Here is a 139,474-nt window from a genome sequence, read left to right as displayed (position 1 = left end):
GGGGCGCAGCCATGGGTGGGCCTTGGAGGTCATAGGCTGGGAGTCAGGCCCAGTCAATCAGAATGAGTTTTTCCCTCCAAAAGGGCTTTATTACAGACAGAAATATTCCTCCGTTTCATCAGCTGTCCAGATGGCTGATCTCAGACGATCCCGCAGGTGAAGAAGCCGGATGTGGAGGTCCTCGGCTGGCGTGGTTACACATGGACTGCAGTTGTGAGGCTGGTTGAACGTTCTGCCAAAGTCTCTAAAACAGCATTGGAGGAGGCTTATGGTAGAGAAATTAATATTATGTTCTCTGGCAACAGCTCAGGTGGACATTCCTGCAGTCAGCATGCCAATTGCACGCTCCCTCAAAACTCCAGACATCTGTGGCATTGTGTTGTATGACAAACCTGTACATTTTAGAGTGGCCTTTTATTGTCCCCAGCACAAGGTGCACCTGTGTAATGATCATGCTGTTATCATGCATATCAACTTCTTGATATGCCACACCTGTCAGGTGGATGGATTAATCTTGGTAAAGGAGAAATGCTCATTAACCGTGATGTAAACAAATTTGTGCACAGCATTTGAGAGAAATAATCTTTTAGTGTGGGACATTTCTGGGATATTTTATTACAGCTCATGAAACATGGGACCAACACTTTATAAACACGTTGCGTTTATATTTTTTTTCAGTGTAATTTAGGATTTTAGACAAATCTGACGGAGTTAACCAAATTTCCGGATACATCTTTTAGGAATCCAAGTTTTGAGAGAAATATTCTTTAAAGTCACAGTGTGTCACGCCCTGACCTTAGAGATCCTTTTTTTTCTCTATGTTTGGGTAGGTCAGGGTGTGACTCGGGTGGGAAAGTCTATGTTTTCTATTTCTTTGTTTTTGGCCATGTGTGTGTGTGTGTGTGTGTGTGTGTGTGTGTGTGTGTGTGTGTGTGTGTGTGTGTGGTTCCCAATCAGAGGCAGCTGTCTATCATTGTCTCTGATTGGGGATCACATATAAGTTGTCATTTTCCTTTTGGGTTTTGTGGGATCTTGTTTTCTGTTTAGTATCTGAGCCTGACAGAACTGTGCACTTTCATTTTTTGTCTTTGTTATTTTGTTTGGTGCCATCAATAAAAATATGATGTACGCCTACACCGCTGCGCCTTGGTCTCCTACAAACGAGAACCGTTACACAGAGGGCTATTGCAAGAAACTATATAAGATAATTTGTCAGTTAAAATCCATTATCAAATCTAATTTTATTTGTCACATACACATGGTTAGCAGATGTTGATGAGAGTGTAGCAAAATGATTGTGCTTCTAGTTCCGGCCGTGCGGTAATATCAAACAAGTAATCTAACAATTTCACAATAACTACCTTATTGTTTGGGGGCAAAAAAAGTATTTAGTCAGCCACCAATTGTGCAAGTTCTCCCACTTAAAAAGACGAGAGAGGCCTGTAATTTTCATCATAGGTACACTTCAACTATGACAGACAAAATGAGAAAAAAAATCCAGAAAATCACATTGTAGGATTTCTAATGAATTTATTTGCAAATTATGGTGGAAAATAAGTATTTGGTCACCGACAAACAAGCAAGATTTCTGGCTCTCACAGACCTGTAATTTCTTTTTAAGAGGCTACTCTGTCCTCCACTTGTTACCTGTATTAATGGCACCTGCTTGAACTTGTTATCAGTATAAAAGACACCTGTCCACAGCCTCAAACAGTCCCACTCCAAACTCCACTATGGCCAAGACCAAAGAGCTGTCAAAAGACACCAGAAACAAAATTGTAGACCTGTACCAGGCTGGGATGACTGAATCCGCAATAGGTAAGCAGCTTGGTTTGAAGAAATCAACTGTGGGAGCAATTATTAGGAAATGGAAGACATACAAGACCACTGATAATCTCCCTCGATCTGGGGATCCACGCAAGATCTCACCCTGTGGGGTCAAAATGATCACAAGAATGGTGAGCAAAACTCCCAGAACCACACGGGGGGACCTAGTGAATGACCTGCAGAGAGCTGGGACCAAAGTAACAAAGCCTACCATCAGTAACACACTACGCCGCCAGGGACTCAAATCCTGCAGTTCCAGACGTGTCCCCCTGCTTAAGCCAGTACATGTCCAGGCCCGTCTGAAGTTTGCTAGAGAGCATTTGGATGATCCAGAAGAAGATTGGGAGAATGTCATATGGTCAGATGAAACCAAAATATAACTTTTTGGTAAAAACTCAACTCGTCGTGTTTGGAGGACAAAGAATGCTGAGTTGCATCCAAAGAACACCATACCTGCTGTGAAGCATGGGGGTGGAAACATCATGCTTTGGGGCTGTTTTTCTGCAAAGGGACCAGGACGACTGATCCATGTAAAGGAAGAATGAATGGGGCCATGTATCATGAGATTTTGAGTGAAAACCTCCTTCCATCAGCAAGGGCATTGAAGATGAAACGTTGCTGGGTCTTTCAGCATGACAATGATCCCAAACACACCGCCCGGGCAATGAAGGAGTGGCTTCGTAAGAAGCATTTCAAGGTCCTGGAGTGGCCTAGCCAGTCTACAGATCTCAACCCCATAGAAAATATTTGGAGGGAGTTGAAAGTCTGTGTTGCCCAGCAACAGCCCCAAAACATCACTGCTCTAGAGGAGATCTGCATGGAGGAATCGGCCAAAATACCAACAACAGTGTGTGAAAACCTTGTGAAGACTTACAGAAAACGTTTGACCTCTGTCATTGCCAACAAAGGGTATATAACAAAGTATTGAGATAAACTTTTGTTATTGACCAAATACTTATTTTCCACCATAATTTGCAAATAAATTCATTAAAAATCCTACAATGTGATTTTCTGGATTTTTTTTTCTCATTTTGTTTGTGTACCTATGATGAAAATTACAGGCATCTCTCATCTTTTTAAGTGGGAGAACTTGCATAATTGGTGGCTGACTAAATTATTTTTTGCCCCACTGTAGGTATACCTCTTGTCCAGATGGGTTAGGGCATTGTGCAGTGTGATTGCGATTGCGTTGTCTGGAGGTGATATGATCCTCGACTAGTCTCTCAAAGCACTTCATGACGGAAGTGAGTGATAGTCGTTTAACTCAGTTACCTTAGCTTTTTTTGGGAACAGGAACAATGGTGGCCCTCTTGAAGCATGTGGGAACAGCAGACTGGGATAGGGATTGATTGAATATGTCCGTAAACACACCAGCCAGCTGGTCTGCGCATGCGGCTAGGGATGCCGTCTGGGCCGGGAGCTTTGCCAGTTTTTAGAATTTTAAACAGTTTTTTTTGGAGAGTTTGTAACAGGGATCCTTTGGCCGGATAAAGGCATTTACAGGGTAACAGTATAGCTTCCTTCCCCTTGCTCGAACCAGGGTCCCTCTGCACACATCAACAACTGACATCCACGAAGCATAGTTACCCATCGCGCCACAAAAGCCGCGGCCCTTGCAGAGCAAGGGGAACAACTACTTCAAGGCCTCAGAGCGAGTGATGTCACCGATTGAAACGCTATTAGCGCGCACCACCGCTAACTAGCTAGCCATTTCACATTGGTTACACAGGCATAGAGCCGACATGGAAGTGAATAATATTGAAAGTATTTAGAAAATTCTCAAACAAATCTTTTCCATTATAAAATTATCCCAAATGTAAATATGAATCTTAAATTATGCAATTAAATCACATTTGCTCAACTGTAAAATGAAAGTTTCCCTATCAAACAAAGATTGTCCCAACTTTCAAGAATCTCTGAGCTAATTTCCTGCGATTCTACATATTTTGCCGTGAGCCTTAAAGTAAATATCCTCTAATTCTAAACATTTCTTTCTTGGCTTATGACATGTCCATATGCTATCTGGGGGGGCTGACCTCTGTGGGAACTCCAACCCCTTTCCCCCCCAAAATAATATTTTTATTGTGGGTTGGGTGCCCCCAAAGCTTGTGGGGACGTAACTATTGTCTCAGAAAGTATATCAACGTAACGGTCTCTGTGGATGATAATGATTCCGGAGAGCTGCAACAGGTTTATTTTTTGATTTTCCTGGTATTTTTAACCAAGCTGCCAAGAAACTGTCAATGTGTTTCGGCCACATTTATTTGCAGAATAAAATGAGAGAAATTAGGCAATTTAACAGTTATGAGAAATAGGGTGCTTTGTTGAGAGTGAAAAAAGACAGTTTAGCAAAGGCCGCTTTTGCGATTTGCTGCCTTTAAGAATCTCAGAATTCCCCCAAAACTGGAAAGTGTCTGCTTCCGTGGAAACATTTGTCCCGAAATTGTGTCATCCAGAACGAAAGAAAAAATCATTTCAAAGTGATCAGGAAAAAATATTTCCTAATTCAAAACAGTGGAGTCATTGCTTAACTGCTGAAAAACAAGGATATTTCTGGAAAGAATGTCACTTCAGAAAAGCATGAAGCACTTTTTCATAGAAAAACATTTAACTTAATGAAACATGGGGGTTGGCACTTGACTCAGAGAAGAAGCCAGATGAAGCTATAAAAAACAACAACCGAGCAGACACGATGTCACAACCGCATTGAATGTCTTCCTTTGACTATCGGAATCACTTTTAATAGTGGGAGATGTGCAGCTAAACTCTTGGCCACGCTTGAAACGGAACATCATCGGTAAACACATTTGTTAAGTCTCCCCGAGCGTCAGCGTACCGTTTACCCACGCTGCACTTGAAATATAATGTTTCCAGAGCCCCCTTTAGATTTCCACTTCAACACACACTTTAATGTGTGCAAATGACTCTCGACTACAGTTTCATTACCGGACCATAAATTATATAATAAGTGGTTCAGTCAGATCCAACTGAAAGCCCTCCAAAAAGTTACCCCTGAAAGTGCCCACTTATTCGCTTCATTGTCAAATATGCATGTGTTTAAGTTGAGTTTAATACAGCATTTATTGCCACTGACTGGTCTGAGCTATTGTAATGTAATGCAATGCATGTAATATTGCTTTGAGTTCCTAGTACTGTGGGAAGTATGAATGGGAGACACGGAACACAGCTCAATAAAGTTGTGTGTCCCGAGGGAAAAGGGCAGCATTTGTCAGTCATGTCAAGAGGTGCCAGTGAGATCTCCAGCCATCCTTAAACAATGCTTAAAGCAACGAACACTGCATGAACAGTGATTGCCTTATTGTGTTTGAGTTTGGCTGAAGCAGTACTCCTCCACTGAAAGCAGGAAGTGTCCAAACTTGACTCTTAACCGAGCACATAGGTCCTACATGGGATGGATGATTGAGAACGTGGTTCGTTTAGGCTTTGTTTCATTTCCTAACATGGAAATCCTAGGATACGTTAAAGTACAGCAGCAGAACCCATTTCAATCAAATGAGCTTGTTAGGGCGTTCTTAAAAACAACACTGTAATAGCAAGGGTCTGCAATAAAGCATGTTCATGAAGCACCATTATTATTCAACCTCCAAGCCACCTGTCGTGCGATGATCTTACACCTACCTGCAACCATACAGCGTTTCAGAAAAGGAGTGCTAATCTAGCACCAGTTTTGCCTTTTAGATCACAAAGTAAGACATTACAGGGGAGACCTGAGTGTAGAACAGCACTCGTATGAATACAGTCTCAGGTCTACTCTGAGTTGCTTTATGAATACAGTCGCAGGTCTACTCTGAGTTGCTTTATGAATACAGTCGCAGGTCTACTCTGAGTTGCTTTATGAATACAGTCTCAGGTCTACTCTGAGTTGCTTTATGAATACAGTCTCAGGTCTACTCTGAGTTGCTTTATGAATACAGTCGCAGGTCTACTCTGAGTTGCTTTATGAATACAGTCTCAGGTCTACTCTGAGTTGCTTTATGAATACAGTCTCAGGTCTACTCTGAGTTGCTTTATGAATACAGTCTCAGGTCTACTCTGAGTTGCTTTATGAATACAGTCTCAGGTCTACTCTGAGTTGCTTTATGAATACAGTCTCAGGTCTACTCTGAGTTGCTTTATGAATACAGTCGCAGGTCTACTCTGAGTTGCTTTATGAATACAGTCTCAGGTCTACTCTGAGTTGCTTTATGAATACAGTCTCAGTTCTACTCTGAGTTGCTTTATGAATACAGTCTCAGGTCTACTCTGAGTTGTTGAATACAGTCTCAGGTCTACTCTTAGTTGCTTTATGAATACAGTCTCAGGTCTACTCTGAGTTGCTTTATGAATACAGTCTCAGGTCTACTCTGAGTTGCTTTATGAATACAGTCTCAGGTCTACTCTGAGTTGCTTTATGAATACAGTCTCAGGTCTACTCTGAGTTGCTTTATGAATACAGTCTCAGGTCTACTCTGAGTTGCTTTATGAATACAGTCTCTGAGTTGCTTTATGAATACAGTCTAGGTCTCTGAGTTGCTTTATGAATACAGTCTCAGGTCTACTCTGAGTTGCTTTATGAATACAGTCTCAGGTCTACTCTGAGTTGCTTTATGAATACAGTCGCAGGTCTACTCTGAGTTGCTTTATGAATACAGTCTCAGGTCTACTCTGAGTTGCTTTATGAATACAGTCTCAGGTCTACTCTGAGTTGCTTTATGAATACAGTCCCAGGTCTACTCTGAGTTGCTTTATGAATACAGTCGCAGGTCTACTCTGAGAGGTTCCACTGAGCACTGTGGTCTGTACAACAGCATAACTTGTTTCCCAGACTCCTTTCATATCTGGTTCCCGGGACAGTTCATTCGGAGGCAGAGTGAAGCCTGCTTGGTTGTTTCAGGCCAAGGGCTGTTTCAATTTATGGAGAATCTTTACTGGACTATCGGGAACCGGCCTGCAATCACCGCACCGCAATGAAAAGCTGAGATGATCCGTCTTTGGCAATAGTTGCTTTTATTTTGACTGTACAGATTTGAGATATTACATTTCCCACTACTGTCATATTGGTCTTCATAAGACTGTTTCATCCATCTGTGCAACTTTTATGGACACTATTTCTCCATTTGCTTGCGCCCCTGAGAGATGAACGTAAAGTGCTCTACCATCAGAGAGATGTAAAAAGTTAATGGAGTTGAAGAGGACTTTCAGGACAGGGGTGTTGTCCTGCTATAGCCTACAAACACCTTGCAGCATAATGCTATTGCAACAGGTTTAGGTATCTAATGGTACATGTTGTGCCGACTCATCCACCAGCCAGATCTTTTATCTGGAATAGCAATTAGCTTGGGGACAAGCTTACATGTGATTCCATATCCATACATTAGTTAAAAATTTTTTTTAAAAAAACAGGCTAAAAGCAATACGATAAACTTAACATGGATAGTGCATCAAAAGCTGCTAAGATCTACCTTGAGATGCATAGAACGTTTGCTCAAACCATACACACTACATGCCTTTCCCCCGTTTGATACAGTCAAAGGCTCCGCAAGCTTTCCTTCTTTCAATATCACCTCTATATCACAATCAGAGATTGCAGAACCCACCACGGTGACTCTATTTCCTGCAGGGGGTGGCTGGCAGTGACCAACTCCGACAGGGGTCATTATGACTGTTTATGTCTCTTCCATCCCGGGGCCGGCCCGGCTCCTGTGTCGCCATGCTTCGCCTGCGCCCCACTCCCATGATGGATGACAAAGCGAGGCAGTCTTATTGGAAAAAGGCTTGATTTACAGCAAGGCTGTCTGCCACCGGGCTAATGGCTTAATTTCTCTCTCTACTCCGCTCGGCCTGCACGTGATGTCATCAGCCCCAAGGTCGTTTGTTCGTTGAGCCCCGATATGGCTCTTTGTTGTGGTGTCCAGAGGAGTAAGGGGGGAGGGGGTAATGTGCCTTTGATCAGTGGTACTTGCGAGACCATGTGTGTGCGTGTGCACTCTACGAGCTTTTAGCTTAATTACCTTGATTCTGGTGATTATTTATATATGCAGCGTTTTATTATATACACTCTGTATTGCACTTGTGTTACAGTCACCCCCCACCATTGCCCCCTTCTATTTGCCTCCACTCATTCACCCTTGTTGAGTGGCTATTTGAACTCACTGGCGGCATGTCGGCCTTCTACTCCCAGTCCCACCTACTTTAAATTAGTACCATCAAACAAGTGTAGTATATTCTCAGCATGTATGATATCAAACCTCTCTAAACTCACATTACGCTGCAGACAACAAAAGATTAATACTCTTCTGGGATATTTGGTTTCTATTGACAAAGCGACTTGCTTTTGAGCTAACTACCTTACCTAATTGAGCCATCTCTAAAGGTAAATGGACTAGCGTTGGGCCACGGCACTCAGTGTCATTAGTAAGATTAATGTGAGTTTCTCCGCATGCCAGTTTTCCTCTTAGCTATTGATTACTTGTCATTTGGTGTCATTAGGTGTATTGGTAAACAGGAAAAATGAATGGAGTCTAGACAGACTGGGAGTGCAAACAAAGGAGAAATCATTAACTGGAAGGGATGGTGATTTAGAAGTGCCAATGAATAGCGGCCATTCTGAACTGCACATTTCTTGTGAGCTCTTTAAACTTGTAATGCTTTTTTCCATAGTCATAAACACGGAAACTTAGGTTACAGTAACACACACTAGATAAGCTTAACATCAACATCGTGTGCCATGACACTCTTTAACAAGTATAATGGTAGCTTGTGAATGGTTTCTGAAACTATTATATATTACATGTGTGAGGACTTTACAAATTCTTCATATAGACGGGGATTGGCTGACAATGTCAGGCAAATTGTGTGCGCCTATCAATGGGGCCGGAAGCCGTGTGGTGTTACGATTCTGAAAAGTCAGATAGCTAGAAACAATGACAAGAAGCTGCCAATGACAAAAGCTGCCACTAGCTCAAACGAGGTGGCTGGTATCAGATAGTTTTACCTTGTTCTTGATACCATGTCTTGTTTTGACATGTCTATGGCTAAAATTGTAATGATGTATTTGAGAGACAACAAGTGCTGATTGTGCAAATGTATTTGTGTTTTCAATAAACATCTGGAGACTAAATCTAGTTTACATGTTGTCAACAATCTAATCCAACCCTGTCTGTTTTGCCCCGTAGTTGCACAGGTGTCGGTTTTGTTGCTAAACAACCAACTTGTCTATAAGCTTTATAACGTCTTCTTAATTTCAAACCACACTCTGCCACTGCAAGGACCCTGTACCACTGCCCTCTGTATGCCCTACAGCAGGTATTCAATGCCATCTGGGCTACACCAAATAAAAACGTGATTCACATTTTTGTATTTTTTAATTCTTCACATTTTCAAACAGTACATTTATATTTTCCAAAGGGGCTACACATTTGGGTGAGTATTTTTTATCTCGCAAATACAGGTAGCCAAGTCAAATAATTAACATCCAATCACATTAACCGTTACTCTCTCACAGGAAACCTTCACTCTTTCGCAGACTTTTAGAAACGAAACATGACAATTTGAAAAAATAAGCCATTTAGGATATTTTTAAAGTAAGCGACAGCTTTGTGACATCAAATGGACTTTGCTGGCCAAGATGTGTTGGTACCTGTACTGATGGCGCAAAAGCCATGACAGGGAGACATAGTGGAGTGGAGCGTGCAAGCAGTTGCTCCCGACGCCACTTGGGTACACTGCAGCATCCATCGAGAGGCTCTTGCTGCCAAGGGAATGCCTGACAGCTTGAAAGACGTTTTGGACACTACAGTGAAAATGGTTAACTTTGTTAAAGCAAGGCCCCTGAACTCTTCTGCATTATGCAATGATATGGGCAGTGAACATTTAACGCTTTTACAACATACAGAAGTGAACTGGTTATCAATGGGCAAAGTATTGACACATTTTTTTAAATTGAGAAACAAGCTTGAAGTTTCCTTTCTGACCATAAGTGTCTGACCGCTTGCATGATGTCAAGTTTCTCGCAAGACTGGCCTATATGGGTGATGTTTTTTCTCACCTGAATGATCTGAATCTAGGATTACAGGAACTCTCCACAACTATATTCAATGTGCGGGACAAAATTGAAGCCACGATTAAGAAGTTGGAGCTCTTTTCTGTCTGCATTAACAAGGACAACACACAGGTCTTCCCATCATTGTATGATTTTTTTGTGTGCAAACGAACTCAAGCTTACGGACAATGTCAAATGTTATATAGCGAAGCACCTGAGTGAGCTGGGTGCGCAATTACGCAGGTACTTTCCCGAAATGGACGACACAAACAACTGGATTCGTTATCCCTTTCATGCCCTGCCTCCAGTCCACTTACCGATATCTGAACAAGAGAGCCTCATCAAAATTGCAACAAGTGGTTCTGTGAAAATTGAATTTAACCAGATACCACTGCCAGATTTCTGGATAAGGCTGTGCTCAGAGTTTCTTGCCTTGGGAAATCGCTCTGTTAAGACACTGATGCCCTTTGCAACTACTTACCTATGTGAGAGTGGATTCTCGGCCCTCACACACAGGCACAGACTGTGTGTGGAAAATGATTTAAGACTGAGACTCCAATACAACCCAACATTGCAGAGTTATGTGCATCCTTTCAAGCACATCCTTCTCATTAACCTGTGGTGAGTTATTCACCATTTTTTGTCACTTCCCCCGAGCCGGGTTGTGACAAAAACTCACACTCATTCTTATGTTTAATAAATGTATCGTATAGTGTGTGTGTGGCAGGCTTACAATGATGGCAAAAAACAACATTTGAGAGTGTGCTTACCCTGGTGCTAGAAGGGGTACGCAGCTGGAGGTCGAATGTTTGAAGGGGTACGGGACTATAAAAAGTTTGGGAACCACTTCCCTACAGGAAAAAATCAAATCAAACCAAATCAAATCGTATTAGTCACATGCGCTGTATACAACAGGTGTAGACCTTACAGTGAAATGCTTACTTACTAGCCCCTAACCAACAATGCAGTTAAAAAAAATATGGATTAGAATAAGAAATATAAGTAACAAGTAACTAAAGAGCAGCAGTAAAATAACAATAGCGAGACTATATACAGGGGGGTACCGGTGCAGAGTCAATATTCGGGGGCACCGGTTAGTTGAGGTTATATGTATATGCAGGTAGGAATGTCAGCGATTTTTTATGTTTGCCTTTGGTGGGTAAATCATGGTAATTGTTCCTTTAAATGTAGCGACTTCCTGCTCACTGGGTCAATGTCTCCCATTGGGGTAACCCGACCTCCCGCCTTCCTCTCCCGGGGGTAACCATGATCCATGCATCCCTGGATTCCTTGATCCTCTGTCCATCACCCTATACCTTCTCCTCTCCACTGGCGCAAGGAGGTACAACATTTAATCCCATCTTAAATTAAGAGTAATAAATTGTCCCAAAATGTTTTGAACGCACTTGGATTCTACAGGCGGCCGGGAAACGTCCTAGACTTTCGGAGAGACAAAGATGTTGGAAGCTTTTCAAGAGTGGGATTGAGCTCATGGCGAGTGTTACTCTAAAGCAGACTATTGATGGGCTGGGTCACGCACCCAGACCAAGACCTGGAGGAGTGGAAGGGGGAAACTTGCTCTTTAGATTGATGCCTTGCTGGAATTTGGGTATGTTCAGACTAATGTTGGTAATGGGAGTCCAAATTAGGAGCTGCTTTGTTTATATAAACCCCTTACCTCTCTCTGGGCTCTTCGCCTATAGCCTTAGAGGGGTCATCCCATGGACACTCACTACTCCCATCATTCCGAAGGCATATGTATCTCCGTCTGTATCTCTCGCATTCTTTCCTATTGAGCGAACGCACAATGCGGGGCGAAGGGCCTCAGAGCGTTGCTTCAAATCAAAAGTTCACCACACACACACACATGCATGTACTGTACGCACACACACACTGACATGTGCACATGTGAACACACGTGCACACGTGCACATACACACATACACACCTCTCTCCCTCCCGCCACCCCAAAGCCTATTGAGTACGACGTACCTGTCAGACCAGAGGCCGCTGGGGGACTTGTGGAGGGAAAGTGCCTTATGGAGAGAAGTCTGGAATGCACTTGCCTTTAGCGTAACTGGAAAAGCCACCAAAAAAGAAAACACGGCAAACCTATTAATTATCCGTCCCGTGACACTTTTTTCCAACACCGAGACTAGTAAAATATCTCCATACCTCCTGGGCCAGTGATTACGTGTGCATTACCGATTGCACTCTTGCAAAAGGGTGACAAAATCCCATCATACACCCCATCAACTCTCAGTGACTAATTATCTGTAGGAGAGGACTATAGGTTTACAATGTACACACTGTGGTGTGTGTGCCAAATGGCACCCTATTCCCTATACAGTGCACTACATTTGACCAGAGCCCATAGGGAAAAGGGTGCCATTTGGGAGGCACACTGCATGATGTTTTGACTGCCTGTATCGACACGCCTCCATACCACAGCATTAGCAGAGGATTAGAAAACCAACTGGAAAAGTATGCTGAAGTAAGTGTAGCATGAGTATGGCTCATCCAAGTCAGTGGAAGACATGACGTTACATTGAAGCTATTCCATGGACATTATTCTAGAGTCACTAAGGTGTGTCTGGAATGGCACACCATTGTCTAGTGCACTACTTTTCATCCGAGCCCTATGGGCCCTAGTCAAATGTAGTGCACTACACAGGGCTCTGATCAAAAGAAGTCGAAAAAAGTATTAGTATTAGTATATTTGTATTAGTATTTGTATTGATTATGGATCCCCATTAGCTGCTTCCTGGGGTCTTGCAAAATTAAGGCAGTTAATACAATTTTTAAAAACATTACAATACATTCACAGATTTCACAACACACTGTGTGCCCCCAGGCCCCTACTCCACCACTACCACATATCTACAGTACTAATTCCATGTGTACGTGTGTGTATAGTGCGTATGTTATTGCGGGTGTGTGTGTGTGTGTATGCATATGTCTGTGCCTATGTTTGTGTTGCTTCAAAGTATTTTTATCTGTTTTTAATATGTAATTTTACTGCTTGCATCAGTTACTTGATGTGGAATAGAGTTCCATGTAGTCATGGCTCTTTGTAGTACTGTGCTCCTCCCTTGGTCTGTTCTGGACTTGGGGACGGTGAAGAGACCTCTGGTGGCATGTCTTGTGGGGTATGCATGGGTGTCCGAGCTGTGCACCAGTCGTTCAAACAGACGGCTCAGCGCATTCAACATGTCAATACCTATCATAAATACAAGTATTGATGAAGTCATTCTTTCCTCCACTTTGAGCAATCATTTGTTCACCTCTTCCACACTCACTTTCAAAATTACAATGCTTGTCTTTCATAATTTGGTCAGATATACTTGGATGTGTAGTGTCAACGTTTGTTGCTGGCATGTCAAGCCTATGTTTGCTGATCTTGCCTATGAAAAAATCATTCAAGTAGTTGGCAATATCAGTTGGCTTTGTGATGAATGAGCCATCTGATTCAATGAATGATGGGGCTGAGTTTGCCTTTTTTCCCAAAATGTCATTTACATTTACATTTAAGTCATTTAGCATTTAAGGTGCTCCAAAGCTTTTACTATCATTCTTTATGTCATTTATCTTTGTTTCATAGTGTAGTTTCTTATTTTTTATTCAGTTTCTTATTTTTATTCTCAATTTGCGACACGTTTTCAAATCGGATGTGCAGCCACACTTATTTGCCATTTCTTTTGCCTCATCGCTCTCAGCCATACAATCCAAGGGGATTCAACAGTTTTTACAGTCATTTTCTTAATAGGTGCATACTTATTAGTAATTGGATTAAGCAATTTCATAAATATGTCAAGTGCAGTGTCTTTTGCTCCTCATTACACACCATGGACCAACAGATATTATTTACATGAACAACATAGGAATCACTACAAAACTTATTGTATGACCTCTTATACACTATATATGGCCCAGCCTTTGGAACTTTGGCTTTCCTATATATGGGTACTATATTGTGATCACTACATCCGATGTATCTAGATACTGCTTTCAATCTAATTTCTGCTGCGTTACTAAAGATGGGATCAATACATGTTGATGATTTAATTCCTGTGCTGTTTGTAACTACCTTGGTAGGTTGACTGATAACCTGAACCAGGTTGCAGGCACGGGTCACAGTTCAAAGCTTTTTCTTGAGTGGGCAGCTTGATGGAAGCCAGTGAATATTTAAATCAACCAGAAAATATACCTCTCTGTTGATATCACATACATTATCAAGCATTTCACACGTTATCCAGATACTGACTGTTAGCACTTGGTGGTCTATAGCAGCTTCCCACCAGAATGGGCTTTAGGGTGAAGCAGATGAACTTGTAGCCATATTACGTCAACAGTATTTAACATGAGATCCTCTCTAATCTTTACAGGAATGTGGTTCTGAATATTAACAGCAACACCTCCACCATTGGCATTTCTACCTTTTCTGTAAATGTTACAACCTTGTATTGCTACCACTGTATCATCAAAGGTATTATCTAAGTGAGTTTCAGAGTCAGAATATGAATGTCATCTGTTACTAGCAAATTACTGATTTCATGAACCTATATATGTTAACGTGGGCTATTTTGAGCACTTTTCTACTATGATGCTTACTTGTTTTTATTGCTTTATTGGGAAGCTTAGCAGAAGTAGATATTCTCATGTTATTAATGTTAGTGCAGGGTGAGCTGCACACAGTGGACTTCCTCCTACGGCACACCAGCTCAGTGCTAACAGTATAAATCCATATAGGAAGTAGCAGACAAGAGAGACAGAAAAGGCTATGTGTTCACTTATTGGTCATTATCAATTAGGTAGGTTGAGGGGCCCGGGCACATAGCATCCACTGTGTAAATACACTGGCAAAGTTCAGCCAGCAGAACCCTTGACAAATAAATGGCCCTGTCACTAACAGCCTTTCATTAATCTCAACTTGTCATCCTTGTTTATTCAGGTTGGGGGGTTGGACATCCAAGTGTATTCAATCTTGAATCTGTATGCATATACATGTTAGTCCGGAATCTTAAGCACAACAAATTCGTAACGTATTGCACAAATTGGATTCAAATTGAATTTCAAAATTAATTTCAAAATTAATATGATATCATACGAATTGCAACATTTCTAAAAAGGTGCGCTATGCAGAAATCGCTCTGCTATTTCCTGGTTGCAAAAATAGTTAGCCTAATTTCAGGTTATGTGACAAAACAAGCAGTCATTGTGTAGAGAATCATTGTACCATCTAAATCGCTGTGACATATCTTTCCATAACCAAAAATATTGTATTTTCAGCAGTTTGAAACTGGTGTACAAAACCGAAAGTAAAATATGCAAAAAAACAAAATTTAAGAACGGGAAGCGGCACACATAGAACAGATCTACCGCTTCTTAGAATTACTTTTAATGAGAATGACAGACCTAGATCTCACATTTTTTCTGTGAATTTTGTCGGGTCGCCCAAAAAGTTGCATATTTTAGCTTTAACACATCACACAAAATGTTTTTTTTACCTTTATTTAACCAGGCAAGTCAGTTAAGAACACATTCTTATTTTCAATGACGGCCTGGGAACAGTGGGTTAACTGCCTGTTCAGGGGCAGAACAACAGATTTGTACCTTGTCAGCTCGGGGATTTGAACTTGCAACCTTCCAGTTACTAGTCCAACACTCTAACCACTAGGCTACCCTGCCGCCCAAATGATGTAGTAAACAATTAGATGGCGTAGTACACACAAAAAAACGGGGTCCGTTTTGGCTCGTGAGCACCACATTCAAAACTACTGTCTGAAATTATACAAACATTTGAGAGTCCATCATCAAGGAAAATTGTTTATTTAATACCTTGTATTTTTTGTGTAAATATATAACAGTGATCTGACTGTAAAGGACCCTTTTCTCAGTAGCACTACATTCAACATAACTACCTTTTCTGACATTTTGCATTTTTCTTTTAGCTTTTCTTACATTTAATTTGAAAAACAGGCCCTGTACACGAAACACAGACAAGAGTGATTGAGTGCTGTTGTGCATGTTTGAAATAGCAACCTAATTATTTTCTTGAGGGCATCAAGGTAGTAGTTGCCTTGGGTGGCCAACCAGCACAGATATTAACCACTCTATCTGTCCTCACAGAGATAACATTGTCAGTCTAACTCACTATCACTCGGAACCTGATAACAACTTTAACCTAACCATCTCTCATTGTTCTGGAAGTTTCTGCTGCTTGTACCAGCATCCCATAGTTGCATGTCAGTCTGCAAGGAATTTTTATGTCAAAATCTTCTATACTTTTAACCCAATGTTCACTTCTGAACTTCACAACATTGGTAATGAGATATTGACCTTACTAGTTAAGACTTGTGAAATCAGGGTCCTGTGTGGCTATATGGAGAATTAGGGCCACCCATATGTAAAAGAAGGAGTCGCTTTGGAAAACTAGATATATTATTATTATTATTAAAACTAGTCATGTAGCTTTCAGTGGTTTGCAGTTGCTCTGAACTTGTGATATGTATTTGAATGGAATCTAATGGCATTTTATTGAATTGAAATTGAAATTAACAGAAATTAATTTAATACAATTTAATTTATCTGATCTGATAAATTCTGATCATGAAATATTTCCCAGATAAAGTATTTCCATGGTCAGTGGAAATCTTCCTCTTCCTCCTCTTCCTCTCTCCTCTGGTAGGTCCAGGCTGAGGCGAGGTGGTGGCCATGCCTTGGCCCCTGCAGCACCCTGACACATAGAGACCCAGAGCAGTGACCCACCTCAGGAGACCAAGTCATCTGTCACTGCATGTCGGGCCCCCAGGGCCCCAGGGGTCGTGGCCTGCTGATTCCATCCATTGTTTCAGGGTGATTGCTTCTCCTAGTTGCGTCAAATACAAAGGCTATTTACACACTGGCTCTGAAATGTCTCCAGTCCTCATCTTGGTTTCCATTAGCATTACTTGTGTGCATCTGATTTATTCTGTTTAATTCTGGGTTTCTTTGTTTTACGTTTTGTGACAAATTACTTTGTTAAAAGCTCTAAATTAAAATTAAATTAAAAACTTGACATAATTAATTGTGATAGATTAGATGGACTAGATACAGTGCTTTCAAAAAGTATTTATACCCCTCGACTTATTCCACATTTTGTTGCGTAACAGCCTGAATTCAGAATTGATTAAAAATATTTTAATAATAACAAAGTGAAAACACGTTTTTCGAAAATGTTGCAAATGTATTGAAAATTAAATACAGAAATGTCAAATTTACATAAGTATTCAATACATGTTAGAATGACCTTTGACAACAATTACAGGTAAGTCTCTAAGAGCTTTGCACACCTGGATTGTACAATATTTACACATGATTCTTTTCAAATTCTTCAAGCTCTGTCAAGTTGGTTGTTGATCATTTCTAGAAAGTTCTTTTCAAGTCTTGCAATAGATTTTCAAGACAATTTAAGTCAAAATTGTAACTAGGCCACTCAAGAACATTCAATTTCATCTTGGTAAGCAACTCCAGTGTATATCTGGCCTTGTGTTTTAAGTTATTGTCCTGCTGAAAGGTGAATTCGTCTCCCAGTATGTGTTGGAAATCAGACTGAACCAGGTTTTCCTCTAGGAATTTGCTTGTGCTCAGCTCTATTCCGTTTCTTTTTATTTAAAAAACTCCCTAGTCCTTGGCAATGACAAGCATACCCATAACATGATGCAGCCACCTCCATGCTTGAAAATATGAAGTGTGGTACTCAGTGATGTGTTGTGTTGGATTTGCATTGTATTTAGGACATGAAGTGAATTTCTTTGCCACATTTTTCAGTTTTACTTTAGTGCCTTATTACAAACAGAATAGTTTAATTCTCTACAGGCTTCCTTCTTATCACTCTGTCAATTAGGTTAGTATTGTGGAGTAACTACAATGTTGTAGATACATCCTCAGTTTTTTCCTGCCACAGCCATTAAATTCTGCAATTGTTTTAAAGTGACAATTGGCCTCATGGTGAAATCCCTGAGTGGTTTCCTTCATCTCCGGCAACTGAGTTAGGAAGGACGCCTGTATCTTTGTAGTGACTGAGTGTCAGTGGTGTCAGTGAAACAGAATGGGTCAGCCACACTACTTATTGACAAATGTTTAATTAGATTTTTAAAAACTTCTAAAAACATAATTCTACTTTGACATGATGGGGTATTGTGTGTAGGCCAGTGACACAAAATCTAAATGTAATCAATTTAAAATGCAGGCTGTAAAATGTCAAGGGGTATGAATACTTTCTGAAGGCACTGTATATCATTACTTTGTTGATTGATTTTAGCTTAGTTCTGTATTTATTACAGAGTACTAAATCAACACTGAAATTGCCACACACTATAATCCCTAAAGTGGCCCCACACAAACTTTATGTATTTTATATTTGTTGTTTACACAGCACTTTTAGCATATTTAATGAAGTTGGTACGAAGTGGCATGATGAATCCTCAGCTGGAGGAAATCTACTACTGATGTCTAATCACACATTTAGGTTGGTAAATGGCACCCTATTCTTTATATTGTGCCCTAGTTTTTACCAGAGTCCTATGATCCCTGATCAAAAATAGTGTACTATGTAGTGAATAGGGTTCCATTTGGAACGCCACTCTTAGCTGGGAAAAACAGTCAGATGAAGGCAGTTTCCAAAATCCCCTAAAGATGGCAGTGAAACATGGGACTTAGTTCACATTGGCTTTATCGGAATAGACAGCCATGTCACTCAGGAATGTGAGACCTGCAGTGGAATCATGAGGAGCAGAGAGATGAGGGGGAAATCTTGACAATAAAGAGTTACATTTTCTTAAACATTATGGTGCAATTTTCTTTTTTTAAATTACATTTGTGGCAAAAAAAACAAGATTTGAGGCAGTCTCATTCACCAATATCAATTCTTGATAAAAGTCGATAACCAACCAAAAATTCCACAATATCCTCTGTCCTCACACCAAATTGGTAATTGATTTTAAGAGGAAGATAAATGATTCCTTTTGTGTCTGCCGGCTTTGAAATTAGGTGTATCTAGAGAACTCCCAGAGGATTGGGAGAGCACATCTATTGAGAGGGAGAAGTAGAGCGTGAGCAGGAACTAATCCATTTAAGTGTTTGGGGGCAGATTTACGCAAATCCCTTTTTCCCCCCTCAAATTCCAGGGAAGACTCTCATTTGTATCTAGCTAGGCCTTTCTCACTATTGAATATCTTGGTAGTGGATAGTGTATATAATTTGTCTCTGGAGAGTCTCACAAAAGGATATCATAGAAACAGTAGACCTATGTCTATAGTAGAAGATCATGTTTTAGTGTCAACATATTTTCAGTCCCTCAAATTCCAAGGAAGACTCATTCGTATCGAGGCCTTCTCACTATTAAGCATACTTGGTTGTGGACAGTGTAGTGCATGACATGTTTCTCATGCTGGAGGATGCCACAATTACAATATGTCAGAAATAGTAGGCCTCTGTCTAAGACCATGTTTAAGTAAGTGTCAGCATATGTCTTTTTGCCCCAGTTGCTGCAAGATTAAAAGTAGCCACAGTTTAAGAGGGCTGAATTTCAGTGAAGTGCATTTCAGCAGTATTTTATTAGAAGTGAGAGGGAGTTCTATACCACATTATGCTTCCCTATATAACCTCGAATCATATTCTATTCTTCCAAAATAAAGAAAAATCCTCAAGTATCCTCAAACATTCTATTCGCCACAACAAAGCTTTCAGTTAAGTTGATTTTGGTGAAACATTTTTTTCTCACATTGCCATTCAAACCTGAGAGACTATAGGTCTTAGGCAAGTTTATAATGTATTATTCCAAGATACTAAGATTGACTCATTAAAGACAAGAACAAGACGATAGAGCAATGTGCTTGTTCATTTAGTGGACCTTCAAAGCTCACCTGGTCTGTTCTCGTCGGGGTTCGGACGTGACAACAACGTCCGTCATTCAGAATAACCTTTTGGCCTCAACAGCCTGCTTCCTTCAGCCACACCTCACACAGCAGCTGAGAAGCCCAAGAGCGAGAGATAGTGACCCTTCTCCACCACCAACACTGTGGATGCATCCCAAATGGCACCACATTCCATATAATATATGGCACCAGAGCCCTATGAGTCCTGGTCAAAACAAGTGCACCATATAGGGGGTAGGGTGCCATTTGGGACACAACCTGTGTCTGCATAAGCCCTTTCCACCACATTCGGCGAGTCAAACAAAGTAATTACTCAATAAATACAGAGCTACACAGGCAAAGCAGGGAAGGGGTCAGCCGGCAGGCAGGAAATCGACTGTGTAATTTTTCCCATCACTGTACTGTACCAAGCTGTACCCTCCTACTAACTGCAAAACTGGGGTTTTGCTAGCACTTTACATTGAGTTGCACTTATACCTGTGTAGTAGTTCTGTAATTACTACTCTTATAGGCTAGCTGTGTAGTTAATCTGTAATTACACTCTAGTTACTTAAGTGTTACAAAGCTCGTTAACACATAATATAAATTGTATGACAGGACCTCAAAGTATTGAAATGGTACCTTTCTGTATTCATACAGCAAACTGAGAGAAACTGGTCCTGTAATTTATTTTTTATTTTCAAACGCAAAGAGATTCGTGGGGGTAGGAGATAAAAGTCTATGAAAAAAGACTCACACACATAGTGTGAATGCGACAAGTCAAGTCCTTTTTTTTAAAACAGCAGAGTACGGCAAAGCAATACCAGAGCACTTGCAATAGTTATCGTTTCTCATCCGCAGAGAGTCTGTGGTAAAACAGTAAACAGCACACTATTGCCTCACCTTATTGTCCTTTTTCAGAATTACAACAATTTCATTATTTAAAAAAAATGGTTTCCAGGGTGTCTGTTGTTTTGAAAAGACCCTCCAGGAAATACAGACATCGGCTTCTTTTCTTGGCACAAGTCCACTGCCAAGACAAGAGTACCTTCACCCTCTATAACTGTCCATGCCATGCAGCAGAGGGGGGGAAAGTGAAGGACTAATTGTTTGTTTGTATTGAATTAACACAGTATCGAAGTATCCACTGGAGAGCTCCAGTAATTGTAGTCCCCAGAAGGGAAGTCCTCACAATGTAAGAAGTCCTCACAATGTAAGAAGTCCTCACAATGTAAGAAGTCCTCACAATGTAAGAAGTCCTCACAAGGCATGATGGGGTTTCCAAGGCCTCTCATAGTCAGGGTGGTGGTTCAGCAACAGTGGCTACTCAAATTGAACCACTTTAAGGAAATGGGGGGAGTTGGAGAAGGGGGAGTCACAAGCCCCACTGACAAACAGTCAGGCGATGGTGGTGAGTTTGGGCTGGGCACCAGCGCAATCGATATCGCTGGGTCACGGAAGAGTCACTGAGGGAGGGGCAGCACCGAGAGATCATGCCCCAGTGGCGGGGCTGGTTGGTGGGAGGGTAGAGGTGATGGTAGGGGCACCCGTGGAGGTCAGAGCGATGCCTATATCCGTGCTGATCGGACCACCACGGGACATGCCATCCTCGGGAATACCTGGCAGTTCTGCTGGGAAAACAAAGAAAAACAAACAATGAGTAAAACTGAAAACAACACCAGTGTGTACAAGTTACTTTAGCAATAATACTGTGTAGTGTTACTTTAACACTATAACACTGTGTAGCGTCAGTTTAAAACGACAGCACTCTGCACTGTTACTTTAGGTCATGTGAAGCAGTTGTGTTGTGTGCAGTGAAGCGGCACTACATTGGGGTGACATGTCGGGACAAATGGATTTCCCCTATCCCACTAACTCTTGGATCAGTGTTCATGATTTAAAGGAGAGTAGGAGGGAGGAAAAAGAGGCCATTGGTCGAGCATTTAGAGCCGGCTAGAGTGCAGCACTCTGTGGCTGAGCAAGAGAGCAGCGTGGCTGACCCATTCTGTTTCACTGACACCAGGGGACCCAATCAACAGGCGCTACTTCCCGATGGAGAGCAGAGGCTAAACGCCCCCCAAGCCTTATTTTCTCTTTCGTTTTCTTTCTTTCTCCTGAGTCCCTTTACCGGTCCTCCCCTCAAAAGATGGCAACCTTGACCCCTCGGAACGATGTTAGCAAACCTCGGCCGAATAATTGGAGGAGAGGCTCCTTTAAACAATGGCCTCCAGCAGTGTTAGGGCAACGCACAGGGGTCAGTGAGGAAGTTCACCAAAGGATGTCTGAGGGGGTTTCTGGGTAGAGAGAAACATTTTGTACGGGGAGGGGAATAATCCTGTACTCTCGTTAATTTGTGGGCCCGTAATCGTCTATTGTCTGGGAAGGGAAAATGACGATTTTGCCCAGCCTTGGCTAATTTTGCGGAATAAGAAGAAAGGAAAGAAGGGGGCCAAACGACCAGGGAACAGTCGTTTGGTCCGGGGCCTTCTGCATGGCTTGCTTTGGATACGAACTGACAGGTGCATTGTTTCCCAAGGACCCATAAGCTCGATAATCGCGAGGGGAAGAAAGCGTAATGCTCCTCCTGAGGAGTCTTTAATTGACTTTAGTTCGAAGAAGAGTTGCAAAGTGACTGTATTAGAAAAACCCGCCAAGTCCCGAGTCTCTCTCCAGTCTCTCTCTCCAGTCTCTCTCCAGTCTCTCTAGTCTCTTTGTCCAGTCTCTCTCTCTCCAGTCTCTCTGTCCAGTCTCTCTTCAGTCTCTATCCAGTCTCTCTTCAGTCTCTCTCTCCAGTCTCTCTTCAGTCTCTCTCCAGTCTCTCTCTCCAGTCTCTCTTCAGTCTCTCTCCATTCTCTCTCTCCAGTCTCTTTGTCCAGTCTCTCTCTCTCCAGTCTCTCTGTCCAGTCTCTCTGTCCAGTCTCTCTCCAGTCTCTCTCCAGTCTCTCTCTCCAGTCTCTCTTCAAACTCTTCTCTCCAGTCTCTCTCCAGTCTCTCTTCAAACTCTCTCTCCAGTCTCTCTTCAGTCTCTCTCCAGTCTCTCTCTCCAGTCTCTCTTCAAACTCTCTCTCCAGTCTCTCTTCAGTCTCTCTCCAGTCTCTCTCTCCAGTCTCTCTGTCCAGTCTCTCTCCAGTCTCTCTCTCCAGTCTCTCTCCAGTCTCTCTCTCCAGTCTCTCTTCAGTCTCTCTCCAGTCTCTCTCTCCAGTCTCTCTTCAGTCTCTCTCCAGTCTCTCTCCAGTCTCTCTCTCCAGTCTCTCTTCAGTCTCTCTCTCCAGTCTCTCTTCAGTCTCTCTCTCCAGTCTCTCTTCGGTCTCTCTCCAGTCTCTCTCTCCAGTCTCTCTTCAGTCTCTCTCCAGTCCAGGCCGTAAACGGCTCGCTTAATCTTCCCCATTCGCCGAGCTTAATGAAAATATCTTATGACAGAACTGGAGTCCTTAATCAAATAAGAGGGGGAAAACGTTTTATGTACCTCGTTAATGATTCATTCATTCAACAGGATGTAAAAGAACATCTCTTATGATTAATTGACCCTGCAATCTTTGAGAACTTTACCTTAATTAGCCCGTCTATATTTAGCCACTCTATCACTCAACAGACGGCAGAGGAAGATTGACTCTTGGCCTATGTCTGTCTTCTGTTCCCATAGGATTTCAGATGCCACCTCCTACCCCATTAACAATGTTCACATGACAAATTTCGTTAGCACTGTGGTTTTCCATCGAGGATCCACTCTCGCTGTTTCCAAACAAACATCAAATATGCACATCTGAGAGGCAGAGCTGCGCTTTCTTTTTCTCTCCGATGGTTAACCCTTTGAATGTGGACAGCCATAACACGTTCTTTCCCACAGTGCGTGTGAGCAGCGGGAGCAGGTAAAGGGCGTAATTTTTGTCCACATGACCAGTCAAATAAATCAACTGGTCACACCACTGGCGTGTACATTTAATTTAGACAAAGTCAATTAGCATTTGCCAGCCTTTTCATCCTGCTGCCACGTGGCAGTAGCTTTATGCTGCATTTCTATACCGTACACGTTTTTATTTATTTTACTTAGTGTGCACGCCTTATGCATTCTTCATGATACAGTGAGCTCTAAACGTATTGGGACACACCATTTCTGTTGTTGTTTTGGCTCCCTACTACAGCACTTTGTATTCTGAAAGGATACACTAACTATGAGGTTAAAGTGCAGACTGTCAGATTTAATTTGAGGTTATTTTCATCCATATCAGGTGAAATTAGAAATGACAGCACTTTTTGTACATAGTCCTCTCATTTTAGGGACCCAAAATTATTGGGACAAAGTCACTTATATGTACAGTATGTGTATATATGTCGGCGATGATCACATCAAGCTTGTGACTCTACAAACTGGATGCATTTGCTGTTTGTTTTGACTGTGTTCAAGATGATTTTGTGCCCAATAGAAATGAATGGTAAATCATGTATTGTGTCATTTTAGAGTCATTTTTATTGTAAGTACGAATATAATCTGTTTCTCAACACCTCTACATTAATGTGGATGCTTGATACTTACAGTGCGTCCCCTTGGGCTCTGTGCTAAGTCCGTTAGCAAGGGCTCACATGTAATGCCACTGTCCCTCCACACCCATACCCATCCCACCCATGGGCCCTATGGGGAGAGAAGAGGGACACATTAGAGAGGTGTGAGTGAGGATGGGGGAAGAGAAGGGGGACAGAGATAAAGAGGACAAAGACATTATTTGGGTCAGTGAGGTGAGCTAATGCAAATATTGCAATGTGACCGGTCACACCTGGTCAAGACTGTGTCTCTGCAAGGTGGGGGGGGGGCATGGGAGATAGGGTTAGTCAATTATACTGTGACAGGGGAGGGGGGAATGGGAACCAGTCAGGTCCATGGTGTGTGTTTGAGGGACTCAAAGGTTTGTGTGTGTGTGGTGTGTGCATGCATGCGTGCATGTGTGTGTCTGGGATGTAGGAGTTAAGAGATAGGAGTCTTTACCAGGTGGTCTGATTCCCATGTGTGTCTGGCCGTCCATGACGAACCCTCCCATTGGTTGACCATCTGGGGTGTAGGGCCCTCCTCCAGTCACTGGCAAAAAAACACAGGCCGAGACAGAAGGAAATGCTAATTAGAATCTTGCATAAGTTTTAATTACCGGTGTGCCCCCATAAAACGTCCCCCTCCCTTTCCTGGTTTGGTCTGTGCTCGTTATTCTCTCACTATTATCCTCTAATTACAAGATTATTTCGTAGGTAATTTTCTTCATCAATAGGCTTAATTACTAACAAATGACTTCGTATGTATTGGTAAGAGTTGTCCTTATGGCCTATGCTGTGAAAGAGCAACTTGATATCAGCAAATAGATTACTGTTCTGGCAACTAGAACATAATTACCTCAAATTACACAGTAGCACTGTAAATGGGAAATAAGTAACTTATAACAACTCTTTGACTCATTAAACACGCGTTTAAGCAAACCGGCTAACCATAATTATAGTACGTAATTAAGGAACTACTTTTCCACCAGGTTACTGGCATTTAACCCACTGTTCCTAGGCCGTCATTGAAAATAAGAATTTGTTCTTTAACCGACTTACCCAGTTAAATAAAGGTAAAAATACATAAATAAATAATAACAAATAACAAATCTGTCCACTATCACTTATGGGGCTCCCAAGTGGCGCATCGGCACTGCATCTCAATGCAAGAGGTGTCACTACAGACACCCTGGTTCGAATCCAAGCTGTATCACAACCGGCCGTGATTGTGAGTCCCATAGGGCAGCACACAATTGGCCCAGTGTCGTCCGGGTTTGGCCAGTGTAGGCCGTCATTGTAAATAAGAATTTGTTTTTAACTGACCTTCCTAGTTAAATAAAAATGTAATTAAATAAATGGAACAATTAGTGGCAGAGGAAGGATAGGACAGAAAGGACTGTGATTCGGCTTTCTGTCTCCCTCATATCATAAAGTGTAGGCAGCCTCAGGTAGAAAAGCTGGTTCTGGTTACATGAGCCAGAGCAACAGTTCAAGCTCCTCGGTCCGTCTTTGAACTTTACAGAGTCCCCCTAATGCAACCCTAACCCCTAACCCTCATCACAGGTCATAAATTTTACAGCAGCTCCAAAACAAGGCATGTGCCAGGGGACTGCTCTGTATTTAGCAGAGAGGGAGAGAGAGGAAGAGAGGGAGAATGGGGAGCGAGAGAGAGAGAGAGAGAGAGAGACTAACAAAGTAAACCAAAGTCCTACTCCACAACTTTTTACAGTAGCCAATATGTGTTTTTTTTTAATCAAAAAGGTACAATTCTGAAATTAAATTTCAATTTGTAAAAAAGCAAGGGAAAATGACTGGTCATATTTTAGCTTCAGTTTCACTTGGTCCTTGTTTGTTTTTTTAATCCAAGGTTAAACTTTCAGTGAACTAGCCAGTCAAAGTGATTAGCAGCTTTGTCTGGGCTAATCCTCTGGGTTTTAGTGTCCCTTCACTCCCGTAGTTAAGTCCGTCCGTTCAGTTAAACACATTGAAGACCAGAAGGGGCAAGACTGGAGATAGTAGCAGGAGAAGTACACAGTTTTTGTTTTGTTAAAAAACAGATTAATTTATGTTTTAATTAATGTTTACATTTTGAGATGTTTTTATTTGATTAAAATCAAGATTTAAAAAAAATGTATGTTGAACCTGTTTTCTTGAAATAAATGTCTTGACGTTGACTTGAATTGAAACAACTTTACCACTTAACCACTCAAATTTGACGGGAGACTTGCCTGCTCTATTGGACTGGTCAATCATGGGCTGTACTATTCTTCGTCTCGCGTTGATGAACCTGAAAGAGAGAGAATGAGGGAAGGAGGGGATGGGGGGAGGGCAGTGGAGGAGAGAGAAGACAGCAACACGTTATAAATGAGGCCTAGCGAGCAGCATATGATTTCAATGTACTGTTTTGGGACCACAGAGGAAAAGCATTCATTCGCTTTGGCGTTATGAGAAGAAAAAAATGCTTGCTGTCAGCGATGGTTGCCTGACGTTGTCCAGGCATCTGGTCTACACTTCACTAAAAGAACATGGAAACCTCAACTTCCTCTTAAACTGTGTCTTTCAAAGAAAAAAATGACTTCTTGGACAGTAACTGTGATTCTTACCAAACCAAACACCTGGCATATCTATGAGTTCGTAGCAAACTGACGCTCCTGGTGCAAGCATACACTTCTTTGATATCCACCAATACAGTAGACACTTGATATACTGTCTCTAAAAAGTCCAAAATATTTCATGTCACAGCAAAATTATATTGAGCTTTTCAATACATAAAATACACCAAGCACTAATAAAGTCCTCAAGTACTAGTATAGTTTTTTAGTGTACCATCCCTTAGCACACATCCAAACAAAGCTCATACAACTAAATCTCTCTGCAGTGGGATAGCTTAGGTGCATTACAGAATATCTATGTTTGCAGAGTGTTGTCCTACATTCATACACGTCCCCTCAAAGTATAATTGTGCTCTTGAAAGCCATCATTCTGGTATGCATGATCCCTAACCTTCGACCCTGGCGGCCCCGTGACCCGGCGCCCTCGGCAGAGGAGCACTCTGGTCTTGCTCAGCCTAAAGCTTTGTGAACCCGCCCCATGACCCCTGCCGACCCGGGGAGTGAAAGCTCAGTGGTTCCAACTTGATTTATGTCCCTCTGCCTTTTTACCCCTGGTGGAATGGTTCCATTTCATCTTTTTCTTCTTCAAAAAAAAGAGAGAAGCGAAAAGGGGAGGAACAGGTTTCCTTTTCAGGAAAACAAAAGCCACAACACTCCTTTCAGCAGGGCCCAAAAAAAGGCAGAAGCAGGGGGGGGGGGGGGGTGGAGTAGTGGGAGGAGGAGTGGAGGGGCATAGATGAGGGGGAGAGGAAGATACTACTAAGAGAGAGGTGCGGAGAAGAGGCCCAAACTGAACTAGAAAACCGAGTCATATGATGAAGCCTATCTAGAAGCCTATCTAGAAGCCTATCTAGAAGCCTATCTAGAGCCGCATGCTTTTAGCAGTGTAATAACATACTGTGTATCTATCAGGCAATAAAAGGTGGCTATTAGGTGATGTTTTGGATGATAGAACCATAAAAATAAAGGGGAACCAATTACTTTAATTTCAACAAAGCTTTGACAAATGAGGCGCAAAGTCCCTTAGGCCAGAGTGCTTCCACAAAAACCACAAGAAGGACATATCCTTGATGACACTGTGACGAATCATGGTGGGGAGCACAGGGGATGTATGTAGTGTTAGGGGTCTCAAAAGGAGAGAGAGGATAGAGGGAGAGAAAGGGGTGGAGAGGCTGTGGGGGGCTCTGTTGTGTGGGAGCCCGGCCGCCACCACACACCCCCTAGCTCCGCCTTTTAAGCAGCCAATGAAAGGGGGAACAGAGCGCCATGCGGCGGGACCAAGGCTGCGTCCTCTGTTAGGGAGTTAAAAGTTTCACCCCTGCGCGAACCCTTCACACCATGGGACTGCGTTTATGTCCCTGCTTTAGCCCTCCGCTTCCCACCGCACAATAAGTGTGACTATCCACCCCTCTCTGGCTCCCACTCCCACAATGGAGGCCTATTCTTCTGGCTAGACGTGTCGTAAAGACCCTCCACTTTTGAAAAACGTTGTTTTTCCCGAAGAAAAACATTGTTTTACAACGGCTTTGTGTGATATGAACTTGTATGTTTAGCGTGTAGTGAAGTAAGCACCTATAGTAGGCACTTCTAGATACAGCCAGGGTATCCACAATAGGGTTGGGGTCAATTCCATTTCAATTCAATCATCTCAGGAACTATTGCATTGAAAAGCCTTCACTTTACTTTCACTTCCTGAATTGAATAAATTGAAATGGAATTGACCCCAACCCTGATCCACAACTTTACAAATACTACCTCACCACCAAGCACCATCACATTTACACATAAAAACACAGCCCGAAAAGCATTTTTTGTTTAAAGGAATGCGCTCAAGAAAGAACAACCCCAACAACTGAAATATCCTCCTTCAGCTAATTTGTTGCGGTGGCATCTGTTCTCGTCCACTGCAGGCTGCAGAGCTGGAGCCTCAGCACGGTGAAACGCTTCTCCTGTGAGGATTAAAATAAACGAGCTCTCCCCTCCAGTCTGGGCTCCCCTGGTCGTAAAATGGCCCCTAAACCCGCCTCCCGGGGTGTCATTCTCAGGTCACCTTCCCCCTAACCCCCCCTCTCCTCCCCCTCGGTCCCCCCCAACTCCCCCCTTGCACGCCCACCCTTGGGTGTTTGAATAAACCAGTCCAGCTGTTTGCCATGAAAACGCCATTGACATCAATCCCCCCCCTTCTCACCTGTTCCAATCAGCACATGGCCCTGTTATGAGGTGGGGGGGACTTAAACGCCTCGGCAACTTCTCCACAACCTCTCCGCAACCTATCCTACTGCACTCAGAATGTGACTGACAAACGAGCCCATGCATGTACAGTATCTTCAAAGCACTAACAGCAATGTCAATTGAACGATGACTATGCAATGCATGTGTATGTCGAGGAAATGGACTGTGCTGCTGCTACATTTAGATCAGGGGTGTAAAGTACTTCAGTAAAAGTACTTGAAAGTACTACTTAGTTTTTTGTGTTATCTGTACTTTACTTTTCTATTTATATTTTTGACAACTTTTACTTTTACTTCACCACATTCCTAAAGAAAATAATGTACTTTTTACTCCATACATGATTTCCCCCTAACACACAAAAGTACATGTTACATTTTTAATGCTTAACAGCACAGGAAAATGGTCCAATTCACACAGTTATCAAGAGACCATCCATGGTCATCCCTACTGCCACTGATCTGTGGACTCACTAAACACACATGCTTTGTTTGTAAATGATGTTGGAGTGTTGGAGTGTTGGAGTGTGCCCCTGGCTATCCATAATAATAAAAAACAAGAAAATGGTGCCGCCTGGTTTGGTTAATAGTATATGGAATTTGAAATGATTTATACTTAAGTATATTTTTTACCAAATACTTTTCGACTTTTACTCAAATACTATTTCACTGGGTGACTTCCACTTTCACTTCAGTCATTTTCTATTAAGGCATCTTGACTTCAACTAAAGTATGACAATTGGGTACTTTTTCCATGACCGATTTAGATTCATAAGTTCCATAGAGGGCCGAAAAAAAAACATTAGCGCCAGCCGCTGAGTTGAGAGGCCAAACGGCTCTGAATTCCTTCACACACTCTGCCGGAATCTCTGTAACATTCCACCGCAGCCGGCGATCTGAAGAACAGTACTTGTGTGTATGTATGTGTGAACGTGTGTGTGCATGTGTGCCAGCGTGCTTGTACACATACATATGTTCATACGCGCATACATGCATGTGTCTGTGCATGTTTGTGTGTTTGTGTGTGATTCAAAGGTTGGTGCTTTTAACGAAGAGGACATACTTGGGGGTCGCTCGTAATTCCCCACGGCAACATTAGGCTCTGTTGTTGAACAGTGGGAGGCCATTACCTCATCGCTAAACCCGACCTTCCCCCCCTTACACCCCTCGGTGGGCACTTCTCGCCAAACTCAGAGGAGTGTTTCCATTAACTAAACTGTGAACCCGCCACCTCTCCACACACAGACAGACACACACACACATACTGGTACATAGAAATACAGATATATGCGTGCACACACACATATGTGCACAAGTCCATTTAAAAGCATATATGGGAGAAACACCAAAAGCAAAGTTGGCTAAACTTGCGAATTCATTTGTATTTCTCAGCATAATACAAGAGAAAACCCTGGACTCCCTCTGAAAATCAGCTTGTCAGCCAAGTTACCACGGTAACAGACAAATAATAGTTGACACAATATTAGAATTGCTGCTACATTAATAGCAGGAGAAGTCATCAATCTCCGTCAAATGAAACAAGATTTCCCATACCTCACCACTCACCCCCCATCCAGAATGTGCATCCTATCCTATACCTCTTTTAGATTCTTCTTCTCCCTCCCTCCATTCCCCACCCCACCTCTCCCACACCCCTGATTCCCATGGGACCCGTGTGGTACCACTACCTGCATGCTAGTTTGAGCAGCTAAGCAACACCTCCGAGAGCCTATCCTGATTCTCTCCCTAATGGCACACTATTCCCTATGTAGTGCACGACTTTTGAACAGAGCCTGTGGGGCACTGGTCAAAAGTAGTGTATGGTGCACTGGTCAAAAGTAGTGTATGGTGCACTGGTCAAAAGTAGTGTATGGTGCACTGGTCAAAAGTAGTGTATGGTGCACTGGTCAAAAGTAGTGTATGGTGCACTGGTCAAAAGTAGTGTATGGTGCACTGGTCAAAAGTAGTGTATGGTGCAATGGTCAAAAGTATTGTATGGTGCACTGGTCAAAAGTAGTGCCCTATAAAGGGAATAGGGTGCCATTTGGAACACATATTTGTTTCACGACCTCACTGTCCTTGAAAGAGGAAAAGTGTGCAGCTGAGTGTGCACTAGCATCAAGCTGGGGTCTCTTCTCTACCTGGCTACAGCACATGTCCTTTCTGTATGAGATTTGAAACAGAGTGAAACGGGAAGATACTACTGTGAACTGAACAAAATTTAGCAGATTTTCTTTTTCCGTTATAAGACATATTTCTACGGTGTGCCCAACTGAACAGAACCCAGGCAGGCAAAAGTGCTGATTGCAGCTGAGTGTGCAGGAACACGCTGGGTTCTCATCTCTACCTGGCTACAGCACCTGGCCTCTCTGTGTGAGCCATTACCTTCCGCCCAATAACCATGGCAGGGTGGCACACCGCGGGCCATCTTCACTAGTTTTTGATAATATTACTGCACTGTTCAGGGAAGAGCGAGTTTGAGATTTCAGATCTGATCTTTGTGGCACATGTATTTATATATACTGCTCCAAAAAATAAAGGGAACACTAAAATAACACATCCTAGATCTGAATGAATGAAATATTCTTATTAAATACTTTTTTCTTTACATAGTTGAATGTGCTGACAACAAAATTACACAAAAATTATCAACGGAAATCAAATTTATCAACCCATGGAGGTCTGGATTTGGAGTCACACTCAAAATTAAAGTGGAAAACCACACTACAGGCTGATCCAACTTTGATGCAATGTCCTTAAAACAAGTGCCAAACCTTCTTGCCACAGCTCACATTGATGTGCCATTCTGGATGAGCTGCACTACCTGAGCCACTTGTGTGGGTTGTAGACTCCGTCTCATGCTACCGCTAGAGTGAAAGCACCGCCACCATTCAAAAGTGACCAAAACATCAGCCAGGAAGCATAGGAACTGAGAAGTGGTCTGTGGTTATCACCTGCAGAACCACTCCTTTATTGGGGGTGTCTAGCTAATTGCCTATAAATTCCACCTGTTGTCTATTCCATTTGCACAACAGCATGTGACATTTATTGTCAATCAGTGTTGCTTCCTAAGTGGACAGTTTGATTTCACAGAAGTGTGATTGACTTGGAGTTACATTGTGTTGTTTAAGTGTTCCCTTCATTTTTTTGAGCAGTGTATATTGTGGATCCCCTCTCCCTGGGTTCCAGCAAAATTAAGGCAGTTATATACAATTAAAAACATGACATTACATTTCACTACAGATTTCACAACACATTAAGTGTGTGCCCTCAGGCCACTACTCTATTACAACACATCTCCAACACAAAATCTATGTGTTCGTGTGTGTATAGTGCGTATGTTATCATGTGTGTGTATGCGTGTGTCTGTGCCTGTGTGTGTCTCTTCACAGTCCCCGCTGTAACATAAGGTGTATTTTAATCTGTTTTTTAAAATCAGATTTTACTGCTTGCACAAGTTACTTGATGTGGAATATACAGTGTGGCAAAAAGGTATTTAGTCAGCCACCAATTGTGCAAGTTCTCCCACTTAAAAAGATGAGAGAGGCCTGTAATTTGAATCATACGTACACTTCAACTATGACAGACAAAATTAGAAGAAAAAAAATCCAGAAAATCACATTGTAGGTGGAAAATATGGTGGAAAATAAGTATTTGGTCAATAAAAAAGTTTATCTCAATACTCTGTTATTTACCCTTTGTTGGCAATGAAAGAGGTCAAACGTTTTCTGTAAGTCTTCACAAGGTTTTCACACACTGTTGCTGGTATTTTGGTCCATTCTTCCATGCAGATCTCCTCTAGAGCAGTGATGTTTTGGGGCTGTTGCTGGGCAACATGGACTTTCAACTCCCTCCTAAGATTTTCTATGGGGTTGAGATCTGGAGACTGGCTAGGCCACTCCAGGACCTTGAAATGCTTCTTACGAAGCCACTCCTTCGTTGCCCGGGCGGTGTGTTTGAGATCATTGTCATGCTGAAAGACCCAGCCACGTTTCATCTTCAATGCCCTTGCTGATGGAAGGAGGTTTTCACTCAAAATCTCACGATACATGGCCCCATTCATTCTTCCTTTACACGGATCAGTCGTCCTGGTCCCTTTGCAGAAAAACAGCCCCAAAGAATGTTTCCACCCCCATGCTTCACAGTAGATATGATGTTCTTTGGATGCAACTAAGCATTCTTTGTCCTCCAAACACGACGAGTTTTTACCAAAAAGTTATATTTTGGTTTCATCTGACCATATGACATTCTCCCAATCTTCTTCTGGATCATCCAAATGCTCTCTAGCAAACTTCAGACGGGCCTGGACATGTACTGGCTTAAGCAGGGGGACACGTCTGGCACTGCAGGATTTGAGTCCCTGGTGGCGTAGTGTGTTACTGATGGTAGGCTTTGGGCCTGGACATGTACTGGCTTAAGCAGGGGGACATGTCTGGCACTGCAGGATTTGAGTCCCTGGTGGCGTAGTGTGTTACTGATGGTAGGCTTTGTTACTTTGGTCCCAGCTCTCTGCAGGTCATTCACTAGGTTCCCCCGTGTGGTTCTGAGATTTTTGCTCACCGTTCTTGTGATCATTTTGACCCCACGGGGTGGGATCTTGCGTGTAGCCCCAGATCGAGGGAGATTATCAGTGGTCTTGTATGTCTTCCATGTCCTAATAATTGCTCCCACAGTTGATTTCTTCAAACCAAGCTGCTTACCTATTGCAGATTCAGTCTTCCCAGCCTGGTGCAGGTCTACAATTTTATTTCTGGTGTCCTTTGACAGCTCTTTGGTCTTGGCCATTGTGGAGTTTGGAGTGTGACTGTTTGAGGTTGTGGACAGGTGTCTTTTATACTGATAACAAGTTCAAACAGGTGCCATTAATACAGGTAACGAGTGGAGGACAGAGGAGCCTCTTAAAGAAGAAGTTACAGGTCTGTGAGAGCCAAAAATCTTGCTTGTTTGTAGGTGACCAAATACTTATTTTCCACCATAATTTGCAAATAAATTCATTAAAATCTGGATTTTTTTCTTCTCATTTTGTCTGTCATAGTTGAAGTGTACCTATGATGAAAATTACAGGCCTCTCTCATCTTTTTAAGTGGGAGAACATGCACAATTGGTGGCTGACTAAATACTTTTTTGCCCCACTGTAGTTATATGTAGTCATGGCTCTATTTAGTACTCTGGGCCTCCAATAGTCTGTCCTGGACTTGGGCACTGTGAATAGACCTCTGGTGGCATGTCTTGTAGGGTATGCATGGGTGTCTGAGCTGTGTGCTAGTAGTTTTAAAAGACAGCTGCATTCAACATGTTAATACTTCTCACAAATACAAGTAATGATGAAGTCAATCTCTCCTCTACTTTGGTCCAGGAGAGATTGACATGCATATTATAAATGTTCTATGTGGCTCTCTGTGTACATTTAAGGGCCAGTTGTGCTGCCCCGGCCAACTGTAAGTCCCTCTTTGTGGTACCTGACCACAGAGCTGAACGGTAGTCCAGGTGCGACAAAACTAGGGCCTGTAGGACCTGCCATGTTGATAGCGTTGTTAAGAAGGCAGAGCAGCAATTTATTATGGACAAACCTCTCCCCATCTTAGCTACTGTTGCATCAATATGTTTTGACCATGACAGTTTACAATCCAGGGTTACTCCAAGCAGGTTAGTCTCCTCAACTTGCTCAATTTCCATATTATGCATTACAAATTTTAATTGAGGTTTAGGGTTTAGTGAATGATTTGTCCCAAATACAATGCTATTAGTTTTTTAAATAATTAGGACTAACTTACATATTTCTTGCCACATATTCTGAAACTGACTACAGTTCTTTGTTAAGTGTTGCAGTCATTTCAGTCGCTGTAGTAGCTGACGTGTTGAGTCATCAGCATACATAGACACACAGGCTTTACTCAGAGCCAGTGGTAGGTCATTAGTGAAGATTTTAAAAAGTAAGGGGCCTAGACAGCTGCCCTGGGGAATGCCTGAATTTACATGGATTATGATGGAAAGGGTTCCATTAAAGAACACCTTCTGTGTTCTGTTAAGACAGGTAACTCTCGATACACAATATAGCAGGAGATGTAAATCCATAACACATACATTTTTCCAGCAGACAGAATATGATTGATAATGTCAAAGCTGCACTGAAGTCTTACAAAACAGCTCCCACAATCTTTATATTATACATTTCTCCCAGACAATCATCAGTCATTCGTTTAAGTGCCGTACATGTCAAATGCCCTTCCCTATAAGCGTGCCGAAAATATGTTAATTTCTTTACTGTGAGATGGTAACAGATTGATTGGTCGGTTGTTTGAGCCAGTAAAGGGTACTTTGCTATTATTGGTAGCAGAATTAATTGTGCTTCCCTCCAGGCCTGAGGGCACACCCTTTCCTGTAGGCTTAGATTGAAGAGATGGCAAAGAGGAGTGGAAAAACAGTCTGCTATCATCCTCAGTAGTTTTCCATCCAAGATGTCAGACCCAGGTGGCTTGTCATTGTTGATAGACACGATACTATTTTCACCTCTTCCACACTCATTTTACGGAATAAAAAATGTCAATAGTTGTCTTTCATTATTTGTTCAGTTATGCATAGATGTGTAGGTTCAGAATTTGTGGTTGGCATGTCATGCCGAAGTTTACTAGTCTTGCCAATGAAATAATCATTAAAGTATCAATGGGTCATGATAATATCAATGGGTTTTGTGATGAATGAGCCATCTGATTCAATGAATGGGGCCGAGTTTGTCTTTTTGCCCAAAATTTTATTTAAGGTGCTCCAAAGCTTTTTACTATCATTCTTTATATAATTTATCTTTGATTCATAGTACAGTGTCTTCTTATTTTTTTCCGTTTAGTCACATGATTTCTCAATTTACAGTTTGATTCCCAATCGACTGTACAGCCAGACTTATTTGCCATTCCTTTAGCCTCATCCCTCTCAACCATACAATTTTTCAATTCTTCATTATTAACCATTTTTACAGTCATTTTCTTAATGGGTGCATACTTATTCTTCTGGAATAAGCAATTTTATAAATGTGTCAAGTGCAGTGTCTGGTTGCTCCTCATTAAACAGCAAATATTCTTTACATATATGTATGACCTCTTATACACTATATTAGGCCTAGCCTTTGGAACTTTGTTTTTCCTAGGTATAGCTACTATATTATGATCATTACATCTGATGGATTTGGATACTGCTTCATAGCAGATTTCTCCAGCATTAGTAAAGATGTGATCAATACATGTGGATGATTTCATACCTGTGAATTCCACTCGGGCTCCCGAGTTGCAGAGCAGTCTAGGGCACTGCATCTTAGTGCTAGAGGTGTCACTACAGACACCCTGGTTGAATCCAGGCTGTATCACAACCGGCCGTGATTGGGAGTCCCATAGGGTGGCGCACAATTGGCCCAGCATCGTCCGGATTTTCATGGTGTAGGCAGTCATTGTAAATAAAAAATTGTTCTTAACTGACTTGCCTAGTTAAATAAAGGTTAAATAAAATAAAGAAATATTATTTTTTTGTAAATAACCTGGTAGGTTGACTGACAACCTGAACCAGGTTGCGGCACTGGTTACAGTTTGAATATTTTTCTTGAGTGAACAGCCTGATGGAAGCCAGTCAATATTTAAATCACAAAAAAATAGACCTCTCTTTTTATATCACATACATTATCAAGCATTTCTCACATATTATCCAGATACTGACTGTTAGCACTTGGTGGTCTATAGCAGCTTCCCACCAGAATGGGCTTTAGGTGAGGCAGGTGAACCTGTAGCCATATTACTTCAACAGCATTTGACATGAGATCCTCTCTAAGATTTACAGGAATATGACTCTGGACATAAACGGCAACACCTCCACCATTGGCATTCCTGTCTCTTCTGAAGATGTTGAAACCATGTATTGCTACCACTGTATAATTAAAGGTATTACCTAAGTGAGTTTCAGAGATAGTCCGTATATGAATGTTATCTGTTACTAGCAAATTATTGATTTCATGAACCTTGTTTCAGATTCAGATTCAGAGTGTTTAATAGTAATATCTACAGGGTTGCCAGTGTGATTGCAGGGTACAGTAAAAATCTTAGGCTTCGAGCTTCAACATGCAGGACTAAGTGAAATAAAATAATGAAAATGGTCATAAAAAACAACAATAGAAATAGAAATAGCACTATATACATAATAACAACTGTGGCAGTGATGACTAAACACATGTCCATTGGGGTGGAGGTTGAGTAAAGGCTATTGAGGGGTTGTGGTGGGATGGAATGACCACCGGGGAGCACCATGACTATTGACTGAAATAAAAACAACACAAATTGTAATGAAAAAAAGTGATAATATACATTAACAACTGCAATAGTGATGAATGCCGTTGGGGTAGGCTATATGTTAATCTGGGCTGTTTTTAGCACTTTTCTGAGATTTGTGATTGTTTTTATTACTTTACTGGGAGGCTTATCAGAGGTAGACATGACAGTGATATTTATGTCTGAGCTGATAGTGCAGGCTGAGCTGCACACAGTGGACTTCCGACTAGGGCAAACCACCTCAGTGCTAACAGTGTAACTCCAGTTCATAGGCAAATGATTACTGCAGACAATAGCTGTAGGATTGACAGAGGATTGTTCTGTGGGTATTTATTTTGACAGATGCATATAGGGAAATACTGTGCATAGTGCATGCATTTAAAGGCTAAACAGTAGTTGGAATGGTGTAGAGTTATACCATAAACCATTGATTGCATTTTCTGTATTCTGTATTTGTTCATGTATATTGCTGGGTATATTTCCCCAGGCTAGTGTTCAATTGGATAGGATGTCTGTACATCTGTACATGTCAAGATTGAGATTTCTCATATAGTGGTTGAATCATCATTCTTGTCTACGTTTTACCTCCATAACCAGACAGAATTAAACACGTTGCAGGCTACTACCTCATACTTCGTTAATAACTGTGGATATTTATTCATAAAATAGATCAAAGTACAGTGAAATGTCCTAGTTTCTTCTTTCAGATTAGTAAATACTGTAGTAAATGCACCCCGCACCACTGGAACTATTATACAGGTTTCCTCTCATTCCAATTAACTGAAGCCAACAGACTGTAAGGGGGATATTTTCAGTCGGGTGTTCCCAGAGGAATGCATCATTCAAATCATTAGACCCAGGTTGCCTGGGTTGGGGTAAACTAACTAAGTCTGCATCCCAAACAGCATCCTATTCCCTATATAGTGCACTACTTTTGACCAGAGCCATATGGGAAATAGGGTGCCATTTGGGCCGTAACCAAATAATTACTGCCATGTAAACACATGCAGACACCAAACAACCCCAATCCAACTCACCAATTGTTGACTTGTAGGATCGTTAACCCCGTGTCCTGGGCCAGTTGTTTCTTCTGCTCTTCCGAAGGGTAAGGATGCTGTTTCAACGAGAAAAAGAGAAATAAAGAACATATAAATATAAAGGAAATAGTAACTGAAAGAAAACAAAAACAAAAAACATCTTTTGTGTTGTTTGTGTTGTTGTGCCTAAAAGCAGCGCCGGCTAATTAGCGTGAACAAACGGAGGTGTGGCTCCAAAGACTCATTAGGGCAATATGAAATGGAGCATAATTAATGGTGTGTGTGTGTGTGTGTGTGTGTGTGTGTGTGTGTGTGTGAGCCAATTAAAGAGTTTAGCCGAGTGGAGAAACAGCTACATTAATTATGGGTGCTACTGGTGCTTTGCACATGCGCACACACACACACACACACACACACACACACACACACACACACACACACACACACACACACACACACACACACACACACACACACACACACACACACACACACACACACACAAACACCCAAAAGCTTCTGATAAGCCCTAGAGTAGGTTGAGCTGGTTCTCTTAGCGGTGGGGGGATATAGATACAGGCGTGTGGAGTGTGTGTGTGTACTCAGGTGTAGAGATGGGAGTGTAAGTCACACGGGAAGAATCCCAATGCATTTAACAGCGCTCCCTGTTCTATTTACTTTCCCCTCCTACTCCCTAATCTGAAAGAACTGGATAGGCGATCACTATGTCAGTAACCAAAACAAGCCTGTGGCTTTCAACCATCTCCAGACCTCTCAAGTCAGTGAGAATACGGGAGCTAGGATATAGGAAATGAGCTCAAACTGTGGATTGACCATAAGAGGAAAAGGTCCAAACATCTACTGTCCCAACACTTCATAACATCGAATGCTATTGAACATTAGAAATCAGACCACCACTGTGAACAGTTCAAACCATCTGAGATGCCAAACACCTGCAGGCCAATTCCACATAGGCACAAAGGTAGAAATGACACGCTTTACACCTGGAGAATATTTATCTACCACATTCCTTTTCTGTGGCGACAGGGAGAGTGTCTTTGGTGTTACTGAGTTATTATCTTTGCCGCTGAATCAATTGGTAATGGTTGCCTCGCCCTCTTGTTTCCATGTGATTTGATTGTAGGTAATTGGCCTCAACGGAGTCTAATTCGCCACAGAAAGTGATCATCTCGGTGTCGCCTCATCAAATTGTCCCTCACTGTCTGCCGGACATGTTCCATGTTCCTCCCAGTGGCCTTTGTTCCTGAATAACGTGGATAATTCTAGCAACTAACAGAAGGGAAAATAGCAGCAAAACATTTATGAGAAAATTTGAAAAACTTGCCTTGAACCAATCTCTACAAAGACATTCAGAAGGAAAAACAAGTTAAGATACCGTAACATCTTCCCAGAACACAAAAGTGAAAGCACAGTCACACGCGCACACACACATGCACACATGAGCGCACACACACACACACACACACACACACACACACACACACACACACACACACACACACACACACACACACACACACACACACACACACACACACACACACACACACACACACACACACACACACACATACACACACACATAAGAAAGGCTGGTAACCTCAGGCCTAATTTCAGAGTTTCCACTCCGGGACCTAATCCCGACCCACCCGCTCATTATGAATTATAATCCTGTTAGCAAGGACTCGAAGCTCTAACCGTCCCAGAGTTAAGGCGGGCTATCTCCAACCCTGTAATCAGCACTGAGGCCTGGGTCCTGTTCAGTAGGGCACACTGTAGCAAAAGGATTTGCAACAAAAAACATAAAATATGTGTTCCTATTGGAGTTCAGTTCCACCCCTTTTTGCTCTGTTTTAAAGGTTTTCTCCCTACTGGACATGACCCTTGCCTCTGACACGAGGAAGATAAAGTTGCCTCTCAACGCTGATCCAAAGTCAGTTTACCGTTAGGATTTATAGCATTTAAAGCTGATCCTAAATTTGTGCCTATAGGGACATTATACTCGGAGCACTCTGACATGAGTGGCGACACAGATCTGCTACCAGCTAGCAGCCACGCCATGCTCAGGCAAGAACTGTGCTCTAGCATGCTGGGACAGATCGAAACCATGCCTTCCGGGTGAATGGCTAACTGACACCAAATCTCCAATGAGACGGAGGACACCAACAGCAACAAAGTAGTGCAGATCAACACAAATATCTGGGGGAAACAGAGCTGCGCTAAGGCTTAGCTCAAACAACTAACCTGAAAATTAATGGAACTTGGCTTAGCTTCGAAAGAATTTACCTGAAAATTAGCCTAACTTAGCTTAGAATTCCAAAAAACTGACTCTACCTGAAACTGAAAGTACCTTGTCTTATCTTTCAAGCAACTGGCTTTTAAAAACAACTAACTCTACCTGAAAATGAAAACTTGGCCTAGTTTCCAAAACAACTAACTCTACCTGAAAATGAATGTAACTTGGCCTAGTTTCCAAAACAACTGACTACCTGAAAATGAATGTCACTTTATTTCAACTATTAGCATGGAATGCTGCAACTATTAACAGTCAACAGGCCTCTATGTCCCTCCCTCTCCCACTCCACTTCCAGCCAGCCTGACCACTCTGAGGGGAACACCCCGTCGCCATGCCTTTCAGCACCACATTAACAGCAACAGAGGGAAGCATAATCAACCAGGTCGATCCTAGCAGGCAGGTCTAAACACATCAAATGGAAAGGGGGCTTTACTGTCAAACTAGCAAGAGAGTCCGTGTTGGAGGGGTGTTGGTTAGAGGAGGTAGTAAACACACACAAGCATATGTGCGAGAATACGCACAATGCCGTACGCACTCACACATACACACATACACACATGGACATACTGTACACATACGCGCACACACATCATACACTCTTCCACTCTCCTACAACACAATACACTACAACTCATATAGTGGGCCCTGACTTGCCTGGTGTCGACCACTAAGTGGCTGCCGCTGGGCTGTGGGTTGTGAGGCAGCCCAGGTGGTGACAGGCCAGCTGAACCAGTCTCCCACCAGCCTCCCACCTAGCAGCCAGCCAGCCAGGCAGGCAGGCAACCAGGCAGGCCAATGAAGGCCTTAAACAGGGCCCAAAGCCCCAGGCTACATTCCTCTGCTGCTAGCCCCAGCGATGGAGCGCGCCAACCAACCCCCCCCCCCCTCACCCCCAAACAAGGGCCTCTAATGAGTGGGAGTACCTACTACTGACCAATCTCATTAGTAAACGGCAGTAACAGAATACGTGGCATTTCACGGCAATGGGGTAAGAGGGGAGGCAGGGGGGCTTGCCACTCTGTTCCACACCTGCTGATTGGAGGGAAGGGTTGCTGTGAGCAAATGGGGGTTTGAGCTGCGAGCTCTTTGAGTTCACGACTGAACGATCAGACCGGGCCAATTCAGGAGAAGTTTTGGGAGGGTGATTATGTTGTTTACTGGACCAGTAAACCTGTTAGAAGGTTGTAATTACTCCTCATTTGGAGTGAGGAGCTGCTCAGAGGGCGGTCGGTCCGGCACACCCACAACCTGACACAGCTGAGTAGGAAGGGGCGAGAGGTGAGAGGTGAGCGTTGAGAAGAGCGGTTAAATAGCGGAGGGTAAACGTACTGTATCTGATCCAAACTTAAGCACCTATTCCGGGAAATTACCCATTTTTTAAAACTTGATTTTTGTCATTTTGATCTGCAGAGTTCACCCACCTTTATTTAACACTGCATCCCTAGAGGGATCCCTAGCTTTAGATGGGATGTAATTGAACTACAGTAAGGCTAAATACTTCAAAAAGCATCCAATGTGTGTCCGGCTGCTATTGGGAAAAGCAATCAAGACAGAACATGAATTACAGAGCAACACCACACTGCACCAACGGGTCAGGTTTAACTGCTGAACTCATCTCCAATGCACTGCCTATCAAACTAAAGCTTCCCCCATTCACTGTGTACTGCCATCTGCCAATCTCCTCCAATCTCCTCTGTCCATCAGCCCACTTCTCCTCACTTCATTATTTGTTCGGATCTAAACACATTTACCTTGTCAGAGAAAAAGGCCCCGGCCAGTGATGTATGTGACCACATGCTGGACTTCTGGGGAGGTCAATATAAGCAACCCCCGCTGGGCGCTGAGTCCCAAGCCCCTGGAGGTCCCTGGGGGCCTGTCAAAAAGGTAATGGATGATGTTTTCACTGCAGGGTGAGGGACCCGGAGAAAGAGCGAAGACCATGCCCTGACACAATGGGGCGCCAGCATTGGATAAATGAACTCAGATGCCCCACAGGTCTCCTAAAAATACCATGTTTGGCTGCCCCTTCTTTCTGCTCCTCCCTTCTTTGTGTGTGTCTCAAATGGTACCCTATTCCCTACATAGTGCACTACTTTTGGCCAAAGCCCTACGGGCTTGTAGTGCACTATGTAGGGAATGGGATTGCCACTGACTCCAATAATCGTCTTCTCATTACTTCCAAATATTTCCCTGGAACTCAAATAACTCAAATGGGCATCGAGAACAGAGGAACTAAAAGAAAGGTTTAAAAACAGTGGCGAGAAGAACTTCAGATATTGCTACCCCAACAAAGGGGCGCATTCAGCTAAAAAGAGAAGGACATATTTTTAGTCTGAGAGGCCGAGACGCGATTATACACCATGTGTAATGTTCTTTATTCTTTAATTGGGTGGCGCCAACAATTCTGAGTGCTTGCTTGGATAGAATTAAGGAATAATCAGGAACCGTAAGCCCGGGGACTAAATTGAATTTACAAATATGAATATGGATGGATTGATTCGTCACACGTACATGAGTGGCGCTAGTCGGGGTGGTTTGGGGGTGGGGGGGAGGACAGTAAATACACAGTGTGTATAGGGAAGCCCAGGGACTTTTTGGGTGGGCAGGAGAGACCAGTCAGGCCATAGTAAATGTGTAATTTGTATCATTGCATGTCCCCGATCTAATGACATCAGGGCAAGACCGCATTATAAATGTGCCTTTGGGTAGACGGGGGGAGGGGGAAGGGGTTGGCTGGCTACCGTTGGCATGGAACAGGGATTCCCTGCCAAGGGGTATAGGCTGCTGTGTGGCACATCACAGTTTGCTATGGGTGATTGGCACGTCAACATCCAAGGTGGCTCTGGCAACAAACAACCAATGACGAATGGGTTCAAATGACCTGTCGAACTTTGACCTTTGATGATCCCGGGACGAGAGGGGATGAGGTCATTTCAGGGGCTTCCTGTGAAACGCTAGACAGAGTCTTTTTTTTCTGCTTAGGAGGACATTTTTTCAGAGGACAGGAAAGCAGGAGAAAATGTTTCTGCATGGGTTATGTGCACTCTAAGGTTCAGGAACGAGGCCATCTCCAAACTACTTGTCTAACTGAGCAGTTTGCCAGTTCAGAAGTTCTCTTCACCTCTGTGTGACCAAAGCATTCTGTAACTCACAGATTTGGGTGTTTTTTTAAATTACAGGTAACTTGTCATTTATTCAAACCCAATTTCAATAAACAAAGTTACAGTATGCTTAGCAACCCAATGCAACTTCTTTCCCACCTGTTTCTGCTCAGGTTTGTGTAGAATGTGCTTGCAGGGTTGGAGCACACGTTGTTATTGCAGCACATCTGTGAGCAAGGGGGTGGCAAATTAGCCTCTAATTGCATTAACAGGGATTATGCCTTCCAGTTGGTTTTTGCTTTTTACATGAAACACTTTGTAAAAAGAGAAGCGAAAACATGTGAAGAAAACAGCACGTGCTGCTGTGGTTTCTCTTTTACAAGCTGTGGCTCGCCTCTCACTCACAGGCTTAAATATTCTGTGCACAACTAAGAGAAGAAAAAAAGAACAAATGGAAAAAAACGAATTATTAATAAAAAATTAGGGAGCGAGGGTGCTTGCTAAGCCCTCCCTCACTCCCCACCCCGCCTCCTACCCCCCTCACCATGGTTACGACCTGACAATTTAAGTAGAACCTCCCACAATGTAGTGGGCATGGCAACAATCTGAACGCCTGGGTTTCGTCCCATTACCCTATCACATAATTACCTTTTCTTTGGGGAGCTGGGGGATGAAAAGAGGAAGAAAAGGCCTGTGGTTCCCTGCTGGAGGGGCAAGAGTGCGCCCCCCCCCCTTTCTCACCAGGATTCCTGGTACACACATATGCACACACACATCCGCAGCCAGCTTGCTAGACCACATGCAAGAACCTTTACCAAGTCCTTGAGAATCGATACGGTGGAAATGGAAGATACTGTGCTCATAGTTCTAAATACGACTTAACTGGACATGCACACAAACACACAAACACACACACACACCAACATTTTACTCTCCAGAGAACCTGGGAATGTCTATGGTCAACTCTCTCTCCCTCCCTCTCTTCCTCCCTCTCTCTACCTGGGTTATCTCTCCTCCCTCTCTCTCGCATCCCATCTGCTGCAGGCTGCAGCCACCCCCGGGTTCAGTGGTAGGTCCTGGCGGCCACCTTGACCCCCATCGAGACATCCCGATTTAGCCTCTCCTTGTATGGAGCCCAGACAGAAAAAGGGGGGGAAATGCCTGCATAGCAAAAATCCTTTTCAATGTTTCTCTCTCAGTGCCTGCTGGCCAATTGACTAGCTTGCTAGCTTTGGCCAAAGCTGTAAATCAGATATGTCTGTGTCTGTCAGATATGTCTCCCTTTAACAGTCTGTATCCGTGAGACGATGGACACAGAAAATATGCCCTCTCTTTTTACTGCTACTTCCTTCTAGCTCTATTGGATGGTGTGAATGTGCACCAAAGTATTTTCTCACAACTCACTGCACTCGTAGCGACTGACAGGAGAGTTAGGGAGAAGTTATCTACATAATAATTATCCATATAGCTTTGACATGACTAGTCAAAAAAACACACACACGTACACACCCGCATGCATGGTTCAGTTTGACAACTTCGGGGGAGTCATTTCAAAGTTAATTTCAACAGCCAAATCCTCCTAAACCTGCTTGGCAGCATGGGGAATGTCCCCTCCCTCATCGCTACATTTCAGACTTGTCACAACAACCCTAAACACCCATAAAGTGTAACTGAGGCTAAAGGGCATGACATGGAGCTCAAAATGGCCGCCGGTATTGAGGTCTCACTGCTTGGCTTCTAAGAAGTGTAATGGTGATCCACCACTCTACTCACTGTCAAGTGCTGGAAGAGCCACGCCCTCATGATGTTGGTGGCCACTTTAGGGAAGATTCCTCGCTTCTTGTTGTGACGATCCCTCTTTTCCTTGTCAGGGTCGTCATCGTCCCCAGTGCTGGGAGAGGCCACCCCGTTGTCCATGCAGTCACCTGTCCAAACAAAGGCAACAGTTAGTGTGGGTGGGTGGTTCCATGGGGAACTAAGGAGAAGGGTTTAGGACATTTCGGCTCTAACCTGGCAACCGACTATCTCCTCTTGGACAAACAGACAACGACTGCTAGTTTAACTTCAGATTTTTTTTTCCCTGGGTTGTGGGGGGAATAAGGACAGACCATTCTACTAAAACCTGGCAACCGACTATCTTCTCTTGGACAACAGTCAACAATTGCAAATTTTGCTTCAGGAATTCTAACCTTTGAACATAGCTTCTCTGGGTTGTGGAAGGAATAATTTTACATTTTACATGACTGGCCAGTGATCGTGCTTTCCTGGCCTTGTTTAGCTGAATGTGTTTAGTTGGTGCATTAAAACAGAAACATTTTCAACCAAAAGGAGAGAAGTCTGCTACAGCATCTTGGCCAAAAGACAGCAACTGGTCATGTTTTCTTCAGAAATTCTACCCTTTTACACAGTTTTATCACTGCTCTGATTATATTGATCAAACTGCAGGATGCTGTAATAGAGTTACTGCTACACAGTCTTTCCGAATGCGAGGAGATAGCTCTAAAGCTGAAATACGGATGGATCTGGTGAAAAATCTATTTCTCTCCACATTTCAAACGATTGACTCATCATCCAAGAAACCTTCAAATATTCATCAGAAGAGAGTGTCTGAACAAATAGGTTGAGTCTTCAATGTTCCATACAAAACACTCCATGTACCGTACACGTGATGCACCAAACCTCCCCGGAACATATATACTGTATATATATTTTTGAAAAGGGTTATGAATATGCATACATCTCAGAAAGCTTTTAAGCCAGGGGTTGAACTCTCTGACTGTACTGTGGATTTGATATGACCCACCCAGAGCACCATCTGCCCACCCCCAAAATCCATACAGTACATCTCCAAGATATCACAGACCTAGTGTGCGTCCCAAATGGCACCCCATTCCCTACATGGTGCACTACTTTCGACCAGGGTCCATAGTACTGCACTATGCAAGGAACAGGATGCCATTTGGGACGCAGGCGTAGTCCAAAACCAGCCAATGATTTAATACCCAGTTTATTCCTCTCGCTGTTTTTTTCCTGCTAAAGTTCGTCTCTTATGTTTACTTAGCTCCCATCTGGCCTGGGAGAGCTACACTGCTGGCCATGGGTTCGTAATCCAAAATGTCTCATTGGAAGTGAATGCTCCTTCGATCTAGCCTGGTCTCAGATCAGTTTGTGCTGCCTGGTCATTGTCTGGGGCACAGCGGGGGCTTTGCTAAAGAGGAACTGGATGAAATGGTGGATTGAAGGTAGCCTGACCATAGATCTCTCTGTCCTGTCTTGACAACTCTATCATAGGAATTGTCAAGACAGCACTACATATCTGGGACCAGGCTTCCTTTGATCCAACATTAAGCCCATTTCATCTTTACCAAAGCCCCCACTAACTGCAAACCTTTCCAATTACAATTACAAATCATGCCGTACGCAGTATTTCCGTCACTTTTAACAGCAATAGGCAAGGTTAGAGACAGTCAGTTAAAGCAGAGCAGGCATATGGCAGCAACTACTGACCACATTAGTATAATACCAGTGGTGACTTCACTAGCTGGGAGGTTGACTTCGCTTAGGCTTCTCCTGCCATTACCTCTGCCGCCAAAACAGAGGTGAGACTCTACTGGGACCGACAAGAGTCTGAGAAGGTGGAAATAATCATAAAAATGATGCTGAAGTCCATAAACAAGCTCTCGGCCTCATTAGGGGGACGACGGCGGGCTCCCTCAGGCTGATTTACACTCCGCAATGTGCTGTGTCACGGCAGCATTCTCTAGCCCAACACTACGAGGAGAAATACGTCGTCGCCGTGGTGACTTTGGACCCAACCTGCTAATGGTTTGTGACAGCACCAAGTTTCACAGCGACAACCTGTGTACCGGGTGGAGACGGGGACAGGGACGGGGGGCGGGGGGGGGGGGGACATGCTTCTTCGGCGACTAGAGCTGCACACGTCAAATCCTCCTCTACATCCAGCTATGTGTGACTGTGAAGGGGGGTTGTGTTAGAAGGCGAAGGAAGGAGTAAAGCGCTGCAGGGACTCTGGGAGGTCTGGAGAAAGTGGTGGTTGCACGGGAAGTCGCTGCTACTCTCGGCTTTCCTGTCTGGCTTCCAGTGAAAGAGTGAGGCCATACAAAGGAATTTGTTTCCCCGAAGAAAAAAAAACTCTGAACACGAAGTTAGCTCAGCTGTGGTTATGCAGCATTGACCATGCCCACGCCAAACCAAAGGATTCATTGCTCATCCTCACTCTCTTTCACTCTCTCTCCCTCTTCTTTCTTCTATTTCCTTTGCCCTCATTCCATTCTCACCCTTTTTTTCCTTCTACCGTTCAATATCGCCACTTGCTCCTTTCTCTTCCAGCATCAAGATTCAGAGGCACAAATATCCACTTGCACTTTTCACGCAAACATTATAAGTCAAGCTGTCAAAGCTTGGCGCTCGCAGCAGCTGCTGGCCTGCTCAATTGCTGAGCATTTCAGAAGTGTTTGCACAAAATGTTATTGGCCATGGTCTGGTGCAAGGGGCCTGGGAGGAGAGAGGACCTTTTATTTTGCACCAGAATTCCGCCATTGGTCCTTTCTTGCAAGACACGCTTCCCTATAGGAGCAAGGCAGCCATGTGACCATTGTCGGCCAATCCAAGGGTCTGTGAAGAATGGCCTCGATGCTCAGGTCAGGCGTGTGATAACTTCAAGCAACCATGGGCAACAAAACACGGACAATGCACAAAGAAAATATTTAGACAAATTGACTACTTGTCTTGGATGGACTTTCTCTATCGGCTACCAGCAAGTTCAAATGAACAGAAGCTAAATGTTTGACCAAACTGCAGACATCACCATAGCGATGAACTAAGTTGTTAAAACTGTTTGCCTTCTTTGGGACATTATTTACCAGCTTTCCCTTTGTTTTCTTTCTTTCTTCCTCCTCTTTTTCCCAGGACTGACACCTCCCCTCCCTATAGGTGAGAGATAGTTTTTATTTCGGTTAAGTCGGAAAGCCATGACTATCCAATGGTAGCTTCTCTGGTCCTCTAGGCCTATCGACGTGATGCAAGGAACCAGTGTTAAGGTATTACTGGACTACATACCCCAATATGGATCAACCAAGAATCCACTCTCCAACAGAAGCTCAACCAATACGTTTCTGTGGAATACTTCCATTGAAGGAGCCACAATTCCCCAACCATCCAAATTGGGAATAAAAAGGGCATTAGGAGTGTTTGTGTTCTGGGCCTTGTGTTCTGGCTGTGTGACTGTATTTGTGTTTGGGAGTTAAAACACACAGATATCCCCGAAGCAGTCCACCCGTGGCGGTGCTAAACTGAAAATGTATTCTGGAGATAACAAATCCCCTGAACGCTTGTTGCACTTGGCACACACGCAGCACTTTGCAAATGGCCCTGGTAATAGGTGATACACATCTGACTGAAACTATTTGGATAGTGTGGGGGAAGTCCACAAACCCAGAGCCCTGCTAATAAAGACGGCCAATAGCAGAGGAGAGAGAGTCCCTTTTAGTCTTCTTCTCTACCTCAACCATTAGGAGCTGCCTAGCATTTAATGTGTGTGTGTGTGTGTGTGTGTGTGTGTGTGTGTGTGTGTGTGTGTGTGTGTGTGTGTGTGTGTGTGTGTGTGTGTGTGTGTGTGTGTGTGTGTGTGTGTGTGTGTGTGTGTGTGTGTGTGCGCGTGCGTGCGTGCGTGCGTGCGTGCGTGCGTGTGTGTGTGTGTGCGTGCGTGCGTGTGTGTGCGTGCGTGCGTGTGTGTGTTGCTCTCTGTTAATACTCTTTCCCCATGTCCAAATAAAAGAGGCGCAGAGGCTGGTATATAAATCGGCGCTCAGTAGACTAGAACATAATGCGCCCTTTCTTCCAGATCCAGTCCCAGGCTGAGCTCCGCATTCACATTTTTCTGTCAACCCTCATCATTCACTCGTTCTTTCTCTCTGCTGGCTGTCTTTCTATTCCACATCACATCCAATCCAAACTCGACAGCGTGTGACACTCACTCCTTGGCTTAACATCGGATCAGTCCCAACACTGTCTCACTAATCTGAAAGTACTTGATAGGTGAAAGCGATAATGGTGGACACCTTTCTAGTATTTCTACCTTTAAGTGAATCTGATCTGTCCCAGAACTCTAAAATAGCTTCCTCGTTCCTCCCACTGATATGATAGTATGCTTTAAAAGACAAAAGCAATAATGATGGACACCTATCCAGTTATCTTACCTATCAGTGAGTCCTTACCTTCTTCACTGTTGTTGTCCCCACTGTGTGACGTGTGTCCCCCACTGGAGGGCCCGGGCGTCCCCGCCGAGCGAACTGACGCCGTGTCATCGTGGTCTCTGCTCCACGAGATCTGATTGGATGACATGACACTGACAATCAGACAAGAAACTACAGTATGAATACGATTAACCACAGAGAACGTGTCAATGGTCTATTCGTCATATACAGTGCCTTGCGAAAGTATTCGGCCCCCTTGAATTTTGCGACCTTTTGCCACATTTCAGGCTTCAAACATAAAGATGTAAAACTGTATTTTTTTGTGAAGAATCAACAACAAGTGGGACACAATCATGAAGTGGAACGACATTTATTGGATATTTCAAACTTTTTTAACAAAACAAAAACTGAAAAATTGGGCGTGCAAAATTATTCAGCCCCTTTACTTTCAGTGCAGCAAACTCTCTCCAGAAGTTCAGTGAGGATCTCTGAATGATCCAATGTTGACCTAAATGACTAATGATGATAAATACAATACACCTGTGTGTAATCAAGTCTCCGTATAAATGCACCTGCACTGTGATAGTCTCAGAGGTCCGTTAAAAGCGTAGAGAGCATCATGAAGAACAAGGAACACATCAAGCAGGTCCGAGATACTGTTGTGAAGAAGTTTAAAGCCGGATTTGGATACAAAAAGATTTCCCAAGCTTTAAACATTCCAAGGAGCACTGTGCAATCGATAATATTGAAATGGAAGGAGTATCAGACCACTGCAAATCTACCAAGACCTGGCCGTCCCTCTAAACTTTCAGCTCATACAAGGAGAAGACTGATCAGAGATGCAGCCAAGAGGCCCATGATCACTCTGGATGAACTGCAGAGATCTACAGCTGAGGTGGGAGACTCTGTCCATAGGACAACAATCAGTCGTATATTGCACAAATCTGGCCTTTATGGAAGAGTGGCAAGAAGAAAGCCATTTCTTAAAGATATCCATAAAAAGTGTAGTTTAAAGTTTGCCACAAGCCACCTGGGAGACACACCAAACATGTGGAAGAAGGTGCTCTGGTCAGATGAAACCAAAATTGAATTTTTTGGCAACAATGCAAAACGTTATGTATGGCGTAAAAGCAACACAGCTCATCACCCTGAACACAACATCCCCACTGTCAAACATGGTGGTGGCAGCATCATGGTTTGGGCCTGCTTTTCTTCAGCAGGGACAGGGAAGATGGTTAAAATTGATGGGAAGATGGATGGAGCCAAATACAGGACCATTCTGGAAGAAAACCTGATGGAGTCTGCAAAAGACCTGAGACTGGGACGGAGATTTGTCTTCCAACAAGACAATGATCCAAAACATAAAGCAAAATATACAATGGAATGGTTCAAAAATAAACATATCCAGGTGTTAGAATGGCCAAGTCAACGTCCAGACCTAAATCCAATTGAGAATCTGTGGAAAGAACTGAAAACTGCTGTTCACAAATGCTCTCCATCCAACCTCACTGAGCTTGAGCTGTTTTGCAAGGAGGAATGGGAAGAAATTTCAGTCTCTCGATGTGCAAAACTGATAGAGACATACCCCAAGCGACTTACAGCTGTAGTCGCAGCAAAAGGTGGCGCTACAAAGTATTAACTTAAGGGGGCTGAATAATTTTGCACACCCAATTTTTCAGTTTTTGATTTGTTAAAAAAGTTTGAAATATCCAATAAATGTCGTTCCACTTCATGATTGTGTCCCACTTGTTGTCGATTCTTCACAAAAAAATACAGTTTTATATCTTTATGTTTGAAGCCTGAAATGTGGCAAAAGGTCGCAAAGTTCAAGGGGGCCGAATACTTTCGCAAGGCACTGTAGAAACCAAGGGCTTTAAGTGAGGTCATCCATAGAGAATAATCCACAGGCGACTGATTAAAAGAGATGTGAATGGAGACCCAAGGTATGTTGGCACAAAAGCCTCATTCTTAGTTTCCTTACATATCATATCCATATCATACGCAGTACATATCATCTGGGGGGGGGGGGAGAAATAGCCTGTAGACATTTCAAACACACAGCGAAACAGCCCTGTACACACTGGCTTGCTACTCCCCTCAGTTGGCGGTGCATTGCTAACTCCAGGTCAGAATGCAAACCCTATAATTCATAATTGTTTTTGACCAGCAAATGAATAATAATAAGTCCTCTTTGGGAAGGAAAAAAAATAAAATATATATATCATGTATTACGCTGCATACCAAGAGAATGCTGTCAGGCTGTGGTAATCTAGAACATATGCTCAGAACACAAATGGTTAAAGCAGCAATGGCCAACTCCAACAAGAGGAGTTCCCAACGAAACGAGCAAGGGGATAGAAGAGGGGGAGTGAGTATAGGGCTGAAGAGATTTGTTCAATCCGAATGGAACCGCTCCCGAGAGACCGAGGGTGACAAGTACCGAGACACACACACACACACACACACACACACACACACTCGAACATGTACACAAACACACACACACACACATGCATATACACTCACACACCGCCACCACCTCCCAATATCCACCCATAACCAGTAGGAACTCCCTAAGCAGCCCCACTTGAGAAGAGAAATTAAGTGTGGAATTAAGTGTGAAAATGGTACACTATTGGGCTAGAGGTGTGGGGACAAAGTGCCTGCAAGGTAGAGTGGGTGTCGGGTGGGCGGGTGCTGTACCATACATGGACATATGGGTGGGAAAGTGAAGGCTGGTGGGACGGGTTATTGGGTTGACCTCCACATCCAGGGGCTACACTTTAGTGTGCTGCTTCATAATATATGCCATTTAGCAGACGCTTCAATCCAAAGCGACTTACATTTTAGTATATGTAACCCCAGCGGGAATCAAGCCTACAACAGGCGTTGCTAGTGCTACGCTCTTACCAACTGAGCCACACAATTTGTTAAATCAAAAGCATAAATTACGAGTGCTTATAAGACTCAGGGGACCTGCGCTCATCATTGATCATGTTGATTGATCGATAATAATAAAAACACTCTGGCAGGTGACAGCGCAATCAAAGATGACCATCAAAGTGCAAATCAGCAGATGTGATCAAAGTACTACTGGAGGGAAGTCTCACTACCTGATGGAGGTGAGAGGACTGAAGGGGATGCATATTAATTTGTGGATATAAGGTAGTGTGATTCATACTAGAATAGAGCATAGACTTGGATAGAGGGTTATTTTATAATACAGAGCTTGGAATCCTGTAGTAAAGTGAATGGGACACTCAGAACATCTCAACAACAGACTAATATAGGCTTGGGAGGGTGTTTGAAAATAAACACCGAGACATTTGAGTTGTGCGCATTTGACACTCCACTAAACTGCCTGGATTTGTGCTCGTTGCTCTGGTAAATAAAGGGTTAAATGGTTAACAAGTCGCTGTGTGGCTGACATGGCACCCGGAGGAAGGGACTCTATATTCCTAAAGCCTTGCTCAAGGGGAGGGTGCAACGTGACTTCAAAACTTGCTTGGTTGCATTCACACGAAAAAAAGAGCAGATTTGACTCTACACCTCTCGTCCCATTTTTGATCAATGACATCTTTTTCGAGCACATGCAGCACAATGAACATAATTAACACATAAAAACACCATAAAATAGCATAATAACAATTAAAATGTTTACCATAGTCCCTCAAAGCATTTATTCAAGATGTAATATAGTAAAAGCCAAGCAATTGTTCACCGGGATCCTTCAAACAAGTTTTTTCCAAATGTCCGAAAAAAAAACTATTTATTATGCTTTGACATTAAATGGAGCAGAAACATTGTTCTCATTGTCATTTCGTCAAATGTTATGCCTACATTTAATATTTGATTTATTTTAAAGTCACTTATCAATCTATATCACTAAGAGGAGGCCAACAATTTCCTAAATTATATTTTTTTCCATAGGCCTCTATTTTGATAAAACAATCTAGACAGCATAAAATGCGTGCGAAGTGTTCTCTGTATAGGCCTACAATTCAAATGCACTTAATAAACGGCAATTGTATTAATACGCACGTAATAGGCAAGAGCTTACCTGATCAAGAGGCCCAGACGATCTTGTAAAATCTTCACTGTCAGATTTATTTCCACCGTCCCTGTCGTCTATGACCAAATCAATGGGCATTTTTCCTTTCAAGCAGCTGATGTATCGATGACAGAAATTGTCGCATAGCTCGTGTACCTGCAAACACGGAGGACAACCAAACATGTATCAAAACTGAGTGAACACTATACCCTACGAGAAAGCCCTAAAAAAAATAATGTAGATGGTAATAATCAGTGTTATTATAAGGACTAGCCTATCACTCGCCTTGTGAGAGGCCTAAATTACTATTCAAGCAAATTGGCTTCAAAAATAGCAGAACTATATTACATTACATACATTTTACTTTACTTGTAGAAAAACGAATGAATACTTTATTTTTCTTACATTTTTTATATAATTGAGCGATAACTGTAGGCTACTTTAGCAACTTTATCTCCTCCCTAATATAGGGTCAACATGAGCAATATGGCGACTTTTATATAAACGCCCTCGACTAATATTTTGCAAGCGCATCCATCAATGACAACATTATCAACGCCATAACATAAAAATGTTATTTGGGCAACCAAATATACTACCACCACTATTACGCTTCTACTACGGAGTTATAGCCCAATGCTATGCATCATCGCAATCGACGGTGATAAAATATCCGATTTTTACAGCAGCAGGCCTATCAGTCACACCGTGCATGAGATGGTTATGAGTAAATATACCTTCTCCAGCTCGAGCAGATGAAACCGTAATACTTGAATTGCTTGTATCATCTAGGAGGAAAAAGTTTGCATTAAAACATTTTTATTCACATTGTGGATCACTACATTATTATTATAATTATGGGTGCGTGTGCGTGCATGTGTGCGTGCGTGCGGGTGTGTGTTTGCGCGCACGGCCATTAAAAACGTGTAGGCAATGGATCAGGATAAACAGGATTAAAATAATTAGCATGAAAGCAAACAAACTTCATGACAAGAAAATCTTTCGACAGATTACGATTACACAAACGTGTATCTGTTATGACACCATTAATAACAAGGACTGTGATAAAGTCAAATTTACACTTAAGTGTCGTCTATTGTAGACAATGAGTGAATGTATTCATTATCCAACTGCTCGATACTGTTCTTGTGAATGGCCTAAAGCATGTGAGTTCTTACCAAATTATCAATTTCTGGATTTGATGAAAATATAGGCTTCTCTGATCGAATCTGAAACAAAAGTGTTACAAAATTCACTGTTCACTGAACGTCATACATAATTCATAACGATTTGTGTTCACATGCATGGGACAGCTTGCGGCTTACAAAGTTTTCACAATGCAGAATTACAAAACATGTACCAATGCACAACGGTTATTTACCCTACAATATACGAATTTGAACGAATTTGAACTTCAACAAAACAAGTAAATAGATATGTCAAACCTGTTTTGAAAATACTGCTATATCCTCATTGAAAGACTCCGAGGAACACACGTCGCCTCCAGCGACCCCAGTTTCTCTCGGCGTGCAAGTTGCTAATTCACATTTTTCAAAAATCAGTGCTAGAAGTGGGAAAAGGGGATGCCTAAAAGGAAGAGAGGGGACATTAACGCTGTACGCCGCCTTGGAAAGTTTGCGAGTCCGTACAGGCCCAAACTAAGAAAGTAGGTTACATCGAGTTTCAATCACATTGCCTACTGTTTTCAGTTGAAAACGTGCAAACATTCAGAAATGTAACAGCACAATAATTACATAAAAGTAGGCCTAGTCTTACTGCATGAAATGAGTTGGTCATACAGGCAAAACTGGTCGTATGGCATCCTCAGCTCTCGAGTGTCTTATTTAGAACACGATTCAACATTTTAGGACAACGAAATAACATATTCTTCAGTGAGATTAACTCAGGCAAAAAATGACATGATGAACTTTTCAATAGAGTTCAAGACAATTAAACTTGGCCTGAAAATATGCTTATATTATGGCACACAAATATAAACAACACTGCCTACACATTTGTTGAAGTAGGCAGGGTAGTTTGAGAATGTGTTTGATGTACAATTGTTTAAATCTGAGAGTTGGATTTACAAACATTTTGGGAGTTTGGTTATCCAACTCAACCCCTGGCTCCGGCTAAACAATAGAATACATCCATATCATGAATTCTGGGAATGCAAAATAACATCATATTTTAACTGAAAACCAAATGCAAACGAAAGCGTATGGATCTTTTTCGAAAACTCAGGTGAGAATGTCATAATGAAACATTTCAAAACAGATATACACAGTTTAAATAAGCCTATATAGCACCGTGCATAATGACCGAACACAGAACAGGTTATAATTAGCGAGAATTTCCCAAAGCCTCCCTCTCTCTTAAACTTTCATCGCTCACATTTGTGGTGCTTGATATCCCCAATGGCTGTACACTTTACGTTGGCAGTAAAATAAACGTACCCGTAAATGGCATCTTTGTCTCTTTTTATTGCGTCGTTGACAGAGGAGCCCATACTGGGCGGTATGGCACTGGCGTGTGTTGAGTGCGGGTACTGGTGCGAGTGGAACTGGGGCCCGTGGTTCAGGTGAACCGCCTGCATGGAGCGCGCTGCATGAGGGTCCCCGTACATAGTCGAGGGCAGCCCTACTCCGTCCATTCCATAGTGGGGAAGGTCTTCATACTGTCAAAAGTGAAAGATAGAGAATATTCTAAAATAATAACCATTGACACCGGTGTGCTACCTCTCCTGATGTTGAATGAAGGCCTGTGTTGATAATAGCTAAAGTAAAAGTAATCATGTAATAATACTGACAATAAAAACGAAATATAAAGACTAATAACAAGAAAAGTATATTAACAACAATAGTAAAATAGCTTAAATTATGTTGTTGGCAGTCTATACTAATAATAGCAAATAAGTCTCGGCCTACAGAATTAGTATAGAAAATAAGTGCTAATGTGTTAGGTATATGGTGCTAATAGTAGCCTATCGTATGTTTAGTGGTAGGAAGTATATTAGTGGCAATAAAAGCCTATGTTGATCACCTAATTGAGAATCAATGGAAAATGTTCATTGTTTGTGGATTACGTTGGATCATTAACATTTTAAAAAGTTCTGAAATAGCAGTTGACTTTTATATGTCTAAAACTTTCAAACGTTTTGGGTCTGCTTATTTCTTTCAGGCGACTGGAACTGCAGAGTCTTGCTTAGACAAAACAATGTCACAAATGTATACACTTTGTCTGTATTCTTGCTGATATTTCAAAGAAATCAAATATTGTTTTGTTTATCTTGACAAAACTAATAGTTTAAAGAAACAAAAAAAAATAACAGATACATTTTAGATAGGCTAATTGTTCATGCATGTCTAATTGGCCTATCTAAACTATTTCGAGTATATTTTGAGAACGTAATCACATATGTTTTATTCTAAATGTTGAATTTATTTATTTGGATGTCATATATCAGATAAGAATGTATACATATTATGAAATGTTGAAAAGGATAGATATCAACAAACTAAACCCAAAGCGAACATTCTCTACATAATTCTCATATCTGTACAGACTGAAATTTAATACACACAAAATATTTGTGAAATGTCGTCCATGTTCTTATTACCAAACTTACATCATGTTTTTTGTAAATCGTTTAAGTTGATGTGTAACAACTTGGTTATAGCCTACATTAAACACTGGACCCCCAAAGACCGATGCGGTGTTTATGAAAGGCAGTATATCAAAACACATGTCATAATAGTGGGGTAAAATGAATTATGTGATGAAGTTTGTAGTCTGCAGTCTGTAGTTCTTTAGACAATATGAAAATGCAATTGTTTATTCTACTCACACACGCTCAAATGCTGAATAGTAGGCTAGCATGTAGCATAAGTATATTTGACAACTTATAGCTCTACCAAACACCCTCTTATTGCATAGCTGCCTGCTTGTTGTGCCATACAAATGAAAAATTGCGCACAGTAATCAGCCACGTCTCAATTGTAGCTTTATTGCCATTGCTAAAAGTTATGTCAATACGCACCCGTTGCGCCATCGGCCTGTCACTCTAGCCGATTCCAATCGGACTCTAAACGTCTTCTACGAGGCCAGGGCTGAGGAAAAACAAAGACCTAACTCCAAATGCAAGATTAGGAATACTGTGGTCGTCTCTCCAGAGAGGATGGTTGCCAGACCGTCAGCATAAGTCCAGCTAAAGACAAAAACACCACAATCCAGTATAGCGCTCCTTCGCTTTCTCCTGGAGACCGTTCATAAACAAGCGACACTGGCTACGACTTCACGCTTGAGACTGGTGTAAAATGCCCCTTACAGAAAACAACATTGAGACTCTAGTCTCGCTCAACAAGCAAGCTGTCAATCAACATCGAGGTTGTCAAGTTGCTTAATTAATGATGACTCGTCGCGCTCTTCCTTCACTTTGAATGCTTCAGATATTCATGTAGAGATGTTCAAAAACAGTCCCCATCGTCTCCTCGATCACTTGCAACTCCAGTGAAGGTTTTCTTTGATGCAATACCATCCAAGTGGAGATCTGAAGGAGGAGGGGTGATATTTTCTGACTTAGTTTTTCTTAAAGGGGCAGTCCACTGTCCGTCCGCATGTTGGTAGATCCCGATGTGCAATGTGAATGCCGTGCTTGGTTCTCCAAATGCGCGCGCGTGTGTGTGTGTTGTTGTAGGGCGCATAAGGCAGAAAGGGTAGCTTTGATCAATTTGTGCAAACCCGGAAGTAGTGGTGGCCATAACTGGTCACGTATTGGAATGGGCCACATCAAGTGGAGAACCAGGTGGGGGCGTTTGAGAACTGTAAAAATAGCAGATATTCAATCGCATATAAGGGTTGTATTATCTGGTGCTCAGCTGGACGTTTTGTTGTGGAAATGACTAGCAGGCCTTAGGTTTATTTAAAGAATACATATAAATATTAACAAACGATAGGCTATAAATAGGCAAATAACTGACCATGAATAGAAACAGCTGTCCATTTTCCACCCAAATAAAAGTAGTCTAACAATTAAGCTATTCACTTTTTTTCAGGTTTATAATAACACCCTAAAATTATTTTATTGGAGGTTGTGTGTCAGAATTTGACACTCCTTCGCAGAATTGATTGACAGACCTTTTGTCCAATATGACAGTAGAAGTGGGAAGAATGGGCGCAATTAAGCGCACATCAAACACAGGCCTCAGTTCTCTAATATAAACTTGGATGGTTTGGGGCATTGGGGACATGGACAGCATTGTGTAATGAAAGCTTGCAAATAAATTACTATCTGTACTTGTATGTGTCAAAAGACAGTGACTGAACTATAGCCTATCAAGTTCAGTTTACTAGTTATTGGGGATTAAAGCTCCCTCGCCGACCGTGCATAACAGTACGAATTTATTTAATTACGTTGTAGTTAGTCTATTGTTTAGTCTGTAAACAGTTTAACTTTCGAGTCCGTATCCAACAGAGTATTAATGTTATCAGGTCAACTTTAAATGAAGATTGGAGTAGAAGGGATTTAAATGTAGCATGAAAGTTGTATAGAGTTTGTCCAAAGTGTTATCCAAAGACGCATAGCCTTGCCAAGCTTCAAACTGAGAGGCTGGTCGGTGGTTGTCTTCAAAATACGGTAGCTTTACCCAGAGAGAGTGGCTACCTTGTCCATAGAAATTAATTTGGATGTATTTCCCTCGAGGATATACCTATGAGTAGATGGAATCGTACCAACCTCTTAAATACTTGGAATGTGTGAGGTTAAGAACATATCTAAATCATTTCAAATAGTCTATAACCTCTGTGGCAGGCCATTAAAGCTGCTTTCAGATCAGAACATACATTTGATGAAATGAAGCATGGCTGCAGGACGTGCATGCAGGCAAAACCGCTTTGAAACCAAACTTTTGAGTACGAGTATGAAGTATGAACTTTTGTTTTATGAAGAAGCTATCCAATGATGTCCTTATAATTACATATATTTATTGAAGGTACTATTCATGTATTTGTCTGACACTCTTAGGATAAACTCTGGAAGTTATGGAAGGACTTGAAGGAGCCTAAACCGAAAGTGTAAGAAAGGTAAAGATCGTTTATTGAGTTTTGAAATCGTCAATCAACAATGATTATTATTCGGTATGAAATCAAATTATTCCATTTGTAACGTGAATGATCGAATATCTGTGTCTATAGGCTACTTTTACAGCATTTATTACCGCTCCTAACATGTTTTAATTTAAACTTTACTCAGACCACAATCCGCAGGGTTATTCATGTCTAGGCTAACCAAAACGTGACTTGGCTCATTTGGAAGACCCACATTTGTATTGTGGTCAAGAAAATAATATAGCCGTAGACACAGTGTAAGTTAACATCATTTACAGTAGCCCACATTTGACCGTTTGTTTAAGAATCTCTATCTCTGAATAGCTCATCAAATGTTTGCTGAACAAACTCAAATTTTCTCTTGAGTGAACAGATTTTCTTTTGAAAACCATTCAAATGTTTTTACACATAGGCCAAAATGATTTTACATTTCACAGAAAACTCAAACGTAACTTATGGAATAGCCTTTCACAGCTGAAAGTAACTACGGGAAGAAATATTTGAAAGGAACTGGTATTGTTCCCTTTTACATTACATATAGAAAATGTGTAATTTGTGTATCTCATGACACTGAAAACAATCTGTTTTCAACATTACTATAATCAAATGAAGCAATCTGTTACATCACAGGTCTATCTGATTTAGGCATGCATACCCTACAATGAAATATATTCTGAAACCAAGAGATAGGTAAACAAGTTCTCACTGTTTTCACTGATGCTATTTGGGTATGCAGTTTGTTTGATAATTTACTGGACCATTTGCGCCATCTAGTTGTAGGCAAGCGCAAGCTCAATTAAAATGTGTTTGAGTTGTGGTATTTATTGTAATAGGTGTGTTATATAGTTGTTGTAGCCACTACGACTGAAAATAAACATTTCACTTTATATAAACGGATTTTATGCAGAGAAAACGTATAGCAAAAGACACCCGTTACACCTGAGTTCCACAGATAGTTACGACTACATTGAATTGCAGTGGTGGAAAAAGTACCCAATTGTCATATTTGAGTAAAAGTAAAGCTACCTTTAATAGGAAATAACTAAAGTAAAAGTGAAAGACACCCAATAACATACTACTTGAGTAAAAGTCTAACAGTATTTGGTTTTAAATATACTTAGTATCAAAAGTAAATGTAATTGCAAAAATATACTTAAGTATCATCCTAGCTGGAGAGATGCTCTCATCTTATCTACCACCATAGACAGGGCTCTAACTCCTCTAGCTCCACAATAAAATAGGGTGCAGGCCAGGCAGCAGGCTGTTAGCCAGCCTGCCAGCTTAGTAGAGTCTGCCACTAGCACAGTCAGTGTAGTCAGATCAGCTATCCCCATTGAGACTGTGTCTGTGCCTCGACCTGGGTTGGGAAAAACTAAACATGGCGGTGTTCGCCTTAGCAATCTCACTAGAAACAAGACCTCCTCCATTCCTGTCATTATTGAAAGAGAATGTGATACCTCACATCTCAAAATAGGGCTACTTAATGTTAGATCCCTTACTTCAAAGGCAATTATAGTCAATTAACTAATCACTGATCATAATCTTGATGTGATTGGCCTGACTGAAACATGGCTGAAGCCTGATGAATTTACTGTGTTAAATGAGGCCTCACCTCCGGGTTGCACTAGTGACCATATCCCCGTACATCCCTCAAAGGCGGAGGTGTTGCTAACATTTACGATAGCAAATTTCAATTTACAAAAAAAAGTCATGAAATCTATGCAGCCTACTCAATCACTTTTTATAGCTACTGTTCACAGGCCTCCCGGGCCATATACAGCGTTCCTCATTGAGTTCCCTGAATTCCTATCGGACCTCATAGCAGATAATACTCTAATTTTTGGTGACTTTAATATTCACATGGAAAAGTCCACAGGCCCACTCCAAAAGGCTTTCGAAGCCATTATCGACTCAGTGGATTTTGTCCAACATGTCTCTGGACCTACTCACTGTCACAGTCATACTCTGGACCTAGTTTTGTCCCATGGAATAAATGTTGTGGATCTTAATGTTTTTCCTCATAATCCTGGACTATCGGACCACCATTTTATTACGTTTGCAATTGCAACAAATAATCTGTTCAGACCCCAACCAAGGAGCATCAAAAGTCGTGCTATAAATTCACAGACAACACAAAGATTCCTTGATGCCCTTCCAGACTCCCTCTGCCTACCCAAGGACATCAGAGGACAAAAATCAGTTAACCACCTAACTGAGGAACTCAATTTGACTTTGTGCAATACCCTATATGCAGTTGCACCCCTAAAAACATTTCTCATAAGAAACTAGCTCCCTGGTACACAGAAAATACCCGAGCTCTGAAGCAAATTTCCAGAAAATTGGAACGGAAATGGCGCCACACCAAACTGGAAGTCTTCCGACTAGCTTGGAAAGACAGTACCTTGCAGTATCGAAGAGCACTTACTGCTGCTCGATCATCCTATTTTTACAACTTAATTGAGGAAAATAAGAACAATCCGAAATGTATTTTTGATACTGTCACAAAGCTAACTAAGAAGCAGCATTCCCCAAGTGAGGATGGCTTTCACTTCAAATCAAATTTTATTTGTCACATACACATGGTTAGCAGATGTTAATGCGAGTGTAGCGAAATGCTTGTGCTTCTAGTTCCGACAATGCAGTAATAACCAACGAGTAAACTAACCTAACAATTCCAAAACTACTACCTTATACACACAAGTGTAAAGGGATAAAGAATATGTACATAAAAATATATGAATAAGTGATGGTACAGAATGGCATATACAAAGATGCTGTAAATGGTATCGATGTGGGAGTACAGGAGTAGGGTATGTAAACATTATTAAGTAGCATTGTTTAAAGTGGCGAGTGATATATTTTTCCATCAATTTCCATTATTAAAGTGGCTGGAGTTGAGTCAGTGTGTTGGCAGCAGCCACTCAATGTTAGTGGTGGCTGTTTAACAGTCTGATGGCCTTAAGATAGGAGCTGTTTTTCAGTCTCTCGGTCCCTGCTTTGATGCACCTGTACTGACCTCGCCATCTGGATGATAGCGGGGTGAACAGGCAGTGGCTCGGGTGGTTGTTGTCCTTGATGATCTTTATGGCCTTCCTGTGACATCGGGTGGTGTAGGTGTCCTGGAGGGCAGGTAGTTTGCCCCGGTGATGCGTTGTGCAGACCTCACTACCCTCTGGAGAGCCTTACGGTTGTGGGCGGAGCAATTGCCGTACAAGGCGGTGATACAGCCCGACAGGATGCTCTCGATTGTGCATCTGTAGAAGTTTGTGAGTGCTTTTGGTGAAAGCCAAATTTCTTCGGCCTCCTGAGGTTGAAGAGGCCCTGCTGCGCCTTCTTCACGACGCTGTGTGTGTGGGTGGAACAATTCAGTTTGTCCGTGGTGTGTACGCAGAGGAACTTAAAACTTACTACCCTCTCCACTACTGTCCCATCGATGTAGATAGGGGGGTGCTCCCTCTGCTGTTTCCTGAAGTCCACAATCATCTCCTTCGTTTTGTTGACGTTGAGTGTGAGGTTATTTTCCTGACACCACACTCCGAGGGCCCTCACCTCCTCCCTGTAGGCCGTCTCGTCTTGGTTGGTAATCAAGCCTACCACTGTAGTGTCATCCGCAAACTTGATGATTGAGTTGGAGGCGTGCGTGGCCAAGCAGTCGTGGGTGAACAGGGAGTACAGGAGAGGGCTCAGAACGCACTTCAGCATTATTATTATTATTAGATTATTAGAAATCAAATTACGGACGCCTCTTTAAATCTGCGTATTCCTTCAAAGCTCAGTTGTCCTGAGTCTGCACAACTCTGCCAGGACCTAGGATCAAGAGAGACACTCAAGTGTCTTAGTACTATATCTATTGACGCAATGATGAAAATAATCATGACCTCAAAGCTGCATACTGGACCCTATTCCAACTAAACTACTGAAAGAGCTGCTTCCTGTGCTTGGCCCTCTTATGTTGAACATAATAAACGTCTCTCTATTCACCGGATGTATACCAAACTCACTAAAAGTGGCAGTAATAAAGCCTCTCTTGAAAAAGCCAAACCTTCACCCAGAAAATATAAAAAAATATCGGCCTATATCGAATCTTCCATTCCTCTCAAACATTTTAGAAAAGGCTGTTGCGCAGCAACTTACTGCCTTTCTGAAGACAAACAATGTATACGAAATGCTTCAGTCTGGTTTTAGACTCCATCATAGCACTGAGGCTGCACTTGTGAAGGTGGTAAATGGCCTTTTAATGGCATCAGACCGAGGCTCTGCATCTGTCCTCGTGCTCCTAGACCTTAGTGCTGCTTTTGATACCATCGATCACCACATTCTTTTGGAGAGATTGGAAACCCAAATTGGTCTACACGGACAAGTTCTGGTCTTGTTTAGATCTTATCTATTGGAAAGATATCAGTTTGTCTCTGTGAATGGCTTGTCCTCTTACAAATCAACTGTACATTTGGTGTTCCTCAAGGTTCCGTTTTAGGACCACTATTGTTTTCACTATATATTTTACCTCTTGGGCATGTAATTCGAAAACATAATGTTAACTTTCACTGCTATGCGGATGACACACAGCTGTACATTTCAATGAAACATGGTGAAGCCCCAAAATTGCCCTCGCTAGAAGCCTGTGTTTCAGACATAAGGAAGTGGATGGCTGCAAACTTTCTACTTTTAAACTCGGACAAAACAGAGATGTTTGTTCTAGGTCCCAAGAAACAAAGAGATTTTCTGTTGAATCTGACAATTAATCTTAATGGTTGTACAGTCGTCTCAAATAAAACTGTGAAGGACCTCAGCGTTACTCTGGACATTGATCTCTCTTTTGACGAACATATCCAGACTGTTTCAAGGACAGTTTTTTTCCATCTACATAACATTGCAAAAATTTGAAACTTTCTGTCAAAAATCGATGCAGAAAAATTAATCCATGTTTTTGTTACTTCTAGGTTAGACTACTGCAATGCTCTACTTTCAGGCTACCCAAATAAAGCACTAAATAAACTTCAGTTAGTGCTAAATACAGCTGCTAGAATCCTGACTAGAACCAAAAAATGTGATCATATTACTCCAGTGCTAGCCTCCCTACATTGGCTTCCTGTCAAGGCAAGGGCTGATTTCAAGATTTTACTGCTAACCTACAAAGCATTACATGGACTTGCTCCTACCTATCTCTCTGATTTGGTCCTGCCGTACATACCTACACGTGCGCTACGGTCACAAGACGCAGGCCTCCTAATTGTCCCTAGAATTTCTAAGCAAACAGCTGGAGGCAGGTCTTTCTCCTATAGAGCTCCATTTTTATGGAATGGTCTGCCTACCCACGTGAGAGACGCAAACTCGGTCTCAACCATTAAGTCTTTACTGAAGACTCATCTCTTCAGTGGGTCATATGATTGAGTAGTCTGGCCCAGGAGTGTGAAGGTGAACGGAAAGGCTCTGGAGCAACGAACCTCCCTTGCTGTCTCTGCCTGGTCGGTTCCCCTCTTTCCACTGGGATTCTCTGCCTCTAACCCTATTACAGGGGCTGAGTCACTGGCTTACTGGTGCTCTTTCATGCCGTCCCTAGGAGGGGTGCGTCACTTGAGTGGGTTGAGTCACTGATGTGATCTTCCTGTCTGGGTTGGCGATCCCCCCTTGGGTTGTGCCGTGGCGGAGATCTTTGTAGGCTATACTCGGACTTGTCTCAGGATGGTAAGTTGGTGGCTGAAGGTATCCCTCTAGTGGTGTGGGGGCTGTGCTTTGGCAAAGTGGGTGGGGTTATATCCTTCCTGTTTGGCCCTGTCCGGGGTTATCATCGGATGGGGCCACAGTGTCTCCTGACCCCTCCTGTCTCAGCCTCCAGTATTTATGCTGCAGTAGTTTATGTGTCGGGGGCTAGGGTCAGTTTGTTATATCTGGAGTACTTCTCCTGTCTTATCCGGTGTCCTTTGTGAATTTAAGTATGCTCTTTCTCATTCTCTCTTCTTTCTCTCTCTCTCGGAGGACCTGAGCCCTAGGACCATGCCTCAGGACTACCTGGCATGATGACTCCTTCCTGTTGTTCGTGTTTTTTTAAATGTATGGATAGCCAGGGGCACACTCCAACACTCAGACATCATTCAGAAACAAAGCATTTGTGTTTAGTGAGTCGCCGGATAAGAGGCAGTAGAGATGACCAGGGATGTTCTCTTGACAAGTGCATGAATTGGTCCATTTCTGTCCTGCTAAGCATTCAAAATGTAACAAGTACAAGTGTTAGGGAAAATGTATGTAATTCAACGGCTCAGACACAAGACGTATGTGGCAGGGTCTACAGACAATCACAGATTACAAAAGGAAAACCAGCCACATCACGGACACGTCCCGGACACCAATGTCTTGCTTCCAGACAAACTAAACAGCTTGCTTTGAGGATAATACAGTGCCACCTACGCGGCCCGCTACCAAGGACTGTGGGATCTCCTTCTCCGTGGCCGACGTAAGACATTTAAACGTGTTAACCCTTGCAAGGCTCCCAGCCCAGACGGCATCCCTAGCTGTGTGCTCAGAGCATGCGCAGATCAGCTGGCTGGTGTTTACAGACGTATTCAATCTCTCCCTATCCCAGTCTGCTGTCCCCACATGCTTCAAGATGGCCGCCATTGTTCCTGTACCCAAGAAAACAAAGGTAACTGAACTAAATGACTATCGCCTAGTAGCACTCACTTCTGTCATCATGAAGTGCTTTGAGAGACGAGTCAAGGGTCATATCACATCCACCTTACCTGTCACCCTAGGCAATCGCCATCACACTGCACACTGCCCTATTCCATCTGGACAAGAGGATGTGTAAGAATGCTATTCATTGACTAAAGCTCAGCATTCAACACCATAGTACCCTCCAAGCTCATCTTTAAGATTGATGCCCTGGGTCTCAACCCCACCCCACCTGGTGGTGAAGGTAGGAAACAACACCCCCACTTCACTGATTCTCAACACTGGGGCCTCACCAGGGTGCGTGCTTAGCCCCCTTCTGTACTCGCTGTTCACCCATGACTGCGTGGCCATGCACACTTCCAACTCAATCATCAAGTTTGCAGACGACACAACAATAGTGGGCTTGATTACCAACAACAACAAGACAGCCTACAGGGAGGGGGTGAGGGCACTCGGAGTGTATTGTCAGAAAAACAACCTCTCACTCAACGTCAACAAATCAAAGGAGATAATTGTGGACATCAGGAAACAGTAGAGGGAGCAGGGGGAGAGTTTTAAGTTCCTTGGCGTACATATCACAGACAAACTGAAATGGTCCACCCACACAGACATTATTGTGAAGAAGGCGCAACATTGCCTCTTCAACCTCAGAAGGCTGAATAAATTTGGCTTGTCAACTAAAACCCTCACAAACTTTTACAGATGCACAATTGAGAGCATCCTGTCGGGTTGTTTCACCGCCTGTCACGGCAACTGCACCGCCCACAATGCATCACCGGGGGCAAACTACCTACCCTCCAGATCACCTACAGCACCCGATGTCACAGGAAGGCCAAAAAAAAGGACAACAACTACCTGAGCCACTGCCTGTTCACCCCGCTACCATCCAGAAGGTGAGGTCAGTACAGGTGCTGGGACCGAGAGATAGAAGCTGTTTTTCAATCTCAAGGCCATCAGACTGTTACAACAGCCATCCCTAACACAGTGAGGCTGCTGGAATACATACAGACTTGAAATCATTTGCCACTTTAATAAATGGATCACTAGTCACTTTTATAATGCACTTTCATAATGTTTACATATCTTGCATCACTGAACTCATATGTATATACTGTATTTTATACCATCTGTTGCATCTTGCCTATGCCGCTCTGTCATTGCTCATCCATATATTTATATGTATATATTCTTATTCCATTCCTTTATTCAGATTTATGTGTATTAGAAAGTTTTTGTGGAATTGTTAGATATCGCTGCACTGTCGGAACAAGAAGCACAAGCATTTAGCTACACTCGCAATAACATCTGCTAACCATGTGTACATAATTTTCTTTACGAATGTAGTGAAGTAAAAGTAAAAGTTGTCACAATTATAAATAGAAAAGTGAAGTACAGATACCCCCAAAAACATCTTAAGTAGTATTTTAAAGACTTTTTACTTCAGTACATTACACCACTGGGGAATTGTAATGATGGTATGGAACTACACAGTAACTAAACTCATTTGAAACAGTATCTGGCAAGTTCCCTTTTCTTTTGTTTGACATAAGAGCAACTTGTAAAGTGTTTCTGAGGATCCATCAAAACTGTTCAACTTTAAGCATACTAAAGTAGACATTTTTCTGTCCATGTTTTATGAGCTATGCATTTTGTGCGTGCAGCATTTCCTATCTCTGGCCCAAAATAATGATTTCAACTAATGGTAGGAATTTTCTTGTCTCTGAACATTTGAAAGAAAAATATTATTTAAAATAGATTCATAGTCATCATACATAGTCAAGACCTAAACTGAATCATTTTCACATTGACTGTTCTCTGATTAAGGTTGTTACAATATGGTGCCCAAAACTGCATCATCAGAGCTAAATACAGGTGACCTCGAGCAACAACACAGCATATATATTTCATTCTGCAATATGTCACACTATTATTCATTTATGGAGACAGATAAGTGCCAATATTATGTAAATAATCAGAATACACAATCCTCAAATGTACATCAGTCACAATCCACAGACAGATACTTTTTGCCTTGTACTCACACAATATTATTTATGTACTTGACTTTACATCCTCCACCCCCCACCACCACACAGAAACGAGCCCCAGCGGGTAGATAATGATGGTTGGGATATTCTGAGGACAAGGGGGGAAGTTTGCAGTGTTTCCTGTTGTTATTATTATTACAACATGAGTATGCGTCCCAAATGGCGCCCTATTCTCTATGTAGTGCACTACCTTTTACCAGATTCCTATGGTCAAAAGTAGTGCACTACATAGAGAATAGTGTGGCATTTTGGACGCAAACCGTGGGACAATTCAGATTGCCCTGGAATGTGAAAAGAGCGAGTTAAGGGCCACAGAAAAAGGTCACGGCCGCAATTATCTCTGGCCTCTGCCTGACTGAGACAGCTGAGCAGGCCTGGTATTCTTCCTGTTGCCTGTTGCTGTTTTGGGGGCCAAATGGACAATGTTTCTTATCCCCCATGGGCCCACTTGGTAGCTATTCTCGTACTTTTAAAGAATCATAAAATTAAATTAAAAAAAAATATGAATAGGCTACCCGGAGGATGAACCTGAATGGGGCCAGTATGTGCATAAGTTATTAGGAATATACATACATACAGCGCCTTCAGAAAGTATTCACACCCCATTACTTTTTCCACATTTTGTTGTTTTGCAAAGTGGGATTCAAATGGATTTAATTATACATTTTTTCTTAACGATCTACACAAAATACTCTGTGTTACGAATCCCTTTTGGCCCGACAGTCTAGGGGGGATGGTAATGAGACTCGTAACATAACTCATGCAAATTATTATTGTGACAAAGGAAAAGTGTGAACGAAATAAGCACGACAACTGAAATCTACCGTCAAACTCTAGGTTTATTTATAAACACACGGTAATGGGGGGAGCAGGAAAAGGGGCTGAGCTGGACCCAAGGAAAGAAACAATAAGTATTCAAAAACACCCCTAAGCTAGACTAGCCTACTTTAACAACAGCTAACTAACTAACCAAAAATACAGTGGGTGGTCCGCCCAGTTCTAACTAGTGTATTTAACAAAGTTCACCTACGGGTAGTGTATGCCCATGGGCGACTTGTCTTGGTTTCCCCCTTTTCCACCAGCAATCAAACAAACACCATAACCAAAAACAATACTCACAGGTGATGACAAAGTGCTATGAGGTGCTTAAACAAAAGAGAGGTTACGACACAAAGCGAGAGTGAAACACAGAGACCTACAGACATGGCATTTACAGAGAGATTGAGCTGAGCTGAGGTCTAGAACAAACAAATGGGGTTTTTAAACCATGGGGAAGGAACTGTGATAGGTCAGGAAATTGGAGGAGGTGTGTCTTCTGATTGATGATTGATTGGGGAGTGATGATTTTCACCTGTGAGGGGAGAAGGAGAGAAAAGAAACACACACAGGATACACACACACACACACAGGATAACTGTATCCGTAACACTCCCACTTAAAAGAGCAACCCTAGGGGTTGCGACTACAGTATTTCAATTAATACTCCCAACAAAGCAACAACCTTGCAAAACATGCAGAAATCATTTTCACACACGAGACAAAGCATCTGCCAACACATTATCAGAACCCTTTTTGTGGCGGATCTCCAAATTATAATTTTGTACAATCAGCGCCCAACGCATAAGGCGCTGGTTCTGGTTGTACATTCGGTGGAGAAAAACTAAGGGGTTATGGTCAGTATATACAATCACGGGTAGGGCACTGGAACCAATATATACTTCAAAGTATTGCAGAGCCAACAACAAAGCAAGAGCTTCTTGTTCTATTGTCGCATAGTTTGTTTGACATTTATTAAATTTACGTGAAAAATAACAAACGGGATGATCCACTCCACTCTTGTCCTGCTGCAGTAGAACAGCACCAGCACCTCTGGCACTAGCATCTACCTCAAGTTTGAACGGTTGTTCAAAATCAGGAGCAGCAAGTACAGGTGTACTACATAAGAGTGCTTTCGCTGATTCAAAAGCTCTCTTACAATCAGGGGACCACTCAAATGATCTAGCCGGACTAAGCAAATCGGTCAATGGAGCAACTACCGCAGAGAAATTTTTACAGAAGCTACGGTAGTAGCCAACCATCCCTAAAAAGCGGCGTAGCTCTCGTCTGGTGGTAGGTGCAGGGAATGCAGTTATAGCCAAGACCTTGGCATTAACAGGGCGCACCTGTCCATGCTTCTCAGAGGGATCACACAATCCATCCTCTTGATCAACCTCTTTGAACAGAACAGTGTTCGACAAATCTCTCTCATCACCCTCTTGTCGTGCCTGAGCATGAGTGACAGCACAAGCGGGGAACACATGTGGATAATTCTGTGCCAGCTCATTCGAGAGAGAGTGGTCACTTTTATCCAATACTTCCAATACGGGTACTACATTTCCTCCGGCGATATCGTTACCCATTATGAAGGTCACACCTTTCACTGGCAACATAGGGCGTACCCCCACTCTGAATATTCCACTGATTAACTCAGAGTGTACTTTCACAAAGTGCAATGGCACTGGGACAAAACCCATTTCAATACCCTGCACTAACACACTGGAACCACAGTATGTATCGTCAGACAAGGGCAACACATCAGACAATATAAACGACTGCGCCGCACCAGTATCTCTAAGGATTTTAACCGGTCGTTGAGACGCTTCGTCATTCGTTAGGGACACAAACCCCTCGAAAATGAATGGTTCATAACTGCGGTCGGGGACTGAGACTTTCAAACTACAGTTACCCTGAGGCACCTGTTTTGTTGCAGACCTCACAACCGTACGAATTAGAGCAACACCTGTTGGTGGCTTGGCACGAAGAGGCATCCCTTGTTTGCGTTTAAGCAGGAAGCAATCATTAATCATATGTCCTACTTTATGACAATAGAAACATCGACGCTCATTCTTCTGGCGTGCTTGACATACTACTGCTGGCCGACTAGGACTAAAGGTAGGAAACTCAGTGGCTCTACTCTCAGTTTGAGCCGAAAACACACTCTTGTGCGTCAACACAAACTCGTCTGCCAACACAGACGCTTCTGCCAGGGAGGATACTTTCTGTTCGTTTAGGTAAACTACAATGCGTTCGGGTAAGCAATTTTTAAACTCTTCCAACAAGATTAACTCCCGGAGAGAGTTGAAATCAGTTACCTTACTAGCAGCATGCCATTTATCAAACAGATTTCCCTTGTCTCTAGCAAATTCCACATAAGTCTTACTAGAAGACTTTCTATGAGACCTAAATCTCTGTCGGTATGCCTCAGGCACAAGCTCATAGGCACGAAGAACAGTAGCTTTGACCACTTCATAATTCAAACTGTCCTCCAGAGGTAGCGCTGACAAAACCTCTTGGGCTTTACCAGTTAATTTACACTGAAGTAATAGGCACCAAACCTCTTCAGGCCATTTCAATGCTACGGCTATACGCTCAAATACACAAAAATAGGAGTCAACCTCTGACTCTCTGAACAAAGGTACTAAGGCAATCTGCCTACTAATGTCAAACGTGTTTGAGGACACAGCAGGTGAGGACGGCTCACAAACAGGCACAGTAGGACCGGAGGCTAGCCTCGCTGTCTCTGCCTCAAGTTCCATCTGGCGCATTTTGAACTCCAACTGCCTTTGTTCTCTGTCTGCCTCAATTTTACACATCTCTAAATGCCGTTGTTCTCGTTCTTTTTCTGCCTCTATTTTACACATCTCCAAATGGAGAGTCTCTCGCCTAATTTGGGCTCTCTCTTCCACCTCCAGTTGGAACTGTGCTAAACAGACATCCCTCCTGGCATCACCATTTGACAGTGGGGAGAGTGGATCAAAATGGGACAATGTGGCTGGTGTTTTAGCCTCTCCCTCATTATCAGACACCAATGGTCTTACAGGAGCAGCAACATCCGCTACAGGGGTAGTAGGCTCAGGCAGCAGTAACACAAGCACCTGCTCTTCCAACAATACATTTAATACTATCCGTTTCACCTCCGCCTTAACTAAACTCTGCGGAATCGATACTGAATAATGGTCAGCCAAGGTCATTAAATCAACTCTACGACATTTGTCAAAAACCTCCCACGAAGGGTTATCCAAAAAAGATTTCAAATCAAAAGTAGTCATTTTTACACTACTTCACAAGTGCCAAAGGAAACAGCAAACACTAATGCTACTTCAGCTATGACGCTCAACACTGAACTATGCCACTACAACAATCGACATGAGCGGCATGGGTGTCAGCTATGACATATCCCGGACGAGCCCCCACTTATGTTACGAATCCCTTTTGGCCCGACAGTCTAGGGGGGGATGGTAATGAGACTCGTAACATAACTCATGCAAATTATTATTGTGACAAAGGAAAAGTGTGAACGAAATAAGCACGACAACTGAAATCTACCGTCAAACTCTAGGTTTATTTATAAACACACGGTAATGGGGGTGCAGGAAAAGGGGCTGAGCTGGACCCAAGGAAAGAAACAATAAGTATTCAAAAACACCCCTAAGCTAGACTAGCCTACTTTAACAACAGCTAACTAACTAACCAAAAATACAGTGGGTGGTCCGCCCAGTTCTAACTAGTGTATTTAACAAAGTTCACCTACGGGTAGTGTATGCCCATGGGCGACTTGTCTTGGTTTCCCCCTTTTCCACCAGCAATCAAACAAACACCATAACCAAAAACAATACTCACAGGTGATGACAAAGTGCTATGAGGTGCTTAAACAAAAGAGAGGTTACGACACAAAGCGAGAGTGAAACACAGAGACCTACAGACATGGCATTTACAGAGAGATTGAGCTGAGCTGGGGTCTAGAACAAACAAATGGGGTTTTTAAACCATGGGGAAGGAACTGTGATAGGTCAGGAAATTGGAGGAGGTGTGTCTTCTGATTGATGATTGATTGGGGAGTGATGATTTTCACCTGTGAGGGGAGAAGGAGAGAAAAGAAACACACACACAGGATACACACACACACACAGGATAACTGTATCCGTAACACTCTGTAATGACAAAGTGGAACAACATTTGAATTGGAAAAAAATATTTAATGAAAAATAAAACATTTATACACTGAGTGTACAAAAATAGGAACAGCTGCTCATTCCATGACATAGACTGACCAGGTGAATCCAGGTGAAAGCTATGATCCCTTATTGATGTCACTTGTCAAATCCACTTCAATCAGTGTAGATGAAGGGGAGGAGACGTGTTAAAGAAGGATTTTAAGCAGTGAGACAATTGAGACACGGATTATGTATGTGTGCCATTCAGAAGGTGTTCCTAATGTTTTGTACACCGTGTATATCTTGATTAGATAAGTATTAAACCTCCTGAGTCAATACAGGTTAGAATCACCGTTGGCAGCGATTACAGCTGTGAGTCTTTCTGGGTTAGCCTCTCAGAGCTTTTCACACCTGAATTGTGCAACCAATTTTCAGGTCTTGTCAGATTTACACTGCATTCGGAAAGGAATGACTTTTTCCACATTTAGTTGCGTTACAGCCTTATTATAAAATGTATTAAATCGTTTTTTCCCCTCATTAATCTACACAAAATACCGCATAATGACAAATCAAAAATGAAAATATTATATTTACATAAGTATTCAGACCCTTTACTCAGTAATTTGTTGAAGCACCTTTGGAACCGCTTACAGCCTTGAGTCTTCTTGGGTATGACGCTACAAGCTTGGCACACCTTTATTTGGGGAGTTTCTCCCATTCTTCTCTGCACATCCTCTCACGCTCTGCCAGTTTGGATGGACAGCGTCGCTGCACAGTTATTTTCAGGTCTCTCCAGAGATGTTCAATTTGATACAAGTGCGGGCTCTGTCTGGGCCACTCCTGCATTGTCTTGGCTGTGTGCTTAAGCCCGTTGTCCTGTTGGAAGGTGAACCTTCATCCCAGTCTTAGGTCCTGAGCTCCCTGGAGCAGGTTTTCATCAAGGATCTCTCTATACATTGCTCTGTTCATCTTTCGCTCGATCCTGACTAGTTTCCCAGTCCCTGCCACTGAAAAATATCCCCACAGCATGATGCTGCCACCACCATGCTTCACCATAGGTGTGATTAATGATTAACAGGTGTGCCTTCTTTAAAGTTAATTTGTGGACTTTCATTCCTTCTTAATGCGTTTGAGCCAACCAGTTGTGTTGTGACAAGGTAGGGGGTATACAGAAGGTAGCCTTATTTAGTAAAAGACGAAGTCCATATTATGGCTCAAATATGCTCAAATAAGCAAAGAGAAACGACAGTCCATCATTACTTCAAGACATGAATGTCAGTCAATTCAGAAAATTTCAAGCGCTATGATGAAACTGGCTCTCATGAGGACTGCCACAGGAATGGAAGACCCAGAGTTACCTCTACTGCAGAGGATAAGTTAGAGTTACCAGCCTCAGAAATTGTAGCCCAAATAAATGCTTCACAGAGTTCAAGTAAGACACAAATCTCAACATCAACTGTTCAGAGGAGACTGTGTGAATCAGGTCTTCATGGTCAAATTGCTGCAAAGAAACCCATACTAAAGGACACCAGTAAGAAGAAGAGACTTGCTTGGGCCAAGAAACACGAGCAATGGGCATTAGGCTGGTGGAAATGTTTGGTTCCAACTGCCGTGTCAATGTGAACACATGATCTCCGCATGTGTATTTTCCACAGTAAAGCATGGAGGAGGAGGTGTTATGGTATGGAGGTGCTTTTCTGTTGACACTGCCCGTGATTTATTTAGAATTCAAGACACACTTAACCAGCATGGCTACCACAGCAGTCTGCAGTCATTTGCCATCCCATCTGGTTTGGGCTTAGTGGGACTATCATTTGTTTTTCAACAGGACAATGACCCAACACACCTCCAGGCTCTGTAAGGGTTATTTTGCCAAGAAGGAAAGAGATGGAGTGCTCCATTAGATGACCTGGCCTCCACAATCCCCTGACGTCAACCAAATTGAGATGGTTTGGGATGAGTCAGACAGCAGAGTGACAGAAAATTAGCCAACAAGTGCTCAGCATATGTGGGAACTACTTCAAGACCAATTGAAAATTATTCCAGGTGAACCTGGTTGAGAAAATACCAAGAGTGTGCAAAGCTGTCATCAAGGCAAGGGTGGCTATTTGAGAATCTGAAATGTAAAATATATTTTGATTTGTTTAACAGTTTTTTGGTTACTACATGATTCCATATGTGTTATTTCATAGTTTTGATGACTTCAAAATAAAGAAAAACCCTTGAACGAATAGGTGTTCTAAAACTTTGGACCGGTAGTGTACATCCCCATGTTCATCTTCCTCAGTGTGTTTAAATAAAGCTAAATAAACACTTGGGCTGCTTTATTCCCCTCTAACCGGGGGCGGCGTCAGTCACAATGCAGTTAAATACATAGACCCAGCTCACTCTCTTTCATGGTCCTTTGTCTCACCGGATTTGTGACTTTGCTGACACCACTAGAGCCCACAGAGACCACACAGGGTACTTTCCACACTGCCCACCTGCTGTCCAGTAGAGCATGGCCCCGGGGTCTCCAGTGAACTACTACAATTGTCACGCCCTGATCTGTTTCACCTGTCCTTGTGCTTGTCTCCACCCCCCTCCAGGTGTCGCCCATCTTCCCCACTTATCCCCTGGGTATTTATACCTGTGTTTTCTTTCTGTGCCAGTTCGTCTTATTTGTTCAAGTCAACCAGTGTTTTGTCTCAGCGCCTGCTTTTCGTCAGTCTCTCTTTTTCTCGTCTTCCTGGTTTTGACCCTTGCCTGTCCTGACTTTGCGTCTGCCTTCCGTCCGGTGCCCTTGCCCCTACTCTGGATTACCGACCTCTGCCTGACCTGACCCTGTGCCTGTCTGCCATCCTGTACCTTGGCCCCTTTACGCTGGATTATCGACCCCTGCCTGCCTTGACCTGTCTTTTGCCTGCCCCTGTTGATGCAATATACATTGTTACTTCAACACAGTCTGCACTTGGGTCTTACCTGAAACCTGATAACAATGTGGATTATACCCCCTCTCTGGATCCCCACACCTGCTGACGATGCATTATGGACCCTATGACCCCTCTCCTCCACCTATGTGATGATCTTCAGCACCAGGTGGGGCCAAATCCCCAGCAACCCAGCGCGTGGATTGTTCTTCTATGTTGGAGAACCAGGGAGTTGCAGCGTTGTGGACATCACTGCATATGTCATGAGTACAGGAAGCTTGTTTAGCCCGTATTGAGCAGAATATCCAGTATTTTCACATTATGCCACAGAAGACCAGATCCCGGGCTTCTACAGAACCACTAGTATTCCACTACCTCTCCCACTTTTCATCCCCATGTTCATCTTCCTTAGTGTGTTTAAATAAAGGTCCTGTATGTGTTAACTCTTGGGCTGCTTTATTCCCTCTAACCGAGGGCGGCGTCAGTGAGTCACAATCCAGTAAAATACGTAGAGCTGGGTCAAGGGTGTGAATACTTTCTGAAGGCACTGTACACACGCACACACACACACACACACACACACAGAGAGAGAGATGTGACACATGCATACACACACATATTTCATTTTCCAAGGTATGTTAAACCAAATCAAACCATCTGAATAATTGACCCCAGTGCACTACTCCCTTGTCACTGTTGTCAATCTCAGAGGACAATCTCTTCATCACTCAATACCTAGGTTTACCTAAACTGTATTCACATCCTACCATACCTTTGTCTGTACATTATACCTTGAAGCTATTTTATCGCCCCCAGAAACCTCCTTTTACGCTCTGTTCTAGACGACCAATTCTTATTGCTTTTAGCCATACCCTTATCCTATTCCTCATCTGTTCCTCTGGCGATGTAGAGGTGAATCCAGGCCCTGCAGTGCCTAGCTCCACTCCTATTCCCCAGGCACTCTCTTTTGATGACTTCTGTAACCGTAATAGCCTTGGTTTCATACATGTTAACATTAGAAGCCTCCTCCCTAAGTTTGTTATATTCACTGCTTTAGCACACTCTGCCAACCCGGATGTTCTAGCTGTGTCTGAATCCTGGCTTAGGAAGACCACCAAAAATTCTGAAATGTTCATCCCAAACTACAACATTTTCAGACAAGATAGAACTGCCAAAGGGGGCGGTGTTGCAATCTACTGCAAAGAGCCTGCAGAGTTCTGTCCTACTATCCAGGTCTGTACCCAAACAATTTGAACTTCTACTTTTAAAAATCCACCTCTCTAAAAACAAGTCTCTCACCGTTGCCGCCTGCTATAGACCACCCTCTGCCCCCAGCTGTGCTCTGGACACCATATGTGAACTGATTGCCCCCCATCTATCTTCAGAGCTCGTGCTGCTAGGCGCCCTAAACTGGAACATGCTTAACACCCCAGCCATCCTACAATCTAAGCTTGATGCCCTCAATCTCACACAAATTATCAATGAACCTACCAGGTACCTCCCCAAAGCCTTAAACACGGGCACCCTCATAGATATCATCCTAACCAACTTGCCCTCTAAATACACCTCTGCTGTCTTCAACCAAGATCTCAGCGATCACTGCCTCATTGCCTGCATCCGTAATGGGTCAGCGGTCAAACGACCTCCACTCATCACTGTCAAACGCTCCCTGAAACACTTCAGCGAGCAGGCCTTTCTAATCGACCTGGCTGGGGTATCCTGGAAGGATATTGATCTCATCCCGTCAGTAGAGGATGCCTGGGTATTCTTTTTAAATGCCTTCCTAACCATCTTAAATAAGCATGCCCCATTCAAGAAATTTAGAACCAGGAACAGATATAGCCCTTGGTTCTCCCCAGACCTGACTGCCCTTAACCAACACAAAAACATCCTATGGCGTTCTGCATTAGCATCGAACAGCCCCCGGGATATGCAGCTGTTCAGGGAAGCTAGAAACCATTATACACAGGCAGTTAGAAAAGCCAAGGCTAGCTTTTTCAAGCAGGAATTTGCTTCCTGCAACACTAACTCAAAAAAGTTCTGGGACACTGTAAAGTCCATGGAGAATAAGAACACCTCCTCCCAGCTGCCCACTGCACTGAAAATAGGAAACTCTCACCACTGATAAATCCACCATAATTGAGAATTTCAATAAGCATTTTTCTACGGCTGGCCATGCTTTCCACCTGGCTACTCCTACCCCGGTCAACAGCACTGCACCCTCCACAGCAACTCGCCCAAGCCTTCCCCATTTCTCCTTCTCCCAAATCCAGTCAGCTGATGTTCTGAAAGAGCTGCAAAATCTGGACCCCTACAAATCAGCCGATCTAGACAATCTGGACCCTTTCTTTCTAAAACATTATCTGCCAAAATTGCTATTACTAGCCTGTTCAACCTCTCTTTTGTGTCGTCTGAGATTCCCAAAGATTGGAAAGCAGCTGCGGTCATCCCCCTCTTCAAAGGGGGGGGGGGTCACTCTTGACACAAACGGCTACAGACCTATATCTATCCTACCCTGCCTTTCTAAGGTCTTCGAAAGCCAAGTCAACAAACAGATTACCGACCATTTTGAATCTCACCATACCTTCTCTGCTATGCAATCTGGTTTCAGAGCTGGTCATGGGTGCAGACCCACATCAAACATCTCCAATCCAAAGTTAAATCTAGAATTGGCTTCCTATTTCACAACAAAGCATCCTTTACTCATGCTGCCAAACATACCCTTGTAAAACTGACCATCCTACCAATCCTCGACTTCGGTGATGTCATTTACAAGATAGCCTCCAATACCCTACTCAACAAATTGGATGCAGTCTATCACAGTGCAATCCGTTTTGTCACCAAAGCCCCATATACTACCCACCATTGCGACCAGTACGCTCTCGTTGGCTGGCCCTCGCATCATATTCATCGCCAAACCAACTGGCTCCATGTAATCTACAAGACCCTGCTGGGCAAAGTCCCCCCTTATCTCAGCTCGCTGGTCACCATAGCATCTCCCACCTGTAGCACACGCTCCAGCAGGTATATCTCTCCAGTCACCCCCAAAACCAATTATTTCTTTGGCTGCCTTCCAGTTCTCTGCTGCCAATGACTGGAACAAACTACAAAAATTTCTGAAACTGAAAAAACGTATCTCCCTCACTAGGTTTAAGCACCAACTGTCAGAGCAACTCACAGATTACTGCACCTGTACATAGCCCACCTATAATTTAGCCCAAACAACTACCTCTTTCCCTACTGTATTTATTTATTTATTTATTTTGCTCCTTTGCACCCCATTATTTTTATTTCTACTTTGCACATTCTTCCACAGCAAATCTACCATTCCAGTGTTTTACTTGCTATATTGTATTTACTTTGCCACCATGGCCTTTTTTTGCCTTTACCTCCCCTTATCTCACCTCATTTGCTCACATCATATGTGAGCAAGGGTAGCAGGGTAGCCTAGTGGTTAGAGCATTGGACTAGTAACCGGAAGGTTGTGAGTTCAAACCCCCGAGCTGACAAGGTATAAATCTGTCGTTCTTCCCCTGAACAGGCAGTTAACCCACTGTTCCCAGGCCGTCATTGAAAATAAGAATTTGTTCTTAACTGACTTGCCTGGTTAGATAAAGGTAAAATTTTAAAAAAATATGTAGACTTGTTTATACTGTATTATTGACTGTATGTTTGTTTTACTCCATGTGTAACTCTGTGTCGTTGTATGTGTCGAACTGCTTTGCTTTATCTTGGCCAGGTCGCAATTGTAAATCAGAACTTATTCTCAACTTGCCTACCTGGTTAAATAAAGGTGGAAAAAATATTTTTAAAATATTTTTTTTAAATAAAAAAAATAAATGGAAGCAATACGGCAACATTTCACCAGCCAATGAGAAGGCAAAATGTATTACCATAATGCAAAGGTCTATCCTATCATCTCAGATTTACTTCCTGGAGTGCCTAGGGTGTAGGGGCAAGGGGTTGTTTTGGGATTTAGAAGAGTATGGCTACATTCTGAATCTCTACCCATGCACTCGTTCACTCCCCCTGATTCATTTAAAAGGATTGGATTGGTGCAAGCGTGACTGGAGAGTGTTTCCAACATATTCCTCACACCAGTCCATTATTTTTTGAATCTATAATAGTACCCACGTTGTATAAAAACTACAGTTTTCACTGTAGTGTTTTCGCTGACTACTGTAGTATTGACTGTGGTGTTGCGGACATGATTGTAGTACACTTTAGTATTTACAGTTTACTTATGCAATAAGGCCCGAGGAGGTGTAGTATATGGCCAATATACCATGGCTAAGGGCTGTTCTTATGCATGACGCAACGCGGAGTGCCTGGATACAGCCCTTAGCCGTGGTATATTTGCCATATACCCCAAACCCCCGAGGGGCCTTACTGCTATTATAAATTGGTTGCCAACATAATTAGACCAGTAAAACGTACAAAAAATTGTATACCCATGGTATATGGTCTGATATTCCACAGCTTTCAGCCAATCAGCATTCAGGGTTCAAACCACCTGGTTTATAATATCAAATAAATAATGTAGTAAAAAAAATGTGTATATTTATATAGTAATAACTGTTTTATTTTGGTAGACTGTAGTAATTACTGTAATGTTTTTGCAGACTGTAGTAATTACTGTAGTGTTTTTGCAGACTGTAGTGTTTTTGCGGACATTACTTTAGTATTTTCTATAGTGTTGGAGGTTTGAGGTAGTTCAGAGCTTCTGCTCTTTTCTATAACCTGTGGGGAACACAATATATGGTCTATACATTTATACAATTCCAGCCATTGCAATGAGCCCAACCTCTTATAGCTCCTCTCACCAGCCTCCACTGGTATATGCACATTAAATACTGCAGTATATACTTTAGTAATTACTGTAGTGTTTTTTGCAGACTGTAGTGTTTTTGTGGACGTTACTGTAGCATTTACTGTAGCGTTTTTGCAGTCTGTAGTATACTGTAGTATTTACTATATTATTCTACACTATACTACAAAATTCTATAGTAAGTACTACATATGATTGAGGGATACTACAGTGTGAAGTATAGTATTCTACAGTATACTACAGTTTACTACAGAATTCTAAAGTAAGTACCGTAGTATTCTATACTACACTGTAGTATGTTCCACTTCAGGAGAAGGGTAGAGAATCTGAACGGAACCATTGATTGAAGCATCCAAAAGACTTTGACTCCCTCTACTGTATTTGGCCATAACATGCTATTTATTTTTTATTTTATTTTATTCAACTTGGCAAGTCAGAATAAATTGATATTTACAATGACGGCCTACCCCGGCCCAACCCTCATCTAACGACGCTGGGCCAATTGTGCGCCACCATATGGGACTCCCGATCACGGCCGGTTGTTATACAGACCGGGATCGAACCAGAGTCTGCAGTGGCGCCTTAGACCACTGCGTCCCTCGGGAGCCCGATTGCTGTGGTATTGTAATCATTTGTAGATCCCTCACTTTGTTTTTTGTTAACTGTTTAAAAAACGAATAATATAATTCACAGATATATATAAAGCAAAGTGTAAAACATATTTTCTAGCTACGTTGATGTCAAACTAAAAGTATTACTAATAACATAGTGACACAATGCAATAATATTATAGTACAATGCAAAGAGTAGGATACCATGCAATGTCATGTCAGTACGTGCTAGGTCATTTTACACCAAAATGTAATATATGAGATCATATAAATTGCAGTGGTGTAAAGTACTTAAGGAAAAATACTTTAAAGTACTACTTAAGTAGTTTTTTGGGGGGTATCTGTACTTTACTATTCATATTTTTTGAATTTTTTTACTTTTACTCCAATATATTCCTACAGAATTCATTTTCTATTAAGATATCTCTACTTTTATTCAGTTTGACAATATTTGTACTTTTCCCACCGCTGCCATCTGGACAGTTGTGAATGGCAAATGAATGTAACACATATGTTGACCACTAGGTGGTGATAGAAGCCACCTATTGTAGTTTGGACCATGGTTCGTTGTGCCTTCTATGTGTAAGAAATTGAACTTGAACAGTTTTTTGACAATAGAACAAATATATTTTCATTGTCAATAAGGCTGAAACAGCGGTAATGTGATAAAATGAAAATTGAAAACTATCTACAGCTGCTCTACACCGCCTGGTACGGCAACTGCACCGCCCATTACAGCAGGGCTCTCCAGAGGGTGGTGCAGTCTGCACAACACATCACCAGGGGCACACTACCTGCCCCCCAGGACACCTACAGCAAGGCCAAAAAGATCCTCAAGGACAACAACCAACCGAGCCACTGCCTGTTCACCCTGTATCATCCAGAAGGCGAGGTCAGTACAGGTGCATCAAAGTTGGGACTGAGAGACTGAAAATATCTTATATCTCAAGACCATTAGATTAAACAGCCATCACTAACACAGTGAGACTGCTGCCTATATATATACTTGAAATCATTTGCCACTTTAATAAATGGAACACTAGTCACTTTAATAATGCCACTTTAATAATGTTTACATATCTTGCATTACTCATCTCATATGTATATACTGTATTTTATACCATCTATTGCATCTTGCCTATGCCGCTCTGTCATTGCTCATTCATATATTTATATGTACAGTATATATTCTTATTCCATTCCTTTACACAGATTTGTTTGTATTAGGTCGTTTTTGTGTAATTGTTAGATTACTTGTTAGATATTGCTGCACTGTCGGGAACTAAAAGCACAAGCATTTCGCTACACTCACAATAATATCTGCTAACCATGTGTATGTGACCAATACAATTTGATTTGATATATGTTTTTCTTTATTTTTTCTCATCACATTTTGTCAGTGAACAACAGATGTGTTTGGCAAATAATTGATGATGGTGCGATGAAAAATATGTTGAATTCCAGTAACTTCAGCTGTTATGAATGCATGATAATCATGATTGAGGTATTCAGGTTACTCACTAGTTCATACATTGTCTACATTAGGTATCATTAACCCTGTGTCCACATCTTCATAATATACCAGCACTACTTGAAAATGTAAATAGGAGGCACCTATCTATGATAAGTACAGGCCAAATTGTGATGTAAATGTAAAGTAATGAAAGTGACCTTATTGTGCGAAACAATAGAAATAGGGAAACACATACATCCTAATTTCGTATAGCCAAAATAGTCCACTGCTAGCTTTGGACATCCCTAAAAATTCTATAAGATCTGCAGTCCTTCGGGTCTGACGTCATCGTTTCCGCAAGCCCCCCCTCTCCACTTCCAGAGTCGGCGGCGTTGGCTTCTACCTACAGAATCCAACATGGAGTAACCAGAGATGGGGCTCGTACGGGGCCATCCTCACCGACATCAACGCACGATTTTAATTACCGCATTTCAGCATGGGGCGCGACGGGATTAAATCGGTGGAGGTATTCCAAAGGGATTTACTCTCTCGTGGATGCGCTCGAATAATTGTAGTAAAGTGCTGAGAGACGAAGAAGAGAAGCGAGAAATAACGCAAACACACTGAAAAAACACTCGGAAAACTAAACTACGGCTGTTAGTGTGTGATCGAGGGGTTGGACGAGAAGGGAAAGATAAAATGAAGACACCACATTACGTACCCTCGGCGGGATATTATTGTAGGTGAAACGAAAAAATGACCGAGGAAACACACCCAGATGAGTGAGTAGCCTATAACGTTAGCTACTTCACAAAAGTAGTCTTAATTCTTATTTTGCATGTTATAAATTCTCGAATTATACTCATGTTATGCATGTCTGTTGATGGGTTACTGAGATGGATGAGGAGAGTGGACCTAAAGTTTTTTTCCCCCGAAGTTGAGAATGCTTTGTTACAATGTAACGTTAGTGGACAGAGGAGCGAGATGGTTAGGCCCCCTCGCCCTCCTGAACGACTACAGTCTTGAAAGAGGGGGGGACGAGGGGAGGGGTTGGATCGGAAACATTTTGTAAAGGGTTTACAGTGAATAGTTTCAACTGCACTTCATATCACCATTTGCCATGCAAATAACACGGTAGAATTTATAACATTGTATGTTGACCACAATGTAGATTATGTGGGTGCACGGTCACGGAAAAAGTAGCTTTCGTTTGCATTGTTGGCGCTGTTGGCTAGAAAGTCTTTCTTTGTGGGGGACTGATATGCCATATCCGCCATTTCTTTTCGTGAATCGCTCTAATTTGCATACTGTTCTTCATTCATAAAAATACCAACGGCGAAGGCCGAGAGGGTGCGCGCCGCATTGATAGAGTTTACACGAATATTTCATAGTTTTCTGAGTACGATCAAATATGAATGTCTAGTTGGAAAGATAATCCAGTTGATTCAGTCCAGTGCCGATAGTCAACATTTCCGTCCTAAACTGTTTTATTTTCTTAAGTACCTTGAGCGTTACGTTAGGCTTTTTGGTTGGTTATTACATTTTTTCTCCCTCTATTTCTAGGGGTCAACCCATTTTCACACATGCCATTTTCTCGTGTACAAGTTCCTTCCATTTTATAGGCATACACACTTTTGCTTTTCAAAATAGATATCCTATTGTAGCCTACATATAGCTTCCTCAGTGAAGGAAGGAGGAGGACCATCCTATTCATTGAATTTCATAAAAATGGTGAAACATTAAAAAAAAAATATTTTTTAGATAAAACTATAGGTACTAAATATTTTCACATTTCACCAAATAATAGGGATGGACATCTGCCATTTTTTTTTTATTACTTTGAGTACTTGCATGATTGTTTTTCCAGTACTCAAATGAAGAAAAAAAAAATATTTTTAGAACATTTATCTATATGCCACCAACGCATAATTTATCATAACCATTACAAATAACACATCCTAATTGCTAAAATTCCCCAGTCAATAAAAAAGTGCAATTTTAAAAGTAATTAATTGACAAAGTCATTTCACATGGTTATATTTTATCGTGGAACACAATCTTTAATAAGTTAGTAGCCTCAGCAGTGGTGTTTGCTTGTAGAATCATATGGCTGTGCAATGGCATAGCCTTGTTTTTTAATCATTTTTTTCCAGGCTCAATTTTGTGAGTTGAAAGACCATTTTTTAGGGTTACAAACTCAAATCTGTCTTTTTTCAATATACATGCATTTGATTTAGTTGCCCTAGGCTTAATGATTCTGATGAAAATATGCCATTTCTATTTATCAATCTGTTCATATTTTCAGTGTGGAACCTGTCGCTGTTTAGGGGGGTTATAGCATAGGCTAACCAATTCTAAATGGCACTAGCAGTTCGCAAAGTAGTGTCGTCACTAGTTGCCACAGTCATAAACCCTGCCTATTTCTACAATTTCTCCTCTTAATATTTTATTTAAACTTAACCCTAAGGTTAACCACACTGCTAACCTTATGCCTAACCTTAAATTAAGCCTGAAAAGCAATTTTTTGTTTTAATAATGTTTTACAGTATAGCCAATTATGACTTTGTGGCTGTGGTAACTAGTCACAACTGCAAAGTAGCCTGAGTGGAAATTAGACTGGATGCAATTATTCCAAAACAGCAACTTGTTGTTGGAACACGTATTTCCTTCAGTCAACCAGTCCATTTTGAATTTGTGATAAAACTATCAGCATTTGGCATGGAATGTAGCTTGTATATCCTCATCAGTTAGATATGTTTTTTTTATAGGCATTTGTATTTCTAAAGACCTAGCGCGAGGTTGTGTGTGGCACACAGCATGCATGTATAGAGGGAGCGGTCAGAAACACAATTGAGTGAGAGACAATGGGAAAGGGAATTTAGGGGGAACCATTTGGTACATTTGATTTTTTTGCAATTTAGCAGGCATTCTTATCCAGAGCGACTTAGTAGGCCTACATCATTTTTTTATATTGGGCCCCTGCGTGAATCGAACCGATAACGTTAGCATTGCAAGCACCATGCTCTACCAACTGAGCCACACGGGACCGCTTTGTTTTGTTTTTGTTGTGCTCTTGCAAATGCATATGTACAAAAGGAACACGAGTCAAAGCAAATTAACGTTGTCGTCAAAGATGACCGAGTTTTGACCAAATCTTTTTTACAGTAGTTGAAAAAACGTGATCTCCGATTAAAGATAGGTTTGATGTAAGTTACTCATACCCATTCCTACCAAATAACTGATTAAAACACAGTTTGCAATGGTCTGCAGTAGCCTCAACAGCACCCTCTAGAGTAGCACCATGGTGTAGCCGGAGAACAGCTGGCTTCCGTCCTCCTCTGGGTACATTGACTTCAATACAAAACCTAGGAGGCTCATGGCTCTCACAATCTTACATAGACTTATACAGTAACCCTAACCATAGCTATATCTTCTTGTAATTTTTCTTCTTAGTTTACCTTTCACTTACTTAGCTAATGTAGCCAATTTAGGCAGTATTGAATGTGTCACTTTTGATTACTCCATTTTGTCTCTCAACCTGTGCACCCATGGTGTAAACTTTAATTTTTAGGCAAGGTTGTAGCAACCTCGTGATGGGTATAAATTCAATGATCATGTAGTAGCCAAAACCTATTGATGTGACACTGAGCTGGGTGAATGGAATATGAATGACAGTCATCCATGCTATAAGTTGAATTCTGAGAAAAGTGGGACGCTTTTTGCATTTCTGTCTTCTGTAACCTCTTTCGATGTCTCCAACATATTAGCCCAACAAATGATACAACCAATGATACAATAGTCATCCCTAATATTAAACGGCACTGACCACCACTGGCCTACACGTTCTATAAGGCATATGTTTCTGGGTGTAGAGTACACTTTGGATGTTTGGCAATAAAGGTTCTGTTGCTCATAGCTTTATGTCCTTTATCCTGCGTGTAGAGATTTGGCAGTAGCCTACTCCTTCAGGTCATGAGTTATCTTTTCTTCTAATGATTTATGGTACACTCACACCCCTATAGGTAAACACATGACTCAGATGGTAATGTAAAAGGACATATAATAGTTTGCGCTTGTGAAATGTCTATCCGAACTGAAAGTGCTAAAAGAAGCAGGTTACTTCAATCCATAACCGTTGGCGTTGACATTTCTTAAGCAATTGAACATGATTGAAAGGTGGGAATGTTGGAACAAAAGTCGTCTTGGCAACTTTTCATGTGTGCACAAAAGGATACGTGGGATGCTCAAGTTCTCGAATGATATCACAAGTTTTAGTACCCTCAAGCAACAGGCCAGAGTAGTTACACAACAGTATTCCTGCAAATTCCAGCTTCATACAGTACACAACTGTTAAAGACTGTTTTATTATATGTATCCAAATGGCTAATAGTGGTCCAGTTTTATTGGTCTAAGTGCAATAAAACTCAGCTGTACTATTCTAGACAGCAAGTTTGTGAGGTGTTGCCTTGCCTTGCATTCCCCCAATCCCCCCTGTTTCCGGAGGTTGGGTTGGCTAGTTGTATTGATCAGAGTAATGACGCCCCAGAACCGGCAAACTCTGAGCTGTCAATAACTGAGAGGAGGAAATGACATTGAGGAAAGGTCACCACAATTCTCCCCATCTTCCCAGCCCCATTACTGCCCTGGATCGATTTCATATCAACCCTCCCCTTCCATGAGCTGGGCCAGCAGGGTTCAGCTCAACAACGGCAAAATGAAGCAGAGACGAGATGAAACTATTGGAGCCAAATAATTGCTGTTAGTGGTGTAAGTTTTCCCTGTACCGAAACGTTGTTTGAACGTCAACAAAGAGATACCTCATTGCCATAGGCTTAATGTCTATCACCAATGACATGAAGCTTGTCATTACACGAATAATACTGCACGAGACAGTCTTTTTCATTCTAAGGTCTCGATCCTGACTTAAACTGCTCCAAACGTTGAGGGACTCAAAACGTGGTCAACCTGTACACAACAAAAACCATTGGGGCTTTTTGTCTAGTGATTGGGAAGTCACGGGGCAGAGATGGTGTTTGCCATTTGGGCTATAGGACATGTGTAATGGAAGATGGATTTCCTTTACTTCAGTTCAATAGTGGCATTGCACGGGTCCACATTCTGCCTCTATCGACTTCGCCACACAGACCCGCTCACGTTTCGGATATCTGTCGACAGGGGAGCGCATGTGAAAGCACCGCACAAGGTCACAGTGTCCTTTTCCTCTCCCCCCCCCCCTCTCCCCGGTTTGGTTGACTTGGTTAAAGAGCATAGTCCCTCTCTTTGTGACGGCGGGGGAACTCATTCGCAGTGACCAAGTGAAACAACATCTGCTCCATCTCTCTGCTGATAGGGAAACGGAGATCTGACCATTTTGTATGGGGATGATGTCATAAGCATGTGTGGAGTTTTCATTCGTTTTCTCCTGTGTCCGTGGACCACCTGAGGCAACAGTGTGCTCGAACGGCTAAACCTGTACGTCCAGCCGATGGGCCTTTGGCGTAATGTTTGCTTTAGCAGCGTCACCCATTGCTGGTGAACAGTTTGACATCATGACTAGTTTAGCAGATATTAGATTTTGGCATGTAAAAGGAAGTTCAGTTTACTGTCGCAAAGAATTAGTTATATTCCTCGTTTTTCCTTTGCCAATGTACAGTACATTTGCCCCAATGGAGGTTTAAAAAGACTCCCAAAAAAATCACACAAGACAAAAACTCAAGACACTTCTGTTGGAAGTGTAGTCTACAACTTCAAGACGCAAACTTATGCAGTAGGAAATGGTCACTAACATACTCTGTCTTGATGCCCCATTGAGGACCAATCAAAACTACCAACAGGTTTCTTAGCTAATAGATTATTGGATTTTATGTGATTGTGTGCGTGTTGTGTGTTTTGGGGGTTTATAAGCAGGCGAGGTAAGATTAAGCCAAGCCTTATCACATCGTTTTCTTATCTGCGAAAGGGTGCAGAGGTTGGAACAATTTGAGCAGATTATTGTTTTATTTTTTACCCCTGTGTGGCAGTTTGTTTTATTTTATTTATTTTGGCAGTAGGTTTGGCTATGTGGTTATGGAACAGCTGCTCAAGTAACATTTACGTGCAGAAATGTAACACTCTTTCTGTATGCCACATTTAAAAGTGCCGTCGAACTACAGTACCAGTCAAGTTTGGACACGTACTTATTCAAGGGTTTTCCTTTTATTTGTACTATTTTCCACATTGTAGAATAATAGGGAAGACATCAAAGCTATGAAGTAACATATATGGAATCATGTAGTAAAGAAGTATCTCATGTTCCGTAGTGGTGGTAGTGTGTGTCTGGAGTATATTAATAAAGTGTGTTGTTGCACTCAGTCTGTAGTGCCACCACTAGGCATGTGGTCTGTAGCCACAGATTACATGCCTCTCATTTTCTGTCCAATTTCAGCTGCCAGCCATACTGTGACATCTTCATTCTGAATTTGGTATACCTTTCATATAAAGGTCCCCGTACATACTAGAGCATACTATACCAATCGGAGATGTGTAGGGAGAGGAATGTTGGATAGTAAAGGGGAGAAATTGCAGAGTAGATATTGGAGAACAGTTGACGTGGGGTCACACATGCATATGTATTTATGTTAAGAATAAAAAGATGAACACTGCGTTTAATTATAGATGTAGTTCGCCAACCTTATGTCCAGTCCACTGTGTGTGTGTGTACACAAACAAACACTACCATTCAAAAGTTTGGGGTAACTTAAAAATGTCCTTGTTTATAAAGAAAAACACTTTTTTGTCCATTTAAAATAACATCAAATTGATCAGAACTACAGTGTTGACATTGTTAATGTTGTAAATGACTATTGTAGCTGGAAACGGCTGATTTAAAAAAATAAATAAAATGGAATATCTACATAGGCGTACAGAGGCCCATTATCAGCAACCATCACTCCTGTGTTCCAATGTTACGTTGTTAGCTAATCCATGTTTATGATTTTAAAAGGCTTATTGATCATTAGAAAACCCTTTTGCAATTATGTTAGCACCGCTGACAACTGTTGTTCTGATTAATGAAGCAATAAAACTGTCCTTCTGGAGCATCAGCATTTCTGGGTTCGATTACAAGCTCAAAATGGCCAGAAACAAAGCACTTTCTTCAAAAACTCGTCTATTCTTGTTCTGAGAAATGAAGGCCATTCCATGTGAGAAATTGCCAAGAAACTGAAGATCTCATACAATGCTGTGTACTACTCCCTTCACAGAACAGAGCAAACTGGTCTAAACAGAATAGAAAGATGAGTGGGAGGCCCCGGTGCACAACTGAGCAAGAGGACAAGTACATTAGTGTCTAGTTTGAGAAACACACACCACAAGTCCTCAACTGGCAGCTTCATTAAATAGTACCCGCAAAACACCTGTCTCAACGTCAACCGTGAAGAGGCGACTCCGGAATGCTGGCCTTCTAGGCAGAGTTGCAAGGAAAAAGCCACATCTCAGACTGGCCAATAAAAAGAAAAGATTAAGATGGGCAAAAGAACACAGACACTGGGCCGAGGAACTCTGCCTAGAAGGCCAGCATCTCAGAGTCGCCTCTTCACTGTTGATGTTGAGACTGGGGTTTTGCTGGTGTTTTCTCTCTTTGCTTATTTGAGCTGTTCTTGCCATAATATGGACTTAGTGCTATTCGGCAAAAGACCATTTCTGTATACCACCCCTACCATGTCATAACACAACTGATTGGCTCAAAAGCATTAATTAAGAAGGAAAGAAATTCCACAAATTAACGTTTAACAAGGCACACCTGCTAATTGAAATTAAATTCAATCCAGGTGACAACCTCATGAAGCTGGTTGAGATAATGCCAAGCGTGTGCAAAGCTGTCATCAAGGCAAACGGTGACTATTTTGAAGAATCTCAAATCTAAATATATTTTATGTTTAACACTTTTCTTTGGTTACTACATGATTCCATATTTGTTATTTCATAGTTTTGATGTCTTGACTATTATTCTACAATGTAGAAAATAGTAAAAAAATAAAGAAAAACCCTTGAATGAGTAGGTGTGTCGAAACTTTACTTCCAAGCCAAATTTCTTTCCGCGCCAACAGGAAAACCCAGCACGAACGCACTCTTCCTCTTCCAATCTGAGCCATATTAACAGCGCTCTGACCTAATGAGAATGGGTGGGCACCAAGGGTGGTCAATCATACACTACATGGCCAAAAGTATGTGGTCACCCCTTCAAATTAGTGGATTCTGCTGTTTCAGCCACACCTGTTCCTCAGTGATGTATACAATTGAGTACGCAGCCATGCAATCTCCATAGACAAACACTGGCAGTAGAATGGTCCGTACTGAAGAGTCCAGTGACTTTCAACATGGCCCTGTCATAGGATGCCACCCTTCCAACAAGTCAGTTCGTAAAATTTCTGCCCTGCTAGAGCTGCGCCGGTCAGCTGTAATTGTTATTGTGAAGTGGAAACGCCTAGGAGCAACAACGGCTCAGACGTGAAGTGGTAAGCCACACAAGCTCACAGAACGGGACTGAAGTGGTGAAGCGCGTAACGCGCACAAAGCCTAAGACACCATGCGCAATGCCAAGCATTGGCTTGTAAAGCTTGCCACATTTGGACTCTGGAGCCGTGGAAATACGTTCTCTGGAGTGATGAATCACGCTTCACCATCTGGCACTCCAACGGACAAATCTGGGTTTGGCGGATGCCAGAAGAACGCCACCTGCCCCAATGCATAGTGCCAAGTATAAAGTTTGGTGGAGGAGGAATAATGTTCTGGGGCTCTTTTTCATGGTTCGGGCTAGGCCTCTTAGTTCCAGTGAAGGGAAATCTTAATGCTACAGCATACAAAAGCTTTCTAGATGATTCTGTGCTTTCAACTTTATAGCAGCAGTTTGAGGAAGGCCCTTTCCTGTTTCAGCATGACAATGCACCGATGCACAAAGTGAGGTCCGTACAGAAATGGTTTGTCGCGATCGTTGTGGAAGAACGTGTCTGGCCTGCACAGAGCCCTGACCTCAACTCCATCAAACACCTTTAGGATGAATTGGAACTCTGATTGCGAGCCAAGCCTAATTGCCCAACATCAGTGTGCTGACCTCACTCATGCTTTTGTGGCTGAATGGATGCGAATACCCGCAGCAATGTTCCAACATCGAGGGGAGAGCCTTCCCAGAAGAGTGGAGGCTGTTATAGCAGCAAAGGGGGGACCAACTCCATAATAATGGCCATGATTCTGGAATGAGATGTGTTTCAGGTGAGGCTGGTGCCCCTCTCCTCGAACCGCCCCTAACTGAAATGAATTGGGGCATGAATAGACAGGACGGCTAAGCGGAGGAGATGCAGTGTGTCTGAATAGGGTCAGACTAATGCATTCGGGGCACCTACACTAAGCCAAAAATAATAGCTTTTTTAGGGGGGGGGGTGTCAACTTCATGCATTTCAACACATTTTGCCATGGGGCAGAGAAATTAGCAATTTTATGCTATTCTACACATTTTGTCATTGGGCAGAGAGGGAAATGTAAATTTTTGAAGCAGATTTTCTCTAACTCTCCACATTTTGCCGTAGCATATGAGCACGTCATAAGCAATCTGGGGGGCCTCCGACTTCCAAGGGAATCGACCTGTTGAATACTGGGGGGGACATTAACATACAAGAACTCCGTTCATTTCAGTGGGACGGGCCTATTTTGGGTTAGAATATGAATGTGTAGGCCTTAACCCTACTTGTTTGATAGGGACAAATGATTCTATCAAAAATCAACCCATCATGTACAGTTGTCCATGAACTTCTGAGCCTTGATGGACCCATTGCTGCTTTGCTTTGTCTGGTTCATCAAGCAACACAACAGCCTCTTCTCTACACCTCAAACGCAAGGAAAGTATCCCATGACTTTAACGTTGTTAGTGGCCAGCTCCTTGTACAAAATCCTCATCTGATGGCCCGTGATAGAGAAATGAGAGCTTGGAGGGGAAACTGATGAGCCGTCCTGAATGGGAGCTGCCAGAGAGGGAAAGGGAAGAGCGAGAGGAGCAAAAAAAAGGACTATCGATCACCTATGTTCCTATATTCTGAGCCGTGGATGACATCACCCCAGGTCTTTTACACCTACCTGTGGGTTGGGTTTGTACATTGTAAACCTTTGACCTCCTTTTATGAGCCTGACACCGGGCGCACACTCCTGATAAGGAGTCCAGTCAGAGCTGAGTAATATTCAACCCACATATTCTTTTGACCTGCACGCTAGCGAGAGCCATGAAATGTACATGTTCTTTGCTCGCTGCTGTACACAATGTGCGCAAACCTTTTGCTGATAGGTGAGTTGTTCCAGTTGCTTCAAATTCCTTTTGGACTCCAGTGTGTGAGAATAAGCTGGTTTGGAATGGATGAAACCCCCCTGTTGTGTTTGGGTTGTGGTGGGCTTCTTAGGCCATGTTTCTCCCCTCACCCCTCCTTGATGGATGAGGATGGAGTGTGCTGTGTGCCACTGCCGGCGAATGCGGAATGGCTGCCGGGAGATGACTCATGCTCAACTCACACACACACACACTCTCTCGCTCCATCTCTCTCTCACACACACACACACACACAAGCGCCATCTGCTTGTCAAGGAGACTGAATCATACTGTACGTGGGGAAGCACTTTTGAGCCAACAGCCTGGAAGTCAGGCACGGCCGTTGCTGCTTCCACCATGGTCAGGCTGGTAATTGGGATGGGATGTTGTGTCGTCTCGCACACCGCGACCGTCTGCCGATGGAGACCATGAGGAATGTGTGACCGTGGCCACGGGATGTAGGAGAGATGTCCGATTATAAAAGGCAAGCCGCCAGGGTTTTGTATTTCTGCTGCTTCCCTGGTTTCTGTTAGCTGTGTCTTTCTGTGTATCTACTCTGCAATGTCCTCCTCCTCGCTCATATTCTGTGTGGCTGTTGCTGGAGGGGCTGCTGCTCGTGACTACTGCGTGGTTAGGGTAAGGTTTTGTTTTGGCTGTGGCGGAGTAGGTTAGATGAGCGGAGCAATGCTGCCACCTTTTACAGAGGAGAGCTGGTGTTTCTGTAACGCCGGGGGACTCTCTCTGGCTCGTGCTCACAGGTCTTTAGATGTGTAATCATAGAGTACATTCGCTGGCACTTTGCGAGATTGTTCTGAATCATCCATGTGGGCTCCGTGTTCATGGATCTCGGGGAGACGGATAGTCAGCCTTGTTTGCAAAGACTGGCTTTATTCAGCCATTTCTTCCTTCCTTTACCCGGTTTATTGGTCAAAACACTAAATGAATATTCATTGTGTTAGGAAGTGCCGCCAGGTTATCTGGGATAATCATATCGTGTGTGTGTGTGTGTGTGTGTGTGTGTGTGACAGAGAGATGTGGGAGAGAGAGAGGGGTGACCTCTGCAGTGGGAGAGGAATTACTCCCCCTCTTTAGTATGTACTATCATGGCCGCTACATTCCAGGGGTGTCAACAAAACCCGAGCTTATCGCGCTCTGGGGGTGGGTGGGCTGTGGAGGCATCATCCCTCATATGATCTCAAATACCGCCTGTCCGCCAGGATTTGACAAAACCGTTTCCATGTCTAGTGACTCACACCCAATTCGTATGCACCTGTGTATTTGTCTGGGATTTTATATATAAAGGATTGCTGCTGATGAATTAATGTGTAGCCCTTATGCAGTTATGCTTTTAGCCAGGTGTCCTTATTGCTCTGGTGTGCATTTCTCATGCTTCTTGGCATGGTTTGTACATGTCTCTGAGTTGGGCCTAGCTTGTCTGAGGGTGTATGTGTGGGAGTGTTAGTGGAGGTGTACCATCACCCATGCTCTCTTCAAATGCCAGATGGACAGTTAGTTTACCATATTAAAAGCCATGGGCGCATAGACATCTTTCAACTGCTATGGATGGAAGATTCCTGACTAATACATTGTCTAAATGGTTAAATCTGGGGTAGTGTCATGCATATAATTGTGCTGTACCCATGGTATAGCAATGCTGATTCTTACATGACGAGACTTGCCTCAGTATCCCCTTTTGAATGTCCCCGTTGACTAGAAAGACAAATGTAATGAATTGGACTTGTGTATTTACGGGTGTCCTGGGTGTGCATGACGAGTAGTGCAAGGGTGAGATTAGGGAAGTGACCGTTTGGGGTGAAAAAAACAATGGAGATTTAGACGGCCGTGACTTTTTTGTAAAGCTGCGTCTTTGTGTTCTTCATATCTGGTGTCGGGCAGCCGCTTGAATAACTGATATTTGGTGCCTTTTTTCAGCAGCTTGACTATCGTTTTAAATACTATGTCATGCAAAGCCATACCACTGCTAATGGGCGTTCTTCTTTAAAAGCTGTGTTAATTGGTGCTAGTTTGTGTCCGTTCAAATATGGCAGAAGGTGAGGGGGTGATGCAAAGTCCGTTCGCGGACCAATTTCACAGCGCAGATGTACGTGTGACTCATCATTTTCAGGGGGGTTTTTTGTACACAAAAATGGTTTTAGTCCTGTGGCTGAATGCAAATATGTAGGTTTCATTTATATCAACCATTTTGTTTTGTTTGCACTGCAAAGCAGATTCACGATTGTGACCTCATGTCACCTCATGTTTCAGCATGATAATCCACAACCCCATGTTGCAAGGATCTGTACACAATTCCTGGAAGCTGAAAATGTCCCAGCTATTCCATGTCCTGCATAGTCTCCAGACATGTCACCCATTGAGCATGTTTGGGATGCTCTGGATTGACGTGTATGACAGCGTGTTCCAGTTCCCGATCAATATCCAGCAACTTCGCACAGCCATTGAAGAGGAGTGAGACAGCATTCCACAACAGCCTGATGAACTCTATGCAAAGTATATGTGTCGTGCTGCATGAGGCAAATAGTGGTCACACCAGATGTTCACTGGTTTTCTGATCCACGCCCCTACTTTAAATTTTTATTTTATTTTTAAGAATACAATATCTGTTACCAACAGATGCATATCTGTATTCCAGGTCATGTGAAATCCATAGATTAGGGCCTAATTAATTTATTTCAGTTGACTGATTTCCTTATATGAACTATAACTCAGTAAAATCTTTGAAATTGTTGCATTTAATTTTTGTTAAAATATAAACACGACATGCAACAGTTTTTGTGAGTTACAGTTCATATAAGGAAATCAAGTCAATTTAATTAAATTTATTAGGCCCTAATCTATGGATTAAACATTAATCGTCAGGGGTGCTGCCATGGGTGGGCCTGGGAGGGCATAGGACCCACCACTTTTGAACCAAGCCTGTCAGAATTAGTTTCCCCCACAAAAATGCTTTATTACAGACAGAAATACTCATCAGCTTCATCAGCTGTCCAGGTGGCTGGACACAGACGATCTTGCAGGTGAAGAAGTCTAATGTGGAGGTCCTGGGCTAGCGTGGTTACAAGTGGTCTGTGGTTGTGAAGCCGGTTGGAAGTACTGCCAAATTCTCTAAAACAACATTGGAGGCGGCTTATGGTAGAGAAATGAATATTCAATTATCTACCAGCTCTGGTGGACATTCCTGCAGTCAGCATGCTAATTGTACATTCTCTCAATTTGAGACATCTGTGGTGTTGTGTGACAAAACTGCACATTTTAAAGTGGCCTTTTTATTGTCACTAGCACAACGGGCACCTGTGTAATGATCATGCTGTTTAATCCGCTTCTTGATATGCCACAGTTGCCAGATGGATGGATTATCTTGGCAAAGGAGAAATGATCACATAACAGCAACGTAAACAAATTTGTGCACAGAATTTGAGAGAAATAAGCTTTTTGTGTGTAATCTGGGATCTTTTGTTTCAGCTCATGAAACCTGCGGCCAACTTTGTGTTGTGCATATATATCAGTCAAAAGTTTGGACATCTACTCATTCCAGGTTTTTCTTTATTTTCACTATTTTCTACATTTTAGAATAATAGTGAAGACATCAAAACGATGAAATGACACATGAAATCACGTAGTAACCAAAAAAGTGTTAAACAAATCTAAATATATTTGAGATTCTTCAAAGTAGCCACCCTTTGCCTTGATGACACTCTTGGCTTTCTCTCAACCAGCTTCATGAAGTCGTCACCTGGAATGCATTTCAATTAACAGGTGTGCCTTGTTTAATTTGGGGAATTTCTTTCCTTAATGCATTTGAGACAATTAGTTGTGATAAGACATGAGTGGTATACAGAAGACAGCCCTATTTGATATAAGACCAAGTCCATATTATAGCAAGAACAGCTCAAATAAGCAAAGAGAAATGACAGTCCATCGTCACTTTAAGACATGAAGGTCAGTCAATCCGGAAGTTTCTTCAAGTGCAGTCGCAAAAACCATCAAGTGCTATGATGAAACTGGCTCTCATGAGGACCACCACAGGAAAGGAAGACCCAGAGTTACCTCTGCTGCAGAAGATAAGTTCATTAGTGTTATCTGCCTCAAATTGCAGCCCAAAGAAATGCTTCAGAGTTCAAGTAACAGAAACATCTCAACATCAACTGTTCAGAGGAGACTGCGTGAACCAGGCATTCGTGGTTAAATTGCTGCAAAGAAACCACTACTAAAGGACACCAATAAGAAGAGACTTGCTCGGGCCAAAACACGAGCAATAGACATAAGACCAGTGGAAATCTGTCCTTTGGTCTGATGAGTCCAAATGTAAGATTTTTGATTCCAACCACCGTGTCTTTGTGAGATGCAGAGTAGGTGAACTGATGATCTCCGCATGTGTGGTTCCCCCCGTGAAGCATGGAGGTGGTGGTGTGGGGGTGGTTTGCTGGTGACACTGTCAGTGATTTATTTAGAATTCAAGGCACACTTAACCAGCATGGTGAACACAATATTCTGCAGCCATATGCCATCCCATCTGGTTTGTGCTTAGTGGGACTGTCATTTGTTTTTCAACAGAACAATTACCCAACACACCTCCAGGCTTTGTAAGGGTTATTTGGCCAAGAAGGATAGTGATGGAGTGCTGCATCAGATGACCTGGCCTCCACAATCACCTGACCTCAACCCAATTTGAGATGGTTTGGGATGAATTGGACCGCAGAGTGAAGGAAAAGCAGCCAACAAGTGCTCAGCATATATGGGAACTCCTTTTAAGACTGTTGGAAAAATTCCTCATGAAGCTGGTTGAGAGAATGCCAAGAGTGTCAAGAATGCCAAGGCAAAGGGTGGCTAATCTAAAATATATGTGGATTTGTTTAACACTTTTTTTGGTTACTGCATGATTCCATATGTTACACTTCATAGCTTTGATGTCGTCAATGTTATTCTACAATGTAGAAGAAAGTAAAAAATAAAAACCCTTGAATGAGTAGGTGTGTCAGCTTTTGACTGGCACATGTGTATATATATTTTTTGTGTATATACGCATGCATGCATCTACATGTATATAAAAGCACCTGCGCTACAAACTCATTGCTAAATGACTAACCCCTACTTTCCCCCTCTCTCAACCATACAGTGACAGCTACATTGTGCGCGTCAAAGCGGTGGTCATGACCCGGGACGACTCGAGTGGCGGCTGGCTGGCCCAGGACGGTGGATGCCTCAGCCGTGTTGGCGTGTGCAAGGTGCTGTCGGCCGAGCTGCTGGGCCGAAGCAGCTTCCTCATCCACGGCGAGCGCCTCAAAGACAAACAGGTAAAGTCCCTGCTAGCACTCGGACCCAAATCCTAACAATTCGCTCACTAGCTTCCAAAGTAAGAAGTGTCGTTGGTAACGTGGGATCGAATCCCGTCCAGGGAAGATAAGGATTGATTCTGTCACACGCATTTAGAATGTATTCACAAACCCTTAATTGCCACCAATTAACATTTTTCTTGTTACCCAAAATGTGTTTTGTCAGATATCGATCCTCAGCTGTTTCCCCTCTGTTTCTCTTTCTATTCCTTTATAGATAATTCAGGTAGTAGAATCAGTGTGGGCTTGTAAGGAGGCTTGCACTTTCAGCATAGTTTGTTAGGAGCATTGTTTATAGTCCATTCAAACGTGTGCCGCCTCCCAGGTGATTCTGGAATGCTTCCTGAAGAGGGATCTGGTGTACACCAAGGCCACGCCCACATTTCACCACTGGAAAGTGGACAACAAGAAGTGTGGCTTGACGTTCCAGAGCCCGGCCGACGCACGCGCCTTCGACCGTGGGGTCAGGAAAGCCATGGAGGACCTGACGGAAGGTACGGGAGGGGAAGGCGAAGACTATGAGGGCTGTATCTCAATGCTCTTGAATGGTATACGTCCCTTTCTTTCATAGGCACTGATTGCTGAAAGAGGTGGATAGGCAACCACCAAATTGGTTTAACTTATCAAATGCGTTTTAGATTATCATATCAAGAAAAGGAATATTTTGATGCTATGGGAATGTGGAAGTCCAGCTAAAGTGGTTCAGCCTCCTGCGCTTCAGGCTACTCACTATTGGCTTGTTCTGCCATCTTTGTTTTCCAGGATCTACCACCTCTTCTTCGACCATCCAGAATGAGGCCGAGTTGGGTGACGACGATGTTTTCACCGTGAGTCCCTCCCCGTGTTCCTCTATTGTAGTTTCAAACACCAGCAAGTTCAGGGACATAGTAAACACTTGGGAGAATCCGAGTTTGTCTGTTTTGGTTAGGGTCAGGTTTCTAGTCCCACCCAAAACTCTGGGCTTCATATCAATAGAGATGGTATGTTTCCCATCTATGGTCATGGCTGTCCACTTGCATGTTGGACTCCATATTGTTTCCGTCTGCAGGATCACCTCTAGTCTGTACTTGGTCGGGCTTCTCTCTCGCCTTCACTTATAGTCCCTTTTTTGAAGTGCGTGTGAAGATTTCAGTTATTTTAGTTTGGCCCAGTTCGGGAAGAGATGGGCCTTTGTTTTTGAGCAGGAGATGGCTGGTGTGATAGTAACAGGCGGCTGGTGGGGTGAAGGGAGGGTAGGAGGAGGGGTGAGGGTTAGGTATCCTGTAGTGTTTTGACCAGACTCCGCCACCGCTTGGCATTTGGTTTGTCTCCGTTACAGGAGATGAGGAGCAGCAGGCAGGGGTCGCGAGGTCCCTTCCTGCCCACCCCCCTTCCTTCCCTCCCTCCCACTCCCCTTCCCTCCCACTCCCCTTCCCTCCCACTCCCCTTCCCTCCCACTCCCCTTCCCTCCCACTCCCCTTCCCTCCTCCCACTCCCCACCCCCCCTTCCCTCCTCCCACTGACCCTCCTCTAAAACTATCATTAGCAGCTGCTTCCTAGCAAACTGCCTCTGTGATTTAACACCATGGGGGGGGGGCTGAGAGAAGGGAACGCCTTGTGTTGTCTCTCTCTCTCTTTCCTCATGTCTGGAGAGAGCTTGGGGTTTTTGGCCGCCGGCCCTCTTGGAAGAGGGAGTTGTGTGTGTGTGTGTGTGTGTGTGCGCATGGATGCTTCCTTCAGCTGTGTTTTGACTTGCCTCCGTTGTGGATTTCTGCAGATGGATGTTTTTGTTAGCAATTGTGGATGTTCAAAGAGCACGTTTCTGAAGCAAACGTCTAAATAACTTCATTTAAAATGCTCGAGGTGATTAAACATGCTAATTTACTTGAGTTCAGAAGCTGTGAAAGGGCATGTTTCTAGCATAGCTCAGTATCCCCAAGCTACCAGCTTCGACACATTCGACAAGATGGGTCACTTCCATCTCTTTAAGAACAAGAAGGCCATCAAACTCTTAATTCTCCGCATTACTGACAATGTTATGATCCGAAACGGCTCTTCGTCAGGTCAAACTAACAATCTGAGTAATTTCCCAAAATATACACGTTTCACGTCACATGACCATTATGCGCTTGACGCATGTTGGGTGTGGAAACAATTCAATTCACTTTTGTGCACAATCAATCATAATTAATCACAGAGGAACATATGGTCATAAAGGATTATCTACATTTGGGTTATCTACATTTGCCAATCTTGGTGTTCTTTGGCAAATGCCAAACGTCCTGCACGTTGTTGGGCTGTAAGCACAACCCCCACCTGTGGACGTTAGGCCCTCATACCACCCTCATGGAGTCTGTTTCTGACCGTTTGAGCAGACACATGCACATTTGTGGCCTGCTGGAGGTCATTTTGCAGGGCTCTGGTAGTGCTCCTCCTTGCATAAAGGCGGAGGTAGCGGTCCTGCTGCTGGGTTGTTGCCCTCCTACGGCCTCCTCCACGTCTCCTAATGTACTGGCCTGTCTCCTGGTAGCGCCTCCATGCTCTGGACACTACGCTGACAGACACAGCAAATCTTCTTGCCACAGCTCGCATTGATGTGCCATCCTGGATGAGCTGCACTACCTGAGCCATTTGTGTGGGTTGTAGACTCCGTCTCATGCTACCGCTAGAGTGAAAGCACCGCCAGCATTCAAAAGTGACCAAAACATCAGCCAAGAAGCATAGGAACTGAGAAGTGGTCTGTGGTTATCACCTGCAGAACCACTCCTTTATTGGGGGTGTCTTGCTAATTGCCTATAATTTCCACCTGTTGTCTATTCCATTTGCACAACAGCATGTTACATTTATTGTCAATCAGTGTTGCTTCCTAAGTGGACAGTTTGATTTCACAGAAGTGTGATTGACTTGGAGTTACATTGTGTTGTTTAAGTGTTCCCTTTTTATTTTTTTGAGCAGTGTATATACAGTGTATTCAGAAAGTATTCAAACCCCTGGAGTGTTTCCATATTTTGTTACGTTACAACCTTATTCTAAAATGGATTCAATTGTTTTTCCCCCTCACCAATCTACACACAATACCCCATAATGACAAAACCAAAACAGGTTTTTATTTATTTTTGCTAATTTGTTATTAAAAACTATCACATTTACATAAGTATTCAGACCCCTTTACTCAGTACTTTCTTGAAGCACCTTTGGCAGCAATTACAGCCTGGAGTCTTCTTGGGTATGGCGCTACAAGGTTGACACACCTGTATTTGAGGACGTTCTCCCATTCTCTGCAGATCCTCTCAAGCTCTGTCAGGTTGGATGGGAAGCCTCTCTGCACAGCTAATTTCAGGTATCTCCAGAGATGTTCGATCGGGTTCAAGTCCGGGCTCTGACTGGGCCACTCAAAGGCATTCAGAGACTCGTCCCGAAGCTAGTCCTGCATTGCCTTGGCTGAGCTTAAGGTCATTGTCCTGTTGGAAGGTTTCTAAAAACCTGTTTTGTCATTATGGGGTATTATGTGTAGATTGAGGGGGGGGGGGGGGGTAATTTAATACATTTTAGAATACGGCTGTAATGTAACAATGTGGAAAAAGTGAAGGGGTCTGAATACTTTCCAAATGCACTGTAGATAAATGTGCAATTTTTTTCCCAAGTGCCTTGTGTTCTAAAAATATATTTTCCATACAAGTACCCAAAGAAATCATGCGAGTACAGTCCAAACATTTGAAATACCCAGAGCTAGCTAGAATGTGGCCACCTCCGGCAGTTCACCAGAACACTGCCCTGAATGCCAGTTCAGGTCCTGCCATGGATAACATGAAAACCCTCACACAGCAAGGCATCAAAAGCATCATTCCAGTAAGGTATACATACATACATTCCTGCACAGCTTATAACTGCAGTGAGTGTTGCTGTTATATCACAGGATTTTGAATAGGCCTAATTTCCAGGGAGGAGAGAGCGAGGGAGATGTACATGAGTCATAGTGTGGTGCATCTGCAGTGGAGGCCTCTGCCTGGCAGCCTCCATCCCAACTGCTGCTGCTGCCTGACCCACTGTACTGTACCCAGCCTACACACAGTTAGCTAGCCTAGCGGACATGCTAATATGTTACTTATTTATCTAGCTAACACTTAAAGGGACACTGCAAGATTTTGAGATGTAGGTTGTTTTTCTACCTACCCAAAGTCTCTGCGTGCAGTTCGGAGATTATTGAAGTAAGCATATCATTAGTTTAGGGCAATGGCCGAAGGTGCATAAAGATGTCGGAATTCAGATATGACATCATGGTTTCAACACTATCCGCGGAGCTTTTAAACTACTGTGCGCAACATGGTTCAATGTGCCAATAAATCAACACTTGTTAACTTTTTCCGGTTGTCATATTGCCAGTGTCTTGGAGCTTAAATTGGGATCATGTATACTGTGCTTTATGACGATACAATGAAAGAGTAGGCCGGCATAACAAAGAGCAAACTTGGTAAACAAGACATTTGTGGTAAGTGCATGATCTTTATACACCTTCGCCATTCCTGGAAGTCTCCCAGTAGAGTAGGTGGCTCCTCTCAAAAGCATGGAAATAGACTTTAGATCTAAACCAAAGATGGTTGGTCACTTTAGTCTTACAAAAACCTCAACATTAATATTTTATGACTTCGTAAATTTGAATGATAATCGTAAGAAACTAGATTTTATCCACTTCCTCATTCTCTGTCCCGTTGTCGCATAGAGATGTATAGAGAGCAGAACATTTGTTTCTCTACCATTATGGTATCTGAGCGCCATTGAGACAGATAAAACGTTGCGATCTCGGTAGATCTTGGTGGGGACGAGAATGACGTGGATAGAAGATCAGTCAAATGAACAAATTTTACTATGAATAGCTTTGTAAGACGCTAAGCTTTGGAGTAGTTGGAAGGTCTATTTCCTTGCTTTTGAGAAGTGTTTGCTACTGCACCGGGAAACTTCCAGAAATTGCTCTAAGCTAACGATACGCTAACTTTAATCATTTCCAAACTGCACGCAGACAATGGTTTTCAATGAGCTCGTCTGACTCTGGGTAAGTAGAAAAATGACCTACATTTCACGCCGTGTCCCTTTAAGCTAGCAAACATGCTAACACATAACTAGACACGCTAAAACGCGATGCTGACAAGATGACCAGGCCAAGAGAAAAGACACAACTAAAGAACATGACGAGGAAATGGTAAAGAAATGGTAAAGGGCCCTCACTGCTACACAACTTCATCCACTCTCAACATGAATAATAGTATCCTGATGATGCTAAGCTAGTGAATCCGTCCATTGTAACTCATTTGCGTTCCTCTTGTCTGGCGTACCTAGCCTTTATCCTAAATCTGATGGTAATGGGAAGTCCAGGTCCTTGCACTCGCTTCCCCTCTTTCTCTTCTTTTTTTAAAACTCCTTCTCCCTTCCGATGGCATCAAAGAGGAAAAGGGCCTAGCGTGTCGTTTCCACAGGATGTCCAGTCAGAGGGAAGAGGGCCCGTCAGTAATCCGTCACTGCCTCCCTGTTTACATAGCTGGCCCTACTTAGAAAAAGCAGGTCCGCTCAAGGGAACACTCCAATTCGTCTCGGTTGCAGACACCCCCCCCCCCCCGTATTTTTTTGTATTCTTTTGGAATCTAGCCCCATTCCCCAGTGGCCCAGAGAGCTAGCCTGAAGAGGGGGAAGGTCACATTGTATTAGATAGGATCTGTCTTTTTCGAAAAGCCTGAGGGAACTGAAGTCCCGGCACAGATGGAGGAGAGAGGACAATGACGAATGACCTTTATCCCCCCCCCTCCCCCCAGATCAGTAGAACAATATTAGTCAAGAGTAAATAACACACTCCCTTGGATGATGCAATACTTCCTCCTCTTTTTGGAAGGTCCGGTGTGACTGGTGAGATTTGGAAAGACTGTTGGAATGTCTCCCTTTGGTGCTTGCAGGGGGGGGGGTTTAACAAGGGTGCAGGAGGCTCAAACGCCTCACACTACGCGTGTGTGTGTGTTGTCTCACCCATCAGGGTCTTTTTGAATGGGCTGCTGGTGACCAGACTATCCACTCTGTAGTGTCGAGGAGGCCGAGGGTAGTTTTAGAATCGCCAGCTGCCGCGAGTTCCATTCCTGTGTCTGGTCTGGAGGCTAAATTGATAATTCGCTCAGCCACAAATACACCCCTCCCCAACCACAGAAATCATTCCGAGCACAAGAACACACATGCACACACACTTACAAATATATCCCTTACATATGCGCACACACACAAACACACTCCCAATTAGACCCTGGCGCACACATCCCCCAACCGGCCCCACAGTAATCACACTTTGCACACAACACACACACACAGCTCCTACCATTTGGCTTTTCCTGTGCTCTAGGGCACAGTGGCTAGTAGCTGGCTTGTGCTTGTGCATTTGTGTGTTACTTTGTAATTACCTCAAAGGGCTCCTGCCCCCACCAGATGCAGCCCCTTGCCTTAATCTCCAGTCTTTATTAACCTCCATTCACCCCCAAAGCAAGAGATGATGAAAATCTCCAAACAAGGCAGAGGTATGTCTTTGAAATCAGAGGCTGCGCCACACACATCTCACATCTTCCCCCAATCAACACGCCTGGTGGACTTCCGTGGCTTTTGTGATGAACATGGGCAATTTAGCCCTTTTACATTCCATAGGTCTTGTGCTATTAGTGCTCAGGAGCATTTCTTTCAAGCCCCGCTGTTGGAAGTAAATATCTGAACACGGTCTGTGTTTGTAATCATCTCCATCAGACAGGGGCCCAGGTTCGCCTCCTAAAGAACATTTCTCAACCCTAACCAAGCTCTTGGCATCGCCCAAGGAAGGGATGCCACTTTTTAGCTTTGGTCGGGCTCACTGAAGCCCTCTAGCAAGTGGCTGGGGGTCCAATAAACTTAGGACTAAGAAACCAGAAACCGTCCAAAGTGAATGGGAGTGGACTAGAGGTGGTGCTCTCGTTTTGATATCATATGCCGTGGCCGGGCTCCTCCTCGTCTGATTACCGCAGTCTAGCGGTCCTCTGGCACGCGCCTTGGCAGCGGTAAGGAGAACTGGGGAACCGAGTTAGCTCAAAAGCACACCACCACATGAAAGAGGTGCCCCGCGCCGGCCTCAGCTAGTGACGCAATCGACCACACTTCTGATCTTGCTCGACGCTAAAGGGGCTGTAAGTCTCCTAGCTGGAATTAATTTAACCTACCCTCAATATAAAAGGAAGACTTCAGAACAGTTTTTCCCACTCTTGTTCTTGAAGGAATAATTTTTGGGGAGGCATGGGGGGTTGTTGGTTAATTACATACAGAAGTAGGGAGATTTTGACTCTGAGCCATGACATGCTTTTACCTTAGCAATGGCCCATTGAGCGCATGCCATGTGCAGGTCGGTTTGTTGGTCTCTGTGTAAAGGGCCAATGGGAGTCTGCTTCCTGCACGGGTTCTCGTTGCCCAATCAAGGGTGTCGTTATCTCTCACCCACTGGAGAAAGACTCCCCCTCCTTCTGCATTTCCTGGGCCGTTTGGACCATTGTAATTGCTTCAGACTGGCTGTCAGATTTCTTTGGCTCCAAAATTTGTGGTATCGTTCATTACATCGCTAAGCCAAAATGTCTCAAAATGTTTTGTGGGACAACTTTGGTCCACGAAGGCCAGACAAAATTGAGTCACTGTTAAAGGGTGAACGCAAAAAAATATATATACCGTTGAAGTCTGAAGTTTACACACATTTAGGTTGGAGTCATTAAAACTAGTTTTTCAACCACTCCACAAATGTCTTGTTAACAAACTATAGTTTTGCCAAGTCGTTGAGGATGTCTACTTTGTGCATGACACAAGTAATTTTTCAAACAATTGTTTACAGACAGATTATTTCACTTATAATTCACTATCACAATTCCAGTGGGTCAGAAGTTTACATACACAAAGTTGACTGTGCCTTTAAATAGCTTTGAAAATTCCAGAAAATTGTCATAGCTTTAGAAGCTTCTGATAGGCTAATTGACATAATTTGAGTCAATTGGAGGTGTACCTCTGGATGTATTTCAAGCCCTACCTTCAAACTCAGTGCCTCATTGCTTGACGACATGGGGGAAAAAAAATCAGCCAAGACCTCAGAAAAAAAATTGTAGACCTCCACAAGTCTGGTTCATCCCTGGGAGCAATTTCCAAACGCCTGAAGGTACCACGTTCATCTGTACAAACCATAGTACGCAAGTATAAACACCATGGGACCACGCAGCCGTCATACCTCTCAGGAAGGAGACGCGTTCTGTCTCCTGGAGATGAACGTACTTTGGTGGGAAAAGTGCAAATCAATCCCAGAACAACAGCAAAGGACCTTATGAAGATGCAGGAGGAAACAGGTACAAAAGTATCTTATATCCACAGTAAAACGAGTCCTATATCGACATAACCCGAAAGGTCTCTCAGCAAGTAAGAAACCACTGCTCGAAAACCGCCATAAAAAAAGCCAGACTACATTTGCAGCTGCACATGGGGCCAAAGATCATACTGGTTGGAGAAATATCTTCTGGTCTGATGAAACAAAAATAGAACTGTTTGGACATAATGACCATCGTTATGTTTAGAGGGAAAAAGGGGGAGTCTTGCAATCCGAAGAATACCATCCCAACCTTGAAGCACGGGGGTGGCAGCATCATTTTGTAGGGATGCTTTGCTGCAGGAGGGACTGGTGCACTTCACAAAATAGATGACATCATGAGACAGGAAAATTATGTGGATATATTGAAGCAACATCTCAAGACATCAGTAAGGAAGTTAAAGCTGGGTCACAAATGGGTCTTCCAAATGGACAATGACCTCAAGCATACTTCCAAAGTTGTGGCAAAATGGCTTAAGGACAACAAAGTCAAGGTATTGGAGTGGCCATCACAAAGCTCTGACCTATAGAAAATATGTGGGTAGAACTGAAAAGGAATGTGCGAGCAAGGAGGCCTACAAACCTGACTCAGTTACATCAGCTCTGTCAGGAGGAATGGGCCAAAATTCACCCAACTTATTGTGGGAAGCTTGTGGAAGGCTACCCGAAACATTTGACCAAAGTTAAACCATTTAAAGGCAATGCTACCAAATACTAATTGAGTGTATTTAAACTTCTGACCCACTGGGAATGTGATGGTAAGAAATAAAAGCTGAAATTATTCTCTGTACTATTATTCTGACATTTCACATTCTTAAAGTAAAGTGGTGATCCTAACTGACCTAAAACGGGGAATTTTTACTCAGATTAAATGTCAGGAATTGTGAAAAACTTAGTTTAAATGTATTTGGCTAAGGTGTATGTAAACTTCCGACTTCAACTGTGTGTGTCTATATCTATATATATATATATATATATATATATATATATATATATATATATATATATATATACATATACACACACACACACACACACACACACACACACACACACACACACACACACACAGTGGGGCAAAAAAGTATTTTGTCAGCCACCAATTGTGCAAGTTCTCCCACTTAAATAGATGAGGCCAGTAATTTTCATCATAGGTACACTTCAACTATGACAGACAAAATTAGAAAAAAAATCCAGAAAATCACATTGTAAGATTTTTTTATGGATTTATTAGCAAATTATGGTGGAAAATAAGTATTTGGTCAATAACAAAAGTTTATCTCAATACTTTGTTATATACCCTTTGTTGGCAATGACAGAGGTCAAACGTTTTCTGTAAGTCTTCACAAGGTTTTCACACACTGTTGCTGGTATTTTGGCCCATTCCTCCATGCAGATCTCCTCTAGAGCAGTGATGTTTTGGGGCTGTTGCTGGGCAACACGGACTTTCAACTCCCTCCAAAGATTTTCTATGGGGTTGAGATCTGGAGACTGGCTAGGCCACTCCAGGACCTTGAAATGCTTCTTACGAAGCCACTCCTTCGTTGCCCGGGCGGTGTATTTGGGATCATTGTCATGCTGAAAGACCCAGCCACGTTTCATCTTCAATGCCCTTGCTGATGGAAGGAGGTTTTCACTCAAAATCTCACGATACATGGCCCCATTCATTCTTTCCTGTACACGGATCAGTCGTCCTGGTACCTTTGCAGAAAAACAGCCCCAAAGCATGATGTTTCCACCCCCATGCTTCACAGTAGGTATGGTGTTCTTTGGATGCAACTCAGCATTCTTTGTCCTCCAAACACGGCGAGTTGTGTTTTTACCAAAAAGTTATATTTTGGTTTCATCTGACCATATGACATTCTCCCAATCTTCTTCTGGATCATCCAAATGCTCTCTAGCAAACTTCAGACGGGCCTGGACATGTACTGGCTTAAACAGGGGGACACGCCTGGCACTGCAGGATTTGAGTCCTTGGCAGCGTAGTGTGTTACTGATGGTAGGCTTTGTTACTTTGTTCCAAGTTCAAACAGGTGCCATTAATACAGGTAACGAGTGGAGGACAGAGGAGCCTCTTAAAAGAGAAGTTACAGGTCTGTGAGAGCCAGAAATCTTGCTTGTTTGTAGGAGACCAAATACTTATTTTCCACCATAATTTGCAAATAAATTCATTAAAAATCCTACAATGTGATTTTCTAGATTTTTATCTAATTTTGTCTGTCATAGTCGAAGTGTACCTATGAGAAATTACAGGCCTCTCATCTTTTTTAAGTGTGAGAACTTGCACAATTGGTGGCTGACTAAATACTTTTTTGCCCCACTGTATATACACAGACACACACACAGTTGAATATATATATATATATTATACACACACACACACACACACACACACACAGAGAGTTGAAGTCAAAAGTTTACATACACCACATATGTATACATTCCCCCAAAATAATAATTATCACTAGGTGGATAAGGAATAACAGTACTTTACCACATTGTCCTCGGCTATATGGACAATCGGAGAAATATTCCATTTCAGACTACACAAATGAACATTATTCACAAAGAATATTGCATTCTGTTATACATCCTATCATATTCCAAAAAAATGTAAAGTAATGTATGAATGTACTATCAGTTCATTAATCTTATTTGTATAGCCTAACAAATTAAAGAGTGACTGACAAATAATTAATCAAATTAAAATGTTGGTGCATAATGAGTTAATTACCCGAATGCACCTCTATAGCCTAGGCGTTAACAAAATCTTAATACAACCATGATTAGGCCTTGTAGAAAGGGGGGCAATCAAATTAGGTCTGCCAAATGAATGTAGCATTGGAAAAAAACACATAAATACAGCCATAGAGTATAAGCTTTAATCATCCACAAAAAAATCTTGTTTATAACATGTACAATTAGAAGCATCAATTCATATAGAGCAAGCGTGACTAAGTTCGAGCCCAGTTACTTTGCTCACCGCATCCTCCTTCAATTGTCTCGATTGTCTAGTCTGGCTGCCACACAAATCCCCCACCTGCTGATCTGCACGAACTGTGTGCGTGCCACTGGCGATGCACTTTGTTGGACGTGCAAGCTGTTCTCAGCGCGCATTATCACTTCAAACACATTCCGTCGTGGTGTTATCAGTTGGCCAACTACTACTGGTAGTACCCGTAAAATGTAAGTTATGAATCGCAAATCACCATAGAGCCGACACACTTCGATTTCATCAATCAGTTTGATTTCAATTTGGTTGTCTAAAATACTATCAGCTTGCACTGCGTCTTTGCTGATGAATGCCCTGATCTCTGGCCAGTCAATTGGTTAAATTACATTGTTTCGTCTATGAATCGCTTCTAATAGATCTGAAAATGATGCAATAACCATGAATTTAACCGACTGTTTATAATGAGGGACGTCCCACGTTTAACCTGGACACAAATAGTAGGAAATTGCGCTGCCTTCAGCCATGAGAGAGAGAGAAATTAAACATCTGCACGTCGCCTGCAGGTGTTTGTTTCAGTGTCCAATCCGAGGCTCGAACATGATCTGAGGCTGTTAGGTCTCCTGGGCATCAACTTGGAAAATCCTCAAGGGAGAGCGGGCAGTGCGTTTATAAATGAAGAGCCGCATATATTGCCCAAAAAAAACAACACATCAGATTTTATTTTTTCTGGTGTGGAGAAAAGTGTCTGTTAACGTTGCCCTAAATAGTGCGTGTTGAGTTAGCGTAGCCAAACACAATGTGCCAGAAAGCAGTGATGTTTTCAAGTGGTAAGCTTGGTCTAATATTACTCCCATGTAGTCATGGGTCATGTTCATTAGACACCAAGCAGAAGAAAACAGACCATAATGAGAGGGGCTATCTGAAACTATCCAATAAGAAATGCTACTTTTCAGTTGCAAAACGTTGTCTGTTGCGTATCCTAATGTTTGGTTTGGTCTTGTCTCTCAGAATGCCACCGACAGCTCATCCAACTCTTCCCACTCCCAGAAGAAGGAGCCTCTGCAGCTGCAGACCCTGGCCCCGCCCAGCTTCTGCGAGCCGCGCCGGCACCACTGCATCCTGGGTCACTTCTACGACCAGCACCGACACTCGGACCACTACTTCCTGGATCAGGTGGGTGGCTGGGGGACAACGGTGGCGAAGGTGGGTCACCAAAACTTTGATCTTGGAAAAAAAAAACATGCACTGGAGCTAGAGGGTTGCGGCTATATTCTTTACTACCAGGGGTAGGTGGGAGGGACAGAGGGAATGAGTGTTCTTGAAGCATAAACTATGGTGCTAGTGTGATGATGTATTTCAAGTTGGGCCTGGAAGTTGACTACTTGTTGGAAGACATGTTTTGTAGTTTGTAGACTGGTCTGTGTAGTTCTCATTTATTTTGCTCTCCTTTTATCTCTACAGTCGGTTCCCATGTTCCCACGCCACGTCAGCTTCCAGGTGGAGGAGGAGGAGGAGGAGATTGTGCGCATCAACCCTCGCGAGCGGACCTGGCTGACTGGGTACGAGGACTACCGGCACGCCACCGCCACGCGCGACAAGCTCATCCAGCACCCCGAGGACGCCGACGCCTACGTGCACTTCGCCAAGAGCGAGCCGCCCAAGCACGACTACACCTACCCTTACCCCCTGGGTCTTGATCCCTACCAGCACGCAAGGGACCCCAAGATAGGCTGCGTGGACCGACTAGGTGGAGGTGGCCTTATCGGGGGACACAGGGCGGTGGTCACAGCCCAGCCCCGCACCCTCCAGCTCAAGGGCAAGCGGCGGAAGGAGGACGGCGAGCGCTCGCGCTGCGTCTACTGCCGGGACATGTTCAACCACGAGGAGAACAGGCGCGGGCGGTGCCAGGAGGCGCCGGACCCCATCCAGACGTGCATCCGCCGGGTCAGCTTCATGTGGTGCGCGGACAGCCTGCTCTACCACTGCATGTCGGACCCGGAGGGTGACTACTCGGACCCGTGCTCGTGCGACACCAGCGACGAGCGCTTCTGCCTGCGCTGGCTGGCCCTGGTTGGGCTGTCGCTGCTGGCCCCCTGCATGTGCTGCTACGCCCCCCTTCGCACCTGCTACCGCTGCGGGGTGGCTTGCCACTGCTGCGGGGGCAAGCACAAAGCCGTGGGCTGAGGGCCAGGAGGTGCCAGCAGAGAGGGAGAGTAGAACAGAGACACATGGAAGGGACATGACCAGAAGAGGGTGGCCCCGCTATTCTTTTGTTTTGTGTTTTTGTTTTCGCTGTTGCTTCTCTCGGTCAAATTCCAGATGGGAAAACAATTGGCTTGTCCCGATTCTTTTGGAAATGGAAGTTTCTCTCGGTGGAAAGAAATTTTTGTCCGTTTTTTTATTTTTATAGGGGTACCCTGCCTACGGCTTCCACGTCCTTGCATTACAAAGACTAAAATAATGAATATTCATTTATATATAAATATATATAAACAGGTACTTTATATTTTTACACTCATGTGTTTTAAAGGCTTGAATATTTTTCTTTTTCTCAGTGTTTTGTGTGAGGTCAGTGTGAGCGTTGTTTTCTGAGGGGAGGCTCTCGATTTGTGTTCCCCTCGCCATGGCTCACCACCAATCACAGATCAAGCTGGTTCCCGCCTGTAAAGCAGAGGCACTTAAATCAAGGGTGTATCCTAAATGGTACCTTATTCCTTATAAAGTGCACTAGTCTAATGTAGTGCAATATATAGGTAAGAGTGCCATGTGGGATGCAACCCAACTGTGATCACGTCTGCCCCTCCCCTGCCAATGAAACAAAAGAAAAGGCAAACGTTTAACCAGTGTTTCCTCGTTCTGCTCCTTGATTACTCCTGACCTAGCCTGGTCTCAGAGCTGTGCTGTTTTGTCAACTCCTATGGTTGTCAATGGCCTTAGGAGTTGACTATACAGCACAATTAGACCTGGGGCCAGGAAGGTACCTGACTATGCACATTTTTAAAACCAAATTCAACCTAATGTCAGTGGAGAGACACCTGGAAAAAACATGAAAGTACCATTCTACTGCTCAGTCAAGTTAGACTGAATGTATTGTGGATTCGGCCCAGAACAAAAGATCAAATGGGTCAGGGGTACTTGAGTATTGGATGGGGAACCTCTGCTTTAGACACTTAATCTCTGTGTGTGTGTGTCTTCCTTTGTGCAATGGTCTGGAAAATGGAATGGGCAGCAATGTATCCCTGATTGCTATTGTTGTGACGTCAACTAAAAGCCAAAATGACAAAATAAACTGCAGCATTTAAATAGAGTATCTAAATTAGTAATAATCCTCAATCAAGCGTTTTATTACAGTGGAGGAGGAGAACTCAAGCCTTAGGTGACTTTTTATTCAGTTTTGATGCTTGATGTTGATCTGTTGATATAGTTTTTATTTATTTGCCTTGCTAAATTTAGACACCAGCCTAGGGGACTGGGGGGGTTAAGAGGAAGGGAACTGTCCTATTGTAAACTAAACACAGCCAAGAGGGGAAGAGGAGGTTGTTTTTTTTGCCACCTTTTGAGATGGATGATGTCGTTGTCCACTACAATGTCAATGGTGCTTTCTTTAGTGTGTCTTTTCTTTTGTCTTTCAAAAGGATACTCGGCGTTACCCTGACAGTTAGCCTCGTTATCTTTGGAGTTTTGCTCAACTTTAGCTCGAGAGAAAGACCGTTTTGATCTTGTTGCTCATCTTTCCCCACTCCCTTCGAAGGGTTTATGATTGTGGGTTCTCCAACGAAGAGTCCCACTAGCACACCTGATTCAACTAATCGCCTAATCGTGTTCTTCAGTCTATACCACGATTAGCTGACGCGGGTGCGTTACTGCAGGGTTGGAACAAAAGGCTGCACACCCAGGAGCTCTCCAAGACCAGAGTTGTGGAAGAAGGGTTTCTATCTATTGTTCTGTAGTCCAATAAATCCCACTTCCTGGTCTGTTACTCTGTATTACATTACAGCCAATGGCAAGGGAGAAGGCTGTCTTGTCAGCCAATCACATCAGTCAGGCAGGTGGTGTCAAAATGTATACAAAAATAAAATGGACGCTACAGTATGTATGTATGTATTGAAACAAACTAGCCTCAAATTTAAATCGCCCTGTAACCTCACCTCGTCGGAAGAACATTGTATGATCTATCTCTGTATGAAGCACAACACTAATCAGAAAAACCTTATGAACAAAATGCGCAAATTGCTGTGAAGTACCCGATCTCGAGTCGCATCAATGTGGTAGAAAAGACATCTTATGCGATCTATCCCAGTCATACATTAACTAATCGTCATAACCAATCAAGTACCAAGCAATGTCTGGGGTTAAATGGGCGACGGTACCATGGCATTGCGGATTCTGTACAAAAGCTGTCGTTGTGGCCATGTCTTTCTCTGTACTCTGTCTCTGCCTTTCTTCCTTCCTTTTTTCTTCTGCTGTGTGTTCCTGTTTGTCAGCTTTGCAATACTGTTGCCATTCATTGTAGAGAAGATCCTAGTTTTATTTTTCTATCTGTGGTAAAAGAAAAGTTAACCAAAAGCAGTTTGTCTGTTTTGGTGCGGTGTCTAATTCCTGCACACATTTAACTATTAAAGGAAAGTGCCTGAAGCATCCTCTTCATCTATCTCATATATATATATATATATATGTCTTTTTTATTTTAATGTTAAAAAGAAAAAGGTTAAATTGATTGTCTTTTTTTTATTTTTACAATCTGCATTTTTACCTCTGTAAAAAAAAAAGCTCAAATATATATATATCAAGTGTATGATGTACATTTTAAGTTATATTTTTGTATTGTTTCTAATATGATCGTCACGACTCTATGCTTTTAAAAAGAAAAAATGAGAAACGAGAAATTAACATCTGTATAAATGCCAATACATCATATGGAAACTAACAGAAGCATGGCCTGGATAGTAAGTATTTTTCCGTGTGTGTGCGTGTGTTCATTTCCACTGTGTTTTACAGAGACATGGTTTTTGAGAGATTAAACCATGTTACAGTGGCATCTCACACAGCCTGAACATTTATCCCGTATACCTAGCATCCATATAGAATTCCTATAGAACCTTTCAACAGTAGTTCAGGGTTGTAGCCCAGCACTTCTTGGGGGGGGGGAAAGACTGCAGCCGTCAGATCCTGCCTTTGCTCTAGAGTATCTTTCTCCCCCCTTATCTGTCAAGACTGAAATATTTCCGTTGGGCGCTAGACAGGCTCGCAGAGCTGTACCGTGTTCCGCAAGTCTCAAATAATCTATAGAGGGCACAATGTTGTTTTGCTCTGTGGGTCTCTGTAAATGCATATGAAAGACAGTCAGTGAGAGAGAAATAAAATGGTTACGGCTACGGAACTCGGCGACTGCAAATAGTATCAAACTTCAACATGTGCAAACATTTAAGGCATACTTTATTCTAATGAGGTCACTTTTTTTCTCTCCCCTCTTTTGAATCAGGGTTTGAAAGAAAGAACCAGCACTTAAAACGCTTGTTGTCATCTTCACCTTTCTTATTTAAGGCTTGTGTACTGCGATGTCATAGCCTGACCCCTTAAAATAGTTTTATAGATTTACATTAACCTACATCCAAAAACACTGTTTTAACATGTTTTGAAATGCATGTTACAGTATAATGATGGGAAGGAGTAGGCCTATAACTTGGTTCCCCGCAGAGAGGTTTTCAACACCGTTGAGCACGTGGTTGTTTCCATCAAAATGGCACCTTTTTTGTCAAGGTGTGCATTCCCATGCAAGCAAGTGTACCAGTAAGCCTAAATTGCTAGCAATGAACATAGGCTAAAATAAGTTTATAACACAAAAATGAAAATGTTTGCCATTTTATAACTTTGTGTAAGCGTTCTCTGACTCAACTGGACTACACAACCATTATTTTTTTAGGTGAGTGCTAGCAAGGTTGGTCAGTGTGACTGCTAACAAGTTTACTAGCAAGCTAGCTTTGAGTGGATGTCAAGAATAACTTATATTTAGCAGTAAACCTGTTGCAGGTTTTTGTCAATGTCTGCTGTGAATTGCTAGCTAGCTAGCTCACCAATCAGTAGCTATAGCTGTTCAGTCAAAAACTTCTTAAAAGTTTTCTATTTTAGAGAGGGGAAAAACGGGAGACATTTTGAGAAGGTAGCCTAGTGGTTAGAGCATTGGGCCAGTAGCTGAAAGGTTGCTAGATCGAATCTCCGAGCTGACAAGGTAAAAACATGTCATTCTGCCCCTGAACAAGGCAGTTAACCCACTGTTCCTAGGCCGTCATTGTAAATAAGAACTTGTTCTTAACTGACTTGCCTAGATAAAAAAGGGTAAATAAAATGTTTTAATATTTCTCAGTGAAAGCTAGCCTATTTCATAGGGTTGAGAGTGAGATATATCATGGAACTTATTGTAGTCCACTACTTGGTTGTAGCTCGCAGTATCATAGTTATTCGGCATATCCAGTGCTATTGAAAATGCAGTCACGTCACACAAACATTTCTAAATAACCCAGTCCAAGATGGGCGTCACAATACACCATACACATGTTTGCCACCCTGAGCCTAGGAGTTGACAACAGAGACGGTTGAGAACCAAGGATATCGTTCCATCATGTGTGAGCCCAGACGACTGGTGTCAGGCACTAATTCTGACCTGCTAGGCCTTTGTAAACAGACCTGCATGTTGACCAGCGCTCGCCATGTGAAACTGGACACAAGACCTCAAATTCGGCACGGTATGCCATGGTGTGTCTCTCCAATCACCATTGAACCTGTTCTGTGTGAATGTGTGTTAGGCCACAGCCAGCAAACTGGTGGCCAGAGTTCCATGGGGTCTTAGGTCAACACTAGGCTCCACCACCAGCTCCCTCCATAACCCCCGCCACAACCTTTAAAAAACATGGTTAAACCGTGGCATCCGGCGTTAAAGTGGCGCTCCTGTTTCCCACCACGACACAGTTGGACACCCTCTTGGCAGTCCTTACCTGTCCAGTTGGCCTGCTTTTACATGGCCGATGCATGCTTTAGCCGTGCACCACCCCCCACCCCCCCCCCCGTAGCAGTGTTCTAGAACACCTATACAGGACTACCTACTGCTGCGGGATTAGGAATAAAAACTTGCTGTCTATTTCCCACGGACCCATCCTCCCACCAGTAGTGTGCTCGTCGCTGCAGCCCAAATGGTGGACACACCCCTGGCTCCAGTCCCATCCCGTGCTTAGCCAGAGAACTTCAGGGCTTTATTTGTGTACCGTTTCCTCACCGGTGGGAACATTGCAGGACACTCATCAGGATGTTATTGTGCACATATCACAACAGAGAGAGAGGGAGCCTCTCCATCCTCCTATGGACAGAGGAGAGGGAGGTGCTTTCCCACACTGCTCAGGGGCCATGGGGTGGTGGGGGGAGGGGTAAAGTGGGAGGAAAGAGACGGGTGCGATGGCATTGTCTCCAAAAGCACCTTTTTTGGTCTCCAGCTATCTGGCAGCAAAGGTCATTGACAGCCAGGGTGAGTGAACTCCAAAAGAAGTAGTTCTCTATTTAGTCCTTTCAGGAGCTTGTCGTTGATATTTGGCTTCTCTCTGAACAATAAAAACCTATACCGTGCATATCGCTATACCTGTATAAATGGCTTCTCCCAGTTATGAAGACTGTTCAATGATCAGTTAATTGCATCATTTTGCGCAAGCAGGAGGTTTCAAAGTGCTTGATTAGGATCTGAAAGCATCCAAAGACAATGATTCTCAGGTAAGCCTAGTAGCATTCAGAAAATGATTCTCAGGTAAACCTAGTAGCATTCAGAAAATGATTCTCAGGTAAGCCTAGTAGCATTCAGAAAATGATTCTCAGGTAAGCCTAGTAGCATTCAGAAAATGATTCTCAGGTAAACCTAGTAGCATTCAGAAAATGTAGTCACTTTCACACATAGTAGACGCGCCCCGATCTGTTCAACAATGACCATGCATGCTCCACGAACCAAGCAGCAACCTGTGTGCAGTGAACACAAAATATAGGAGGGAGTCTGTTTGCATTGGCCAGTCCAAACAAGGCCAATACACACAAATCAAGCGGAATTGGTTGCCAATCTCCCAGTCTAAACCTGGGTTTATATACGTGCCCCATGCCAGTTTAACTTGTGTGGTCAACATGGACGCAGCGTTATTTCCAAAGAGACCAAACCCTGGTGTGTGTCTGTTGGCACGACTGGGTGTAGCTAGTGTTGAATCAAACCAACAGGAAAAGTGCAGTGAAAATAATATGACCAGTGTTTATTTTTGCGGACGCTTGTATCGAGAGTTTGTGTGCCGTTCCGGCCACATTTGGGGTTACTCGGAGGCACAGAAAGGCTTCAGTTCCCAATGCTTTGCTTTGGGCCGGTAGGAGGAAGGAAGTGGACTTCAACTGTTAACTTTATTCTATCTGAACCCTGCCCCCACTCACCTCAGTTACTTGAATGTTCCACCCCAGTTCCAAAACAATGTTCCACTGCCAGAATGGCCTTGGTGGTCATTTTGCAGATAGCTGGAGCTAGTTGAGTTGTACAGGCTGTGTAATGGGGGAGCTGTAGTCTAGATCTAGATAAACCCACATGTTTACCAAATTTTCGTCAGATCTGCCAACAAGCCCCCCAGGTCTTTTTGAGAGATTGTGCTGGTCTACTTATTCTCTGTTAGTGCTGTACAGGAACTGTGTAGATTCCAACAGGGATGAAACAAAAGCAAAAGAGAGAGCATTACACACACACACACACCAAGAAGCCTCTCATCCACTGTAATAAACGGAGGAAATGACAACAAAAAATGAATTTCAACCAACTAAAGAACTAGTTCTTCTACATTTACATTTAAGTCATTTACATTTACATTTCTCCTGCCACAAGAGCACTGAGTGATCCCATCAAAACCCTAGCGAGTCAGAATGTGCTGATGGCCTAGCATGCGCGGGGAGTGAGGCAGCAGCTTCTGACGGGATGTTAGTCTGGGCCTAATTTAAATAGGCCCCAGCGTGTCTGCCTGCCTCCCTTTGTTTACATGGATGAAATCTGAAACAAATGTGAACACGATACCCCTCTTGTCCCCCAACCCTCCCCTCGAGCTGCTTCCCTCCCTGGGTATCTCAAACGGAGCCATGTGTGCTATTTTCTTGGACCGAAATTAAAGCACAGTGGGTTCGGGGTTAACTCCCAACCGGGCTCCTTACAGCATTGACTTTTTATAGCTTCCCTTTTTTGCTAGTTGCCTTTTCTCCTCTCTATGGCTTCTGGTGTTAGTGGCCATCAGTTGTTGCTCCAGAAAGCACAGGGGAGGAAGATGACTCTCCACTCTCTCCTCTCTTGGAAGGGAGCTACTGTAACTACACTGAACAAAAATATAAACAAAGTGTTGCTCCCATGTTGCATGAGCAGAAATAAAATATCCCAGAAATTTGCCATAAGCACAAAAAGCTTAGTTCACTCACATTGTTTTGCACAAATTTGTTAACATCCCGCTGAGCGAGAATTCTCCTTTACCGAGACAATCCATCCACCTGACAGGTGTGGCATATCAAGAAGCTTATTAAACAGCATGATCATTACACGGCGAACTTGTTACACAGGTGAACCACAGATGTCTCAAGTTTTAAGGGAGCGTGCAATTGGTATGCTGACTGCAGGAATGTCCACGAGAGCTGTTGCCAGAAAATGTTATGTACATTTTTCTACCATAAGCCACCTCCAGCTTCATTTGAAAGAATTTGGCAGTACGTCCAACGGGCCTAACAACTGTAGACCCCACCAGCCCAGGACCTCCACATCCGGCTTCTTCACCTTGAGGATCGTCTAAGACCAGCCACCCAGACAGCTGATGAAACTGTGGGTTTGCACAACCAAGGAATTTCTGAACAAACTGTCAGGGGGTAAAAAACGTCTCTGGGAAGCTCATCTGCGTTCTCGTCATCCTCACCAGGGTCTTGACCTGACTGCAGTTTGGTTTTGACTTGTGGGCAAATGCTCACCTTCGATGGCTAATGGCAGGCTGGAGAAGTGTGCTCTTCACGGGTGAATCCCAGTTTCAACTGTACGGGGCAGACTGCAGACTGTGTGTATGGCATCGTGTGGGCGAGCAGTTTGCTGATGTCAACGTTGTGAACATGGTGGCGGTGGGATTATGGTATGGGAAAGCATAAGCTGCAAACAAGGAATACAATTACATTTAATCAATGGCAATTTGAATGCACAGGGATACATACTGTGACGAGATCCTGAGGCCCATTGTCATGTCATTCATCATCCTCCATCACCTCATGTTTCAGCATGATAATGCACCGCCCCATGTTACAAGGATCTGTACACAATATTTCCTGGAAAATGAAAATGACCCAATTCTTCCATGGCCTGCATGCTCACCAGACATGTCACCCATTGAGCATGTTCGACGTGTACGACCGCTTGTTCCAGCCATTGAAGAGGAGTGGGACAACATTTCACATGCCACAATGAACAGCCTGACCTATTCAATGCGAAGAAGATTTGTTGTGCTGTATGAGGCGAATGGTGGTCATACCAGATACTGACTAGGTTCTGATCCACACCCCTACCTTTTTCCCCCCAAAAGGTATCTGTGACCAACAGATGCATATCTGTAATGCCAGTCATGTGAAATCCATAAATTGAAATTGACTGATTTCCTGATATGGACTGTAACTCAGTAAAATCTTTGAAATTGTTGCATGTTGTGTTTTTATATGTTTGTTCGGTATATCTGCAGTTGCAGTCTTAACTGCTCCTCCTGCTTTCAAACATGCTACATCTTGGTCCAAAACCCCTTTTACTCACTGAACTTGTTGCTTAATTGCTACATTGTTTAAAATGCATGCAAACCCTTTTTCAGTTTCCCTCTTTGTGTTAGAAAACAACCATCGGTACCAAGAGGCATACAGTTGAAGTCGGAAGTTTACATACAGCTCAGCCAAATACATTTAAACTCAGTTTTTCACAATTCCTGACATTTAATCTGAGTAAAATTTCCCTGTCTTAGGTCAGTTAGGATCACCACTTTATTTTAAGAATGTGAAAAGTCAGAATAATAGTAGAGAGAATTATTTATTTCAGCTTTTATTTCTTACATCACATTCCCAGTGGGTCAGGAGTTTACACACACTCAATTAGTATTTGGTAGCATTGCCTTGAAATTGTTTAACTTTGGGCAAATGTTCCGGGTAGCCTTTCACAAGCTTCCCACAATAAGTTGGGTGAATTTTGGCCCATTCCTCCTGACAGCTGGTGTAACTGAGTCAGGTTTGTAGGCCTCCTTGCTCGCACATGCTTTTTCAGTTCTGCCCACAAACTTTCTATAGGTTTTAGGGATTGAGGTCAGGGCTTTGTGATGGCTCTCCAATACCTTGACTTTGTTGTCCTTAAGCCATTTTTCCACCACTTTGGAAGTATGCTTGGAGTCATTGTCCATTTGGAACACCCATTTGCGACCAAGCTTTAACTTCCTGACTGATGTCTTGAGATGTTGCTTCAATATATCCACATAATTTTCCTGTCTCATGATGTCATCTATTTTGTGAAGTGCACCAGTCCCTCCTGCAGCAAAGCACCCCCACAACATGATGCTGCCACCCCCGTGCTTCACGGTTGGGATGGTGTTCTTCGGCTTGCAAGCAACCCCCTTTTTCCTCCAAAAATAATGGTCATTATGGCCAACCAGTTCTATTTTTGTTTCATCAGACCAGAGGACATTTCTCCGAAAAGTACGATTTTTGTCCCCATGAGCAGTTGCAAACCGTAATCTGTCTTTTTTATGGCGGTTTTGGAGCCGTTGCTTCTTCCTTGCTAAGCAGCCTTTCAGCTTATATCAATATAGGACTCATTTTACTGTGGATATAGATACTTTTGTACCTGTTTCCTCCAGCATCTTCACAAGGTCATTTGCTGTTGTTCTGGGATTGATTTGCTCTTTTTCACCAAAATACGTTAATCTCTAGTAGACATAACGCGTCTTCTTCCTGAGCGGTATGAAGGCTGCATACTATTGTTTGTACAGATGAATGTGGTACCTTCAGGCGTTTGGCAATTGCTCCCAAGGATGAACCAGACATGTGGAGGTCAACAATTTTTTTTCTGAGGTCTTTGCTGATTATTTTTCATTATCCCATGATGTCATGATGTCAAGCAAAGAGGCACTGAGTTTGAAGGTAGGCCTTGAAATACATCCATAGGTACACCTCCAATTGACTTACATGACATCAATTAGAAGCTTCTAAATCCATGACATTTTCTGGAATTTTACAAGCTGTTTAAAGGCACAGTCAGTTTAGTGTATGTAAACTTCTGACCTACTGGAATTGTGATACAGTGAAATAATCTGTCTGTAAAAAATTGTTTGAAAAATTACTTGCCATGCACAAAGTAGATGTCCTAACCGACATACCAAAACTATAATTTGTTAACACTAAATTTGCGGTGTGGTTAAAAAACAAGTTTTAATGACTGAAGTGTATGTGAACTTCCGACTTCAACTGTATATGAGAAGTCAGGCAATCTGGCTTTTCTCAGAATTATAATTATCCAAATAATCTTTGTTGTGGGATTTAGTGTGCAGTTTATTTAGTAAGTGCCATTTTCAAGCCTGGTTGGTTGGCTTGAGCCCATGAAGCAAATGCTCTAAACAATTAAATAATCATTTTGGGTTCAGAGGGGATTTTTGGGCCTTTGTTAATCCCTAACAAAGTGTTCCCTACGTGGAGTTGAAGTAGTGGAGCATGGTGGGAAAGGTGTGTTCCCTCCAGAGCAAATTATCAAATTCTCCCTCCTGAAAGGAATTAAATGAGCCTCACTGCCCTTTCAAACGTGATGCCATGCAAAAGAAAAAACGTGTCTGGTAGATAAAGGAAGCCATGCATGTCCTTCCATATAGCTTCTGAGAACAGTCAGCCCCCCAGCCTCCCCCTTCTAACCTCCCTGCAGTTTCCAGAGACCCTCACAGAGTTGAAAGGGTCCTCTGCTAACCCTCTGCCACACCCCTCGGCTTCAACTTGTCCTGGTTGTCTTTTCTCTTTGGTGGTCATATCACGTCTCTGATCTGAAGATAACCACTCTCTTGTCCAAACCGGCAGGTAAATGTCCTGTGGGTTTTAGCACGTTGCTATTTATCATAACGCTAACGCCACCAACCATGTGAAAGGAACCGAGGTGAAGTGGGACGGTTCCATGCCGAACTGCCATTGGAGTCTGTCTTGTTTGCGAAGGCCATCGCCTTGGAGACCTTGGGTGGGAATTCCTTGTGTAGCGCCACGGCAACGGTGCAACATCAAAGGGATCGGCAGAACGGTTTGGTTCTGCTACAGTGCCCCTCCAAAGGGCCCGGTTTTATCAACCTACAGACCCTGACACTCCCCCCAAATATCTTAGCAGAATCTCCCTCTCCTATATACTTACATACACATCTGTATTACCTTGATTGCCTTAAGTATTTACACCCCATGACTAAATTTAGAGTTTGTGTCACTGGCCTACACACAATACCCCATAATGTCAAAGTGGAATTGTTTTTAGAAATAAATTACAAATAAAAAGCTGAGTCAGTAAGTATTCAAGCCCTTTGTTATGGCAAGCCTAAATAAGCAGTAGAAATGTGCTTATAAAGTCACATAAGTTGCATGGACTCACAGTGTGCAATAACGGTGTTAAACATGATTTTTGAATGATTACCTCAGCTCTGTATCCCACACATGCAATTATTTGTAAGGTCCCTCAGTTGAGTAGTGAATTTCAAATACAGATTCAACCACAAAGACCAGGGAGTTCTTCCAATGCCTTGCAAAGAGCACATATTGATGGGGGGGGGGGGTAGACATTGAATATCCCTTTGAGCACAATGAATATATTAATTACACCTTGGGTGGTGTACTAAGATACAGGCATCCTTCCTAACTCAGTTGCCACAGGTGAAGGAAACCGCTCAGGAATTTCACCATGAGGCCAATGGTGACTCAAACAGTTCCAGAGTAGAAAACTGAGGATGGATCAACAGCATTGTAGTTACTCCTCAATATTAGCCTAAATGACGATTAATAGAACAAAACAAAAAAATATTCCTGTCCTGTTTGCAATAAGGCACTAAAGTAAAAAGGCAAAAAATGTGGCAAAGAAATTAACTTTATTTCCTGAATACAAAGAGTTATGTTTGGGGCAAATCCAAAACAACACATTGAGTACCACTCTTCATATTTCCAAGCATGGGGTGGCTACATCATGTTATCGGTATGCTTGTCATCAGCAAGGACTAAGTTTTTTTTTTAAATATATGGAATACAGCTAAGTACAGGCAAAATCGTAGGGTATAACCTGGTTCACTCAACCTCACCTTTCAGAAGGATAATAACCTAAAACACAAGGCCAAATACAACGAGTGGACACAACATTAGGAACACCTTCCTAATATTGAATTGCACCCCTTTTGCCCTCAGAACATCCTCAATTCGTCAGGGCATGGACTACAAGATGTTGAAAGCGTTCCACAGGGATGCTGGCCCATGTTGACTCCAAAGCTTCCCACAGTTGCGTCAAGTTGGCTGGATGTCCTTTGGGTAATGCACCATTCTTGATACACACGGGAAACTGTTAAGCGTGAAAAATCCAGCAACATTGCAGTTCCTGACACACTCAAACCAGCGCGCCTGGCACCTACTACCATACCCCGTTCAAAGGCACTTAAATCTTTTTTCTTGCTCCTTTACCCTGTGAATGACGCACATACACAATCCATGTTTCAATTATCTAAAGACTTAAAAATCCTTTAACATGTCTCCTCCCATTCATCTACATTGATTGAAGTGGAGTTAACAGGTAACATAAATAAGGGATCATAGCTTTCACCTGGTCAGTCTGTCATGGAAAGAGCATGTGTTCCTAATATTTTGTACACTGTGTATACACTGGTTGCTTACCAAAACAATATTGAATGTTCTTGAATGGCCTAGTTACAGCATTGACTTAAATCGGTTTGAAAATCTATGTCAAGACTTGAAAATGGCTGTTTAGCAATGCTCAAACAACTTGACAATACTTGAAGAATTTAAAAAAGAATAATGCTTACATTTTGTACAATCCAAGTGTGCAAAGCTGTAATCACTGCCAAAGGTGATTCTAACATGTATTTACTCAGGAGTGTTAATACTTATGTAAATTAACATGTATTTCATAAAATATCTGTTTAAACCATTTTGAATTCAGGCTGTAACAAGAAAATGTGGAATAAGTCAAGGGGTATGAATACTTTCTGAAGGCTCTGTAATTTCTACCCGCATGTCATGTGCAACTAGAGGCGAAGGAACTCTAGATCACCTTTACTCCACACACAGAAACACATACAAAGCTCTTCCTCGCCCTTGATTTGGCAAATCTGACCATAACTCTATCCTCCTGATTCCTGCTTACAAGCAAAAACTCAAAACAGGAAGTACCTGTGAAGCGCTCAAAACGGAAGTGGTCCGATGAAGCGGATGCTAAGCTACAGGACAGTTTCGCTAGCGTAGATTAGAATATGTTCAGGGATTCATTAGATGGCATTGAGGTGTTTACCACATCAGTCACCAGCTTCATTAATAAGTGCATCGACGACGTCGTACGCACAGTGACCGTATGCACATATCCCAAACAAAAGCCATGTATTATGGGCAACATTTGCACTGAGGTAAAGGCTAGAGCTGGAGACTAATCCGCACGCTTATTAGAAATCCCGCTACACCCTCCGATGAACCATTAAACAGGCAAAGCGTCAATACAGGATTAAGATCGAATCCTACTACACCGCCTCTGACGCTGGTCGGTTGTGGCAGGGCTTGCAAACGATCATGGATGACAAAGGGAAATTGACCAGTGACGCGAACCTACCAGATGAGCTATATGCCTTCTATGCTCACTTTGAGGCAAGCAACACTGAACCATGCATGAGAGCACCAGCTTTCCTGGACGACTGTGTGATCACGCTCTCCGCAGTGGATGTGAGTAAGACCTTTAACAGGTTAACATTCACAAGGCCGGATTGCCATGACGCGTACTCAGAGTATGCACTGACCAGCTCACAAGTGACTGCATTGCATATTTTCAACCTCTCCCTGACTGTAATACCTGCGTGTTTCAAGCAGACCACTATAGCCCCCGAGCCCAAGAATACCAAGGTAACTTGTGTAAATGACTATCGCCCCGTAGCAGTCACAAATGTAGCCATGAAATGCTTTGAAAGGCAGGTCATGGTCCACACACACACACACCAAGACAGTCGTGAAGAGGACACGACAATGCCGCTTTCCCATCAGGAGGATGAAAAGATTTGGCATGAGCCATCCTCAAAAGGTTCTACAGCCATCCTCAAAAGGTTCTACAGCTGCACCATTGAGAGCATCTTGACTGGCTGCATCACCGCTTGGTATGGCAACTGCTTGGCATCTGACAGCTAGGTGTTACAGAGGGTAGTACGTACAGCCCAGTACATAACTGGGGCAGAGCTCCCTGCCATCCAGTGTCAGAAGGCCCTAAAAACTGTCAGACTCCAGCCACCCAAAGACTGTTCTCTCTGCTACCGCAAGGCAAGTCTGGAACCAATAGGACCCTGAACAGCTTCAACCCCCAAGCCATAAGACTGCTAAATAGTGAGTCTGGATAATTATTTGGTTAACTACTTAACTATCTGCATTGCCCCCTTTTGCACTAACTTTGTCTCATCACATACGCTGCTGCTCCTGTTTAGTCATCATCTGTCACTTTGTTCCTAGTTATATGTACAAATCTACCTGCATTACCTTGTGCCCCTGCACATGGACCCAGTGCTGGTACCCTGTGTATATAGCCAAGTTATTGTTACTCATGTGTATTTATTATTTCACTGTTAGTCTACACCGGTTGTTCACGAACATGTGACGATTACAATTATTTGACATATACTCAAGAAGAAGCCACTCGCATTCTTGTTCTCTGCAGCCTTCATTCTAAATATGACCACATAGTTACACAGCATACCCATGCATCCGTACACGTGAATGTACCAACTTCATTCTTTTGAGGCAATTCATCTGCCTTCTAATGCGGTCTTATTTAGGATCACTGCCGACAACAACGATAATGTCACAAGTATTTATGGCGACCACATGGTACATCTCAAAGACAGAGCACCACCAGGTATTTATAAATCACGTTGCTTTATTTAAATCAGCGGTAGGCAGTTATGCTATGAACAAAAACAAAGAAACGAGGAAAAAAAAAAAGCAACCAAAAATAAGATCCAGCTACAATAACTGCACTTGGCACTGGATGACCGTTGTCAAAAAAGAAAATTATACATACACAATTGTGTAAGTGCCTCCAATATACATATGAAAACCAAAAAAAGAAAACCTTTAAATACCAGCTTTTATGTGGTCTCCATGACACCCAAATTGTTATTAATATTACAAATGTTCAACTCCCCCAACAAATCCCCACCCCTAATGACACCTGATCTAAAAAAAAAAAAATGTATATTCACTGGAGCTGAGACTATGGAGTTCCTACTGGTCTCAGAATGACTTCCTCTCTAAACAGGTTGCGTACGGTTCAGTACGCCCTTAACAACAAGTCCTAGGTCTGATGGATTGTTGAGCACACAATGGTTAAGGATAGACCCTGGGATAGAGATCCTAGACCTGTTGTTGGAGGGCAAACTAACCCAGACCTTAAAAAAAAAAACAATGGACTCGTGTGTCCAACAGCCATGATGAGGACAACACGTCCTCACTCTTTATTTTGAGTAATGCACTGCAAAAGAAACACACAAAACCATACAAATAACATGTCTGACAAAACAAAAGGCAAAACCTCTTCTCCTCCAAAAGGAAAGCGCATCAGCAAAATGAATGTGAACACAAAACGTGACTCCAATTACAAGGCTGAGCAGTCCTCATTGGAATTGAATGCATGGCAAATATTTTGCCATTAGTGGAATGAAATGCCTTTTTTTTTCGTGAGGGAAGGTCAACCGTTTCTTTTTGTAATCACCACATCCCCCTTACGACACACTGTTTGGATATGGGAGTCGGACAAGTGGGCAGGTGGACCCTGTGAGAAGGAGAAACATGCCCCATAAACCACCTGCCCTCTAACCCACCATCATCCCCTGACCTCTCAATGTTAAAACAACCTTAAATTAACCTTGGAGATAAACAGAGTGTGTACCCATTCGTTACGAGGGTCTGAAGAGGAGCAAGCAATCCCCCTGCTGATTAAGACAAAAGACGAAGACAAGCAGAAGGGTGGATTTAAGAAGGGCAGCTTGCCTTTGATGGGGGCCCCTTGTGTACCCTGTGCCCACAACACAGGGGAATCCAACACCCCTCTCTATAAATGAATCCCTAATAATAATTGACTTCACCATTGGGATCGTGTTTTGACAGAATAAGTTGGGCAACATGATTTAAAGTATTCCCAGGAGACGTGTTGTTAGCACCTCATCTATCTCCTCCCACCTCCCCAACCCCACCTAACCCCATCAGTCTGTCCCAGCATGCCCTTGGAGAGAGTGAGTGAGCGAATCTGGGACAGGTGGTAAAAAAAGATGACCGCGTCGAGAAGATGAGGTGAGCGAAAGATGGATATCAAGTGGAGGACGTGGCGGAGGGCGTGGCGGAGGGCGGGAGAGAAGACCAGGGCCGCATCCCAAATTGCACCCCATTCCCTAGATAGTGCACTACTTTTAACCAGACCCCATAGGGTAGTGCACTAAGGGAATAGGGTGCCATTTCAGACTTCGCCCAGACATGTGCATCTTGGAAGGGGTTTATCTGACGGTGACCCCGAGCTTCTCCAGGACACGTATCCCCTTCTCCTGGTACTCCTCCCTCGTCAGCCAGAAGTTGTCCTTGTCCTTCATGATGTCGGCCAGCACGGCCCCGCCCAGGAACACCATGTGCTTGCGCCGAGGGGGGTCCTCGATGCGGATCTTGAATTTCTGCACACGAGCAGGAAAGGAGAGACAGAATAGAAGATAAGGAGAAGGGAAGAGTGTGAGAAGGGAAAACAAGAGCATAAGAGGAGAAATAAGGGGCAAAAGAGGAGAAGGAAAAATGTATGTTGGTGTCTGTTAACCTCAACTAAAAATAGGTGTAAAATCATCTAATAATTACATGAACTGAACCAGCAGGTCTGTCATTGAAAATGCTGAAATGGATATTGTTGCCAAATTGAGCAATCAGTGTGTAACGGAATGAATGAGAAACAATGAGACATTATATTTTAATTTTGTTGTCGAGCGCATGATTTAAACATGGTCCCATGACGAAAATAGTTCACTCTGTGTTTGAAGAAGCACATTGCTTGTGTTGTGTACACTATTTCAATTTAGGGCAACACCGTCACCTGGTGGCCGATGAAATTAATGCAGCGAGAAAATGGATTGTTAAATGTCTGTAAGTAGTTGATCCATCTGTTAAATTCCAAATATTGGACAGTAAAACCTGCACTAAAAATATCAACAATAAAATATGACATGTACTTGAAGCAAGCTACTTCAAAGTAAAGACAAATAGCGTTCGGTGTCTGTCCTCACCGAGAGCTTATCCACGTCTCCCTTCAGCACGCGCTCCAGGTAGAGCTGCTTGAGCTCACGCTCCAGTCGAGAGGGAAGGCCAGGGTACATGGTGGAGCCCCCCGACAGCACTATGTGTTTGTAGAACTCAGACCTGTGGAGAGAAGGAAAAAACATTTAGGGAGAAGACCTGGAGGAAGGAGGAGGAATGGAGAGAAATAAAAGGTGAATAAGAATGGTGACATGGAGCGAGGAAAAGCGAACATTCTGCCACAATGTGTTTGTAGAATTCAGCACTGAGGAGAGAAGGTGAGGATGTTTAGGGGAGAGAAAAGGCGATGTAGAGAATAGAAAAAATACAATATTGAGAATTTTTTGTTGTCGTCATAATTCATCGAGGACTGACCCCATTCGGTCGACTGGTCGGTAGATAGGCTGCTGGTCAAGCAAGATTTCTTTAGTCGAGCAGAGTAGGAAAAAAAGTGTATAGAAATAAAAATCATGGTGTATAAGACACCCGTGTGCCTCTCAGTGCTAGAGGCATCACTACAGACCCTGGTTCGATTCCAGGCTGTATCCCAACCGGCCGTGATTGGGAGTCCCATAGGGCGGCGCACAATTGGCCCAGCGTCGTTCAGGTTAGGGTTTGGCCGTGGTAGGCAGTCATTGTAAATAAGAATTTGTTCTTAACTGACTTGCCTAATTAAATAAAGGTTAAATAAATAAAAACATTTGCAAAGTTAACCAGCATATTGATGTTGAGAACAATGGGATGGAGGCAGCAGAGGAGTTAAGAGACGAGAAAACAGCCCTTACCTTAATTGTCAAAAACAAAGTGAGGAGAGAGGCGATTGATTATAGACCTAATTAAGTTTTTCCCTAACTTAAAATGTGCCTGGCTTAGGGCCTCCCAGGTGGCGCAGTGGTCTAGGGCACTGCATCGCAGCCAGCCGCAACCGGCCTAGCGTTGTCCGGGTTAGGGAGGGTTTGGCCGGTAGGGATATCCTTGCACGCTAATCAAGGACGCCAGGTGCACAGTGTTTCCTCAGACACATTGGTGTGGCTGGCTTCGGGGTTGGATGCACGCTGTGTTAAGAAGCAGTGCGGCATGGTTAAGGTTGTGTTTCGGAGGACGCATGGCTTTCGGGCTCTCTCCCGAGCCCATACGGGAGTTGTAGCGATGAGACAAGATAGTAATTACTTACAATTGGATACCACAAAATTGGGGAGAAAAGGGGGTAAAATAAATAAAAATGTGCCTGGCTTTATAAATCATCCATACAGTCAAGTTTGGACACACCTACTCCTTCAAGGGTTTTTAATTATTTCTACATTGTAGAAACGTTGCCTGCACTCATTGCCTGCATCCGTAATGGGTCTGCGGTCAAACGACCACCCCTCATCACTGTCAAACGCTAAAACACTTCAGCGAGCAGGTCTTTCTAATCGACCTGGCCCGGGTATCCTGGAAGGATATTGACCTCATCCCGTCAGTAGAGGATGCCTGGTTATTCTTTAAAAGTGCCTTCCTCACCATCTTAAATAAACATGCCCCATTCAAAAAAATATAGAACCAGATATCGCCCTTGGTTCTCTCCAGACCCGACTGCCCTTGACCAGCACAAAAACATCCTGTTGCATTCTGCATTAGTATCAAACAGCACCCGCGATATGCAACTTTTCAGGGAAATTAAGAACAAATATACATAGGCAGCTAGGAAAGCTAAGGCTAGCTTTTTCAAGCAGACATTTGCATCCTGTAGCACAAACTCCAAAAAGTTCTGGGACACTACAGTCCATGGAGAATAAGAGCACCTCCTCCCAGCTGCCCACTGCACTGAGGCTAGGAAATACTGTCACCACTGATAAATTCACTATAATTAAGAATTTCAATAAGCATTTTTCTACGGCTGGCCATGCTTTCCACCTGGCTACCCCAATCAACAGCCCTCCACCCCCCACAGCAACTTGCCCAAGCCTCCCCCACTTCTCCTTCACCCAAATCCAGATAGCTGATGTTCTGAAAGAGCTGCAAAATCTGGACCCCTACAAATCAGCCGGACTAGACAATCTGGACCCTCTCTAAAATTATCTGCCGAAATTGTTGTAACCCCTATTACTAACCTGTTCAACCTCTCATATTTCCTGATACTCCCATAGATTGGAAGGCTGCCACAGTCATTCCCCTCTTCAAAAGGGGGACACTCTAGACACAAACTGCTACAGACCGATATCTATTCTACCCTGCCTTTCTAAGGTCTTCGAAAGCCAAGTTAACAAACATATTACCAACCATTTCGAATCCCACCGTACCTTCTCCGCTACGCAATCTGGTTTCATAGCTGGTCATGGGTGAACCTCAGCCACGCTCAAGGTCCTATACAATATCATAACCGCCATTGATAAGCGACATTACTGTGCAGCCGTATTCATAGACCTGGCTAAGGCTTTCAACTCTGTCAATCACAACATTCTTATCGGCAGACTCAACAGCCTTGGTTTCTCAAATGACTGCCTCGCCTGCTTCACCAACTACTTCTCAGATAGAGTTCAGTGTGTCAAATTGGAGGGCCTGTTTGGACCTCTGGCAGTCTCTATGGGGGTGCCACAGGGTTCAATTCTCGGGCCGACTCTTCTCTGTATACATCAATGTCGCCGCTCTTGCTGCTGGTGATTCTTTGATCCATCTCTACGCAGACGACACCATTCTGTATACCTCTGGCCCTTCTTTGGGCACTGTTAACTAACCTCCAGACGAGCTTCAATGCCGTACAACTCTCCTTCCGTGGCCTCCAACTGCTCTTAAATGCAAGTAAAACTAAATGCATGCTCTTCAACCGATTGCTGCCCTCACCTGCCCGCCCGTCCAGCATCACTACTCTGGACGGTTCTGACTTAGGTATTTGTAGTTGTCCACATATTCTAGGTGTCTGGTGACTGTAAACTCTCCTTCCAGACTCACATTAAACATCTAGAATCTGCTTTCTATTTCGCAACACAGCATCCTTCACTCATGCTGCCAAACATACCCTTGTAAAACTGACCACCCTACCGATCCGACTTCGGCGATGTCATTTGCAAAATAGCCTCCAACACTCTACTCAACAAATTGGATGCAGTCTCTCACTGTGCCATCCGTTTTGTCACCAAAGCCCCATATACTACCCACCACTGCGACCTGTACGCCCTCGTTGGCTGGCCCTCGCTTCATACTCGTCGCCAAACCCACTGGCTCCAGGTCATCTACAAGTCTCTGCTAGGTAAAGTCCCCCCTTATCTCAGCTCACTGGTCCCCATAGCAGCACCCACCCATAGCACATGCTCCAGCAGGTATATTTCACTGATCCCCCCCAAAGCCAATTCTTCCTTTGGCCACCTCTCCTTCCAGTTCTCTGCTGCCAATGACTGGAACAAACTGCAAAAATTTCTAAAGCTGGAGACTCACATCTCCCTCACTAGCTTTAATCACTAGCTGTCAGAGCAGCTGTCAGAGCAGCTCACAGATCACTGCACCTGTACATTGCCCATCTGTAAATAGCACATCCAATCTACCTCATTCCAATACTGTATTTATTTATTTTGCTCCTTTGCACCCCAGTATCTCTACTTGCACATTTATCTTCTGCACATTCTACCATTCTAGTGTTTAATTGCTATATTGTAATTACTTCGCCACCATGGCCTATTTATTGCCTTACCTCCCTTATCCTACCTCATTTGCACATGAGGTATATAGACTTTGCTACTGTATTATTGATTGTATGCTTGTTAATTCCATGTGTAACTGTGTTGTTGTATGTCGAACTGCTTTGCTTCATCTTGGCCAGGTCGCAGTTGCAAATGAGAACTTGTTCTCAACTAGGACTACCTGGTTAAATAAAGGTGAAAAAAATCTTTATTTTGACTATTTTCTACATTGTAAAATAATTGTGAAGACATCAAAACTATGAAATAACATATGGAATCATGTAGTAACCAAAAAAGGTGTTAAACAAATCAAAATCTATTTTATAGTTGAGATTCTTCAAATAGCCACCCTTTGCCCTGATGACAGCTTTGCACACTTGGTATTATCTCAACCAGCTTCATGAGGTAGTCACCTGGAATGCTTTTCCAACAGTTCCAACATATGCTGAGCACTTGTTGGCTGCTTTTCCTTCACTCTGCGGTCCAACTCATCCCAACCAGCTCAATAGGGTTGAGGTCAGGTGATTGTGGAGGCCAGGTCATCTGATGCCTCACTCTTTCTTAGTCGATTAGCCCTTACACAGCCTGGAGGTGTACTTTGAGTAATTTACCTGTTGCAGAAAGCTGTGGTAGCCATGCTGGTTAAGTGTGCCTTGAATTCTAAATAGAAATCAGACAGTGTCACCAGCAAAGCACCCCCACACATCCTCCTCCATGCTTCACGGTGGGAACCACACATGCGGAGATAATTTGTTCCCCTACTCTGCATCTCACAAAGACATGGTGGTTGGAACCAAAAATCTGAAATTTCCACAGGTCTAATGTCCATTGCTCATGTTTCTTGGCCCAAGCAAGTCTCTTCTTATTATTGGTGTCCTTCAGTTGTTTCTTTGCAGCAATCCAACGATGAAGGCCTGATTCATGCAGTCTCCTCTGAACAGTTGATATTGAGATGTGTCTGTTACTTGAACTCTGTGAATAATTTATTTGGGCTGCAATCTGAGGTGCAGTTAATTGCTCATTTCTGAGGCTGGTAACTAATGAACTCACCCTCTGCAGCAGAGGTAACTCTGGGTCTTCCTTTCCAGTGGCGGTCCTCATGACAGCCAGTTTCATCATTGCACTTGATGGGTTTTGCAACTGCACTTGAAGAAACGTTCAAAGTTCTTTAAATGTTACAGACTGACTGAGCGTCATGTCTTAAAGTAATGGACTGTTGTTTGGGTCCTGTGTGGCTCAGTCGGTAGAGCATGGCGCTTGCAACGCCAAGCGTCGTGGGTTCGATTCCCGCTGGGGCCACCCATATGTAAAAGTAGTGGCCCCAGCCGACTTGTAAGTCGCTTTGGACAAAAGCGTCTGCTAAATGGGATATATTATATATTATTATATTATTTCTCTTTGCTTATTTGAGCTGTTCTTGCCACAATCTGGACTTGGTCTTTTACCAAATAGGGCTCTCTTCTGTATACCACCCCTACCTTGTCACAACACAACTGATTGGCTCAAATGCATTCATAAATAAATTAGGCACATTTGGGCAGTCGTGACACCAAATTTGGAACAGAAATGCAATGGTTCATTGGATCAGTCTGAAACTTTGCACATACATTGCTGCCACCTAGTGGACAAAATCTAAATTGTGCCTTGGCTAGAATAATACATTATGACCTTTCGCTTGCATTTCAAAGATGGTACAAAAATGTTTTTTCTTTTCTTTTACCAGATCTATTGTGTTATTCTCCTAGATTCCTTTTACAATTCCACAAACTTCAAAGTGTTTCCTTTCAAATGTTCCCAAGAATATTCATATCCTTGCTTCCAGCAGTTAGATTTGGGTATGTCATTTTATTTATTACTTTATTTAACCAGGAAGGGCTCATTGAGATTAAAATCTCTTTTTCAAGAGCGCCCTAGCCAAGATAGGCAGCACCAAGTCATTACAAAAAAATTACAGACAGACATGAAAAACTACAAGTAATCTAGTAAAACCCATTGAATTCACAAGAGTATAAAACAGCAAATTAAAAACAGGTCAGGGAATCAGCCTGAAAATCCTTCATCAGTGATTTAAAAACACCAATCGGGACAAGTTCTTCCAGTTTAAAAGTATTTTGTAAGGCGTTCCAAGACAATGGCGCAGAGTACATAAAAGCCTTTTTACCAAATTCAGTTCGGACATTTGGAACAGTTAGCAGGATAAAGTCCAGCGAATGAAGAGAGTACCCACCACATTTCTGAACAATATAAATGCACAAATAAAAAGGTAGTAAACCCCAAATGGCTTTGTAAATGAAAGTATACCAGTGACTGAGCCTACGAGTGACAAGAGAAGGCCAGCCAACTCTGGTATAAAAAGTGCAGTGGTGCGTAAGGGTTTTGCAGTTTAAAATAAATCTCAAAGTGCCATGGTAAAGGGTGTCAATTGATCTCAAACACTGAGTGGAAGCATTCATATATAAAATATCCCCATAGTCTAGTAAAGGCATAAATGTAGCTGATACCAGCCTCCCTCTGGCTTCAAAAGAAAAACGGGCCTTATTCCTAAAACAAAATCCCAATTTCAGCTTCAATTTTTTTGTAAGTTGTTGAATATGTCATTTAAAAGAGGCCGTCATAAATTAAAATTCCAAGATATTTATATGAGGTTACAACCTCAATCTCCTTGCCCTGACAGGTAGTAATCAGTGAATGTATTTCTTGCATTAGAAAACACCACTAGTTTAGTCAGTATTGAGGATAAGATTCAATTGACACAAGGTATGTTGAACAGTATAAACAGGCGAAAGCTTAGGCGAAAGTGCAAAAAAAAGGAGCCGATCCTTAGAAGGTTTTTAACAAGGAAAGACATTCCACAAATTAACAAGGAACACCTGTTAATTGAAATGCATTCCAGTTGACTAGCTCATGAAGCTGGTTGAACAGACCAAGGGTGGCTTGAACAGACCAAGGGTGGCTTGAACAGACCAAGGGTGGCTTGAACAGACCAAGGGTGGCTTGAACAGACCAAGGGTGGCTTGAACAGACCAAGATTTTTTTTTTTGTCGGGGACAGCCCAGATTCCATCATAGCACTGCACAGTGACAACTAGTGACCTTTGAAGGGTTTTGGCTATGCAGTTCAACGTCATCACTCTTCTCAAGAGCATCCACTCAAAGTCTAGAACGTAAACTAATGAAATGGCAAAAGGAGATGTGAAAGGGAAGGATAGAGGTTTGGAAATTATTAGGTCTCTCACTAGTAAGTAGGGGGAGTCTGTCATGGAGTTACCTGGTGTCGATGTCTGCTGCATTGATGGTGTTGAAGAGGAGCTCTGCCACCCCGACTCCCTCCACGTTGATGAGGTGGGGCTGGAACAGAGCCTCAGGGGCCTCGAACCTTTCCCCTCCCACCTTGATCATCCTGCCGTCGGGGAGCTGGGGACACAGAAAGGGGAACAACATTCACACATCGGAAAGCATTTAGTTGACGTCGAGACAGGACTTTTACATTACATTTACATTTAAGTCATTTAGCAGACGCTCTTATCCAGAGCGACTTACAAATTGGTGAATTCACCTTCTGACATCCAGTGGAACAGCCACTTTACAATAGTGCATCTAAATCATAAGGGGGGGGGGGGGGGTGGTGAGAAGGATTACTTATCCTATCCTAGGTATTCCTTGAAGAGGTGGGGTTTCAGGTGTCTCCGGAAGGTGGTGATTGACTCCGCTGTCCTGGCGTCGTGAGGAGTTTGTTCCACCATTGGGGGCCAGAGCAGCGAACAGTTTTGACTGGGCTGAGCGGGAACTGTACTTCCTCAATGGTAGGGAGGCGAGCAGGCCAGAGGTGGATGAACGCAGTGCCCTTGCTTGGGTGTAGGGCCTGATCAGAGCCTGGAGGTACTGCGGTGCCGTTCCCCTCACAGCTCCGTAGGCAAGCACCATGGTCTTGTAGCGGATGCGAGCTTCAACTGGAAGCCAGTGGAGAGAGCGGAGGAGCGGGGTGACGGAGAGAACTTGGGAAGGTTGAACACCAGACGGGCTGCGGCGTTCTGGATGAGTTGTAGGGGTTTAATGGCACAGGCAGGGAGCCCAGCCAACAGCGAGTTGCAGTAATCCAGACGGGAGATGACAAGTGCCTGGATTAGGACCTGCGCCGCTTCCTGTGTGAGGCAGGGTCGTACTCTGCGGATGTTGTAGAGCATGAACCTACAGGAACGGGCCACCGCCATGATGTTGGTTGAGAACGACAGGGTGTTGTCCAGGATCACGCCAAGGTTCTTAGCGCTCTGGGAGGAGGACACAATGGAGTTGTCAACCGTGATGGCGAGATCATGGAACGGGCAGTCCTTCCCCGGGAGGAAGAGCAGCTCCGTCTTGCCGAGGTTCAATGGACTAATGGCTTTCTTCTGCTGGAACACTGCTAGGGAAATATGAAGGCAATGCTTGGCTAGAGATGGACAATATACAATGTTTGGAACTGGCAACATTAAGAGTCTTTCTCTCTCTGGTCAGATGGAGCCGGCTGACAGACAGTAGGCCTTTTACAGAGCGTGGCGGAACACTATGTGGGAGGGAGCATAAAGGGCCCATTGACGGCTCCAGTCTGGAGTCCAGAGGAGGAAACAGACACCAGGTCAGCACGTGGCGTGGGAGTCTGGGTCGTACAGGAAATGATGTCACGCCCATGGATGGGGAGGGGGAGTCGTTTCTTCAACACTACAGTAGTGCCCTTGTTCCATGCTATGTCCTCCGCCTCTCTCTCCAGGATTTGGGCAAGGAAACAGGGAGGTGCGCCGCCGCCCGCCACACACACGGAAAATTCCGTCCACTCCCTCTACATCACAGGGACTCGCGGTTCACCTCCAACCCCTACCGGCCATCAAACCCGATTTGTGCAAAGTAACCTGGGGACATCCAGAGCTTGGTTCAAGAGATCCTCCCATACTAAATATGACTCCTACTGTTCTAAAATTATAACCTGATCTCCATGATACATTATGTCCACAAGGAGGCAGTGTTACCATATAGCCAGGCCTCAAATACAGATAAATTCTATTATTCTCAGTGTAAAATGGTGTCACCCTTACCAGGCAAGACTAAGGAGAATATGATGCAGTGTTTGGGATGATGAGTTATATATAAAAAGTAATGCATTACATAAACAGATTACTTTTGTAAGTAACTCGTAGCTTTTGAAAATCGGTAATATTATTACAGTTACACTGTCAAACAACGTGTGCATTACTTCCAGAATCATCTCTCTACCGGGCGCATGTTTCCCATGATCCGATCGCAGCTGCTGTCCATAGAAATATATAGAGGGTGCACCTCTGATATATGCCTTTGATCACATCTGTGATAGAAAAGCCTATAGAGGTTTTCCTGTCTAGTGACAAACGTGCCTTCTATACATCTCAATGTACTAGCGGCTCGAGAGAAAGATTTTTTAATGAAAAGATAGGAAATCTGTACAGATGTTTGGCTTACAGTATATATGGCTAAT

The 139,474-nt window shown here is 43.0% G+C and overlaps 3 protein-coding genes and 1 pseudogene across 8 annotated transcripts in view; 2 read left to right on the top strand and 2 right to left on the bottom strand.

Moving 5' to 3' along the window:
- Nucleotides 1-20,442: 20,442 nt before the first annotated feature.
- Nucleotides 20,443-58,810, bottom strand: LOC135539387 (homeobox protein Meis1-like). 2 transcript variants are annotated; one of them, XM_064965240.1, is made up of 13 exons: nucleotides 58,192-58,810; nucleotides 56,609-56,829; nucleotides 55,598-55,739; nucleotides 55,331-55,381; nucleotides 54,890-54,940; nucleotides 54,162-54,308; nucleotides 50,123-50,234; nucleotides 45,660-45,811; nucleotides 38,469-38,545; nucleotides 26,514-26,572; nucleotides 24,746-24,835; nucleotides 24,299-24,394; nucleotides 20,443-21,395 (listed from the first exon to the last, which is right to left on the bottom strand). In XM_064965240.1, the coding sequence occupies exons 1-12, from the start codon at nucleotides 58,201-58,203 to the stop codon at nucleotides 24,342-24,344; spliced, it is 1,167 nt and encodes a 388-aa protein (XP_064821312.1). In that variant the 5' UTR covers nucleotides 58,204-58,810; the 3' UTR covers nucleotides 20,443-21,395; nucleotides 24,299-24,341. The 2 variants fall into 2 exon arrangements, with proteins under 2 accessions (XP_064821312.1, XP_064821313.1); XM_064965241.1 differs by having other exon boundaries at nucleotides 20,443-21,392.
- A 1,260-nt stretch (nucleotides 58,811-60,070) lies between these two features.
- On the top strand, nucleotides 60,071-62,309 carry LOC135528834 (uncharacterized; annotated as a pseudogene).
- Nucleotides 62,310-84,118: 21,809 nt separating this feature from the next.
- Nucleotides 84,119-115,703, top strand: LOC135539385 (sprouty-related, EVH1 domain-containing protein 2-like). Of its 5 annotated transcripts, none has more exons than XM_064965238.1 (6): nucleotides 84,119-84,530; nucleotides 99,213-99,390; nucleotides 99,755-99,923; nucleotides 100,192-100,256; nucleotides 111,759-111,953; nucleotides 112,212-115,703. In XM_064965238.1, the coding sequence occupies exons 1-6, from the start codon at nucleotides 84,505-84,507 to the stop codon at nucleotides 112,932-112,934; spliced, it is 1,356 nt and encodes a 451-aa protein (XP_064821310.1). In that variant the 5' UTR covers nucleotides 84,119-84,504; the 3' UTR covers nucleotides 112,935-115,703. The 5 variants fall into 5 exon arrangements, with proteins under 5 accessions (XP_064821310.1, XP_064821309.1, XP_064821307.1 ...); XM_064965237.1 differs by having other exon boundaries at nucleotides 99,755-99,977; nucleotides 111,759-111,923; XM_064965235.1 differs by having other exon boundaries at nucleotides 99,755-99,977.
- Nucleotides 115,704-127,924: 12,221 nt separating this feature from the next.
- Nucleotides 127,925-139,474, bottom strand: part of LOC135539384 (actin-related protein 2-A-like) — a 21,350-nt gene continuing 9,800 nt past the window's right edge. Inside the window, exons 7-9 of the mRNA XM_064965234.1 lie at nucleotides 137,258-137,403; nucleotides 130,325-130,457; nucleotides 127,925-129,727 (exon numbers count right to left, since the gene is read on the bottom strand). Coding sequence (XP_064821306.1) covers nucleotides 129,557-129,727; nucleotides 130,325-130,457; nucleotides 137,258-137,403 — 450 coding nt within the window. The 3' untranslated portion in view covers nucleotides 127,925-129,556. The remainder of the gene's footprint in view (nucleotides 129,728-130,324; nucleotides 130,458-137,257; nucleotides 137,404-139,474) is intronic.

The sequence above is a fragment of the Oncorhynchus masou genome, chromosome 5 (genome assembly GCF_036934945.1).
Source record: "Oncorhynchus masou masou isolate Uvic2021 chromosome 5, UVic_Omas_1.1, whole genome shotgun sequence".
NCBI lineage: Eukaryota > Metazoa > Chordata > Actinopteri > Salmoniformes > Salmonidae > Oncorhynchus > Oncorhynchus masou.
This window is presented reverse-complemented; position numbering and strand designations above follow the sequence as displayed.

Excerpts from the sequence above, each read along its gene's own strand:
- LOC135539387 (XM_064965240.1), bottom strand. Across the intron at positions 55,382-55,597 it reads TAGCAGTATTTTCAAAACAG|ATTCGATCAGAGAAGCCTAT; the intron begins GTTTGACATATC and ends CTTTTGTTTCAG. Across the intron at positions 24,836-26,513 it reads TGACCAGTCCAATAGAGCAG|TGACTGGAGGAGGGCCCTAC; the intron begins GCAAGTCTCCCG and ends TTTTTTTGCCAG.
- LOC135539385 (XM_064965235.1), top strand. The coding sequence starts at position 84,505 with ATGACCGAGGAAACACACCCAGATGA. Across the intron at positions 84,531-99,212 it reads GAGGAAACACACCCAGATGA|TGACAGCTACATTGTGCGCG; the intron begins GTGAGTAGCCTA and ends TCAACCATACAG. Across the intron at positions 99,391-99,754 it reads AGCGCCTCAAAGACAAACAG|GTGATTCTGGAATGCTTCCT; the intron begins GTAAAGTCCCTG and ends GCCGCCTCCCAG.